At 40.4% G+C, this 144,179-nt stretch overlaps 3 protein-coding genes and 1 long non-coding RNA gene across 5 annotated transcripts in view; 1 reads left to right on the top strand and 3 right to left on the bottom strand.

Moving 5' to 3' along the window:
* SNX6 (sorting nexin 6) overlaps window positions 1-16,012 on the bottom strand; it is a 28,569-nt gene extending 12,557 nt beyond the window's left edge. The window contains exons 1-8 of the mRNA XM_066322125.1: window positions 15,968-16,012; window positions 15,760-15,807; window positions 10,116-10,220; window positions 8,301-8,411; window positions 6,587-6,708; window positions 4,505-4,628; window positions 3,187-3,282; window positions 1,807-1,912 (exon numbers count right to left, since the gene is read on the bottom strand). Of these exons, the coding sequence (XP_066178222.1) occupies window positions 1,807-1,912; window positions 3,187-3,282; window positions 4,505-4,628; window positions 6,587-6,708; window positions 8,301-8,411; window positions 10,116-10,220; window positions 15,760-15,807; window positions 15,968-15,973 (718 nt within the window). The 5' untranslated portion in view covers window positions 15,974-16,012. The remainder of the gene's footprint in view (window positions 1-1,806; window positions 1,913-3,186; window positions 3,283-4,504; window positions 4,629-6,586; window positions 6,709-8,300; window positions 8,412-10,115; window positions 10,221-15,759; window positions 15,808-15,967) is intronic.
* Window positions 16,013-38,221: 22,209 nt separating this feature from the next.
* On the bottom strand, window positions 38,222-43,923 carry CFL2 (cofilin 2). Its single transcript, XM_066322123.1, has 4 exons — window positions 43,817-43,923; window positions 42,118-42,425; window positions 41,923-41,999; window positions 38,222-41,831 (listed from the first exon to the last, which is right to left on the bottom strand). Exons 1-4 carry the CDS (start codon window positions 43,817-43,819, stop codon window positions 41,719-41,721), a joined length of 501 nt encoding a protein of 166 aa, XP_066178220.1. The 5' UTR covers window positions 43,820-43,923; the 3' UTR covers window positions 38,222-41,718.
* Window positions 43,924-55,088: 11,165 nt separating this feature from the next.
* BAZ1A (bromodomain adjacent to zinc finger domain 1A) lies at window positions 55,089-119,974 on the bottom strand. Of its 2 annotated transcripts, XM_066322121.1 has the most exons (27): window positions 119,843-119,974; window positions 118,975-119,124; window positions 111,874-112,152; window positions 99,119-99,262; window positions 92,696-92,797; window positions 90,700-90,787; window positions 88,809-88,943; window positions 88,178-88,280; window positions 86,015-86,181; window positions 85,163-85,258; window positions 82,696-82,834; window positions 82,084-82,230; window positions 79,579-79,674; window positions 79,225-79,449; window positions 78,435-78,600; window positions 78,056-78,169; window positions 77,276-77,400; window positions 75,051-75,659; window positions 72,253-72,416; window positions 71,915-72,069; window positions 69,264-69,412; window positions 62,079-62,326; window positions 61,752-61,975; window positions 60,014-60,480; window positions 58,783-58,925; window positions 56,638-56,725; window positions 55,089-56,104 (listed from the first exon to the last, which is right to left on the bottom strand). In XM_066322121.1, exons 2-27 carry the CDS (start codon window positions 119,085-119,087, stop codon window positions 55,914-55,916), a joined length of 4,677 nt encoding a protein of 1,558 aa, XP_066178218.1. In that variant the 5' UTR covers window positions 119,088-119,124; window positions 119,843-119,974; the 3' UTR covers window positions 55,089-55,913. The 2 variants fall into 2 exon arrangements, with proteins under 2 accessions (XP_066178218.1, XP_066178219.1); XM_066322122.1 differs by lacking the exon at window positions 79,579-79,674.
* LOC136363055 (uncharacterized) lies at window positions 119,817-123,707 on the top strand. Its single transcript, XR_010743891.1, has 3 exons — window positions 119,817-119,878; window positions 122,815-122,902; window positions 123,555-123,707. It is a non-coding gene; the product is annotated as an uncharacterized lncRNA (long non-coding RNA).
* The last annotated feature ends 20,472 nt before the right edge of the window (window positions 123,708-144,179 follow it).

Raw genomic sequence — 144,179 nt, 5'->3', positions numbered from 1 at the left:
AAAAATAAATCTTTGCACACAAAGCTTTTTTAAAAAGCTTTAAGTATTAACTCAATGGATGATGAAAACTAATAGGTCCAAGAAATGAACAGGAAAATACATTTGTTTGTTATTTATGAAGTTTATATGCATTTACGCAGAATTATTTTTTCTTAATAACACAACTTCAACAGATTCAGTGGGTCAACTTCCACATAATTCATCACTCCACATGTCATCAATGCAGTTGGTTAGAGTGAAGAATGGTATTAGGAAGCATTAAATCTCCCCTTCTACTCCTCCCCATTTCAACATCAAAATGGATTTTGTGCTGGAAATAGCAAGTTGGTGTCTTTGCAAGCCCTACAGCTCTCTCTTGATCATGTTATCTATAAACTACAGATACTGAAACCCATTTCCAAAACAGGTTTCCCAGGTCACTGCTCTACTCCTCTAGCCACAATTCCAAATGGTGGCATCTGTCCCAGTTCACAGTTTGGCAGAAGTGGTCAATAAACATCATATGTGATTTGAGTCTGGAAACCAATGAAGCTTTGTCATCAGTTTGATCAATCCTTTCCCATCACATCCTCTACAACCTCATCTCAAAGGATTTTCCTGGTTCTACAACCAATGTAAAAGCCTTTCTCTCTCTGTAAATAAATCTTGGCATTTCATTACCATGAATGAAGTTTGGTTCTCATTTTAAAAAAGCAACCAAAACCACCAGAAACCACTTCAGGTGGGAACTGAATGCAGACACAGGGCCCCTTGAGCCATAACTGACTCTTTCCATCTCCTACCATAAATACTGAAACTACAAAAGACTCACTGTTCATACAACAGCAAGAGGGGCATCTGAAGAACTCAGAAAATTCTCAGTTTAACATCTCGTCCAATATCCATTTTCGAGGTCTTATCAATGGAGATTCATAAAAGGTTTGTGAGCTGGTTTTGTATGAACTGTCTTACTATAGACAGCAAATACAGTATCTGTAAATCTGACCCAAACTTCAAGGAAGTAGACAGAATCTGGAAGATACATTTTGATTTATCTAGGCAGAAAAACTTAAAAACAAGGGCAACAGTGGTCAATTTGTTCTGAGCTTCTCAAAACACAGTAATCCTAAATCAAACCCAATAGTCTTAACCCAAAGATTTTTTGTTTTCTCAAATAAATGAATGGCACTTGAGAAGACCATTTAGAGCTTTCAGAAATCACATCAGCTAGCACTCAGCTCATGAAGACAAATCAGTAGGCAAGTGGTAAATCTTATGTCAGTAAGAAAGGGGGTCCTGCAAACCAGGCTACTGAATGTACACATTCCAGTCTCCACTTTAAATGGCTAGAAAATGGAAACCTAGTCTAGAACTAATGGCCCAAACAGGAGTCTGCTACAAGCAAGTAACTTTGTCAGCAATGCAGTTTGTCTAGACTGCACTGGGTGGAATCAACCACATCCACTCAAGAACAACTGCACTAGGAGTAAAATTATGTGTACTGCCATATTACCCACTTCTACACCTAAATGACTAAGTCAGACTTCAAAAAAAATTAATACTTAAAAGTCTATTTCTTTTCAAGCAGACAGCATGAAGAATCAATGTACCCTCAGTGTTGCACCAGGCTGTTCTTACTGCATCTAGTCTACTGCAGCAAAGCCTAAACTTAGAAAGTCACACTGAACTTTGTAAGACTCTGAAGGCTACACTTGGAGAAATGAATTCACTTTTCACACGCAAAAAGAAAACTAAAAATTACTTCTCCTCATGAACAACTTCTGTACGCTTTAACCAGTACTATTTTCATACTGGAAAAAAACTCACTTTTATGTGATCTTGTCATTTTATCAGATTTGGCAGAGGCATCTTTGACTCGGTTGTGATATTCTACAAGGAATGTTCTCTCATGTTCAAAGAAGTCATCCACATCCTACAAAACAGGGGAACAATAAAAAAAAACAACAGGATTTCATCCTGTCTCTACAGAGCAATTGCAGAGTTAATTTGCACATTTCACTGTTGCTGAGACAGAAAATGCATATGTTTTTATTGTCTAAAACACCATTTATATGAATGATTTCTTCTCCACTTATATCATGATATTAAGTTTTATTAAGAATTCAGTCAGAATTAAGAATTTCTAACAAGCATCCTAAAGGTCTATATAACTAAACATGAAGTAATAGCAAATGGTTACCCAATGATGACAGAAAAATAGAATATGTGTAATCTACTCAGAAAAAGGGGAGAAGGGATAAAAGTCATCCCATAGCACAAGACACTTTTATTTCAGACAAGATGATTTAAACTCCTAGCTCAGAACACATCTTAATGACAGACTTCTTTCAATTTGGTAAACACAGGTAAATATTAACATTGTCTGTATTATAATTTGAGATATACTTATTTTTAAAAACTCTCTAAGATAACACAGATGCTCAATGGCATGGAATAGCCTCCAACATGGGCTTTGAACAATGTTCTTATGAAACTGGAAGCTATTTGGACTTAATACAAGTCATAACTAATCCATGGTTATACCCACTTTCCAGCAGTTTCAAAAAAGCAAGATTTTAAACCTAGAAACTTTTAACTCTTGTAAAAGTTGCTACCAAATGAAAAGTTACCACTAGAAAAAAAAGAGATTAAAAATCATCCTCTGCAGAATTTCTGCTTGCTGTAAAAGCGATCCTGTAGCCTTTGGAAAAGTAAAAATTAAACTGAATTTTCATAACTATTTTTTTTTCCTCAGTAACATTCTTACATCTACTGGGAAAAACCATATAACCTCTAATGCTGCTTCTTGAAACAGCAGGCAGATTCTGCAAGACTGGAAAAATTCACTCCATTAGTAACTTCTGAACAGAATCAATTGTCAGACCCAGTTCTCCTTTCCACTATACAAAATAACAGGCCTGAACAAAAAAACCCAAAAAAAAAAAAAAAAAAACCACACACCACCAACCAGAATATCAATTATCTATGTATAAAAAAATTGTTTGATTTCATAGAGTACTGAAAGCCCACAAGAAAGCTTTTAGTTATTTTGCATCTAGGCCACAAGTTCTCATGCATGGTCTGCCACTGATTCTTAAGTTAGATATCACTATAAAAATCCAATTTTTGTACCTATGTAAGATTCATTAAAAAAGGTGACAACAATGTTAATACATTTTAAATCTTGCTATGTTAAGCAGTAATCACCTTTACTCCTGAAACAATGACACCATCTGCTGATTTAACCATATTTTTGAAGAAGTCTTCAAGTTTCTCTTTCTTATTTTTCCCACGAACACTCAACTGAAAAACAAATTAATTTATCAAGTTGATTCATTTTCTGGAGGTAATACAAGCTTTAAAAAAATTAAATAGAACTACATAGGCCTACTTGCTACAGCTAAAACAGTTTTTTTGTTCTCTCTTTATTCTTATACTCTGCACTAATGGGGACAGGGCACCTTGTATCCAGAATGAAGACAACCTCATTTACTACATTGTTTGTCACCTAAAATACCATTGTAGGAGAAAAAAAAAAATCAGCAACATTCTAGCACCTGCAGATAGTACCAAATGTACAGGGTACATTTCAGTTATCAAGAACTCAGTATTTATCAGGCACAGTATAGATGAGTTTATGTAACAATAGCTGAGTTAATATAACCATGTTTCATTTTAGTGAATGGCAGATCTTTGACTTCCAGAAGATAATGCTGGTTTTAACTTCCTCACACTCTTCCTGTCCATCTAACTTCACCCAGTTTAGGTAAACTGAGTGCCTGAACCTGCAAGTATTTCTACATCAGGGAACCTTTGTAACATGTTTTGAATTAAGTATGTATGCAGTTGAGCCAGTCTATGTAGTAATTTCTTCCACTCAAAGTTGATTCCTGCAATTTTAAAAAGTAACTGAAACTCTTTGCAGAATAGGAGCAAGCACTGTCTCCAACACCAAAGAGTTATGAATCCAGAAGTACTCTCTATCATCTCAATTCAGTATGTCACATGTGAATAGCCACACTAGTCCAATACTCAGAAAAAAAATTAACCACATGTTCACTCACATCATTTACAAAAAAGTTTTACTTATCAGAACATTTCATCAGAAATTCTCTCTAGTTTTGTTAGCAAGAGAATTTACACTACAGTTCCAAATCCTAAAAGTTAATGTTCTATTTTGTTGCATCATTCTTCCCTGCAGAAAAAAAATAATTTCAAAGAATGGAAAAGTATGTCAAGTGAAATCACCACCAAAAGCTCATCTTTTAAATCCAAAATATACTGGATTTCCAGTAATATTTTTGATGCTGAGGTTAGAGCATAAAGTGCATTTGGTTCCCCAGGCGGCAGAAAACAAACTCCTACAGACTAAATGAATTTCTAACTTTTACAATACAAGTATGTCTGGCATGAAGGAGTTGATGTAATTTGCTCCAGGAGGTAATTCCCTCTTAATCAATTTTCCATCCTACCATAAAAGTACATCTTGATTTCTCTCACCAGCAATTCAGTTTTCAATACTCACATCCTGATTATATTCCAAGAACACATGGAAATTTAAGTCCTTTCTCAAAATAGGATGTGCTGCCACGCGACACAAAAACACTTCATGCATTGCAACTGTCTTCTTGAATATTGCCAAATATTCACTAAAAACAAGAAATAAGACAGACATAAGAATTTCACGTGAAGCAATAAAGTTTGAGATAAACCTAGTAAGCAGCTTTAAGAAACCCTCAGTAAGGGTACAAAATTACAGGCCAATATAATGGAGTTTATCACTCCAATGTTTGATAGAGACATAAATAAATAGTGCAATGGTAATACTAGGGAGAAATTTGAAGCCCAAACACATTACAGAGAGACCTTTAATGAAGAGTCAACAAATACACTAAGTTTTATGGTCAGCTAACAGACACTGGTTTGCTGAAAGTGTAACCTCATTTCTTTGTCCTTTCCCCAGCACCCCAAAAATCAAGAAACTGAGGTACAGACTACAGTCCCTCGGCACTGTGTATTGATGTACAAATTCCTTCCTCCCCATCTCCATCCCCTGGCCCATTTGCACCCTCCTTACTTATTTATGTAGTTTTGTTAGCTCTTTAGACAGGGTTTTATTTCATGTTACAGCACCTAGCCTTTTGGAGCCAAAGCTCACATGGATGTCTTGCATCATAGTGGTTCTAAAAGTGAAATTAAGAGCGGCATTTGGTAGGTACAACAAAAAAACCACATTTAACCGTAACAATCACATAGTTGCCCAGTTCAGCCAACTCAACTTCAAAGCAATTACTCACTTGCAATTTAATTAAGAGGAAGGCACTCTTATCAATACAAGTTTGCTAGAATTCATTGTGCTTTGCAAATCCAGTGAGTAAGATGCAACTCATCTGAAAAATGAGGAAAGGGCTCTTTTTCCCATTCTGAGGTCAAACAGCGAAATTATCATCAATGCTTTTCCTTCCACTATGTGCAAGGAGGTTAAGATTTACATACCAGCAAACCAGCAGAGCCAGTGTTGGGAGATGTTTGATCTCAGTGAGAGTAGTAGTCATTCAGTGAAGACAAAAAAGGAGGATGCAGAGGATGGAGGTGGCAGTAGAAGAAACCCAAAGTTTTCTGTGTTATCCAACCCCTAACCAGACCACAAGAGAATCATGATCAGGGCCGCTGGAAAACCAGATTCTTTAAAATCTATAGTGTTCTGCTAATTTCCAGTTTTCTGCATATGAAGTGTATATCTACTCTGCTATAAATTATGTTGTACATATCACTAATACAGAGCTTTTGAAGACATTTGCTCACAGCAGCTGAAGTTCGGAGACAAAGCAGCAGTTCTAAGAGTTCTATGTACTTTTCTTGCCAATTCAGAGCTCTTGATAGAAGCAGTCTAGAAGCAGCGTAAATATACACTTGAAAACTGAAACCAATGACAGGAAAAAGATCAAAGAAGTGAATGCATGATAAAGGATATGGACGAAGCAAGGAGAAACTTCACTGTGTAACTCATATGGGACAAGAAGCTTCAGAGCAGATATTTCAATATAAATTAAATTCACAGTAAAGGGAAAATAGTATTTTCGGGAAGTATATTCTCCTTGTGCAAAAAATTTAAAAAAAAAAAAAAGTGTCAAAAAAGGAATTTTCTAGTAATCTTTGTATTTCTTGGGGAACAGAAGGTTGGCATCCATAGCACCAACCACATGCACAACTCCCTACTCCCAATCACTGCATGTATAACCTTAAAGTCTAATTATACTTATAAAATGTGGAACATCAGAACTAAAAAAGGAAGAGGTTCTCTCCTCCCTTTGCAGATGTTCTGTGAAGAACAGGACCTAAGTACTTTCCTTCTTACAAAAGAATGCTCAAGAACAAGCTGATTTATTTCCTGTTTCAGAAGATCTTCCATGAAATTATTTCTACAATTTTCCTAATGGCACTGATCATGATCACTAAGATAAACCTTGGTTACAAAGCAACTGGATTCTCAAGTCTGTGTTTCACAGAGAACCATTACAGTGAAATCAGAAACATGGGACAGCAAACAGCATTAAGAGTTTTGGAACATAAATAAATTAATAAAGTAGTAATTAAATCTACATACGCTTCCAGTTCTTGTTTCATCTTTGTGAATTCTTCTTTAGTCATTGATCCTTCCCCTTCTCCAAGTTTCTGCAGTTTCTCCCTGGAGGCATCAAAGTCAGGCCTGGGTGGTGCTGGTGGAATCTGGAATTTAATCCAATTTTTTTTAAGTTCTCATTTTCTCAGTCAAACAACACCCATTCAGCGTACAGGAACTGTGGATTGCCTGCAGCTTTTTAATACATATTTCTCTCATTCATCATTCATTACAACATTTCTGGATAAAGTCTCTCATTCATGAGTTATACGTGCTGCATTACTATACCAATTTCGGTCAAGAGTCCTTGAAGATCACATAAGTATTAACTAATGGCTTCTGTTTAATTACAACAGAAACCAAATAATGCTTCATTTCCCAAGACAATGACTTAAAATTTGAAATAATTATTTTTTAATTAGTTTTGGCTTAGCTTATTTGGTAAGAATTATTTCTTCTTTAAAGGGAAAAAAAAAAAAAAAAAGAATTCCACAATTGTTTTCACACATCCATTTCTAACTTGCCAAAACTTTAAACCAAGAAAACCATTCCCTATTGTTTGCAGGCACTAGCTCTTTCTTGCAGCATGCTGACATTAAAGATGTATGTGCTGAAATAACAAAGCCCTCAGTAAACAAGGCCCTAGGTTAATTTTATAATACAGTACATCAACACTGAAAGAGAAAACACCAGTCAAACTAAACATGAATTGGTGCCAGGAAAGAAACACAGAACCAACCGTGTTTAAATATTAGTTTACTGATATTGGCCCATTGCATTAACACGTTACAAAAAAAAAAAAAAAAAAAAAAAAAAAAGAAAAAAAAGAAAAAAAAGAAAAATCCAGCATCTTGACAGTTACCCATCTGAAACTAGCTATTACCACACTGAAGGTCTAGTCACTTCAAATAGCTTTTCTGACTAAGACTATCTCAAGAATGGTATGCCCATCACAGATTATACCCATTATAATGTCCCCACTAATCAGTCAGAAATATCTGTTTACCCTCTGAATCAACAAACACCTCCCCGAACACAAAAGGAATACCTTTCACACCAAGATGACAAATATTCCTATTTGCAATTAATGTATGAAGAGCAGCAGCATTTTTAATATGCAGCATCATACCACGTCTGTTTTGAAACCTCTGTTCCTGGAAGGCCTGAAATTAACTTCAAACTGTATGTTATTATATATTGAGGTTCCCTCTAGTTCTACATGGTATTTAAATTAGTTTTTCCTTTCCTCTTATTTATGGAAAAATGATTCTGATCTTCATAATAAGAACTCAAAAAGTCCAACTACTTCAATCTCTCATTCCAGCTAAAACAAAGGCAATATGAAACTTGTAACTAAGTTAAACATTAGCTTGCAAAAACAATACCACCGAGTTATACAGTTCAACTCTCTCCCACACTTTTAACACAGTGGCATAAAAATACACTTGGAGACAAATTAAACTACTCATTTCTTAGGAGTAAAGGGCAAGAAAGTATGACAGCTGCTGTAGCTTTCTTCCAAGCTCGCTTCAACCATTAATTTTGTGTAATTGCATAAAATTAAGTGTTAGAGAAGCTGATCTGATTTTATAAGGAAAGAACACCTGCTGTTTCCACTGCATTTAAAAGCAGTCTCAAGTAGTTTTGATCCAACCCAGAGAAAATAGCCCATATAAACCAAAAGAATACCAGTACTTACAATATAGCCAGCATAGTCCTCATTCTCAACAAAAGAATCATGAAGCCAAATAAACTCTTCATGTTGCCGCACAACAGAAAATTCATTTTGTTTGAAATTTGGTAAGGAACTCTGGAAGGGTAAAAAGAGGTGGAATTATGGCAGGGAAGAAGATACTGAGGCTGAAAAGCTCAACAAAAAAACACACGGTTTTTCACTACTACATGAGAAAAAACCTTGAGGGAACAACAAAAACATCCCCAAAACTTCACACCACAGTAATTACCCTCATCTTAATTAGTGCAGCAATGGGATGCCTTAAGAGGCTGTGGAGTGTCTGCTCTTATAGACATGTCTTATATCTTTATCACTTTAATCCTGGAGTTCTCTTCAGTATCTTTATTGATGATCTGAATGAGGGGACCAAGTGCCTCTTAGTCAATTTGCAGATGACACCATGTAGAGTGGAGGTGTTGATCTGCTGGAGGACAGGAAGGATCTGCAGAGGGATCTGGACCAGCTGGATCCACGGGCTGAGGCACACTGTAGGAGGTTCAATAAGGTCACAGCCCCAGAGAGAGCTACAGGCTGGGGGGACAGAGCAGCTGGAAAGTTGCCCAGTGGAAAAGAACCTGGTCAACAGTGGCTGGACATGATCCAGCACGTGCCAAGGTGGCCAAGAAAACCAATGGCATCCTGACTTGAATCGGAAATAACATAAACAGCAGGACCAAGGAAGAGACTGTTCCTCTGTACTAGACACTGGTGAAGCCACACCTCGAGTCCAGTGTCCAGTTCCTCATGACAGGAAAGACACTGAAGTGATGGAGCCTGTCCAGAGAAGGGCAACAGAGCTGGTGACAGCTCTAAAGCACAAATCTCTTGAGGAGCAGCTGAGGGAGCTGCTGATGTTTAGTCTGGAGAAAAATCAGGGGTTGACATATCACTCTACAAGTATCTGCTATGATACTTGGTATAAGTAGGTAGGTAGGGGTAGGGGCTGATCTCCTCTCTCAACAAGAGGAAATGGCCTCAAGCTGAACCAGGGGAGGTTTAGATTGGATATTAAAAATTTCTTCATAAAAAGGGTTGTCAAGTTTTAGAAGGGGATATCCAAGTAAATGGCTGAGGCACCCATCCCTGGAGGTATTTAAAACACATGTAGATGTGGCACTTAGGGACATGGTTTAATGGTGGACTCAGCAGTGCTGGAGTAATGGTTGGGCTCAAACTTAGAGGTCTTTTCCAACCTAAGGGATTTTATGAGTCTATAATCAAAACCCAAATGGACAAATCCTGAGCAATATGCTCTTGTGCACTCTAATTTAATGGCAAGAGTGAGGGAGGAGACAGGATTAATGATGTCCAGATATTTTATTCAACTTTAATTATTCTGTCACTCTGCAATCAATAAAGATTCAACTCGAAAAAAAAGGCATAAACAACATTAATTAAAAATGATCCGTGAATGTAATACAATTATAAAATATGCTTTTAGAATCTGAAACTATAATAAGACCTAATTGAATTTAAAAAACTATACTGAAGTATATTCATGTATATTTAAGATTCTACCTGCAAATAAACAAATTACACATCACATCAACACATAACAACACATCAATACAAAAAAAATGAACATAACTTTCTTCTAAACAGTTTTTTAACTCAGTCGTCTTTTTCTTATGCACTGCAGCTACACAGTCTCATGAACATGAGCTAATTCTACTTTCTCATTTCCTCTGGATTGTGTTACATGTTGTTTCAACAAACAGTTTGAGCAAACTCTTTTGTATATAATTAAGGATTGCTGCATGTACAAACCCAGGTTTTTACCTTTGTATGGACTGTGAATTTCACTTTATCCCTCTCACTTAGTGCATCTGAGATATCCACTTGCAGAGCAGCATCAGTCTGGAGATCTACATTTATTGCTCTAAGCTAAAGAAAAAAAAATATTTAGCTTAAAAAGAAAAAGGTAAACTATATTTCCATTATTCTTCCTTTGAAACGAACCCTGAGCCTGCAATGCTGAAGACAGACCACAAAACCCCCAACATGAAAAGATTATTTCCAGCAGAAAAAGAAATTCCAGTAGTACTCTTTACACATAGCCATACAAATAATAATCTTCTTTACAGTACTCTCTGTTAGTGTACTATTTTCATTTCTGTAGATTGTTAACTTGCTAGTAATTGAGATGCTCAAGACAAAGTATTTCTACAGATAGCATCGAGTTTGGTAGGTGTTTCTCTTTACTGTCCCCATTCCTCTGAACTGACAAGCTGCTCTCTAAATAAATATACACAAAGGTAATTATAAAGATATTAACAGTTGGAAAGGTACTTTTAAGGAGAAAAGTGGTTCTATATTTCAAAGGAGCAAGAGTAGTTATAGATCTGATTTACTCACACTGTCTTACACTATTATTCTGTTCATCATATAATTCAAAAGCTTAAGAAGACTATCCTGAACTCCACAGAGCTAAATCTTCTTGGAAATATTTTTCTAAAAAATCCCAAAGGAAAAAAACTCAAATCCCCAAGACTTTGATGTCTTCAAAACGAGCATGAGAAATGGCAAAAGAGCAAGGAATACATGTCTTTTTTTCTACAAGACATGTAACATGAACTCTTTCACAAAATTCCAGTCACATTGGAAAAAAGAAAAAAAAAAAAAGAGAGAGAGAATGATCACATATAGCAAAACTGAAATATTATCTGAGCACAATATTTGGCATAACTGGACCAAAGGCTTCAGTACTTGGTGCAACCTCATCTAGAGCCCAACTGGAAATTCAAGTCACCTCACCCTTGTACCCTGGTTGTTCAAGAGGAATTTGTCCCATGACAATTTCATCATCATGACCAACAGACATTTGGAATGCTTTTACAAGCACTAAGGCTAACCTAGAAATCTTTTCCAATCACATTGTCAAAAAATATTTCAACATCATGCTCACAAAGCATACTTTTTACTGAGATATGGTATTTTCTCTGATGCTGCTTTTTTTTTTTCCTACAAATATCCCATTCTCCAGTATTAAAAATGCATTGCCATACAGAGATTTGGACTTTTTCTCCACAGATTTTTTTTCAGGATTGCATTTCTAAGCCAGTATTTCAGTACAAAAATGCTTTAAGTACTCATAACACATAGTACAGAGAGTACACATGAGAGATTTTCAAGATAATGATATCTTCATTATGAAGATATTTTGATTTCATGAAGATTATTTGAAGATAATGCTATCTTTTTGAAGACAGATTTTGAAGTGAGGCACTGGAAAAAAACTCTAGGACAGAAGCATCAACTGCCACATCTCGTTTTCCATAAATTACCTTTATCTTAAATCACAGTGGTGATCCCACTCTAGTCTTGCTGTCAACCTTGATGCCTGGACAACTCTTACCTTTGCAGCAGCAACCAGACTCATGGATCCCAGAATTGGTGTATTAAAATAAACCAGAATCATGCAGTCTAGCATATTCTGCTAAGGCTAGCAAAATGTTAACTCTTCAGTTGCTCTTACACAAGTAGTAACAGCTTTTCCTTACAGTGAAGTTGGAAATCATTAAAATGACTGCACAGTAACATTTTCACGCCATGTGATTCAGGCATTGCCTTTTGTTTTGTTTTCCAAGGTTTTGAGGGTCACTGCCTCACACAAAGGCGTATTATCATGCAATGGTTCCTTGCAGATCACTTCTCAGAGGCAGAATCTCCTAGCTCCTACTGAGTTTCCAATGTGCTTACCATCTGATTTAGGAAAGGAAAATATAACGACATACCAATGTCTCCCTTATGTCATGAAACCACATTTTTCAGTGTGTAAAAAGGTCTTTGTGGTTACACTGTCTGGGGTCCTGTTTGTTTTTCTCCGGTCCCCCCAGAACACATTAACAGACTGAGTGATCTCAGCAAATAATCTGGATTATCTAAATGGTACTTTTGTAGTCTTTCACAGGTCACAAATATCTCTACCAAAATATTTTGCACCTCCTTTTTTTTTTTTTTTTTCTCCAAAGTGTACTATACAAAATTCTAGAATTCAGTGTAACAGCAGATCAAGTTTGTCATTAGAGCATATCCAGTGCAGTGCAGTCTGAGAACACGCACTATTCACAACTTCAGACACAAAAGTCCTATCTGTGCTGAGAAAATTAAGAACTAAATATGACAACTTCACCCATGACATACAACTGTAAAGGACTATTTGTTTGATTTATACTGAGTTAAGTTTGTAACAGTTCTGAAGAGTTTAATTATATGTTAAATTATGCCATGTAGCCTGACTGCCAACAGGGAATGTTTTCATCTGCAATGGTAATGAAGCATTTATGAAAGGTGTCAAAGACAATCAGAAAGTTGAAGGACTTTAAATGTATTCATGTGACACAAGGATTCACATTGCATTACCCGAAACTGAATTCACAAACAACATCATCACACCACAAACTTAAACAAACTCTGCATCACTACTTCCAAAATAAAACTCCTACCAATGGATGGTTTTCTGGTCACAAAGGAAATAGAAAACGACAAAATAAAAGAAGTCTGAAACAGATGAAAACTGAAATGAAAGTACCTTGAAGTATGGAAAAACAGAGATAGGATAGTCCCTTTTTATCTTGCCCTCCTCCAAGTCAAACACACAGAACATCGTGTAATAATTTTATGTTTACATATGTAATCTACAACCACGCTGAACAACTTGGAAAGCAAAACCCGATTTCCTTACTCTACAGTTTCCTATGCTTTACCAAAACAAATCCCTATTCTATTCAAAGGGTTTAGGAAACACCAGAAGCCAAAACCCAGGCTGAGCAATGTAAGATGCCACAGTACTAAACCACAACACAACACCAGGAGAGGATTTAACATCTAAGCTCTTGCTTAAGGATCAATTATACTTCAAATGATAATGGAAGGAATCTGGTACAGACAAGGGAAACAACCAAGTGTTACATTCCCAGCTAATGTCATCCATTAACAGTAACTTCCCTGCTCTAAGGTCTTTCAAAATGTTAGAGTAAAAGCACTCTTTTTTCAACCGGTCCTTTACAGGCAGATAAATACACAGAGCAAGGGGACAAAGCTTTACAACAAAAGCTTTCCAAGTGTTTTCACAGCATTAAGTTTCCTTCGGACCTGTTCTAAAGGATAGCTCATTTCCACTGAATGAGTGTTAGCCTAGTCAGCTAAAGATTATATAGATATAAAATACACAAAGCAATACTAATGGAGCAATACTACACCACTTTTCAAAGCACGAATTGTTTATGTTAGAGAGCACAAAAACCCCAACAGCACCCAAGTTACACCAAGCAAACTCAATCCTATCCTATTTCCTAAGTGAAATCCAGAAAAGCAATTCCCACGAGTTGATTTTATGCAGGCCATTTATAATAAGTTCCTTCTACAGACCACCCACTGGCACTTCCTCAAAGATGATTCTCAGTGCTCTTGTTTTACAGTTCTCCAGAAAAGGCTCCATATGGTGTAACACCATTGTTTGAGAATTACTCTTCTGTGTGGCATCAGCACAAATTCCAGCCCTCTTTCATCCCATCACCGCAAGGTTAAACTTAACACAACTGTAGCCAACAAACATGTTCCTGCAGCATTAGAAGTACAGTTGTCACAGCAATATCTGAATTCAACAGAGATTTTCAAAACTAAAAGCTCAATTACTCCAACCAGAAGTTGCCATCCATGCTTTCAAATAAAGGCTTGACCTACTCATTATTTAATTGCAGAGAAAGGCAACAAATCAGAACTAGGGAATCACTTTATTAAAGATGTTTCTTTTTACTACTTCTATTAGGAAAAAAGTATTACAGTTTTAAAGATTAAATCACAGCAAATCAATTCATATACAAACTGCCATATTGGTTTTGATTGATTTCCTGTACCACAAACGAAATCACAGAGATAACTACCTGTGTTTTAACCCCAGGCTTTTACACAGAAGAGAAAAAAATTAAACCCCCACAGTGATTGGTGACTGAAAATAAGAAACCCTAAAAAAATTAGGGAAATGAGAAGGCTTCTGTTCTAATTTAATTCCTCAATGCTGGATGAAGATGCAGGAGAGGAAAAAAAAAAAAAAAAGACTGCATTTGGCCAACTGAGATGGCAAGTTGTACAACAGTACAAACAAGACTGCAAAGAGATTTCTCAAGGTTTTCAAATTACCTTCTGAACTCTTAACGACCTGTAGCCTTAGAGGGAATAGTAATAACCAGCCAAAGAGACAAGTTTCACAGGAGGTCAGATCCACATTATGTTCTACCTGCACCTTTAGATAAAGGCAACTTAACTGTGTGCATCAAAGGCTGTTCCTAAGTACCAGGGACAACCTATGTAAAATACCCATGTAAATAAAATTCCACAGTTAGTAAGCTCTTCAGTCCTTGTTCTGAAGACACTTAAAGGACAACAACCACCACCTCTCTCTTTTATCCTATGTTCTTAGTGAAGTAGCTGTATAGCTAAAGACAAAAACTTTACAGTGGCCAGAACTGGCCTGATACAATATCAGAATGCCCGTTTAAATTTTTGGCCATAAACTGGAACATAAAATGCACTGAATTTAACATCTGACTATGGTGTGCAAGATAAAACATTATATCAACACAGCCTTTCTCAGATTTTTGTATTTTTAGTGATATACTGTACACAACCACTTCAATAACCACTAAGAGCTAAGGGAATCCAAGTGACCCTGAAGCTGCTCTCCCACCTTGCTCACAGTTGGTCTTTTCCAAGATACTAAGTGACAGAAGTAAACAATCTGACTAAATTATACTAGATTCGTTGCTTTGTTGCTCAAGCGAAGAAGGCAAGTTAAAAGAAAGATGGATACAGAGATCAGAAGAGAAACTAAGGCCAGAAACAGGAAGGCAGAGAAAAAAGCTTTTCTCAGTAAGAAAAGTAACTGTGGCATTCTGTCCCAACAACAGAACTTCTTTTCAATCAGGAGTTTATTACACAGCATGTGTCTGCAATGTGAATGCCCCACTGTCGGGCACGGGAGAAGCCCTGGGGGCTGAAGGGAGGGCAGGAGAGCATCACCCAGGCCGTAGATCGCGGTGGAGACGGACCGCGGCGCTGGGCTGCTCAGCCCGGGCTGGACCGTGTGCGGGAAAGGGGCCTCGGGGAGAGCCTCCACAGCCCCCTCCCAGCCTATTCCAGCCACAGCGGCGAAGAACTGTCCGCCCCAAACTTGGCCGACAGAACAATGAAGAGCACACGCAGACAGACGGCGGTATCAGCGGCAGGCTGTGCCAGGAGCAGATCCCGGCGGACGGACGGACGGACAGACGGCCAGCCCGGACGCTCGGCGCCCAGCATCCCGCCTCCCTCCGACACCCACGCGGCGGGCCCGGGCCGGCAGCGCCCCGAGGAGGGGCCCACCCCGTTTCCCCCCCGCCCAGCCACAGACACCGGGGTCCCGACGCCTCCCCGCGGCACTTACACCTCGGTCCTCCTCCGAGAGGAAATCTGGGCCGTCGTCCGAGCCTTCCTGCTTGGGGGCGAGGCGGCGGCGGCGCGGGCAGCGGGCACGGACGGGGGCACGGCCGGCGGCACGGAGGGTGAGGGGAGACAAAGCGCACAGGTTAGCGAGTGCCCGGCCGCGCCGCCCGCCCCGCCCCGGCCCGGCTCCGCGGCCGCCCCGGACCCACCATCATGGCTGCTCGCGGCGCTCTGCGCCCGCCGGGGCCGCGGCCGGGCGGGGCTGCGGCGCGCGGGGCGGGGCGGGGCGGCGGCGGCGCGCGGGGCGGGGCGGGGCGGCGGCGGCGCGCGGGGCGGGGCGGGGCGGTGGCGCGCGGGGAGGGGCGGGGCGGCGGCGGCGCGCGGGGAGGGGCGGGGCGGCGGCGCGCGGGGAGGGGCGGGGCGGCGGCGCGCGGGGAGGGGCGGGGCGGAGGCGCGCGGGGAGGGGCGGGGCGGCGGCGCGCGGGGAGGGGCGGGGCGGGGCGGCGGCGAGCGGCGCCTCTCGCGAGGGAGCGGCCGCTGAGGGGAAGGCGGCGGGCGGCGCTTTGGCGGCGGCCGCTGGAGCCGGCCGCTGGAGCCGGCCGCTGTCTGGGCGGTGGTTGTTGCTGTCGCAGCCGCTCGGTGATCCACTACGCTGCTGGGGCCGGCGAGCAGCGGGCCGCGGGTGTTGAGGGCGCTGGGCGTGCGCCGTGCGCTTTGTTCGGTGCAAGGCGGCGAGGGCAGCGCGCCGGGCCTCCGGCGGTGTGCGGGGCGGGCAGCTCCGAGCCCCGCAGCGCCGAGCCCCTCAGCGCCGAGCCCCGCAGCGCCGAGCCCCTCAGCGCCGAGCCCCGCAGCGCCGAGCCCCTCAGCGCCGAGCCCCGCAGCGCCGAGCCCCTCAGCTCCGAGCCCCTCAGCTCCGAGCCCCTCAGCGCCGAGCCCCTCAGCTCCGAGCCCCGCAGCGCCGAGCCCCGCAGCGCCGAGCCCCGCAGCGCCGAGCCCCGCAGCGCCGAGCCCCGCAGCGCCGAGCCCCTCAGCTCCCAGCCCCGCAGCTCCGAGCCCCTCAGCGCCGAGCCCCTCAGCGCCGAGCCCCTCAGCGCCGAGCCCCGCAGCGCCGTCCGCAGAACGGGCCCTCCGCGCTGCCCGGCCCTGCTCCCCGGCGTTCTGTGGGAGATGGGCTCCGCACGGTTGTACACGCCTCGGTGTGAAACTGTGCGATGGCAACGCGGGAGAATTAATAGGTTTATAATCTGGCTTTGTTGGGCAGTTACGTGATTTCAGATTGACGGCTGCCTGTTTCACACTAAGGAGCGGCGCCGTTCGATGTCTAATGGCGGGGGAAAAGGTCGGCATCCGCACACTGAAGCGGATGTAAGCGTGGAGGGAGTCTATGCTGGAAACTGCGTTTTTGTGTGAATCAGAGCTCGGACGGCCAAGAAACAGCCTCAGGGTGGGGCTTCGTGCTCAGCATGCTCCGGTCTCGAAGGATGCGGGCAGGTGTGGACACCAGCACTCCCTCTGTTCACACAGAGCAGGGCACCAGCCCACCTGCAGATTAAGACTGCAGTGAATTCGCAGTTTCCATCCTAGCTGGCTCCCTAGCCAAGCCCACAGTTAGTTTAACAAGCGCTTAGTGGGACAGGAGCGCCGCTTGCCACAGCAGTACCGTGTATTTACATGGAATTAAGCCCACGAGGAAACCACCTTCAGAAATGGTGTTCATGTAGCCTCAAGATAAGTGAAGGTAATGCTTTCTGAACTCTGCGCTGCTTAGAAGGGTGCTTTAGGACTCAGACAAGGAAATCGTTTCTTGAAATTTGTTCTTACTATAGAGAAAGGTATTTGAGTATGCATTTTGTATATAATTTTAAAAGCTGTTTTTGAAACAGTTTTCAAGTATGCAGCCTGTTTCTGTCTTGATACACAAGTGTGCAACATCATCCAAAATACTGACTTACTACTGAGGTCGAGAGAAATATATTTTTTTGAAGTATGGAGAAAGAGTATGTGACACCAACTTTGTCCCTCTGAAGGAGTAAAGACAAAGTCACACAGGAGACTGATTTCTGAGGGTTCACCTGCATTAGTATCCTGTTCTGTGCACAATCTGGGTTTGGTGTCATATACCATTCCACTCAGCAAACATCTATTTCTGTGGAAAAAAATAAATTTGGTGACAGATTGAGTTTTCTTTTTTACATTTTATTAGGACCAAAGAATCCAGGTAAAAAATTTGAGGAAGCGCTTCACATGAAATAATGACACGATTTTTTCTTGGAGGGGAGAGCTAAGTAGATCAGCTGACTAGTATGAATCTAGCAGGATGATCATATCAATTGCATCTACAAAAAAAATAAGGTTGTATAGGTTTCCAGTGTGGCTCTGGGAGCAGTCTGGTTGTGTTTTGGGTGGCACAGAGGCTCATAAGGGACCTGGTCTAGTGAAAAGTGTCCCTGTCCCCAGCAGATGCATTCAAACCAGGTGATCTTTAAGGTCCCTTCCAACCCAGCCCATTCTATGATTCTGTGGTATTCCAAATCAGCAGCAGTGCTGTGGCTCTAAAAGTTGATACCAAAAAGATTGATCTTTCATCCTGCCCTGATCAACTTATCCCAGGTCCATGTCTTGCCCTATTTTTCCCCCATGCTCCTCCCTGCTGGCAGAGCAGTGCATGTTGCCTGCTGTTTCTGCTCCAGCAGTCCAGACAGATCACACATGCCATGGGGACACCCTGGCTGGGAGGTGGGAGAAGAGCATTACCTCTTCTCACTCCTCTTCTGTCAAGACTCAATCAACCTGCTCTGCAGCTCCAGGAGAGGACCTTAAACATCACCTGGTTTGAATGCATCTTCTGGGGATAGGGGCACTTTTCACTAGACCAGGTCCCTTACGAGCCTCTGTGCCATCCAAAGCATGACCAGACTGCTCCCAGAGCCATACTGGAAAGCTATACAACCTTATTTTTTTTTGTAAGTGCAATTGAGATGATCATCCTTCTAGATTCATACTAGTCAGCTGATCTATTTGACTCTCCCCTGTAAGAAAATATCATGTCATTATTCCATGTGAAGCACTTCCAACTTCTGAGACCCTACCTAACAAGTTTTCATCTTGGCTGCTTGCAGACTCTTTTCTATGTCTATGTAACAATAGTAAGTCAATGAACTAAGTATAACCCAGGAAAAATGAAATAAGTTGCAACTGAGACAACCTGACAGTCCTTTGGTATGACCACAATCCTGCCCTCCTCCACACACCTGGCTGTCCACACCAACTCTTCAAGTAGGCCCTTACTCCTGTCAACCCACTTCACCAGCCAGAAAATTACTTGGGATAAAGGAAGGGGAAACTCTATTAACACTGATTCCACTGACTCTGATAAAGAGTATGGGTGGCCCAAAGGAGAATGCACTTCAAAAGAAAGGAAAGTCTTGGGGCTTTCAACCAACATCTTGAGAACTTATTCCCTTTACTAGCAACGTCCTCCTTTAGCTCCAGGACACGCTTGGACTTACTCAGCTCCTCATCTTTTGTCTCATTTTTTCCATTCAGATATTACGTTTTCTTAGTCTCATTTTCAGCTGCTAAACCCTTGAGACAAGGATCAGCGTTGTTTTGAGTTTGCAGAGCTGTAAATACAAAGAGGAACCGATCCCGTGCCAGATAGGGGAATGCTGCTGCGCTGTTGTAACCGGTAGGGTCCCGATTTTTAAAAAACATCCACCTGCAAAGACCCATCATATCAGTAGATGGTGCTATTTCCGTATTTTTCGGAAATCTTTTCGGCCGAGGTTTATCCAACCCATAACATTTCCTTTGTGTTTGAGCCTGTTCGCCCTGGAAAATCAGAAGCCGTACAATTTAAGAAATATTTGACTTTTATCAGAGAATCTCTGGGGTGATCTTAAGTCTTCCCACTCCATGGCATCATGTCATATAGCACTATCCGCACTGGATGACTCATCATGGAGTGATTCAACGGATGCAAAGGTTTGATCTAGGCAGGAACTGTAGTTCTGGTTTTTCATTAGCTGATATGTATCTTTTTTAATTGTGAGGAACTATTCTTCATGCACTTTTTTTTTTCTTTGTGAGAAGTTTCTCGACTTCTGTTTCTAAACCTAATTATCCAAAAGCTTCCTTCAAACTACCTCATGTACTCCTTCATGTGAAGCTCAGATACAGCATCTTGCAGTCAAATCGTGGTTGTAAGCACCTGCTTTCCTGTATCTCAGTAACAGGTTGATTCCTACTTTTGTTTTCTCTTTGAGATGAAATTCCCTTACGTATTTCATTTAAATTTTCTCTACTGCTGCTAACTGAAACTGTATTAAGGAAACATATCATTAAAGCTTTATGGTGGTGCTTTTTTATTTTTTGTGACAGAGCAGATAATTACATTTTGTGAAAGATTAATTAATATTTATAACTTTTTATTTCTGTGAAAAATTAGGGGTTTGGGTGTAACGTTCTGAGAAGTTTAAGGCCAAATGAGAAAAAGGCTTCAAAACTCTGTTATAAAACCTGTCTAAAAAGCTCAGTTAGCAATAGAGGCTTTTTACCTGTTATGGAGATAGATCACTTTACAGCAAAAAAATTACTATCAAACTGATCATATTTCCTTAAAAACACAAAGAGGATGAGATATGTGGGATTAAAAGGACAGGAAAAACTGTATAGTATTATAGAGAAGAAAGAGAAACATAGCTCAGTACCACACAGTAACTCCTAGACACTCTGAGGAACAGTAATTTCCATAAGAAAAGAAGAAAAAAAATCTGTTTCTCAGTGTGGAATAGTCTTCTGTGAATTCCATAGCATAATGGGGACATATGCAAATAATAAGGATGTGTGGGTTTCTATTCAGACTGCAGGGACCTAGAAAAGGCTCACTCTGCAGTTTTAAAAATCCTGGCCTCCTTGTGCAAGATGCAGACTGTATGTATAGAGGTAATGCAATTCGTCACATTTCTTCCCTAGGAAAGAATCAAATTCTTCCTTATTAAAATTAATTCACATGCTATTATAGACACTGCTCTTATCTGCCATGAATGACTTAATGTCCATATACAGCTACACTGATGCAGAGAGTGACACTATCTGAAGCCTCATTTTTCACCAGTGCCATGAACTAACACCAAGAAGCTGTAAGGGAAAGGATATATTATGCAGTACATACAGGTAAAATTCACTTATTCTGAGCTCTGAACATAGTGACAGTTTTTTTCTTCTTTGGATTGCATGCTGTTATTAACCTAACCATCATATTTCTATAATAGTAGGCCATCACTGATTTGCACAAATTCGTCATTACAAATGGATGCAAAAGGAGACTGCATCTCCCAGAGCTCCTATAGGATTGTCTAAGAAGGAGTCCATAAAGAAGTTCTCTCCTCCTTGGTTCACAGGGACACTTAGAAATGGTTATAAACAAGTCACAGACTGATCAGCATTTGAGCTACCTACTTGGGATTTAAAGCAATTGAACTCATCCCTTTTCCCAAACTCCAGTCCCTTCTTTATAAACCTGTTGAAACATGGAGTACTTCAGAGAACATTCTGAGAGAATCCTTTTTGATCATTCTTCCTGATTCTTAATGTCTTTTTTTAAAGGGAAAGCCAAAATTTCCTGCCTCACCTTTGCTCCAGACTAAGGGTTTTACTTGTACCAAGAACAGCACAAAATTCTTTCATTCTTTATTGTAACAAAATGTATTATTGTAACAGAAAAAGAAAAAACCTTTTTGGTGACATGACAGCTGAAAACTGAGATTTTTCTCCTGTTGGTTTTCAGGTTTTTAATTTTAGAGCTGCCTGGTTTAATCCAGACACTGTAGAGGGCAATAAGAATGCTTGGAGATATCAACCTCACAGCAGTCTTAACTCTGTCAGTCAGTAACTGCAATGGTAAGGGCATTATGGGAGACTTCTCCAAAGCAGTGTTATTACTCTTTTTGTGTCAGATGTTGAGATGAATCTGAGGTAAAAATACCAGAAGACCATTTACAGTAGTGCTTGTCACAGCTGGGGAATGGTAAAATAGAAAAAAAACCTCTCAGTATAAATAAGGCCTTGTTGATGAAAGTGCGACCAAGAAGTATAAAAAGCAGATTTGCTAAGACTGACCTCATACACACCATTCCTCAAAGGGCAGCTCTGCCCCAGCAGGGCAGCACCAGGCAGGGAAGACAAAGCAGCTCTTGTCATGTCTTGTCACTGGTACAATAGTGGGTATCAGGAAGGACTGCACAGTGCTGCTTATTTTGTCAGAACAGACTGAATGACACTTTCAGTATATATCAGTATTGTTGGGGAGTATTAGTTTTTTGCTCCCTGTTATCTTATTTCCTTTTATCCTAGTACATTCTTTTTATTATTTTTGATTCTTTTCCCCTCTTTTTTAATATTTAGCATTTTTCCTTCCTAATATCTTATTCTCCTTCCAATCTGTCTCTTCCTTTCTCTTTGTTGGACCACCTCATTCCATCCCCCGATTTCCTTTGGTCTTGACTGAGGGCAGCTGTTTGTTCTCTCCAGCTTATTGCAAAATTACTATTTTCTCCTCACTCCCCTTTAGGTCCTCTGTGTAATCAGCTTATTTCATTTTTGTCTCTTCTTAATCTCAGTCTTAGATTCAGTCTTCTGTTCTCCTATTCTGCTCCTCGCTGGCTCCTTGGTCACTGTTTTTTTGCTGTTGCACTCTTGGACTGAGTTCTCCTGTGAAAACCTTGGATGTCTCCCAGTGCTTCCTCTGAATGCCAGTAGTAATAGGGCATCACTTGCAATGTGAGAGGATGTGATGACCACTCACATGTTCTGCTTGAGGCAGCATTCACAACCAGCAAAACACTAACTGGGTGTTCTTTGTCTTCCTGCTCATTTCAGGTAAGCCTTACCTGACCAGCAGTCTAAAGATTTTCTGACCAAAGTAGTCTCATTCATAATGATCAATCAAGGAAAAAAAAAACCCAAAAAAGCCCCATGTTACTTCTGACATATTTGCCAGAGGAAAATAACCTTAGTTTGATAGATGGCATCAAGCAGCATTAAGCCGACGATCATCTGAGGCATTATTTAATGGCCAGGAATAGCTCTTCAAATGTGACAATATCTGACTCAAAAGCAAAGCTGCTTCCATCTCCAGGTAAATCTGTTGTGACATTCAAATTACAGCACAGTTGCATGGCAGTAGCCACCCTAAGACATATCCTATGCTTCATTTATGGGTTCAAACTCCTGCTTGCTCAGAGGTTCAGTAAAAAATATAATTCTATGCTGCATCCACAGGCATTCCTTACTATCTATCTATCTGCAGAGCCAGAGGCATTAGGACTTGAGGAGTAGTCAGAAAAGAAAAAGTTGGGCCACACAGACATTGGCTGGCCAATCAATCACATTCTTGGTTCTCTTTCTCTGACTTATCAGTTGTGGAGATGCAGATGCTTGTTAATTTTAAATGTATTGGATTGCCAGTGGCAATAAGAGGTATGGGTTAAAGCACAGCCACAGAAAGCACTCACTGTTCAGCCTCACTGCAGTTTTACTTTCAGCTCTCTGCTTTTGAGCTAACATCCCCTGAGACAGCTTGACTCAACTGATGGTGATCACTGCCAGCAGCCAAGATGTGCAGGTTGATCATAATAGCTGCACTGAATAACTGATTCCCACAGTGTGACCACCAGCACTTCAGCTGCAGCCCATGTTTCCAAACAGGCCGGTTCTCTCAGCCTGGAGATGCTGAATGTAAAACAACCAAGGGTTCAGTTTGGATTAAGCTCATTGTCATCACTGAACTCCAGTTGGCAACTAAGCACCACACAGCTGCTCACTCACTCCCTGCTTCCCACCCAAGTGAGATCAGGAGAATCAGAGAAAGGTAAAACTACAGGGTTGGCATAAGAGCAGTTTAACACTGCTTTGAAATAAAATAAAATATAATAATAATTGCCATGAAAAGGTAGATAACAAAAAGAGAGAGATAAATAGAACCCAAATTTAAACAAAAACCAGTGATGCACAATGTAATTGATCACTACACACTGGCTGTGGCCCAAGCCATCACCAGGCAGCACTCAGTGCCCTTCCAGGTAACTCCTCCACTTTATATACTGGGCCTTCTGTGGTATGGAACATCTCTTTGGCCACTTTTGTCAGTTGTCCTGGCCCTGCTCTCTCCCATCTTTTTGTGTACCTCCTCACTGGTATGAGACAGTAAAGAGTCCTTGGCTAAGGGCAAGCAACACTTAGCAACATTAAAAATATCAGCATACAATCAACATTATTCTCATACCAAATCTGAAACACGGCATTGTACCAGCTACTAGGAAGAAAACGTACCCTACCTCAGCTGAAACCAGCATCAAAGGCCATGCTGCTGCTAAAAGGGAAATCATGTCCCTCCATGTCATGCCCCTACTCACTCTGCTGTCCCAGTGCTCCCTCAGTGCAGCCCCAGGGGCAGAGAGATGAGGGAGCTGATCCAATTTACCTGTTTTTCTTGCAGGAGCAGTTTCACTTAATAATGAGAACATAGGGAGAGTATTAAGGGTAGTGCAATGCTTCTTAGCAGCAGTGCAGTTTTAGGTTGGCTCAAACCAATCAGGAAACCTCTTGTGGCATTGCTAATACATTATTTCATCCTGCACTTCAGGTATGTTACAGTAAAGCACCCCACTGGGAAAATCCAGTAAGCACACCAGGAAAAAATTGAGTGGCTTCTGCTGTGGTGTTTTAGAAGAGTGCAGTGGCTTTCACTGATGGACAGGACGTGCCATCAGGCAAACACATTGAGCCCATCCAAGCACAAATTCAGCTGGGAGAGCTTGTATGACAAGAGAGGTCTGCACAAAGCATGCATGGCTAAAGTTAACAAAAGCACTTGTCCATCAGCCTCTAGCCAGCACAACTTTATTATGTTGTCCAGGCCAGGCTATAATCTGGAGTGAAAGTTAATGAAATAACATTTGGGTTTCCATTGGCACTTTATTGATTTGCAATAGTCCCATGATCAAGGCAAAGATAACTTGATACTATGAGAGGTTATATGTAGAAATCAAAACTGTAATTGTGTATTTGAGCACAAACAAGCTTTGTGCTGCAATGTGGGGAACTGAAATGCTTGGTATTTAAGCCCCTGACCTGTGCTGCATGTGGTCAGACAAACTCGTAACGTTCATGAGCAGGTCCAGGATCAGCTCTTCAGTGAAGAACTGAGCAGTATTATGGATGCTTTTTGTCCCACTCTATATTTCCTCAATATACAATGTGTATTGAGGAAAGGAAGTGGTGCTCTGAGTTTCTTTTGGTTTTTTTTTCCACATTAATGCCTTTTGACTTATCAATTTTTGCATCTGAGTGGGTGTATTTGATGGTGAACAGGTGAACCAGTCTCACTGAGAATTTTTCATGTGGCCAAAGACAGGGATCAAGAAAGAAAAAGACAATAAATTCAGGGTCCCCTCTGGAATGTGTTCCTTGCACTTTGTGCAGCAGTACTGTCAGCTTTGGCACTGAAAGTGTAAAGGCCTGCAGAATGGAGCTACAAAAGAAATACAAACCCTTAATAATCTCTATTTTTGAGAATTATTTCAGGAATATTACCCACATTAACAAGACAATCAGCTCCTTCCACTCAGCTCTTCTGCTAGTGCAAATCAATGTTTTTCCATTAAAGTCAATGGAGCTTTGCTGATTACATGAAGTCAAAATCATTATGTACAATTTATTGGCTCTAGTCATTTTATAATACTCTACAATAGGAAATCTTTCACTTCTGCTTCTTTTATAAGATACAAAGGACCCATGCAGTTTCAGGTCATTATATTTGTTCTAGTCCCACCTTCTCAAAAAAATATCCCTTTGTTACATCTTGCTTGAGGGGGCAGCTATGACTAAGTGGCTGAACAAAACCTTCAGATTTACCAAGCCTGCAATGCAGCTTATTTCCCAGCATTTAAGGCAATGCTATTTTTGGAATTCAAACTTTGAAATCTCCCCACCCAGAGAATCAGTGCTTAGGACAAAGGTAGGCCTTTACAAAACAGTGTAAAGTTCAATTGCAAATGCACCTAATGAAGGTTTTTGTTAAATTTTGTCTTTCACTTCTCACTAAAAAATTTTATTTGCTGTATTTCTTATTTTGTGCCTCAAAGAACCACCCAGCTGTGGCACTGAGGAGTTACAGTAATATGTCCTGGGCAAAGGATCCCCTCTCCTGTCTGGGCTGATTTTTCTTACCTCTGGATTTCATGTAATCCTGTGTCCCCAGCATATAGTCACAAAATCAGCTCTGAGCCACCAACAGCTAAGAATTTACTTACTCATGATTACTTTATCTCAGTGTGTACAGTAATTTCTGATCCATAAAACACACCAGTGTTCTGTAGTGGTACAAGATTGTATTGAATCCTGCAGACAAACCAAAACTGTTACAGCAAGTCAGTACCTGTGGGACAAGTTTATGGGAAAGAACACTAAAAAGTGCCACACTGGTGATTCATGAGGTGACACTTCCCTCTGCAATGCCCCTGAACCAATGCCCTGAGGTACACAGCTCTCTGATTTCCACGTGAGTCATAAAACATGCTTTTGAGCTGCTTTTGAGATATGATTGTGTGTGACCTGTAAACTTTGTTATGAACTAATTCAAATTACAAGAGCAAGTAAGGTTCAATCAGACTCAGTGAGGCTCTTTGTTAAATCTACACATTTTCAGGTTAAGTCCCATCCTAATGTTTTACAAATTCTTCTAACCCCCTCCTCTTTGGGCCAGCTGCTGTTTACCTCTGGTCCTGACTCTAAAACCCAGCAATGCTGAAATATATTTTAAGGATGTGCAATGTCACCGCTGAGTCTGATTCATATTGGGCAACAAGGCAGTGATGTAGGGCTCTCCAGTGAGATAACACATGGTCCTGAACTGAAATCTGGCTATATGATGTTGACAGTGTTGATGAATGCCGTCCACAATAACATTTATAGTTGTTGCATTGTTTTCATATTTCCCCTCTCTGTAAATTTCTGAGACACTGTTTAATAATTATTAGCAAAATATTAGAAAATAACTTAATTTGTCCTAATTTTAAAATTTTAGTTTTGAATGAAGTATCAAATATTTGGGACTTAATTTATTAACAATAAGTTGAGATATATATCTCTTAATGTTAGTTTTTAGGCTTAACCAAGAAAGAGAATAAATGAAATAGGAAACTGCCAAAGCATGTATCTCTGAGCTGAATAATGATCAGGATTTTATGACACATTTGGAAGGGAAGCATAATAAAAGATAAAGAAGGATCAGAAGTAGGATAAAAGTACACCACTTATTATGGATAAATTATTGTAGACTTGTTTGATATATTTATTTGATAAAATGATTCTGCACTCTTTACAGAGATTGATTCTAGACCTATTCTTGCTGGATTCCTGAAGGTATTTTGTATAATATTAATTAAGATGAAAATCAAGACTAACATGTGAACTGTAAAGCATATAAGAAACTGACTGGAGATGAGTCCTTTCAGGAGAAAGGGGAATTATTAATGGAGTTTTTAGATTCACTTTGGGAACAATCTTATTTAATCTTCTCATTAATGATCTTGGCATAAAAAATAGAAGGTAACTGAGCAAGTGAAATCTGCTAAAACAAAAAAACTGGAGAGTACCTGAGGTAGAGAAGAGGATTGGAGTGTCACACTGGAAGACCTTCACAACCTCAAGGACTGCAGTAACAGAAATAGGATGGAATTTTTAGCAAATAATGCAACGTGATGATCTCAAGGGGCCAAAAAATTTCTATAAGAGCAGAAGAGAAAAAAGAATTAGATATACTAGTCATGTGATATAATCAGTCTTCTATGGAAGAAAGAAGAGGATCCTGTGATGCAGAGAAAGCAATGCATTAATATCTTCATAATCTGTAGTGTTAAACCCCTGTCAAATGTGTCCAGAAAAGATGGATTCAGACTGGAGCAGGTACCAACAGGTGCTGCTAGATCAATGAAGGGGATGAAAAAGGCTGTCTTCCTAGAAATATCTTGGTGTGAACATATAAAAGAAGGGAATATAACATCAGAGGATAAAAAGGAGGGGGAAGGGAAGGCTATTCTAAATAAAGAACAATACAGGTACCAAATATAATGCCCAAGAATGTATTTAGGCTAGTATTAAAATAAGGCCTCAAGGCATCAGTGCAGGATTCTGAAACCTCATCTCCATCACAGTACTAGGGGGAAAAAAAAAGAAATTAATGTACACTTGATACATTTGAGGGGGAGAGGAAGAGGGGTAATATGGTTTGATTGCAGGCAATAGCCAGTGATTGGGTGATCCATCAGGTGGGATCAGGTTCTCTATTCTCTGCCAGGCAGATTTGCAGAGAAAACCAATGTGCAAGCTTCCACATGTGCTGCATGGAGCCCTGACCTGAACCACATCTGCAGGAATGGGGCTCTGTGGGCAGACTTGCAGACATTCTGGGTGCTGTGGAATACCACAGAGCTGGAATATGGGCACCTTTGTGACCCTGGGTGGCTGTGGCTGTGGCAGCCCTACCCTTCAGCAGTGCACAAGGCCAAGCAAGTTGTCTGTGAGAAGGGAATCAAGCAGCTTTGACCTGTTCAGTGAGTCCACTCTGCAAGTCCTGGCAACATGTGCAGTGCTGAATTTACAGCAGTGGCTGATTTTTATAGCAATGACTTATTATTATAACAATCTCACTTCTCAGATTGTGAGTGCATGGAAATATTTTTGTAGTCTCATCATTGGAGCTTAGGCTGAGAAAAATACATTTACCTCTGATCAAAGACAGTGATTGGGAGATGATTCTGAAGCAATTAAATTTAACTCACAGTCACGTTAAGCCATTAAAACAAATAAAGAATTGTTCTAACAATTAAATCTGATTTTTTTAAAAAAACTCACCCGGCTTATTAAAGAGAAGCACAAAACAGACAAATAACATGACAAAGGCACGTGTTAGATGTGGAGATGTTCATGTTATGATTTCTAAGAGCTGAATCTAAGAAGTGTGTATTGGTTTGAAAGCAAAACCAGTGAGAGTCTCCAAGCCAGAAATACAACTTAATAGCGAGAAAAGAGATAAAAAAATAAATTAAAAAAAATTAAAAAGCAACAGTACAAAAGACTCCTGACAGAGTCACAACAAACCTGACACCCTGTTAGTTAGGGTGGTGGTCACAGTCCAGATGAAGTGGTCTTGCTGAAGCAGCGATCCCATAGAAAAGTCTGGTAGCTCTTGTCCTGCAGGAATCCAGCAGGTGAGGGCTCCCTGTACCCTCCCAAATCCCAGATTATATCCAGGTGGGAAATCCTGCCTCTTCCCCCTGGGCGGAGCATCTCACAATGGGCTCATACCATTCTCTGATGGGTCCTTGATGGCCCCTTAAACAAAGAGAGCTCCGGGAAGGAGCTGGGAGTCACCTGTGGGTCCTGGGCAAGGCCATGGACAGAAGACAGCCCAGAGGGAGGGGACAAGGGAAACGCTGCCCCATCTGCTTCAACAGCTCATGGAGATGGTGATGGAACACATCCTTTGGCACATCTTACATTGTAACCTAGTGCAGCCTGAGCTAGATGTGTCATCACCACCGTGTCTGATCTCTAGATGTCTGATTTCTAGGTGTCTGCTCCCTGATCACTAATAAACACAGAATATTTGTACCGTTCTGGAGGCAGAAACCAGGCAAACAAGATCCTGACCAGTGCCCTTCAAGATGCAAAGTTTTGCTGCGTTCAGTGTGAGGGTCAAAGCACAAATTTATATCTTGGCAGAATCAAAGGGTAAGTCTTGGCCATCAGGGCAGGCTGTCACACAGGGACACCAGTGAAACCTGCACTGCAAACAGGGTCTGGAGTGCTCAGACCACATTAGGACACTGACATGTGAATTAGAACTATAACTAATCACAAGAGAGATTAATTCAGGTGTCTTCCATAACAAGTAGATTTTCTAATTTATTTTTTTCTTACAGTTTTGTATTAAAAAATGGAGGGAACTCACCCGTTTATTAATTAATATGGCACTAAGACTGGGCTGTACATTGTTTCTGTTGAATGCCAGTTTGTGCTAGTCACATTTAAAGTACCCTTTCTACACTGGCCCACTGGGGAGACTGGGACAGGAGAGTCCAGATTCTGCCTCACAAATGTTAAGGCCCCTGATGTTAATACTGTTTTCTGAACTTAAATTCAAAAAATGAGGAGTGTTTCTGTAGGTATACAAAGAACACAAAGAGACAGTACATAGGTGCTGATTCAAAGAAGGCCATAACAGATATAAATGGCCACGTGATAACAGCATTTATCATTGCTTTTGAGACATTAAAAAGTGAGTGTTATTAGGTTAAATTAATAATACATATTTAGAATAACTTTTGATTAAAAGAATCATGCTGCATTTCTTGTGTGTGTTGAGACCCATCGCTTTTCTGTCTGGACTTTTTGTTGCCTAAAACTGCAAATCTGTGTTGCATGCTCTGAAATATGCATAATGCTGGTAAAATGTTTGGCTTCATCTATTGTACACCCAAAAATATTGTGTACAAATCTGAAATATTGTGTATTTCCCTGCTGCCATTAACATCACACCATATTGCTCTAATGACTCCAGACAGTAATGAACTTTAAATAAGTATTTTTAACTTCTGCTGATTTTAATGGAGCTGCACCTAATGATGCTTGGATTATATCAATCCTGACAAAACCCCCCTCTATCTTCATTTATTTTTAACATGTACATGCACTGGTTGAATTCCAAATACACATCAGGTGAGCTATTTTGCCTATTATTTTTGTTCTCCAACTAGTCTACAGTAAATTCCTGATTTACTTTCTCACTAGATACAATTCACCTGGAATGCTAACAGGAAAATGAAGCTGAAAAAAACAAAGCTTTTCTCACTAATGAAGTGAACAAAGCCAAACCCAAGCTCTGTAAAAGTGCTGGCTCTTAAATATTCCAAGCTCAGTGACTATGCTGTACATGGAGCAGGCTTTGCCCACGCCCTTCAGAACACTATGGCATGGCAGGATTCCCAGCCTCTGAAAGCTTGCAGTCAGAACTTCACAATCTGAGGAATTCAGTTAATTCATATCTCAGATCTTCATGGGGGAAGGGGGGTCAGAACACTGCCAAAAGGAGTGAAGGGAGGAAGCAAGAGCTGGAGTCAGGCATGCACAAGTCTGATGCAGTGAAACTCCAAGTTTCACCTTAAATGGAACACAGAAATGCCTTTACATGCTTTGTTCTGCATGACCAGCAGCTGAGAGTTGATGGAGTGATTTTCACCACTGCTCTACAGGAGTCAGAGTGCTGAAGAACACACAGTTTCAAGTATGTGCATAAGAAGAAGATGAGATGCCAGTGGTCCTTGGGCTTTCCAGATTTTTTGCCTCAGGTTTGCCAGCTAAGACACGCCATGGTGATGTCAGAATCATTCATTACCTGCCAGAGACCCAAACATCTGATGGTTCTGATCTTTGTTAAATGCACTGTGAGTGTACACATCAGCTGTGTGAGATATGCACAGAGAATGTCCAGTTCTTCCTGGAAGTGCTGGATTTGCTGTACAAGATACACATAACACAGGAGCCTGGCATCATCTGCAAATACACTGAGCAACATGCAGGAGCATGGTGGCAGTCATGTGTCACAAAAATCATGTATAAAATCACAGAATCATAAAATATGCTGAGTTGGAAGGGATTAAAACCATTGATTCCAGCTGTTAACCCAGCAATGTCAAGTCCACCACTAAACCATTAAACCACATACACAAGTACCAAATGTACACATCTTTCAAATGCTTCCAGGGATGGTGACTCCACCACTTCCCTGGGCAGTGTGGTTCAAATGCTTGACAACCCTTTTGGTGGAGAAAGTGTTGATAATATCCAACCTAAACCTCCCCTGGTTCAACCTGAAGTAATTTCCTGTTACTTGAGAGAAGAGACTGACCCCCACCTGGCCACAAAGTCCTCCTTCAGGGAGTTGTAGAGAGTGATAATGTCTCTCCTGAGCCTCTTTTTCTCCAGGCTGAACAACCCCAGCTCTCTCAGCAGCTCCTCATCTGCCCCTTGGGCAGCTCCAGTGCCTTTCTCTGGCTCCAGCCCCTCAGTGAACACTGAGTTTAGTCCTCCACGGACACCCTGCATTCCAGATGCTGACCAAGGCAATTCTCAGAAACATCTCAAACATTTCAGGCATCGTGCCTCCCTAAACAAGCAAAAAAACCCAAAAAAACCCCCCAAACCTCAAACTGTTCCAAAGCAACTGAGAAGTGTAGATTCCCAAATTCACTGCCTGATCAGGCAAATGTGAGTACCAGAAGTGAGAGGAGGCGTTCAGCCCAGCATCTGCAGGAATCCCCCTTTATCCCACTCGTGTCATTGGAGTGCCTTCATTAGGTTGTCAAACAGCACCCTCAGATGGCTCTACTTCATATATCTCTTTACTGGATTTTTTTTCTTATCTTTTTAAGATCAGGAAAAGGAAATAAATCCTTACTGCAATGCTGTCTCAATTTCTAGTACTTCTGACTGCAGGGAAAAGTCCAAGGAGATGAGTAAGCCTAATGGAAGGTTCCAAAAAAGGAAACAGATGAAAACTCTTAAGAGATATAGTATTAATATAATTTCTGATTATATAAAAGGTTACTTCAAGATTTATTGAATCCTTTTTAACATGCAATATTGTAATATGGCCTCTCTAATTCATCTAGCAGTTTTCTTCACATTTTATAATACTGAGATTTTCTTTATTTTACTAGGAGCTAGTGCATTTGGCAATGAACCAGTGAGCCATGCAATTAACTTTGAGCTTCTGTGTTGATACACAGTTTATTTCACACTATTTCTACAGCCCCAGTTTTCAATATATCATAAATTCATGCATCCGTAGCATCTCCTCACACTGTAAGTACTTAACCACTTTCGTGGAAGTTAACAGCTGAAATCAGATGCTTTAATGACTGCAAAAATAAAGGAGAGTTCGTGCTTCTGGCACTGTGGAGAGCATAAAATCACCCAATATGGCAATTCCCCATCTAAATGGTGGAGTCTGGATTTCTGAGTTAAATCCTGTGGAACTGTTCAAACATCTCAAGAGATTATTTCAAATTGCTTGACACTTTGGTAAACTGTAGTCAGGTTTACTCTTGGAATAATTTCTTCATAAGGATTCATAGTTTTTAATAAAAGAAATACATTAAATTTTATCTAGAAATAAAATAGATCAAAAGTGGTTTGGTTTGGGAGGCTTTTTTTTTTTTTTCTTGCTTGCTCTCTGTTTATGATGAAGCCTAAAGGACACTTCTAATATGAAGGAACAGGACCAGAGGAAAATCAGAACTAGCAGGGAGCAAAAAAGTGATGGAAGGAAGCGAAACTGAGGTAAGTGAGGTAAATAAGAGGATTAGAGGAGGCAGGTGAGCAATATCTCAGGGCTAATGCTTTCAGGAAGGGGAAAATGCTTTGGAGGAAATAGGACACAGAGCAAATCATAGCAGGGGAAAGGCTTGGGCTTGCCATTTTCATCTTCAGGGAAACAAAGACACAGCAGGACACTTAGACCCATTCAAAGAGAGCTAAACGTTACTGTCTATGAAAATGACAAATTCTAAGCTGAGGATATTTTTTTATTCCTTTTGCATACAGCATGACTTGTAACCTCACTGCCATTAAATGAATTTAATGTCGGTGATAACAGATACCATGTTACTGTAACAGCCTTTCTGTGCATTCTTTCATACTGTGCCCAACAGATGGAAGAGCAAACCTGATAACATTGGAGGAATTCCCCCCAAAAGATTAAGGGAAGTGCTTGCCTCTGTAACCTTCACTTTCATTTTCAGACCCATAAAAGATGATGTGTTTCTTCACAAATACGTTTCCACTTTCCATTTCTTTTAAAATATGCAACAGATGTTGGTGAAAACATCACAACCTCGATCACAGGTAGAAATATTCTGTATTTATCTGGAGAGCTCCAAGTTTATAATAATAGAAGATGATTCTCGGACTAATATCACAAAGTAGCTAGAATATTTCTGTTTCTCAGATGCTGATGCAACCTTGATGAGATGGTGTATGATTATTTCAGGATTAAGCACTACAATAATAATCTCATTCCCACTGAGTGCTCCTAAATACTCTCAGCAAACCCATTTGTCCCTCTTCCTTGACTGTGATCCCATCTCTGTTGAAAGAAATAGCTCCATGAAACTGGGTCAAGCAAACAGTTTACTCTTTCCTACAGAAACAGTGTATGTTATACACCTAATACCTTCTTCCTTTGGTAACTATTTAATCCAGTCCATATTAGGCTGAAACCTGATGAAGTGTGGGGAAAGTGAGAACACCAAAACCAAAAAACTAACAGAAATGAAAAAAAAAACCAGATCCTAATGGGTAACTTCAGGAATAAAAAGCAATGTGCTAGCAGAGGAAAATATAAGCTTTAAAAAATATTAATTTTTTCTCTCAAAATATGCCCTTTTTTAATTAAAAGTTTTTATTTCATAGCTCAAAAATATGTGCATGTTCACATTAATACTGTGAAATGTGACTTACAAAAATCCCATATTCTTGTCTGTTAACCACTGAATGTGATCCAAACACTATTTTAAGAAGAAACTGAGAGGATCTGTATTTGCACGTGATGTAAGATGCTTATGCAAAGAGAAAATACTCTTCTCACATTTCCAGAGTTTGCTATTACAGCAGAAAAATCTGGTTATTAACACCATTGCTAAAAGCCCCCAAAAGGTAAAATCTTACCCTCATTATTTTCCACAGAAGACTTTAATTAATGTAAATTAATGTAAGATTAAATTAATATAAGATTCCAAATTACTGTTAGTGTTAAAACACAGAGCCAGCCATGTGCTTCCTGAATCTGGTGTGCACAAAGAACTTCCTGCAAATATCTCAACTTTGTATTTTCTCTTACCACAGTTCTTTCCTGGACTTTTCCAAGACCGTGCACAGCTCATTTGACAAGGTCACATTTTGTACCTGCAGGAACAGTAGCTGAAAACAGGTACAAGTAGCTGAGAATAATTATGATGCCTGCATGTAACTGCAGTGCTGTGGTTTGGCCTTATGCTACACAGTGAGATGAGACACATTCTTTTCTCTCTTCTGTTAATCAGGAAAAAAAAATTTAAATTCATAGCTGAGATCCTTGACTGTATTACACTAACTGCAGTCTGTCCATTCTATTCAGAAATAGAAGGTGAAATACTTGAAATATTGATACCACAGTGACCTCAACACCTTCCAGGAGAGGAAATGCATCCAGCTCTGCAAGAAAGCAAAGCAAACTGCTCTGATATGAATGCTCCAACACTTCTTCCATCTCATCACAAAGATCTGCAGCAGGTGTTCAGTCAGGAACTCCTGGAAAACCACCTAACTTCAAAAGAGTTGTCATTGTCCTTGCAAAACTGAGACTAGCTCAATCAAATAAACAAATAAATTTATATTATTGCCAATTTTGATGATGACCACTTTTAGATGTTGCTCAAGCCGTGTTGTGAGATTACCCTGGCAGTGCTGAACACTAACTAGGCAGTTAAAATTGTAATGAAGTGACTGAATTAAAATAATGGGATCAAAGCAACTGCCAGAATTATCAAAAGGTTATATATCTAAATATAGCTTTGTCCTGATGATACTTCCAACAATTGCACCTGTCAAACTAAAACTGGCTAGAATCAACGCCAGGTGTTTTTGTCAGGACAGGTAAAAAAGAAAAAATCGAAAAGCTGTTATCACACCCAGCTTGTAAAGTCTTTATCTGAGCAAAATTGAGACATTCTTTCCTGTTCCCACAAATTTTTCTGTGTTGGGTTATCCCACACAGACCTGAATGAGCTGACCTTTCATCAGAATAACCCAACAGTCAGAGATGGCACTCAGGGCCAAACACGTCCAGTGGCCACGCAGGCTAATACCATGCATTTGTTTCCTATGGGTGTTCTACAAGATGCCTTTCCACTTTAGTCACACAGAATAAATATTGTTTAGGAATTCTGGTTACTTGGAAGGAGAGTTCTGGGAACTGAATTGGAAGTGTGGATGCAGAGGAATAATGCAGCACTGCAAAAGGAATTTGTCAAGCAGACGGCTAAAACCCCTCAGGTGACAAGATTCTGCATCAGTATACTCAGTGAAGAACTAAAATTATGTTGCTGCTGCTTAAAAGAATTTATGCAGGCAAAGAACTCTGAGGACTGGGAAGTGTTTCATCTCTAAATCATGCCTAAATAACAGAGCTAAGATTCAAAAATATGACCACGAATTATATTTGTCACTTGCAGTCTGCTAATTAAGAACTGCACCCCTTCATCCTCAGTCCCTGGGTAACAGCCTAATTATTGTGTTTGGTGTGATCAAACCCCACACATTTTTAAAGGATTGCTCAAATGCAAGCCTAGGTGCATCTCTCCATAGCACATGGCTGACCAAGAGCACTGTTGTAGCAGGGCTTCACTTTTGTAGGAGTGAACCACATTTCACTGATAAAGAGCTGTGTGTTCACATTTCATGGCGTGAAAGCATCGAGCCAGTTGAGACGGTGGAATCAGTACGTTCAGGCAGAGCAAAAGATAACATAAGGCCAGTCATTACAGCTGCAAGCTCCTACTGAAATTAAAAGGAAACAAATCCTCTGCTGTAACCCTTTCCTGCCCGCCAGATGTACAGGTCTCTCTGAAAAACTGCTGCTTCTAAACCTTCTCTGCTTCCCTGCACCTTGCTCGCTGCAAGAGCGTTCCGTTTTCTGTTGAAACAGCCAAAATGGAAGAAAAGCTTAACTCTCACATCAGCTTGAACAGAAGGTCACAGATGAAAGCAGTGCTGCCACTAAGAGGAAGGCAGACACAAATAAGGCTCTCTAAACTGGTTCTCAAAATCACTTTTCTCAAGCCAATGCACGCCCTGCAGCTGCGCTCGCCAGAGATGAACTGATGCTTTTAACTTGCTGCACAACAGAAAAGGTTTCGAGGAGCACAATATTACAGAGGTTAGTTTTTCTAAACCAAGCTCCTGCAGTCACAAACAAGGAGGGGGGAAGATAGATCCTAAAAGGTACAAGTGGAGATTGTCTGTAAACCTTCAGGGAAGACGCTGGGCAGATGGTGGGGATTTGCAGTGACACAGCTGTTTTTAAAAATAAAAGAGGTGGAAGAGGAGAGGCACGATTACACATACATTTCTAAGCCTGTACACACAAGAATAAAAACTAGGCTAGCACTTGGAAATTGAAGTTTGTATATTATTTTATAATCCAAATTGACATTTAGAACCTTCTAAAAATAAATCAGCAGCACCTCCAAGTTTCTTTTCCAATCATTTGTTTTCTAAGTGACTATGAAGCAAAGCTGACAACAGAAATATTAACCTGCAATAAGTTATTAAAAAGACAATCACAGAATCTTAGGAATGTAAAAATTACTTTCAGTCCCTCCAATTAGCACATTTTTTTTCTCTAACCTTTACAATGCAAAAAGACAATTCTATGAAATCATTAAATGAACACAAATTATGTCACCTGTTTGAATTTCTCATGAAAAGATGAATTTTTACTGTTGTATTTATTTTTCAGAGGTTACCAGTAGAATGCATCAACAAGTAATGCAAGGAAGAGCAAGATGTGTGGGGATTATTGTAGATTTAACAGCATGGGAGGTGAGGCAGAGAAATCTCCAAATTCAATAGGGTCAACCACTGAATACGAATTTAGTAAAAATAGAACATTTTAAAACTAAACAGCAATTTTTATTTAAAAACTTCAGAATGAGACCTGGCATTCCTTTTTCATACATATTCTTATGTATGTTCCCCACAGCCATAGAGAAGGCTTATGTTAGGTAAACAGTAAAGGTTTTTTTAATGTACATTGTAAAATCTGCCTCCTCCAGAGAATCCAGTGAAGCTGTTTCTTGACAGCTTTATTTACAAAATTAACTCTTCTAGATAACTTATTCCTGGATCCAAGAAATCTTGTATTAACAAGAGAGACGCTACTGATACCACAATGATAATATTTTGATCTTTCCTCATGGAGTCCATTTTTTCACTCCACATCAGTTCACTTTCCTCCCTGTATTAGAAATAACTTGCCAGTGTAAATACACATTTTTTTTACATTTGTTATATAAAAAAAGCCATCTCATTTCCAAACACACGGACTGGGATCCAACAAAAGAAAAAGGTTATCTAGAACCAACCCACTAAGAATTGCTTTATATCCATCTCCAGAGCCACTGGTGCTGGCTTTTGCTGCAGTTGGATATTGAACTGAATGGGCAGCAGACGAAACCTGTTACAAAAATCCAGGTATTCCAAAACTTCTCCTTTCACAGTATCTGAGCTGCTCCCAGTCCAAGACAACAACAAAGTGACTGGTGGAGGTGCTGTCTACCACACAAAGAAACTCAACAACTGAAGACATTTAAATTAATTTTATTTATACCAGGTTTTCAAAATCAGAAATGTTTCAAAGAAATTCAATACTCATAGACAGGTGCTACATTGATGATCTTTGATCCACCATTAGTGCCGTGTTTTCACTCTACAATCATTAACTCGCCACCACAAACTAAAGGGGACTCACAGAAGTTTATAAAAAATAGGCAGACATGAAAATTTGGTTTATACTGGAATTGGCATAAGAAAGTAAAGCTTATTATCAAATTGTGGCAATTGCTGTATTTCATCACTTGTTCTGAGGGAATGCTAGAGCAGGAAAACTCTTCCACTTAGCGAAATACTTTGGGTTTTAACTCCATGATCAGACTAGGAGTGATTTTTACACTCAAGTCCATAAAAATTTAAGCTTTGCACTTCTAAAATCGCCACAAACATAAACCTCACTTACACACTCTAGTCTTTGACTGATTTCCATTCTCAGAGAAAACCAAACCCACGTATCTATACCTCTTCCAGGATTTACCAAATCAAACAAAACTGCTGGCTTTGAAATACTTTTTTAGAAGAAAAAATGCCATTTCTGCACAAGCTACTCTCATGAAAAATTTATTTCATATTTCTTTATCAATAAAATGACTAAAGCCAAAATATCCAAAAGTCACGTCTACACAGAGATACACAGAAGATATTCAACTTGAGAGGATTTTCCTCCACTTCTCGATCACAATGAGGCCCTCACCATTTTGCATAATGACAGAAAACAACAGCTGACAAACCATTCTGGAACAGATGCCAGCTGTCTCTCGTTTGTTTTATAATTCAAACAGTAACAGTTCTGTAGCACTTTATTGGGGTTTTTGTTGTTTTGTTTTTGTTTTGTTTCGTTTTAAAGCAAGCCATCTGAATTGGACCTCACATCAGTCAGTCAGTCATTCATGTCAAGAACAAACTGAAGGCAGGCTGATCCTTTTGGATCCAAAACTTTTAATTTGGTAGGAATCTTACATAAAGACAGTTTGTGCTTCAATTTCATAGCTAGTTGGACTGAGTGAATATACATCTAAGCTAGTTAAAAAAACAAACAAAAAAAGAACCTATAATACTCAACTAAGAAGCCACAGACGTTCTTCCAGACTGCAGCAGAGAGAAACAATAAATTTAAACACGGTACTCCTTAAAAAAAAAGTTTACTGTCTAAAATGAAAATTCAAATGGTTTATTAAAATTTAATATTTTCCATTTTGGCTTTTTCTAAAGAAACAATTTATTCCTTATGAAAAAAATCAGTTAAAAGATAATTTCATTTTACTGCACTGAACTCAGACATAAAGCACAAAGATTTTTACATTAAACTGGGCTTTGCATACAACATGAATGATCAGAAATAGACTATTTTGAGGAATAAAAAGTTGTGGGTTGTTTTTTTTTTTTTTCATCTAGACAACATGCATACCATCAGTTACTTCATAATCTTAAAAGGTACCTGAAAGGAGAGTTTTGTAGAACAAAACCAAGACTCATTAATACACTTAGTAAGTCAGTGGTCATCATGCCTTTTTACTCAAATTCTAGTAAAGTTTAGTCTACATAGAACAGCTAACACAATGAGGTGTGCAAGTCATAGGGACAGCCAGAAGCCTGAAATAAAGTCTTAAAGTTCTACAGGACAAGAGAGCCTAAACACAGTACCACAAAGTTACTTTTAACTATTGCTGGGGGAAAAAAAAAAAAAAAAAAAAAACAGAGAGAAAGTATTTGGATTATTATCTGCTTCTTTGTTGAAAAAGGGCTATGGACTGACCATAAAGAGCCCGCATTTAAAAGCTCCACAGTTCTACTCTACCAACTTTTTAAAATAAGGTAATGATAAAAGAGCATTCCTTCTAGCAGCATGTACAGTTCAGCTGCCAGGGGCTGCCTAACAGCGCTCCTTTATGCATACCAGGAGAATCATGTCCAGTTTTGCCATTTGTGGATAACGATGACAAGATACAAAAGCATGTGTTTGCCATAAATAGCTCTGGCTAACGGAGGATTGCTCGCACAGAGCAGATCAAATTCTCTATAAGGAGAGCATAATTTGGCTCCCAGCCAAAACACGTCCCCTATGCAAGCCTCAGTAGTGGCACTTTCCAGTTCTATTTACATAGAAGCTAACAAGTAGAACAGTTCATTTAGGCTAATTCTTGTACTGAGCCAGTCTCAACAGCAACACTCAAGAAACAAAAATTATTTCCCAGCTTCATATTCTGTATGGAACTGTCACTACACATCATCCTACCGAGAAAAGACGGCGAGCTGTAAAAACTCGTGCAAGGTTGTTTTTTTTTTAACTCTGGCATGTAGAACTTTAAGAACATTCAGGTACAAAACACACTGCATGGTTAATTGCTTCGTATTTTTAAGTTTCTGACACAATTGTTTCATGGAACTAATGGTCTCCAGTAGTGGTAGCTTCTTTAATTTACAGTAAACTAGGAGCAGGTCCTTTATTGAACGGCCAGAACAGAGCCACAAAGTATTGTAAAGCGGTGCCTAAATCAGTATTAAAAACTTGCATTATTCAAGATGAGATTAATGATTGTTTACCTTTACAATACTTTCCACAGAAGTTATTCGAAATATGCTTAAACACTTAAAAACTCTATTTTCCAATGAAAACAAGGCAACGTTCTGTAATAAGCCACAAGTTTTATTGCAACGTGGCCAGTTTTTGATCTCAAAAAAACAATGTTCCATTTAAGGCTCTTTTTTAATACAGAAATTGCCACCATGACTGATGTTTTACAAAACTTTAGTGTTTCAAGACTCATTATGGTAAACAGATAACTTCTACTCCTGTTCAGTAGTGTACATTCAATGGAAAACGAAAAGGCATCGTAACAGCTACTTCATTTATAAAGATATGCATGTAACAGGAATGAAAACTGAGGTACTACAATAATTTGATGACACAGTTACAGCAACTTAATTGGCATTCCTTGGGGGGGAGGGGCGGGTCAAACATATTACAAAAAAGTGCTTTAAATGCATAGTGTTGTGTGCTGCCATGTCACAAAAATAGGCTTGTCAAGGCAGGTGAGGTGTATGAATGCACAAGAGCCTCATGGAACTGCAATCAAGTGCAACTGTAAGTAATACTGTAGAGAGTCTACCATCCGACCAGTGGACAATACTTTCAAGGCATTCGATTAGCTTACCCTTTGCTGTCTGCTAGACTATTTACATTAACTATCACATTCATTGAACATGTTGCAAGGAATGCCTGCCACGTCAGTTTTGGCCAAGAGTATGACGTGAAAGCATTCCTTGAATCCTACATAAAACTACCAGGATTAAACAGTCTAATGGCAATCACTGGTAGACTGCTTAACAATGACATCTCCTTCAGGGCGGTGGGGATGGGACTTATTTTTTGAGGAGGGGAGGGGATGGGGAGACTAATACTATTCCAATTGAACGAGCTGCAGAAAAATGGAAGCTCCTTAGATCCAGATGGCACTTGTCTGTCTTTTTATAAGGGTTTTCCTTCAAGTGAAACTACCACGTTGCCTCCCAATTTCTCGCCAAGTGTTGAACGGTCCTTAATATCATCCAAACCATTTACTTGCCACTCATGTTTAATACCTGAAAGACAGATGGACAACAACGTACTCGTGAGAACCTCAGCATCTAAATGGCACTGTAGTTAAAGAGAAAAGCATTTTCAGGTCCATACCTGTAAATTTCTTTTTAATGGCATCTTTAGAGCTTGCGTAGATCATCTTGCTTTTTAAAGGTGCGCTTTCAGGGGCCCTTTAAAGAAAGAAAAAAAAGAAAAAAAAAAAAAAAGCCAACAACAAAACAGTTATTAAGTCATCCAGTGGTAGCTCCAGAATATTCAATTTTAACAGCGAGCTTTGCTTTCACACACCAGAATATAAATACCAGGTCTTCTTTCTTAGATTCCTTTGTCTCATACGTGGCATCGTACAAAGCGTATCGGCAATCATTCAAAGGTAGCAACTTCACAAAGGCTGTGTAGGGGTCCTCCACAGTATCACCAATGTCACCAACCAATATCTGCTTTGATTCCTCTACGATTATTTGTTTCTTGTCATCGCTTAAGCAGAAGAGAACAGCTTTCTTTCTTTTTTTAATCTCTTCTGGGGTTGAGGATTTCCTTACTTTCATGTCATTAAAAACCTTTATGACATCATCATTCACTGTTACTCCAGAAGCCTGTGGAATGAGAGCAAAGGAACAATTTAAACGGCAAAAATGAACACTCACTAGGAAAAAGATGATAGCCCACAGTGCTGGATAAAGAAGTCTGCCTGCCCCCGTGAGAATAAAAATACTATACTCAACCTGAACACGCTATGAATTTAGTAATATTTGTAGGACTGGAGCAGAGGCTATAAAGGAGGTGTGAATTCAGTAGTTTTCTTGTCGATCTCAGCATTTTCAGCCGCAGTTCTGGATAGCAGTTTCATACAACCAGTCACACCACGGTACTACTCAGTTTCCCTTTACCTTATCATGCCTTTGGCTTATTTGGGGGGAGGGGAAGAGGGAGTGATGAAGGGGTAGGAACTGAACAGAGGAGAGGAGTTTGTAATTTTCGGTTGGGATAGGAGGGGGTGGGGTTCTGGTGGGTTGATTTTTGTTGTTGGGTTTTGGGTTTTTGTTTTTTTTTTTTTTTTTTTATTTAGTAGAGCAAACACTACAGCAGCAGCTTACATCCAGCACTGTCATGACTCTCATTTTGTTGGGTGAGGTAAGGCTCTGCAAGCAGCAGAAATGTTTTCTGCATTGTGTCAGCTTCAACACCGCGCCTGAAGAACTCCCGAATTTTTTTACTTCATCCTGCTGCGGGAGCATTGTTTGATTGTTCTTCGCCCGTATAAAAAATACCAATTACAAACGTACAGCTCCCCGTGAGGGTCGCAAGCCGTTCAAAACAACAGCAAGGAAACAAAACACCGCCAAAGCGAACGGGGAACTCAAGGCAAAATGAAAATAATTTAGCAGACCCCGCTGCGAACGAGCGAGCGAGCTCAGCCCATCTGCAGCGCCCTTGCTCCGGCTCCAGCAATTCCATCTGTGGCGGCAGGCGCTGCCAGCGCAGGCTGCCCGGGGAGCGAAGGCAGGTGCGGGGCTCGCAGGGAGCTTTGTCCGCCGGCGGAGGGACTGCCGCGGCCCCGGGCCCCTCACCGCCCGCCCCGGGCCCCGACAGCCGCAAAGGGCCCCGATACCGGCCCCGACAGCCGCAAAGGGCCGCCAAAAGCCGCCCCGGGCCCCGCACCACCGCCCCTGGGGCCCGGGCACCGGGCGGCGGCTCCCCGGGCGGAGCGCGGCACCGTCTCCCCTCAGCGCACCGCCGGCTGCCCGCACGCCGCCTCAGGGAGCGCTGCCCGCCCGCCCGGCCCAGGCCCCGGCCCCGCAGCCCGCAGCTGCCCCAGCGGCCGCTCCCGCGGCCCCTTCCCCCCGCACCCGGCTAAAATTAGACTAAAATGGCCGCCGGAGGCCGCGCCGGGCCGCGCCGCTGCGCTCAGCCCCGCTCGGCCCCGCCGCGCCGCGCCAGCCGCCCGCACCGCCCTCCCCGCCCGGCCGCGCCGCGCCGCCCTTACCATGGCGCCGGGTCCCGGGGCGGCGGCCGCTGCCTGCGGTGCGAGGCTGCTGCACGCAGAGAGCGCTGCGCTGCGCTGGGGGCGAGGCGGGCGGGGACTCGGCCGGGCGGGGGATGAGCCGCAGCGGCCGGGGAGGGCCGGTCACATGGGCCGCGCCGCCACCACGTGCCGCCGCCGGGCCGCGCTGCGCCGGCCCCCGCCGCTTCGGCCCGCAGGCTGCCGGGGAGCGCCGGCCCGCGGCTGTGTGCTGGGCCCGCGGGTGTGTGCTGGGCCCGCGGGTGTGTGCTGGGCCCGCGGGTGTGTGCTGGGCCCCGCCGGTGTGTGCTGGGCCCCGCCGGTGTGTGCTGGGCCCCGCGGCTGTGTGCTGGGCCCCGCGGGTGTGTGCTGGGCCCCGCGGCTGTGTGCTGGGCCCCGCGGGTGTGTGCTGGGCCCCGCGGCTGTGTGCTGGGCCCCGCGGCTGTGTGCTGGGCCCCGCCGGTGTGTGCTGGGCCCCGCGGGTGTGTGCTGGGCCCCGCCGGTGTCTGCTGGGCCCCGCCGGTGTCTGCTGGGCCCCGCCGGTGTCTGCTGGGCCCCGCCGGTGTGTGCTGGGCCCCGCGGGTGTGTGCTGGGCCCCGAGGCCCCGGCGGTGGCTGCCCGCCTGCCGAGGGAGCGGTGCGGCCCCTCGGTGGGCTCGGGGCGCGATGGCGGCCGGCGCTCTGGGTACCCTCCGCTGCCCTGCCCCGCTGGCCGCGGCGCTGTGTGCCGCTCTGAAGGGTTTGCCCGCCGTTCACGGCTCGCTGTCGGGCTCCCCACCAGCCGGCACAGGCGCTGTGTGTCCCCCTGTGCCACGCCGCTTTGTCCCCGCCGCAAGAGGATCGCTGCTGCTGCCCCGGGCACAGAGCGGCTTGGCACAAACACTGCTCTTTGTGCGGCCTTGGCAGAGCTGCTCCAAGAGACAGTGGGGCGGGACACGGCCTTGGGCGGAAGGTGCGTTAAAAGATGAGAAAATGACTTACAGATAAACAAGGACAGCTCTCCTGCCGGTGTTTTACTGTGTCCGTACTGAGCTGGAAAGGGCTTCAGGCACAGCACAGCAAACGCAGAGCATTTTAGCTCTAGCCTGTGCAAGTGGACAAGAGGATTCTCAGTCCTCTGTGACTCTGTAGCCTGAACTGATGCGTCTGAAAACCAAGAAATCCTAAACACTGAGGACCTCAAGGAGCTGTACCTGTGAGTCTCCAGCCTGCCTTGGGACCAGCCAGCTCTCTCTCCCCAAAACACTAGAATTGCTCCCAGGATGGTGGTGGAAGCCGGCAAGCCATTGTTTGTCAGCACGCCTGTATGTGTATCAGATTCCTCGAGGTGTTTTGGATACATATTTATACCTTGTGTGAGTGAATGTGCTGACATTTCTCCCTCCGTTCTCCATTACTATACATTATTGTGTTGATCAGCTGAGACACTTTGTTTCCAATATCTCCTTTGAGTTACATCCCGTCCTCTGGATATATCCTGCCCTGTGGATGCGGAGTTCAAGACTGATTTGCATCATCAGTATTCAAAATTTGATCCATCAGCCTTGAAATCACTAATCCAGAGCTATATTTACCCCTCAGCTCCTTACAGCCGCACATTCAGGACTTCCTGCTGCCACTGAGCCCTGCTCAAGTCTTTTTTTTTTTCCAGGTGATGGCCACTTGGTTACTTTTACTGCCTGTTCGAGTGCCAGCAATGTGAGTGTCAGGAAGGAGTGCCTTTGTTGTCTATTTGGCAAGCAGACGTAGCTGTGCCCATGTGCAGTACATCCTCTGGTGCCACTGACCACAGCCGCTGCCGTGGGCTCAGCAAACTTCTTCTAACCTGCATAAAACCATGAATCTGCTGTGTGAGAGTGCCCTGAGCACCCTCTGCCACCCACATGGGGCCTCTGCACTGCAGATCCCAGGCTCCTAAAATGAAAGGTGGAGAGTTACCAGCTCCAGAGTTGCACGGCTGGATAGGTGCTCCAGGGATGACAACTGCAAAACTCTGCATGACTCACTCTCTGTTTTTAACACCATGGAAACTGAATAATGAATCAGAAGTGCTTGCTCCTCCCTTCATCTCACAAGGTGCATACTTGAGGGCACTAAAGGCTGCTGCTGCTGCACAGCACTGACTGGTACTTGGCAGCCAGCAGACTAGAGAAGCAGCACAGGCTGAAGGAGGAGTATTTTCTGACTTTATAGAAATCTCAGGGGCTTCTGAAATGAGCTTACCAGAATTTGAGAGCATTTCTTAGAGGTGAAAAACAGGTCCCCAGATGAACAGAAAAGGGCTTCTCATTTTCAAGGAAATGAATTTTGAACTCCTGGTGGCTGCGGTGATCAGAGAAAGAACTTGTGACAGAGCCCAGTACTGAACTTTGGAGGCCACAGAAATGGCCAGTATCCAGCCAAAAGCAGTGATGACCAAGCAAATCCTATTGCTGGAGCACACTCAGACAAAGCTGGTTCCTCACTTCGGCATCTCAGTGCACTCAGGAAGCATCGAGTTTCACTACCCCTGTGCCACAAGACCTGCATCCCACCAGGCACCACGGAAATAGCCCAATGATTCAGAGAGTCCAGCAGCAGCAGCACTAAAGGCTTTGTGAATGATACCCTCTTTGGAGCACATGCCTCTGAGGAAGCCCTCCAAGCCTCCTCTGTGGATGGAAGCAATGACTCACCGGGAAGCAGGAGGCACTCTTTGTTTGGATTCAACTCCTGGATGTTCATTAGTGAGAAATTAATATAATGGACTGAGCTGCTTGATGCATTGAAGCTCTTTGGTATCACAGTCCTTTCCTTTAGTACACTGTGTGTTTGCTTCCCTGTCATCCTTGCCGGACTCAGTGTTACCACTTGAGGCTCATTTCCCATGGAAGCAGGGCCTCTGCTTGGCCTCCTCAGGCCTCTCTCACTTAGGCTGCTCCTTCTGCCAGTGACTTTTTAACTTGTTAGCCTGCTTGAGTTAAATCTGACAGAAGAATAGAAGTCACAGAAGTAATTAAGATCCTTAATTAAGTAATTAACTTTTATAAAATAATTCATATGAGATAGAAGCAAGTGGGGCTATATACCTGCCTGTCCAGTTCAGGAAGCTGTTGGCTTCTGCTAGGAGACATTGGAGCTCTTATGGTTTAGCCTGATTACCTTTGAGAGGGCTAAACACAGAGAAAGGAAAAGCAAAGAAACTTGCACAGATGCACACTGAAATAACAGAGTCTTAATACCATCCAGTGCAAAAAATCAACCTGTCAAGGGAGAGAAATCCATATGAAATTGCATTTGATGAGATCTGTTGCTCAGGGCACTTCTTTTACCCCCTTGCTGTCCTGCATACCCCTGTAAAATATCAAGTTTCCCTTTGACAATTCTGTATTTTCAATGAGAGTGCAAAGAATGCCAGACAAAGTCTAACTTCTGGTAATGTAAGAGAGTATTGGAGAAAACCTATGAAATGCTAACACTGATGTTTTCTCTCTCCTTACACAAAAAACCCAAAACAAAACCAAACGAAACCACCCCAGTAAATACATTAGACTCTTAAGTTGTGGATCCTGGCACGATTTTGCTGCAAGTTGTGAAGATTTGCAGTGCCCCGGTGCGAGGCGATGCCGGGAGCCTGAAGCGAGGGGCAGGACGCGTGTGTGCTGGTGTGCACGGCTCCTCAGCGAGCCCCGGGAGGGAACTCCAGCCTCCAGAGCCCCACGGGTCACTTCTGGTTTAAACAGCCTCGTCCACAGGCGCTATCCCCGAATCCCTGGGGGCTCGGAGCTGTGGCGGCGCTCGGCGGTGGCTCTGTGGTCACTCTGCCAGCCCAGCCCCTTGCATCACCTGCAGCGGGAGCCGCGGCCGCCCGTGCCAGGACATTCCCGGCTGAGTCACGGCCGGTGACCTGCCCCGGGATGGCTCCGGGAGCCTTCCCTCCGCTCCTGCGGGATGGAGAGCCGCCGTGCTTCGCTTGCCTCAAACAACCTTTTACACGGCGCTTTTCAGGGATGCGGCTGTTTCCTTTTCCTGCAAAACTCGCCAGCCACCCGCGTTCCCCGGAGGAGCTGACCTGATGCGGGATGGCAGGAGGAGGCAGCAGAAGTCCGGCAGGGATGCCCCAGGAGCAGCAGGCACGTGTTTTTCGGGGCAGGGTGGAATTCCCCCTCTCTCTCGCCGTGCTGGAAATTCATAGGTGTCACTGAATCACAACGCCGGGCAGCCGCGGGCCTGGCAATGGACAGCGAAAGAGAGTGTTCATTAAAATGTTATGTCTTGGGATGACATCATGTTAGCGGTGGTATTTAAACAGAGAAAAAAAAAAAAAAAACAACAAAACCAACAAAAAACCACAAACCCAAAAAACAACGACAACAACAACAAAAGGAAATAAAAATTCCTCCTATAAGAGAAACATGAAAAACAATGGCAGAACAGAACAAAAAAATTCCCTTAAAGTCTAAAATACAGAGAAACTTTGCTCAGCCTTGTTAATAAAAATAAAAGATAAAAATTGCCTTTCCATAATTAGCACATATTCGACTTTTACAAAGGTTTACACATCTGTAGCACTAGAAGAAATAACTACTGTTTATGCTGCTAGCCTTTGTAATTTCTGTATGCCCTACAGAGTCTGTCTCTAACTGCTGCAGTGTCCTTTTGCTATGCACATGCATCAACTCAGCAATTTTTACACTTTCCCCATGTCTTACAAAATGAATGATAGTCCATGTGATGGGAGTCTCCTCAAGCTTAGAAAGTCGAATTCTGCTGCCTCTTATGTTAGAGTTTTAGTAGACATACCACAGCACAGAAGGAGTTTTTATTTCTTTTTAAAATCAGAACAGAGATAAAAAGTGTAGTTTCTTTTCTTACTCTGTGTTGCGGCTCAACAGTTGGTACTTTGCTCATAATATTATATTTATTATATTACATATTTTATTTCATTTAGTATCTAAATATAACAGATCTTACAGAAAGAAGGAATAAAGACAACAGTAGTATTACTGAAGTGCACATCTACAATTCTCTTAGCAGTGAGTTCATCTTGTTTATGTCTCTGAAAACCTGGTGAGCCACAGAGCAGTGACTCCTCTCAGCAGACAAACACGACAGCTGGAAAGGGTCATTTCTTGAACAGCCTCAGCCTGGCTTGCAGGACAACTGCCAAAAGTCAGGCCACAGCCAGCCATCTCAGCAGATGGCACAGTTTAAACTGGTGCACCTCCAGGAAAAGGTGGCAATGGTTTCCAAAAGCTCTTTTCCTTTAGGATAGGTGCCTGCTCTATAGACCTTCCAGTTGCTGGGGCTGGCTGACACATAACATGTATGATGATTCAACTTTTTTATGTTCTTTTTTAGAGAAAAGCCCGCCCTGAGACAGCCAGGGTTCCCAGTGGGACAAGGAATCCTTGTTTTTTCTGTGCCTGGACAAGTGCAAAGCAGCACTATACAGAGTGTACAGAGATTTCAGGCATTAATCCCAAGTCTTCCAGGCTTGGCCTGATCCTGCTACTAACCTTCACTGCTGTGTGCTTCTTTTCCTGCTGGGGTTATGTCATCATGTTGGAATAAGGTCCTTGGAAAATGGACTGTTTCTAATCATGATCAGCACTTCTATAACATTGCAGGTTTGATTCAAGGAAACATCTAAATACAAAAAAAGAATCACTAGTAAAGGATCAAATACTCTCCAGAAGACAGAGGGAGCCATGACAAAAGTGCCAAAATGGCAGATTAATTCATATGGGCTGTTTAGATTGGAAGTTGTAAAGGTCAGGCAAAAAGGAGGACACACACTTTTGGTTCTGGGGTTCTAATACTCTTTAAATTGCTCCAGACAGATCTCAGACTCAGTTTGCAGCATTGCATCTGAATGAAAGGAAATTCTGTTTGATGAAGGTTGAACCCAAGGGTTAGTTCTAAGAAACCTCTTAAAAGCAACAACTGTGGAAACAAAAGATCCACCCTCTAAATCTATCCAAGCATTTCAAAATCCCCTCACAAGATAAAGCGTTTAAAAAGTTGAAAGTGCCTTTTAAACCCACTAAGTTTTTCTTTTTCAGAAAGCAATCTAAAAATAAAACATTAGCTAAGCCTAACATGCTAAATACATGAGTTGAGATCACTTTCTGGTGGTTGAGGATGGGTTTTAGGATGACTGAGGCCCAGGAATATTTATAACCATTGCTGGATGGTGGGGGCTGTCGGTCAGTGCAGAAGTGTCCTCTGGTGACAGCAGTGCTCACGAGCTGTGCCAGGACTGCAGAGCCCAGCATGTGACTGATGGGGGGATCTGCACAGGAATGCTCATGAAAAGCAACTATGAAGCCCCACGCTGCCCAGAGTCAAATGCAGAACTGCCTTCCGAGCCCCAAACATTTTAGCATCCTGGCTAAAATCCTCACCCCATTTCTGCCATTTTAAACACAGCATTCAGAGCAGCTGAGCCACAGCAATGCCTGTCTCTTCGAAGTTCTTTCCTCTCCAAGCTAATTTAATCTGTAGAGTGCTCAAAGTAGAAAAATTGGAAAGCACGTAGATTATAATACACATTCTTATAGGACTGTTAACCTAGGAACTATCAATATAAATCCTAAATAAACTGGTAAGACATGACTAGCAAATTCACAAAGCTGAAGTTGGACCGTGTGTTATCCTAGCAGAACAAGGTAGTCCCTGTAGAGGATTCCTTTTAACTTTTTACAGGGAAATTATGAGACAAGCACATGCCATTTTCAGTCCCTCCACACGGCATGGTTAAACCAGGCAGCACAAGCACCAGAATTACTCTAAACCACGATGCTGTGGCACAATGCTGGTGCAGCAGATTTATATCCATCAAATAAAAACCCTTTCTTTTGTGGTTCTTTGAAATCAGTCTAAGGAAAAAGACGAACAACAGCAGAGTAGACAGAAGTGAAAGCTGATCTTCCGTGGCCATTGGCCAGCGTTGTGGAGAGTATGCTGTCATGTAACATCCTTGTAGGAAACTTGGCCCAATCAAACATTTCTCTCATCAAAAGCGAGTGACCTGAACAGCTGGATAAACGTTGTGAGCAAGCAGGGCAGTGCAGGCAGAGCTTGCTGCCTTCTCCCCCCTCTGGCAAAGGCTGAGTGGGCTGAGCACCTCCAGCCTGCCTGGCTGCTGCATGCCCAGAGACACTCACAGGGCACCAGCTAACACAGCCCTATCTTTATTTTTCTTTCCTTCTTTCATCCCTATAAAAAATTGAAAGATTGAGTTGCACCTAAAAATATATATATTTAAAATTAATTTCAGCAGTTTTCCAGGAAAGATGCACTACAAACCCAGGAAACTGATATATTAGGGTAAAGAAACAGACCTAAAGTTTGTCTCAGTGCACTTTTTGAAAAACGTGCAGCCTGTGGCTTTCTGCCCCAAGAACAGTTCAGGTGTATCTTGTATTGATGTGCATTTTTTAATGCACTCCAAAATGCCTTCCTTTACCTGAAGGGAACCTACAAGAAAGCTGGAGAGAACCTTTTTACAAGGGCATGGAGTAACAAGGGGAAATGGTTTCCCATTGCCAGAGAGCTGGTTTAGATTACATCAGAGGAAGAAATTCTTCACTGTGAGGTTGGTGAGGCAATGGAACAGTTTGTCCAGAAAAGTTGTGACAGTGTTCAAGGCCAGGTTGGATGGGTCTCTGAGCATCCTGGTCTAGTAGGTGTTCCAGCCCATGGCAGCCAGGTTGGAACAAGATGCTTTTCTGGGGTCCCTTCTAACCCAAACTATTCTCTAAGTTCTAGGATTCATGAATGATAACCATTGTTCTAATAGTCAGTGACTTAGAGCAGTTAAAAATCCCAAACTTTGCCCAAGTATATACACATACATCCACAAATACACAGACATATTTTAGGGATGGTGCTATCTATGTTCAGCATCCCTATTGGGAAACAAGGTAATCAGTTTACTTACCTGTCTTTATAATTCTTCTGATTTGCAGCACAAGTTATTTTACCTTTTGCAGCAGTCTTAATCCAGACATTGTCTTTAAATCTGAGTGCTCTGAAATGGGAAGCTTTCTTATTGGTGGTAATTGGAGATTTTCTGAGGAGTTTTTACGCAGTGTATGGCCTGATACTGGACACACAGATAAATTAAACACTTCAAAGGCAATGTTTTAATAGCACTGTCTAAGGAAGCACCAAATTAAGGGAAGTGGGGAGTTGATGAAGGGCAGGAAGAAGAATACATCAGTTGATAACAGGCTGAGAAATCTCAGAATACCCCCTTGCAGCAAGCTGGGTGAAACACCTCTGCAGAGCTAGACTATGTCACTGCTGTGAAGGCAGTTTTAGCAGTGCAATGGAAAGATCTCTCAGAGTTACAGCCAAATACTGTGCAAAAAACTTCCTGCAGTCATCTGGACACTGGCAATTTCGTTAGAGTGAGAAGGCTCGTGTAGGGTAGAAGTAGTCCTTGCTAGCCTCAAGAAGTGTCACCTAGAATTGCTGTGATCAGTGATCACCAACAGGTAACGTGACCAGTGTTAGATATTACTTATTGAATGCAAACAGGTAAAACTTGGGAGAGACAAGATCGCTGCAGGGTTAAGGGTTAATTTAGTGGTTACATCAATGATTCATAAACAAGTGTAATCTCCTAAATCCTAAAGTACTAGATTACCAGTGCAGCAGAAACATGGTGTTTGGGTAGGACTCTGCTGTCCCCAGAGACCTGCTCCCTGCACATGTCCATGGAAGGCTCCAGATGCAGGGACAGCTGGTTGTGGGGCAGCTGGTGGCTGCAGTGAGTGGAGTGGGGCTGTTCAGGGTCTGCCTCCCTATCTATGTACGTTCAGACTGGTTTTCAGCTGCTGCATACTGGTTTCTAATGCCCATATTCGCTAAGATTATCTTTGTTGTTAATACTAACATTTAAGTGCTTAAAACCTCACCCCTCCACACAAGAGCCATGCAGGAGTGGGTGCTAGGACACTGGCCCCAGTTCAAACCTCTCACAAAGAAGAGTGCTAACTCACATCTGTCACGTGGGCTGCCAAACCAAAGCAACACAAGCTTTCCAGCATTGTTACAGGCTTCCAGAAATCAGACTTCCAGCAGGTGAATCTGACACTGGATATGCCAGTTAAGGTGATCACCTGCCCCCTAATACAGGTGAAGGGACTTGATACAAGTCCCAGCTACACTGGTGTTGACACCTAAACATGAACAGCCTAAACATGAACAGCTTGACTACAACCACTGCAGAAGGTTACAGCCAGCATCTGAAGTGGCTTTCTCCTGGTGACCTCATTCTGCTTGGGTAGGATGGGCTGCTTCTAGGACCAGCAGTCACTGTAGGGATTGGTCTTCTGCATCTTTGGTAGCCTATGGTGGCCAGGAGGTGAGCAAGTTGTCTTTGAGGAAATCCTGGATGAAGTAAGTTTTTGGGTTGGGAGCCCAAAGGGACTGGTCCTATGGCTATTAAAGAGTTACGTACAAAAAAACCATCAGAAGAAATTGCCTAGGGTAGTTACTCAGCTCTGACATGAAGGAAAGGGGCAGAATTTGCACAGCAGGAAAAGCAGCTGGTATTGCAGCATCTGGATACATGCCAGGGCTAAGATCTATGAGAGCTACCAAGAAGGGCAAGACTCTCACTGCATTTGGTTAAAATGCTTGGAGGACAGATGCTACACTTGAAGCTCAAGGAAGCCTAGTGCCTGTTTTCTGTAAGAGTCTGGTGCAGCCTCATTAGTTTGAATCCAAGATGAAGCTGTTCACCCATTCCATTTTGACACCTTTGTTAAAAACTTTTGCTGGGAGCCCCTAAGAGATACTGTACAGACCTTACTCTGATGGTATCAGGTGGAATGGCTGACCATGGTAACACACATTTGTTAGGGGGGAAAGATGGATGAGAAGCATGGATATTTCAGCCCTTAAGGAAGGAGATAGAAGTAACTCCCCTTTTTTCAAAGGCCCTAAAAATATATATATCCTGACATAGCTCAGCAAAAGCATCACTGAAGTTTGAAAAAGCTTCAAAGAAAGTACCAGATCAGGCCGTGTGCTCTGAGGAACTTTGTTCATGCCCCAGAAGCACCACTAAAGCCAAGGAGAGTCAGATCTGAACTGTCAGACAGCAGACAGGACTATTTTATGCACAGCTGTTCAAAGCAGAATACTACTTCCTCTATTTCACCTTCAGGGTATGCAAGTGAGGCCTCAGGCTTGCAAACTTAAAGGGAAATTTGTAACTTTGCCCAGCACAAGCATACAACCACCACTGTCATACGCAGAGACTTGGGCTGGACTGCTCCCACTTGCTCTATCCAAACTCCAAATTATAGCTGTGTTGTTGAGGGGATGCTATTGAAGGAAATAACCTTGGAAAAAGAGTGATAGGAATGAACAGCTGGGAGGAGGCTTGGCATAGAAATTATTTAAATTGCATCTGCCACAGATAGACTTATTCAGCTCACTGTGCCCCTCCTCAAAATGTATTTGAGTCAATGGGGATTATCCATGTGAACAAGAATGAGCAAAAAAACTCTGCAACCTACTAGCCAGAGCTTACACAGCCTCTTGGGACTGGACAGATGCAGGGGTATCAAGTACAACTTATACTCTGCAATTAAGTCTTCTGCTGCTCATATTCCTTGCAGAATTTAGCATTCTTTACTGGAACATTTCTTTTGTGGGAACATAAAAATGTCTCTTTAACCTGGACAGAGATGTCAGCTCTGAATGGGTAATTTTCCACAGAAACTCAGGAAGTATTAGCAGACATTTCTGAACAACATCCTTCCCCCTCCTCGTTTTTATAATTTCTTAAAATTATTAAAAAAATCCCCAACTGCAACACTTTGAACTAATCACACTCCATACTTTTTTTCTTGGATTGTGGCATATCTCCAAGAGGGCAGGACTGATTAAACCTATTAACTCAAACTGAGCTTAATAAATTTAAATTAATAAATATTGCAAGTAAAACCATCAAGCATAGTAAGGATAGTTTAAAGAAGCTGCTGGTCGATTGAACAAATCTGTGAGGTTTTACACTGTTAGAGATCTAAATTAAAGATCCATACAACTTACCCTACTTATGTTACTCTGTATATTCTGATGGATACTTGCATCCCTCAAAGACCAGGTTATCACAGTGGCTGCAGCTGCCCAGAGTCCTGGCTGAGGTACTCATACTGGAACCAGATTCTGCTGTGTTGCCTCCAGCAAACTGTCCTCCTAAGTCAATGGGAAGGTGGTGTAGGCTGTACAACTCAAGAGGAAGTCCAAGCTCAATGTACTTTGAAAAAAATCTGTCATTTTATTTGTACACTTTCAAAGTTGAATGTAGAAATTTCAAGAGTACAGTCCTGCAGATTTACTCATTGCTAGAAGAACTGCCAGGGACACGAGAAGGTATTTATTGATTGATCATCAAGTCAGAGGGGAAAAAACAAACAAACGAACAAACCCCCACCCCCCAAAATTTAAAAAGTTACGGGACTTTTTTTTTTTCCGCCCCAAGTACAAATTTTATAAATACAAAACAAATTCACAAATTACTTTGAATGCTAAATAAATATCTACTTAATAAACTCAGACCAAATACCTCCAGCCAGCACTGGTACAGTACTTGAAAAGATATGCAGTTGTACTCATTAGTGTTGAGAAGATATGCTCAAACAAGTTTTAACAACACACACAGTTTCTTCAACTGTGCTACAGCAGAAGATTTTCTCTGAGTTGATAAAGCCCTCAATACCACAGCTCCTACAAAATCTAGAGGATGAAACAAGGTTATTTTGTGCAGGAAAAAACAAAGTACTTCTGGAAGATATCTGGACACATGAATGTATTAAAAATGTACAAAACCTCTGTAAACCAGTACTGTATCCAGTACATCTATCAAAATTATTAGACACTGAATAAAACTGTAGCAAAGGTAATCTTTCCTACATTCTCCTGAGTGCTTAATATTATATTGAGAATATAGTGCAGGCCACACTTCAAGGTGGTTAAACAGTTGTTATTGCTTTAAATAGACATGACGACTGCGTAATTTAACAATCCATTTTAATGAATGTAAATAAATTCCCTCAAAAAAATCCTTTGGAAGGCAGAGGTTAGATTCGTGACTTCTTCGCCGCAGGAGCGGTGTGGTCCACGTTACCAGATGTGATGGGAAGTCCAAGCTTTTGAGCCTGAATGTGGAAGAAAGCTTGAAGTCTAGTTCCAGCTTTTGCTTCACTCGTGTTACGAGGGTTGTATTCAAAGCAGTTCGAAAACATCAGCTCAATATCTTCAATGAATTCAGCTGGTGAATAAAATAAATTCATTTAGTATGCTTCCAGTCGTCAGACAGCAGTCTGATAAACCAGTATGATATCAATAAATTAGCACAGTGATCCTACACAAAGACATTTTTGTATTGCAGCTCTATGTATATCAAGTTTCTATCACTGTATTGGTGCTGTTCCATGTAAACATTCTTAAGTTTCTCTGATTATCAATATGGGAAATACAAATCAGACAGGAACAACAGTACCTTTTTAATATTCCATCAGGGTCACTCTTTGATATTAAAGGCTTGAGAAATTACCAGAAGTTTCATAGCTGCCCATCTCTAATCTATCCATCATGTATGTTAGCAGTAAAGGAACTAAGTTCAACAGATTGTATTTAAAAGAATATTAGTAACTGCTCTTTTAAAAAACCCAAAACACACCACAAAACCCCAAAGTAAACACAATTTTGGCTTTCTAATCATCTGACAAAGTTCTGTTTTAGGACAAGTATTTGAAGTGAGAGAACAGGTACAACATACCCCTTTCAATAAGTAATACTTACACGCTAATTTATATTCACATTTATTCACTTTTTCGCGGATTATATTTAAGGCAATAGGTTTTTTGATGATATCATAGTAGTCTGGTACCTAAAAAAAATCCAAACAAAAAGATTCATGAACAAACAAATGGAAGCTTAAATTATGCCTATGTAAAACATTAAAGCAAATCATGTATCAAAAAGCATTTATGTTTTGCTTTTAAATAAACAGAGGAGTCCTACACAACTGCCTTCATTCCCTGAACTGAATACTAGTTTTCAGGCACTGCTTTTCCTTTTTTTTTTTGTATCATTCAAGTAGCAGATTACAACAAACATTAGCCAGCAATTTAATGAACAAATCTACTCCTAAATGCCCTGTGAACAACTGTAAGGAAATTGCAAGAGCAGATCAGCATTATGCCATTCCAGCTATTCCCATCGGTCAAGTACAAAAATGATTTCCAATATTTTAAATTTTTTTATTTTTCCTGTAATATATTACAATGTTAAAAGCTCTTTAATCATGAGTAATAACCATTTTGACTCCACCACTATTCCATTCAGAATTCTGAGATTCCATTTACTTGTGTTGAAGAGCAGCAAGCAGGAGACTGTACAAAAATACCAGAGAGAAATCACCAATCCAGAACAATGCCTATGGGATCAAGAGTCAGGGGAGGAAAAGGACTGCCTAACCTTTAAGAATACTGATCATTTGGATCCAATTTTGAATTCCAGTAAGCACCAAGTCTAAGGTGACTGTGTCTCTAAGTGAGGTGGGGAAAAAAGTATCTGATCCAAACATGACTTTGCCCCTTCCAAGGAAAGACACCCACGTGCACCATCATGTATGTCTTAAAACCAAGTTTTTGGTTATGGCCTGTAATTTTACAACAGATCAGATGCAACCTACAAATGAACCTAAACGAAGAATTACTAGAGAAACAGAATCAAATTGATATATTTTTTATTCCTTTCCCTTCAAGAGTGCTGTTTATGTAATTACTAAAAAGAAAAGTAATTTCCTCTTTCTGGCTTGCTGGGCACTGACCATTCATTGTATTCTTGACATTGTCTTAAAGGCTGCTAAAAGTTTAAACCAAAATATCTATCATGATGAAGAAAATTTGGGTCAGGTATGAATTCTTCCTTCCAACTATATAAAGACTAGATTCAGGCAAACCAGAAAGCACTGAATTCTAACAGTTTAGTTTCAGCACCAAAATTAAGCTGAATTCTCCACTGCACTCATCAGACTCTTGTCCTTCCCAACATAATTCCAGTATTCTAGGAGGCAGTCACTGATCTCCATTTCATTCAAAATTCTTCTCCTCCTCCTCTGCACTTACTTTGTTCATTTATGTTTGTACATCATTCTCTTTGTCCAGACAGATGAACCCTTCCAGCTATTTGTGACTCTGAATTCAGAGTTTCAGGTCTTCAATAAACAGCTATCACTGCTAATTTTAGCAGAGCTCTTAAACACCAAACTCTAGATCCCCAAGAATGTCTGTGCAGAGTTGCTCCAGAGGGGCTGGAATGGACAAGCACCTTGGCAGTGTCAGACAGGGCCAGCAGTGCCTTACAACCAACAAGCCAGTGCAGCCTGCAGAAAGCAGCTTTGGGAAGTTTTACTGTAGTAAAAACCACTGGAGCAGCACTTGCTTTGGGTACCCACATTATCAACCAGTACTTTGAAATTTAAACAAGAGGGAAATTAAGAATGAAGCTACAGAATCATCTTTTCATTGCATTATGGTTAAGATCAGTGTGAAGATGTTTCTATCTTATTATTTATTGCAGGTCTGTTCGCAGAATGTCTTTGCATAAATTAAAGATTAATTAAACTAATTAATTAACAACCACAAGCTTACCTTTAGCAGTCCTGTGCTCTACTTAGTTGGTGAGGTTTTTTCAAACCAAAAGCATTTCACATTTTAAAAATACCCAATGAAAAGCGTATTTAAAATTTTGCCAATACCACATCAATTGTAAAAGTTTTTTTCTGGCACCAAGTATCTGAGCAGAAATGCAAGAGTTCTCCTGAATCCCACTGCTTGGCTCCATCCTCCTGTTTGGACCATGCTGGAAATTCCCAAGGTTTACCAGCAGCAAGCAGGACTCTTACTCCATTACTGCTCCCTCTACAGTTCTGTCAGTTACCTGGATTTTGGAAACCAGCTTCATGAAGGGCCAGCTGTCATCATGTCGCACCAGCTCCACTATGAGTTGTTCAAAAGCTGAGAGTTCATGGACTCCACCCTGACGTCCTGAACTTCTCCTGTTCAATACTGGAGGAGATGATTCTGGAAAAAAAAACAACCCAACACCCCACCAGTTAAAATTTAAAGGCTGACAAGTCAAATTATTAAAAAAAAAAAAAAAAAAAAAGAAAAGAAAAAAAATAAAAAAAAAAAGAAAAAAAAGAAAAGACAAAGGTTGAAACACCATTATTTTGGGGGACTAGAACTGTAGTTTAAAAGCACAAGGCATGTAGCTTGGCCTAAAGTATTAACTACACTTCAGTCTTGTCATTTACTACTAAAATGTCTCTCTTGTCATACAAAATGCTAAGTACCAGGACTTAGCCGGGTGCCTCCTCCATCAATTTTCAAGATGATTTTTTTTTTCACTGATTTCAATCTTAAAACAATTTGTTAAACACTTGAAGAAAAGCCCTGTTAGAGAAAAACCAGAATAAGCCGCCTGCTCCTAACTTTTACTTTCACAAAACCTCTATTCAGAGTGGTTGTATCTGCTTTCAAGAGTAGTCAGCAGGGTGGTTAAAGGAAAAGCTCAGAAATTCTGAATAGTGACAGACAGAAACAGTGCAGAATACAAGGCTGCCACACTGGAGTGCAAGCTCTTTTACACTCTTCAGTCTCACACTGGGTTCTTTTTGTTTTTAAAAGGTTATTGTACCTTTCCAAGTATTTCCTTACCATCAGAGTATTACCTTAACAAGCAAAGACACTGTTAGCCCTATACCAGACAGACAACATTTTTCTTCTGGTAGCAGTTTCTTGTTGTGTGTGTATATTCCACATTTCACTACCTTGCCTCTATCTGTGTTCTTCACTTTAATTCTTTAATAAAATAAAATCATTCAAGGTACAAGTAAACATTAGCATGGGTTAAGGCACTTTCAAATTTTCTATCCATTTATTATAGAGTATATTGTGTACAAATATGAAATTTCAAATATGGATACGATAAATCTCAGATGGCTGAAAATGTTAAGGTTCACTTCTGTCCCTGCAAAAGAAAGAAACTGTCTCATTGGAAGTGGCAAAACTGCCTTCAACCACTACTTCTAGTCCCCATGCTCCACCACACAAATGTTTTAGCAAGGAACAGAACGTAGATTTTGCTGTGATAAACACATTTCTCTAACCTGTAGATTGTCGTTTTCTGCCTCTTCTCTTGGGTTCGGCGACAGGAAGAGAAAGCTTTGAAGCAGAAACTGGAAACTTCCTGAGCCGTTCACTGGGGTCTGTGCTGTCAACAATCCTAAATCCAAGGGAGTTGGAAGGAGTTTCCAGTGTGCTGTCAGCCCTCTTTCTTCCCCTCCGTCTCCTTCGAGGACTGAGTAACTCCACAAAAACATCTGCTTGTAATGAACTTTGGCTCTGACGAGTGGTCCGGCTATTAAGTCTTAAAGTAGACTTTGTCACTGCTGAAGAGGCTGATTTAATGTTTCTTAAACCCCTTCTGGTAATTTTGGATGAAGACTCAATTTGCTGGCTCCGAGAAGCGTATCTTGCCTGACGCTGGCTGTTCTGACTCGAGAATGGATTGTTGAGTTTGGCTGCTCTCATTTTTAATGGAAACTTGACCTGGGATCTTCCTTGCTTTGATGGGCTACAAAGTGAATAGTGATGTTTATTTATATTCCAACATTCCATTCGTCTCTTTTCCCTCCGTTTTCTAATTCAGCATTTAAAAAACCAAGCCATTTAAGGTTGAACTGGTAAGCAGCTTGGAACCTGATGCAGTCAGTCACCCATAATTACTCTTATCTTAAATACTGCTCTGAGGTCTCTAAATTAAATATTACGTGGATAACATACCTTAAAGAAATACTCAGAATTCTGATCACCTTTTCAGTTTAGGCAACAGGAATACATTAACTGGAGCAGCAGCTATCAATCTCTTTAAATCACTTACTTCTCACAGCAAGTGTTAACTACTAGGATTTCTGAACACTATTATCAGTCATATAAATAAAATGCAGTTGGTGAAGTGCTACATGTAAGAGTTATGCTCTGGTCAGGGTTTATAACTAATACTTAAGACTCCCCTTCCTTTGCAGGGAAGGGAGAAGACCCCAGAGATAAATTTATTTCCCCAGGACATGCACATTCTCTCCAACTACTGAGTCTCAACTGTCAGAGCTTCAAATAACCTTGCTTTAGTCAATTCAAAAGACTGTACCAAAAAGAGAACAAAAATACTCTTGAGATCAGAAAAGTTTCCTTCAATTTTTATGTTGTTGGCATGTGTATCAAATCAAATTTTTACTGAAATTATCACACTGTGTTATTTAATTCGTGTGGCGCTTTTGGTCGGTTGTTTTTCAAGGAGGTTTTCTCAGGTTGTTTGTTTGTCTGGGTTTTGTTTGTTTTGGTGTTGTTACAGTTTTGGGGGCTTTTTCAGGGGGTAAGGGTTGTATGGTTAGTTTGTTGGCCTTTTTTAAACAGCTACTGCATTAGTCCTCAAGCCTTCCCAATGTCACATGGCCTCACGGATTGTTTTCCCTAATGTTCTAATACTTACTGTATGTACCTTGTCCTCCAAAATTCAAAACTGGACAAAAATAACTCCAGGTTTTTCCAGAAAACCTTTAATGTTTGAAACTCTCTCCACTTTACATTCAAACTGCTGTACAGAACTGCAGCTCTGATGGCCTTCTGTCACTCATACATGCCAAGCTGCAATTTTTATCCTGAAAAGTGAACCCAAGTCCAGTGGCCCAAGCTTTTGGCAGTATTGAATCTTTTGCTAAGAGCCAAGTTCATAACAAGCTGCCATTTTTCTAAAACATCTTTTTCAAACTAGTTTCAAGATACATGCTTAATGTGAACAATTACTCCACATAATGATCAAGGCGGTATTTCAACAGGTCAATTTACCTTATCTCTTCTTCCTCTTGAGATTCATCCTCCTCATCTTGCTCTTCTTCATAATGCTCCTCATCACTTTGTCCCATCTCATCATAGTTTGCCTCTTCTTCCCCTTCTAGCTGTTCAGCAGTCTCCTCATCACTTTCCACAGAGGGTCTCTGCCTGGAGGAGAGGCGCCTGGAGCGCTGCTTCGGTCGGCACTCCGGGCAAAACCAATCTCCTTCAGGAATGACCTAGAAACAGAAGGGCAATAAAAAGAAAAAGCATTAGCCATATGTAATTACACTCTAAGAACTGTTGAAAGTGGAAAGGAAGCACTTATTTCCCCTGAGATACCTTCAGCTTGGGCCTGATGCAGTAAGTGTGGTACCCGCGGTCGCAGCCGTCACACAGCACCATGCTTTCGGCATCGCCTTTCTTCCGACACACTTTGCAGCGAGCATTGAGGATGGACTTGGACCAGATGACACTTCGATCCAGTGTAGACAGATGGAGGAAGACTTGGGACAAGCTGGTAGAAGAAAGAAGGGACTCTCTCCAGCGATCCAGAACTGTTTTATAGGACCGTCCACCATCACTGGCATCTTCCATTGAAGAAGGGGATTTAAAAACATAAGAAAAATGACAAACCCCCATAGAATTATCAAACTTCTTTTTCAACTATCCAGGTTATTCTAGAATATGAGGTAATACTCTTACTGTCAAACAGACAGCAAGTAGCAAACTGGGATAATCTTTCAACCTTTGTCTTATCTCTTCAGTACTGGAGTATTTTCTCCATAGTTTCCAAGATGCCAGAGCTTTACGATTTTACTCCTCAATACCCATTCAACTTAGAACTTGCAGATACATAGGTCATTAATAAAACAGAAAACCCAGGTATCAACCTGGAAACCTAATTTGATTCAATTTATGAAGTATAATACATTACTTAAGCCTATGAAAAAATAATTATGTGTCCAATTTATCTTCCTTTGTATTTACACTTGGAAATCCCAAAACGTTTAAAGAAAGTACTTGAAACTTTACTGGCAAAGAACAGTTTGAAGAGCACTTATCACCCACACTTGCTCCAATACAGTCTACCAGAGCCTTGCAGCCCTCTGCCCATGCCTCACTGCCTTCATTCCTGCACTCTGCCTTCACAAGACCTGCACCTCTGTGTGGCTGAACAGGTCAGAAGACTGAGCTGGGTGAAATATAACTGCTCCCTTTATAGCTTTTACGCAATGTAGCACACAGGAGGAACCTGTGGTGCATATCACGTGCCAAACCAAGGAACATCTGAGTTCCTAATTAAGTTAAAAATAAATAGGGGTGAGAAATTAGATGTTATTTTCAAATAGTTTTGGTTTGAAATGGCAATTCAGGCCATGGAGGCAGCCGTACAACCATACACAGTGAATAGCAAGGGGAACAGTACTGAATGGGAATGGGCAGCTGGGAACTAGAGAAGCAAACAGGCTGTTTGAGAACCTGAGAGAAAACAGAAGGTATAAATGATACTCTTCACTGCTGCTGCTGAGCAGAAAGCTAATTTTTTTACTGAAGCTGAAACTTATTTCTTGCATTTTAAAGTAAAAGGCTTTGAGGATAGGACAAGACAATACAACAGTGTTTTTGCTTATGGAAATATCTGCAGACTTCCCTTCTAAAAGTGATAGTCCAGCTACTACTGTGTGATCTCAGCTGATTAATGATGCACTCCAGTATATAATGCCACCCTGTCTGCTGCACTTCTGACAGTGGGCACACGAATGGTCTGTGATGCACCTGTCTGCCAAATGACTCTCTCTCAGGAATAGGAAGATAAAATATCCAATAACAAATAAAATGAAAGAACAAAAACGAGACTAATTGCTCTCTGCCAAGGCCCTTCTGCCTTTTCATCAGCTGACTGCCAGGATTTGTCTAATCTTGCATACATTTGCATTAGCAGCAAGCAGCACAAGAGAAGTGATGGGAGAAGGCAGAGGATAAACAGGCAACACAGCTTCATAAATAAAATACAGCCAAATCTGAACTGCAAACGTGTATTTCCTAACATTTCCTATTACTTAGTCCTTAGCCTTTCTGTGTTAAGTTCAGAATTCTGAAGACAGTGGACACTGCAGTCCATAGCACTACAGTATATCTCCATGTATTTTTTTTTTTTTTAATTTAGTAAGAAAATTAAAATCACTTAAATCAGTTTGTACTGTAACTCTTACTCTTAAAGACACTTTATCTTAAGCATATATTTAGTCTGCAAAGAATTTCTTTGGCTAATAATGACAGCTTGAGTGTTATTACTTTTATCTGGAGGTTATTTTCAGTCTGGATTGGCTCAGCAATATAGTTCATCACACGACAAATATATTGCAACTGCAAATTTGCAGAGCAAGTAGAGATGAAAATTACTGACCACAACCTGCTTCAGCATAAACTGCTTCTGAAACAAGCCAAACACTTGTTTGAGATCCCAACTGGCAAAATAGGAATAATACCTTTTTTCCCCCATCCATCATCTTTCTCATTTATATTGTTAACTTGGAGGGAGAAATGGCCTCCTCCTTTGTGTCTGAGCAGCTCTACACTGCGCAGTGGGATACCCTTCTGTCAGCTAAGTCCTCCAAGCCTTGCTACAATGCAAATGAAGTCATTTGACAGATCTATGCACTCATCTATCAATAGCTAATTGAGTGCAGGGAAGGCTTTTCCACTTTAGTGTTTCTAGAAAGGATATGCAGTTGCAGAAGCTGTGAAGTTTCAGAAAAAAATGAGGACATTAAAAGAAAGTAGGGAAAAAAACCCAGGATTATGTGAACAGGCAGATTTTGGTCCCAAAGTGATAAAAAAAAAAAACCCAAACAGTTCTTTATTTCTGGTTGCAGAAACCTTTTTCTTCATTTTAAATATTTCAGCTGTATTTGTTATATGTTTAAACCTTTGGCTTCAATACCTTCAATGTAAGGAACTGGCGGCAAAATTAAGTAAAAAACAATAAAAAAAGAAAACCTGATAAAATATTCAATGCTTTCTAATTCTTAGCAATACAAGTAACATTTAAAATTTACCATCTCTCTGACTAGTCTTGTCTTTCACTCTCTTCCTCCTTTTATACCCCCAGTGGTGCCTTTCATCTTCTGCATTACCTAACATTAAATTCATAGAGTTATTTCAAATACCTTTTTGAAGCATGGCAGATTATTTTTTTATTAATTTTTATATTCTGTATTTGTGTAGTCTTAAAAACGTGACTTGAACAGTGGTTCTCAATATGTGCACACAGTGAAGGGTAAGGGAGTGCTGTGCATGGAGGAATTACACATGCCAGTTTTTACTTTGACTCCCACTGCCAACAGAATGCTTGAACTAAAAGTTCTGAATCTATCCTGCCTTACCTTTCTGTCCATCTCTGGTGCAAATGGCCACAAGAGCAGATACTAACCACAGGTTTCTCTCTCAGCAAACAATTTGTTTGCTCTGTGCTACCACAAACCACCTCACAGCTGAAAAAATGTAGCCAGGTTATGGGCACAGTACTCAAGGACCAAGAGAATTAGTCATCATTAGTTCACTTGAAACAATATTGAAACAAACTTGAAACAATACTTGATACAAGTATTTTGGATATTTTTGTGCAGGAGTGTTCTCAAATATTAAAATGATTAAATCAACCTCCCAAGAAGGAGGAGCCATGGTCAACCTCATCTGCTCCAATTACAAGGCACCTTCTTTGACTGTCTTCTCTGAAGAGTAAACAAAAATTCTTTATTATAAAAAAGCCCATTTCCACCTTTGCTGCCTCTGCTCATGAAACTCTGCAGGGAAATAATGAAAACATAAGAACAAAGTATGTGTATATACTAATCATATCCCAGGATACTGCTATGAGGACAATTAGGAAAGGAAGCAGCTTTAGGAGTACAGGAAACAGAGATAAAATCTAAAAAGAAAGGAATGGAATAAAGACAAGCAAGAAAAAGGTTGGGTTTGGTTGTTTTTTTTTTTTTTTTGTCATGCAAGAAGTACCTGGCGCAAGTTATAAAGTAGGCAAATGGTTCCCTCCACAGTCTCAAAGGTGCTGCCACAAATTAGAGCCCAACCTTCTGCATGGAAATCTGAAGGAAGCTTAAATGACTGGAATCATGAACTAGTGCAGAAGGCAAACTTTTTTTGTGGATGCCTCACTGAACTCCAGGACAACCAAATTACTTCATTTTATACCTCAACTTTCACATCTCCGTAAAAGGAATGATGAAACTTATCACTGCACTGTACAGCATTTTGAAATTCCAGGAAAAGTAAATTTATATCAAAAAAGAAGCAGAATTCATAACAAAAACTGCTTGTATTTCTTCCTTCTCAAACTATTTTTTTCTGAGAAGCAGCACTTCAGAGTTTCCTTCAAACAACTATTTAAAAAAGTCTTTTTTACATCTTAGCTCTGGAATTTTTGCAAGAAAACACGGTACTGCAGCTGCACCCCCTCCTTTCCATGTCTCCCCTTTTACCTTGGGCTGCAGTGAAGGAAGAAAAACCAAATTTTCACAGTCATATTTAACGAACGGATTTCAAAAATACAGTTCATAATTAAGAAATGCATACAATTTAAATCGTGTTACATTTAATCACCAGACAACAGAAGATTAGTGGGCATCTAGCAGCTCTGTGAGGCTGAAGGGGCCATTTCTGGGGTTTCCAGATCTCCTTTCACATCGCTATCTTCTCTGTCAGTCTTTTCTTGCTCTTCCACTTGAACATTTGGTATGCACCTCAACTCTAAACCTATCAGAATCACCAGCAAGGCTCCTGGCAGCCTGATAGAGCCTCAAACAAAAACAGAGCTGAGAGGAGCAGCTGGTCCTTTTACTGCTGTGCTGGGTCCCTTTGTCTGCTCTGCACCCTGGAGGCCACCAGCATAAACCTGCCAGTGACTGCAGGGAGTTTCAGCGTGCTGGCTTTTAGGACTAGCAGCCCTAAATGAAAACTAAAAGTTGTTATGTATGGCTCCATTCCCTAACAGGAACAGAGCAGAGTAAAGGGAGGGATAGAGAGGGCAAAGAAACTTTGCAGCAAAAGAAAGAACTGAAATAATGACAAAGACTGAGCATTTTCTGTGTGGTTAAAAAAGAAGAAGTGCAGGGGTAGTCTTTTTACCACAAGTGTTCCCCTGTACTGCTACCAAAACAGAACTCCTAGCACTTGCTTGACTTCCAATATTTCTACTTAAATGGTAACTCAATCAGCCAGAAAAATTTGGATTATCATATTTAACATGAGAAATAGGTACGCCAGACACTTTGTCTGGGGGGGGGTTCCCTTACATAACTGGAACAACTATTAAAAAAACACCCCTACTGTTAGGAAAAAAAAAAAAAAAAAAAAAAAAAGAATGAGTGCAGACACAGTAATCTATATAAGACCAGTTAAACAAGGCCAAAACCTCCTCAAACTAAACCCTGGTGGTTACAAACTTAGAGCTAATTTCTATCATTACAATACTGATGGTCACACTCTAGAGGGGTCAGGGAAAAAACGCATCACAGCTTTGAACACACAGGAGTCCCGAAAAACAAGTGTCCACTTTTCATTAAAAGGTTTAGCAGCACTACAAACGCTTCCTTGTCAAGCTGAGTAGAGAACTTTTCTATGTCTGTTATACAAATGCAATCTTGCCTTCATTCAGATTCACCTCCTGCTAAAAGAGGCCCATTACGCAACTGAAAACATGAGACATTTGGCACCAAAAAGCAAGAGGGAACCTGACACTGTCGATTAATGGTTAGGGCAGTAAGCCAGAGCAGAGGACACCTGGGATCCTTCCTGCTCCTCAGCGATGTAGGTTATTCTATACATTACTGGAATCTCAGAGCTGTAGCATTTTTCACAGCAGAAGAGATGCACAGGCACATTACAGTAAACAAACATCAGAGATTTAAGACATGCAAAATTTCCTTATATGCTCCTTTTGTGACTCAGTATAAAACACCTAAGAGAAGAGAATTTCTAAAAAAAAAAAAAAAAAAAACAAACCACACCAATCCACCATCATTTCAAAGGTAAGGCAAAACCATGAACCAACATAACAATTTAGCAGAGTTGAAACCACCAAAAAGAAGACAGAGGACTACTAAAAATTTCTCTCCAAATACTTCTGGGGCATTTTTTTTCTTTTAAGTCTTTTCCCTCTAACTCAGGATGCAGGATCAATGGCCATAGCCAGCTAATAACCATGTTTTTCCCCTTAGGGGAATAGCAAATTAAAACTGTCAGCAAGGAGCTGGTCAGCAAAATACTCTCAGACTCCATATGGAAATGGAAGCATATAATGCACAATGTATTTACAACTTGTATATGAAAGGTAGGACAAATGCTAGAAGTATTGTCAATTAACTCTTGAACAGGTTGCAATCCAGTCATATAGCAGGAAATAAGCTGTATCATGCCTGGCTTGGAAGGTGCAGACATATTTGAGCTGACCAAACACTCAGCCAAGTAAAGCTTTTAAACAGCTGCGGTTTCAACTATTCCTGTGCTCTCCCCTTTCATCTCAATCATTTGCTGCACTTCCCTCTTCCAGAGGTCATCACACCGATATCAAAAGCTTGTGGAAGGGAAGCCATGGCCACATGTCAGTCCCTGGCACAAATCTAGCTCAAAGCCATCTTCAGTGGCAACTGATACCCAGACAGCAGGCTCCAGGCAGGAGCAACCAAGACTCAGAAACACATTTCTCCAAGATAAAAGAAGAATCCACTTCTGAATTGCAAAAGGATCCTAAGGAATCCAGACCTGAGGAATCACAGGAAAACAAACTGACTTTATGTACTTTGGATCCTCTCTCTCTCACATCTGGAACCTCATCAGAGGAAGCCGAATAAGGAATATGTGTCAAAGTCAAGGTATAATCCTGCTTTGATTTAAATTTTTCTTTAAACCTTTTTCTTTTAACCTTTTATTTCCAAGTTTTACAGCACAAAAGCAGAACCTGAGAATCTTAATGTTTGCAATGTAAATCTTTCTTATACTTTACTGTAAGTATTTTGTCATTGCTGAACAAGGTGAACTAGGCCTATATTGCTTTCACTGAAACGGTATGAAAAGAAGCAAACATTTTTATAACCTAGAACTGAATGATACACTGGCCTCAACAGTAATTGTGAATCATAGTATTCCCCCAGAAAGCTTGATCATTTCTGGCTAAGGGAACAATTTGCCTCCCAATGCATGAGTATAACTGTAGCACCAGATAAACAAGGTCACTGAAATAATCTATTAAATAAGTATGTATTTGAGAATAAAATCTACTTATTAATATATTTTACATATACATATATATATACACACACACGTGTGTGCGTGAGCTAACTTTTTGTTCTTTTCCCTAACATATCTTTCTAAAGCATCCAGTCTTGCCAAACAAGCAAGTGGGTTTGGGATCAGGGTCTTACTGCAGTGTTGGGGTGGATGTGTTTGGTTTGTTAGTTACAAAATTTTACACAAGCCTAGAGATACAGTTTCCATTCAGAGACTTACCAAGAGGTGCTTTGAGAAACCTGCGCTCAATTCCTTGCTCTATCTGAAGCAGTGCAGATGCCAAGTGGTGAACCACGTTACTGACTGGCTGAGGGGTACTTGTGCTGGTTGATGCAGCACTTGGAGCTTCTGTTTTTAACCCAACGAGTCTAGAAGAGAGATGTATTAAATTATCTTTGAAGTCTCTGAACTGAACACCAGAGATACTTGCAATATATGTATCTACAGAAGCTTCTTATTTTAACTTCATGTAGATGCATGAATTACAGACACGAACAGATACTACACAGGTGTGATCAGCCATCCTAGTTCTTACATTTGCTCAGCTAGCCTAGTTAATTTAGATAAATCATCTTTAAGTAACAGCTATATAAATTCCAAGAAACGTGGATGACAAATTTCAAAACAATTAAGATTTCCAGGAAATCTGATGTGACATCCATTAGCTAGTTTATGACTGATTTCTGTGAAGAATATAGTCCCAATAGTTCTTCAGTGAAAACACTTCCAGTGGTGAAGTGTAGCTTTGTAGAACATGTCCACCTGTAGAAGTTCAACTAGACAGATCCCTACAGTTCAAAAGATTTTTTGGAGAGAAAATAAAAAAATAAAAAGTGAATTTTAAATGTAAATCAAGAATTGTTAACTTGTACATTCTCACCTTGGAGGATATTAATAAAATACTAACTTTTATGTAAGGATGGTTAAAAAGCCTCCCAAACAATAAAAAAACCCTGAAAATCCCCTAATACCAACCAAACAAACCCCACAAACAAACAAACCAACCACCAAAAAGGTATTTTCCAATAAAACAAGACTGAGAGACTAAGTAATAATCTCAAATTGTAGTTAATCTTTCTGAACCACAAACATTAAGTAAGGAGAGCAGCTCACACTACTGAAAATTAAATTCCATTTCTACTTGGGATTTATAAAAAATTAACTAATTAAGACTGTCTAGATTCTGCTTTATTCTGGTGAATAAGCAATGCTTTTGGTTGTCCCTGTTCTTTTTTCACACTTAAAAGCTGTTCATTATATTTTGCAGTCACACACATTTTGAGAGCCTGAAAGCAAACAGAAAGGAAGCTGTGTAGTTATTTACATTTCACTAGTCAAACTCCAAGCTCTTAATGAGATGTCACTTGCTCTGAGGTGGATAAAAAGCCCCACATCAAAAGCAATCTGTCACATGATTTCAGAATCCTAGAGTCTGATTTAATATGCAAGACTGTATCAGAGCAGACTTTATTCAGAAACCCTGATAGAGTCAGTACCAAATGGAAATAAAATTAAACTACAAAGTTCTGCAGTTGAACTGAGAGTCAGCAATTGAACAAGTACCTAATGTTAAGTGGAAACAGATAAATTTCAGCTTCTTAGTTAAAACGGTGGAATACTTCTATATTCTGGTTTTCAGGAACCAAATGTCTGTAAATCATATGATTAAACATAGGATGAGCCCATCCATTTGGCATGAAACTAGAGAATTCTGATTCAAGGGATAGTCTTACAGGAAAATTCTAATTCACAGTGATGAATGAGAATAGAAATAAAAAGAGAAAAAACTTGAAGAACTTTAAATTCCTAACATCCAACACAGCATTCATTAGTCCACTCAGAAATACAGCTTTTCTAACAGAAAGCATCACAAAATACATAAGCCAAACAGTATGTTAGTACCATGACTGTCTCAAATGAATCCTTTCTCCTGAAGTATTTCAAAATTCATCCCCTATCAAGACATACAATTTGATATGCATTAATTATATTAAGGTAGAGCATATTTTGAGAAGTATGGAACTTCTGAGAATTAAGAATTTTGAAATCTCCACCATTTCTGTGCTTTCTGAAGTTTGATTTACAACAAGAACTGCTATCCAGAGAGCCACATCTGTCTCAAATGTTTAAAAACTAAACAAAACACTTTACAGCTACAACGCTGTAGGATTTGAGGTTTTCTTCCTTTTACTATGTTGCAGGTTGCTCCACAGAAGTATTATCATTCCTAAAGTTGTAAGATCACATTTCCATTTTGCTGCTATGCTTGAAGTTAATCTAGACCATGGCCTGTTGCCCTGGTGGTTCCTACTGTGACTCAGGAGGTACACTGGCCAGTTCAACCAGAGATTTGTTACTATTACCATTTTTCCTTTTCAACACTCCTAGTCTTTTCAGAAATTGAAGTGTTTTGGTTTTGTTGTTTTGTTTGGTGGTTTTTGGTTTTGTGTCGTCTTGGAGGTTTTTTTGTGTGAGGATTTTTTTGGTTTGGGGTTCTTTTTGGGGAGGAGGTTCTTCTGGAAAACAAAGCATCAATTGCCAGTTTAATTTTCCCCTGCATTTAAAATTACTTCAAAATGAATCCACATGTTCCTTCTTTGATAATTAATGTTTTCTTTGAGTAGAGTAGTATCAGAATACTGAAAGAGGTAAAATTTGGTGCCTTAGTCTTATATGGTAATAGGACAGCCATCATTTAGAGACTATAAACTGAAGTAAAATCTCGCATTTTAAGATTTACAGCCTTAAAATCACCGTGTAGAAGAATTTGAGGATAAAAACAATCTGAAGGTCAAAAAGCCCTCAGCCAAACAAAACCGTAGCACTGCTATAAAACTCAGAAGAACCATTATTAAAACTATACCTCTTACCTGTCTTTCACAATAAATTTATCTTGATCATCAGTTTCCATTTCTTCAGATTCTTCATTCACAGTTTTAATAATACCATTTTCTTTGTTTTCATCATTCAGAAACTCATATCGCCCATGTTCTAAGGCTGCTCTCCAAGACTGTCTGTCTGTAACCTGAAGCAAACATACAAATTTGAGGTTTCCAAAGAATCAAAGGATACAAAACTTTTAGCACCCATTACTGCCTCCATTTAATTTAATTATGCTTTTAGTAAAACCACTGCATGCAAGAGTTCTCATTTAAGTTACAGACTTGATGGCACCACTATGTTCCTACATTCTACCATTTACAAATACCTTAATAGCCCCCAATGTTCCTTGGTAGATCCTGTCTTCAATGTCCAAAAGAAAGTCCCTAAGTCTCAATTCAAGCTGCTTCTCTGCAGATAGGTGAGATCCATCATGGACATTCTGCATCCTTCCCCGTCCTACAGGAGGTCTGACGTCACTTTGAGGTTTTTCTGCAAGAACAGCAAGTCATTTGGTTTTAGTAGATCTTGTTCCTTTAAAGCAGCTGTTGGCAGAGGGAGCAACAGTACAAGACAGAACAAGCTGAGTACGTGGTTCAAAATTCCCTTCTTGTAGCTAGCTGCCAACCAACATCTGTGCCAACTAAGGTATCTGATTCAAGCAAGCAGGGTAATGATGACCAATAGATGGCCAAGAGATGATTGGCATCCACTCATTACAACACATGACAGAAATCCATGCTAAAGTAGTTCTTTTACTACTTAAAGTAGTTCTTAAAGTAGTTAAAAGTAGTTCTTTTAAAATTATTTTTTAAGTAGTAGATAAGTAACACCAACCTTGCTCTAAGTGCAAGGAGGAAAAAAAGAGAAAAACTCACATTTCTAGTACTTGATTGGTTTTGCTTTACAAGAGAACTCTTCAACTGTCTTTCCTGCATGTATCTTTTATCACTGAAACCCTTAAAATAAGCATGTGCAACTGAAAATCATAAAACCCAACAGAAAAGACAAGATAAAATCTCCTCTAAAAACCTAACCTTAAAACAATGCAAAAAGATAAGATGATACAGGCACAGACAAGAGTGACTGTGTCCTGTAATTAAAGCAGGAAAAAAAGAGCAAGACAACATGATAATTTATGAAAACAAGGTGAGAGCTGATGATAATGAGCTGTCAAGTAAAAACCTACTCCCAAGAGAAAAAAGTTCATGCAAAAACTCAAAGGCCACAGGAAAGAGCTGAAAGTCTGCCCAAATCCTAAATTAGTGCTTGCAAATCTGCATAGGTGGTGAACATTTTTGTTTACAGGATTTACATTAAAACCTTGGAGTGCAGTGATAAGAAGGTACATGCAGCAATTTAAGAGGGATTTAATAAATATAATACATAAAGCTGTTGCTAAGAAAGCATAAGATGAATTTCTAAGGTGCTCTCAATTGCTGAAACAATTCCCTGTAACTAAAAGTAATCCTGCAAATACCCTCAAATTGTAGACTACCAACTCTAATGCCTGGATGCGAGAAAAGTCCTTTTTGGTTTAAAAGCAAAGAAGAAATCCAGTATTTTTCCTTGAGCAGAACTAGAAAAGCAGCAATTGCTTTTCAAATAATTGACATGCAAAAGTTAGTGGATACTCCAATAAAAGCAAGTAATAGCACATATCAATTTTATTTCCAATCTCTTTTGAGCAGGAACTGGGAAAGGCAAAAACCCAGCCTCCAGTGCAGGAGAATCCCTCTTGTCCTGCAAGTGATTTGAGTGAAGGCAATAGGGCAGCATCTGGAGTCCACAGCAGAAAAGCTCCCAACCAAGTGCATCTACACATTGCTATTTATCCCTGCTTATCACACAGTGGTGTGGCACCATTGGTATTGGACTACTGCATTTGAATCTTCTTAATCTCTATTAAAGTGAAGTTCAAAGCTGCCTCTTTTTTTTTTTTTTAATGAAAAAATCAATACTATTCTACAGTTCTAAAATTTAAAGAGAAGAAGAAGAATTTGGGACTGTGGACATCAAGTTGCCTCAGAGAAGAAAGCAACACACAAATACAGAAAAAGGTGTGGCAGTTAAGAAAATAAGGATTCACATATACAAACTCAAACATATCAGAAGGTGGAGATTTTCTCACCAAAAAAAAAATGAAAAGGAAATAATGCCTCAAAATAAAGCTTAATTACTATGCAAAAACTCTGTCCTGTGGTAGTTTCCACCAAAAGAAATACTAGATGAGTTATAAATTTAGCAGTATCTGATGTGCTCACAGCATGTCCTAGCATATGCACTCCAGGAAAACAGAATTTGTGTCTGTTGTGAATAATTTTCCCTTGCCCCAGTACAGATAATCTCATATCCTCAAGGTAATTTGTCACACTTAGAAACAAAATGCAATTTCTTAAACATTACTCTAAGGACTATCACTTTGGTAACACTGTCTACCCACCAAGACCACATAAGCAAGCCAGCTGTAAGCCTGTCTGTGCAGAATTTTACCAGTGATTGGGGCCAATGCCTTGCCAATAAATGGCAAAATACTTGGCTAAAAGCAAAAGGAAAAATCCCTAAATCCTAGGTCTACAATGGTTTTCAGTACACTCCTATATTCAAAAACTCATAAAAACATCTGCTGTCCTGCTGTTTCCTTCTGAACTGAGTGTCTGCCAAAGGCAGAAAAGGGAAAATATCCCAGAAAAGAGTAATGCCACAAAATGCCATTGCACTGGTGTTAATCCATGTAACAACCAACACAGCTACATGGCTTTTTAGCACGTAGTAACTTTTATTCCTCAGTTAATCTTTTTCCAAAGCTAAAATTACTTCCTAAAGTTGTCTGTTTAAAAGCCAATCCCAGTTTACTAAGAAGTAAGATTACAGAAAAATTACTGCTTTTTTTTTTTTTTAGTATGAAACACCAGAAAATACCACAAAGGTCTGTCAAGCAGGAAGAGGAAAAAAAAAGGCAGGAAGGAAAAAAAACAAACGTGTTTTCCATCAAGTAAAAAAAAATGCTTAAGAATAATTCTTAGATCTTAGAAATTACAGTTCCATTAGAACTAGAGGTTTCTATAATATTATACAGAAGTTTCATCTGTAGAAGCAAATTAAGACCAAGAAACCTTCATTTACCTGGAATACGGAATTTCTCCACAGGAAAGCTGTTTAGCTGTTCATATATTCTACTTTTCTCTTGTAAAAGAGTTTCTTTTAAGGCACTCTCCCTATGTCCTCGGGAATTGAGAGCCTCTAGAAGTTGGTCCAGTTGTTCCCGAGAACTGTAAAAGCACCAACGGTTTGGTTTGTATACTGGCCTTGGCACCTCTACGACAACACTGGTGTGTGAATCTTGGTCAATATTGGAGGTAGATTCAGAGGATTTCAAAGACTCTCCAGTTTTACTGAATACCTGAGGTTCATTTGTGCAAGACTGTCCACTGGTCTGAAAAGAAGAGGTTCGAGGCAACAACATGTCTTCTGTGAGACCAGAATAGTCCTCCTCTACAAACAATCCAGGAACAGAAGGGAAAATCCAGTAGCGGCGGTACAGACGGTCACGACCCAACGGGGTGATATTTGTGCAGGCTGTTGCATTCTGAATCTTTTCTAACAGTTCCTTCTCTTTCTTTTGTTGTTCCTGTTTTAAAGCTTCTTCATCTTCAGCAGTAAGAGGTTCGCTCTTTTCACAAGTGGTCTCTCCTTGTCTTGTAAATTCTTTATATCCATTTTGCCCTCTCCTTCCTAAAGTTAAAAGAAGAAGTATGATAGCAATTAATTTACATTTTTTTTTAAACCAAAAACACAAGTAAAGGGCAGGTTTTAGTTTTGTCCCTTTCTGGTTATCCAAACTTACACTGTCAAAGACCATCAGTTCAGTCAAGAGACAATACTGTTTTTATTAAAGAAAAACTCAAGTGATTAAACCTCCATTCCCTTGAAGAATGGGTAGCCACTTCAAATACACATTCACTTTGCAGAAACTAGAATAAATCTCATTTACTGACACTATCATCTACAACATCATACAAAAAGAACTAAAATTTTAAGAAGGCAATAACTTATTACAGAAACATTTTATAAAGATGAAGTAAAATTCTAGCAATTTCACTACTGAGTACAAACTATGATTCTGACTTTATTTATCATACTCAAAATTATGATCTTAAACCCCCAAAGGTCTCAAGAAAGACCAGAATCCCTACACAGCAGTTTTTATGGCAAACTCAAGTATCTTACTTGATCACTTTAATTTTTAAATGTATTTACTTATATATTATTTTTCCCCCACTCCATTTGTACCAGCTGAAAACATTTCAGTTCACATCTTTAGTTTACCAAAGTATTAAGTCCTGGTAGTCATCTAGACCAGTATGTCTCATAACTGATGCATGCAACCTGAAAGGTGCTGTCATCACTCAAGTTCTACATGTTTCTAGAGTGACCTTCAGTTCCCTGGTTGTAGGAATGAAATAATAACACTTGTTTGCCAACAATCACAATGTCTCAAACATGGGTATTTGAGAAATGTGAGATTCTGTTTAGGACCTCATTGCTTTGCCATGACAAAGCTGTAACAGACATATAAATCTGTATTACTGAATGATTCAGAATTTCCATCCCAGGTACTGTTAGGTGTACAAGTTTGCAACTTAAGTCCACAATCATTCAGGACTTTCACTGGCACAGACACCAGCACAAAGTCTTCCCAGCAGAGACACAGATGAGCCAGCAGCCCAAAGCCATCAACAATTCATCCTCCTGTGGTGACATCTATGATCAGTTAGGAACAGCAGGCTGCACCATTTACTGCACTGCAGCTCCTACTAGCACACTGCTGAGGAAATTAAATCTAGGCATCAGTCTGGTTTTATTCTTGTATAAGAAGCATGCTGCTTCGTTAACAAAGGCAAACTACACCCAAATGCTTGATCTAATGTTTTCTTTTGAAATATCAGTTGGTTTTGCAGTTTACTCAAAAAAAAAATTAAAAAAAAAATCAAACCCACACTATCTCCTATTAGATGAAACTCCTACAACTCTCTCTGTAAGGGCAAGTATTTGTAATGGGTTTGTAGACAACACCATAACCAAGATTTTTTTAGACAAAAGAGGAATCCACACAGCACATATGGAAGACAAGAAGAAACAGAAGTGTGAAAGAACATACGGCTGACCATAGGAACTACACCAGGCTGGCTCAATGTACTTAACAGCCCATTATGATCATGTTTGAGTGTGGTTTTTTTCCTTAAAAGAAAATTACAGCAAAGGTTGATACTTCTACTATAAAACACAAGAGCTGGCCAGGTGCATGCATGCAGGTTCACAGGTACACAAAAAATTGATTACTGCATTACCTCTCCGTCGTTTTTTGTTTGGTCCCAGCTCTTCCTCATCCTCTGTGACTGTGTCCATGTCTTGCTCTTTACGCTCCATCTCCTTGCTCTCTGTACTAGTATCCAGGTCTTCCCGTTCCTCCTCCCTGACACAGTAAAATAAACAAAAGGTTACTAACTAACCAACCAGGCAATATCAGCTGAATGATAAAAAATAAAATATGGCACCTTTGACACGAACAGTACTTTTATCTCTCGAGTACTTAACTAGTGAAATACCTATAATGCTCTTAAAAATAACCTGTAAATCATAGATTATATTGAAACCCAAAAGAAACCCATTGAACTGTAAATGTGAAGTTCTATACTAAGGACTAAAACCTGCCCTTTGGTACTCACACATTCATTTGAAGCATATTATTATTATAATCAGATCATTTTTGGAGACAAAACGATCTGATTATATGATCTTAGTGTAGTTCTATTGCTGTAAATTTTTTTCATGTTTAAGGAAAGTTTCCTTCCAAAAATGTATATACCATTCTTTAAAATGCTTGCTATACATTTTTACCTCATCCAGCAAATATGATTAATACACTACAGAAACACAGGCACTTTTTACAAGGTAACTTTTTTACCAATTCTACACCACTATGAAGAAAAATGAAATGAACATTAAGGACAATATACTTAAAATATACCTTTGTATATGATCAAGTCAATGAAACTACATGTGAGGTCTGGCCACAAAGCTGAAAAGTGCTATATAATATACATCACAGCAAATACTATGTATCATACCCAACAGATATTTCTACAGCAGGAATTCTTTGCTCCTCTTCCTTCAGCTTTTCTTGTTTCTCTTTCATTTTCAACTCTTGTTCTTTTAACCTTTCTTCTCTTTTCTTACGTATCCTATTAGTAAGAAGGATATAGAAAACCAGTTGCAATTATTCTACTATCTGGTCTGTCCACATCTTTTTTATACTAAAACATCATCCAAAAATAGCAGCAACATGGGAAAACACAACATTTAGCACAACTAAGTTTCACTCCTGTCTACTGTCTCAGGAAATCAGCACAGAACAGACATTACTACTGTTTCTCATATTCCTTCTGCAACTGAGGGATTAACCTCATTTGCAGCACCAAAATTTAGTTTTCCACATCCTAGCTGTACCTTGCTGCTGCTGCCTCTCGTTCTTTGCGATGCTGTTCTGCCTTTAATTCCCGGAATTCCTGTTTTGCTTGTCGTAGCACATCAACAGAGTCCTCAATGAAATCTCGAGTGGACACCAGAGTCAGGAGTTTCCCACACAGAGCGTGAAGGATCTTCATCTTTTCTCCTAATAAAATTTGGACCGATGTTTATATTTCACTATGTGATTTAGCACAAGCCTAACTCTTACAGGCTCCAAACTGGATTTGTTCTCACTTAAGAACAAGTGAGCAAACATTTATAGTGCGTTAAGTGCATTTGCAGAGACATTTCCTGAAAGTTTACCTGCTTTGCTCAGAGCCTTTCTTTTTAATTTTTTAACTTTTACCACCAAAAGAAGTAGTAAAATGCAGTATTATCTTCAAAACAGAGATACAGGAACAGTAGGCAGAAAATTTTCTCCACTTCCAAATAATGAATAAAAGATGCAAATACAAACTGGAGGGGGGAAAAAAGCAAGGGCTGAATCAAACACTCTAGTGCTTCTCCCAGAGAGATCCCCTTATGCAAGTAACACTGACATTTTTAAAAGGGGAAGAAAGAAAAGCTGCTCAGAAGTAATGAGCCTGCCTAGCTCTGCAATCTCTGATGTGGTGGGACACATATGCTACATATGATCCCCAGAGATCCTTTCCAAACTCAATTATTCCATGATGCAGTAAATTGTCACCATTATTGGTCTGAAGCAGTTGCAAAATCGAACACTTAACGAGCAATCTAATAATCTCTAACATGTATTGTCTTTTATTACCTGGCAACAAATCATATACTGAGGTACTTGAAAGTTTCTTCAAGAGACCAGGATTACTTAATCTCAGCTCCATGCAAGCATCATCAGTAGTATCAAACCCTCCTCGTTTCTGGTAACGGTATTTTGCATTGGCTGATGTTATATCAGCACCTGATGCTAGAATGTGAAGCCTGAGAATCTCAGAAAGAGTGCAGCTATCAAGATCCAAGTTTTTCAAATTGCAGCCTACAGTTGAGAAGAATGAACAGTTATTTTATGCAGACATTTAAAATGTACATAAATATAAAAATTGTTCTTTAAAATACAGAGCAAAATAACAACAGTAACAAAACAAGAAGTGAAACCCACACATACCCTGATGTAACTGGGGCCATGCAGCTGCCAAAGTTGCAACTGCAGACAGTGCAGATTTTGTGGGGTCTGCATCTTCATCCAAAGCCTCTGTTAAATCTTTAAGGAAATAAACACTTTATTCTAGTGCAAATTAAAACTTGTGGAGGGGAGGAAAGGAAGCTGTGCTTTGAGAGTTGCAGACAAAGCAAAAAGAGGGATGATATTTACAGATGCATCAATGTATTCAAAACTCAATTCAACATCCATACAAAAATTTACAGATCTTTAAAGGCAACTAAAAAAAATCCAGCTAAGAGCTAAGGACATGCACCACATGCTATATATAGGAGGAACACCATAGAAGCTGTTAAAGCAACTGCAACACACAAAACATGCACAATGGCAACATAAAAGGCAGCAAGAACAAATGCAGGAACACGCTTGAAAGCACAGACAAGTAGCAATGCAAGAACATCTGTATTTCCTTTCCTCAAATGAACTGTTTTTCTTATCATAATTTTGTTTTTAGGAAGCATAACTCAAACCAATCATCTATTCTGATACTGGCCACCACCATTCACTTTTTATTTCCTATATGTAACTCAGATACAGCCTGTTCTGCACAAACACAATTACTAAGCCATTAAAAAAAATCATATTTCACCAAATCAAGCACCTGCACTTAATGATCATCATATGTAAGCAAACTGACCAGGAAAGCAGGGAAGTGAAAGAGAGAAACAGCAAATTCCTGTTTCTTAAACAAAGGTTTCCTCAGCACTTACAGGTATTTCTCCAGAGGGCTGGCAGAGTATTTTCAGCACTGTATGCTGTTTCAACAATTTCACTTTATTCAAATTCAAATTATTACGCTGTTAAAATCACCAAGTCAAAATAAAACCACAAATACAAACCATATAAACAATACATAAAATGCAAATCCACAACAGCCCTATACAACGATTAACGTTTGAAAACTGTCACCCAGACACTGCAAAATGGATCTCTGCACCTCCTCTCTCACTTTAACTATATAACACACTCAGAGAAAGCACTGTACACCCCAAACCACATATCCATGGTGTTCCCTGTTGCAGAAACTCTGCCTCTATAGAATTTAACTGAGCAAACATGCTGACTGCTGCTATTTTGGTTAGCCAGCATTACAAAGCCAAGACTATGTAATTCCTTTATGGGAAAGAAGATGTATAAACAAGAGTGACAAGAAATTAAAGCTCTGAGGCAAGTAAAACATAAAAATGAAGAGCCTTACCCATAACTCTGCTAAACTAGAAATGAAATGGCAGACTTTTGCAATTGTCAACCTCATGGTGTCAAATTAAAACGTGAAAGTTACATTATGGTTTTTTATGATCAGCCATATGGATAATGTAGAATCTAACAAACTATTCTATGATTACCTGATAATGGAATCCTTGCTTGTATTGCCAAGGCAGTACTCTCAGTAGTTAACAAATAAAGTTTAATTGCTAAATTCAACAGCAAGTAAAATACAATCTAAACTTATTAACACCGTCTCAAATCTGTAACTTTATTTAATGAACAAGAGCATTAAATAAATGCTCTTTATTTACTGGCTCTTAATAGCCTCTGTTATTGAAGATAGTGCCCAAGCTTTACATAATTTATAGACTGGACATAAATCTTAAGCATGAAAATAAACGAGCTTCAAGGGAGGAATTAAAAGAACCTTCATGTAACTCACACATCTGGCTTGCAGGGGCACCACAGAATTCACTCAACCTCAAACAAGGAGTTCTCTTATGTACCTACCTCTAATGAAATAAAGGCTCGTAGGATGGGTCAAGGCTTCTCCTTTAGTCAGCAAATTTGGCGGCCCATAAACACAGGACTACAAATTTGCAGTAAAGCCTGCACTTCCTTCTGATCATTGGTCAGTATGCACTAAATGCCTCTGAAAATGGGGGCAACATCAGCTTTAGAGCAAAGACCAAAGTCAGAGTGACTGGGAGAGTCTTTACTGAAAGAACACACATGGTAGTATCCAGGAGCTGTGGATGCATAACTTCAAGTCTTGAAGGACAATGAATATTCAATTCTCCGTAACAGTCATGCTGGGGAGTTTTAGTTTTTATTCTAGGTAAAGTTTTTTTTATAGGCACAGATACCTTTAAGAAGACTTAAGAAAATTACTTGTTTCCTGACCCTCAGGAGAAACATGTAAAAGTGCTGGAGGAAGAGACAGAAGGTAAAGATGCTTCCTGCACCTCTGATACACAAGCAATGCTGTTAAGAGCTCATTATGCTTTGCTGGATACAATCATAGTAACAATGAGCTTCCTTTTTCTCTATTCCCCCCAGACCCTGCAGTCCATGCCCAGTTTAAGGATTTAATTTCAGATTAAAGAGAAAAAACAAGCCCATTTACATACAATATCCATGCATAATAAGACAAGGTTAAACAAAGGAATGCCATAAATCATGCAGCTTAAAGTTAATTCCAGTGCAATTTCAGCTTTTCAGCAGTAAAATTAAAGATCTGACCTTTGGTCTCAGCATCAGCTATTTGATCTTTGGCCACTTCCTCTTCCTCTTCGGCCATTGCCTGAAAGATGGCAGTCAGGAAGAAAAACAGCAATTCACATAGTGGGCCTTCAGTGTCATTTCCTACAAGAGCTTCCTCTAAAACCTCTGTGAATAAAGTTTAAGAAGCGTCACTTTTGCCGCAAAGTTGGAAAAAAAATTATGTACTGAAGAATGAAAACATTTTTTTTTTCTTCAGGTATGATAACTAAATTATGTTTCCATAACTACATATATTATTTACTGCATATATTCCTAGAGTGATGGTATCAGAAAGAGTCCTGACTAAACACTGTTTTCTTAATATGTAATTCCCAAAAAAAAAGGCACAAGTAGGTATTTTGATGAGCAGAATAACAATTTGTATACCAAAGTGAATTAATTTTGATTTTACAAGTCCTTTGGAGTTGACCATGAACTGAAAACTGGATTGATATGCATGAGTTAGCACTGACAGATGAAAGCCAAGCAGATTCTCCAGTAGTGGTACTCGTGTGCACTTAAGATGTTTGGTTGTTTGGTAGAAGGGAAACTGCTGAAGTGGGGCACCTTGCCACATAAACCACAACTTGCCTAAAGTCACTCCTTCAGGAAATTCATCTTGAAGATCAAAAAGTTCCCCAAAAGCATGTAAAAACTCCAAAACCATCAGAGCATCACCAAAGATCTCAGGAGGAAGTCTCGTCTTCACTGGCATTGGAATGGGAAGTTCCTGCAAACCAAATGGGACCACTTAATACAGTATTTGGTTTGTGCAAAGTACACAAGCGATTAAAACCAAAGAGTCCATCATTCTAAGGAATGTATTTGTTGAGTTTCTCTACATTTTACTAAAGAGTCCCACAGGACACATCATCAGTTATCATGGAAACACTTGTGAAAGTACTAATTTTGGAAACCAGAAAGCATGCAACTTGAATGTAAAATTTTTGAGGAAGACATTTACTCAAGTCCATGAAGTTAATCCCACTACAAGTTAAGAATGTTGGCTGTCAAGATTTTTCCCTTATACCTGTATTATTTCATACGAGTTCTGAATGCCAGTTTCCTGAACTGTCTGGACAAGCAAAAATAAAGGTACTCTTAAATGTTACTTATAACTGCTTGCAAAGACAAGCAAACCAAACCCCCAACACGTTGACATATAAAACAAGCCCTACTAATACTAAAATATACAAGATCATGGCATTTGTAAAGCTCTTATGATAGCTGAAAATATATTAAAGAGAGCTGATGTAAGCACATGACAAAACAACTTAACAGAGACACCACCTCTGAATCACAGACAACAGGGTCTAAGACCATTTGATTTTGAAATTATTATCAAGATTTGTCTTCACTTACTATTTCTTAGCACACATAGTTGAACAATTTCCAGAATGAGGTCTCCTTTCCACAAATGTGGTAGCTCACAAACATTAAAAAGAAGAAAGCCAAATACTATGCTTCAGAAGAATATAGTATTTGATATATTTCCTAAGAAGGGAATCTTTTCAAAAGCAGTCCCCACCTAAACTCATCTTTATTTATATTCTCATCAATTCACAAAATAACAGATTATTTGGAGTTGGAAGAAACCACAAGGATCTTTGATTCCAACTCCTGGCTATGCATGGGACCATCCATGTAAAGAATCACACCCTGTGGACAGCTTTGTCCAAATGGTTTTTGAACTCTGTCAGGCTTGGTGTTGTGACCACTCCCCTTGGAAGCCTGTTCCAGTGCCCAACCACCCTCTGGGTGAAGCAGCTTTTTCTAATATCCAGTCTAATCCTCCCCTGGCACCACTTCAGGCCATTCCCTCAGGTCCTGTCACTGGGCACCACAGAGAAGGGATCAGTGCCTGCCCCTCCTCTTCTCCCAAGGATGTTGTAGACTCTGATGAGGTGTCCCCTCAACCTCCTCCAGGCTGAACAGACCAAGTGATCTCAGCTACTCCTCATATGGCTTCCTCTCCAGCCCCTTTACCATTCCTTTTCCCCTCCTATGGACACTCTCTAATAGCTTAATGTCTTTCTTATATTGCAGTGCCCAAAAACTCAAGAGTCCTCCAGGTGTGGCCACACCAGCAGAGCAGAGTAAGCAGAGTAGAGCAGCAATCTCACTGTTCTGAGGACATTGCTTTTCCACCCCTCCTTTTCTCTCCAGTAGAAATACAGCAGTACTGTTTTCACAGTTGGCTCTCCTTTCAGCAGTGGCCCTTTCTACATAGCTAAGAGTTTTCACACTCATTTTCAATGGCTATCCAGCTCTCCTTGCAAATGTGTTCAGCTCTCATATTCCTCCCAATCAGTGCTTTCACTTGAATTCATTTAACACTCTCCTTTATTTCCACTTAGCCCTCCTTGCACTTGTTCTGTTTCCCTGTGTATCTCAGTCTCTCATCCTTGTGTTTTTGATGATTTCCCCCTACCAAAATGAATCCCAATACAGCATACATGAACATATAACACTAGAAAATCTTCTGTTATGTACAGACACACTCTTGTGTGAAACTGAGGTTCTTTGAGAAGCAAATTCTTGTTACTTTCTACAGGTTTCCAGTATCATCACGAAAGATGCTCATTAAACATGATACATATAGCATCTCAGAGTGTATATATAGCTTATTGCTACAGTTTAAATCAAAAGAATGCTACAGGACATAACAAGCCAATGTCTTTTCCAACTTTTGCAGCCAAAAATTTAGTTTTTTCATTACTCAAATATTTTAAGTAAGTCACATTTGTTCTAAGTGAGCTCATTTTCTATACTTAACACAGAGGTCAGGTATACTCAATACCCTGCACTCAGTAATAGAGCACTTTGAAAATATTCTATTGTAGACTGAGCACAGCCTGTAATGCTTTTCTGGAGGTTGAAAATGCAGACACAGATGATCCTATTAACATTGCCACTGGGAAATATGTATTACACAAGGCAGGTGACTCACATCCTCTAGCATTCCAGTCAGATCTAGATTTGCCTCTGCATTAAGGAATCTAATCCATCTGGGGACCCTGCAAACAACAATGTTCAGCCATTCCAAATTCAATCATACCTTAAGGTCATCACACTCCATATCTTCTCTAGGCTTACTCCACTGTTTCAGGTATTCCACATATTTTCTTTTTTCCTCACGCAGCTTCTCTCTTTCCTGAAAAGAAACCAGTCACAATTGTATGTAATTATTGTTACCTGACCTTATTGCAGTTTTCTAAAACTGCACCACTTAGTATTCAATCACACTGAAAAGTAAATTATCACATTTAATTAGAATGGAGTAATCTATTTATCTTTCTTTTGCATAAAATGATACTGGCAAAAAAATTAAATAAGGTGACACTTCACTGGATTAGTTGTTGCTTTTGTTGGGGGGTATTTTGGGGTTTTGATGGAAATGGAGGAAGAAAAAAAATCCAAGATTAGACAGCATTTATGAAAATAAGATCGTGAATGTGGCTGTACTAAAATACAGTGGAATGTAAAATTTTTTCATATTCAAGTTGACAAAAAGTTATTTAGCAATTTACATCCAAAGAGAATCCACACATAAATCCACAACCATTAGAATATGCTGTCTATCTAATGCAGAACAGACTCTTCAAAGAGAAGACAACCATCAAATTAAATAGTTTTATGCATTATTGGAAAAAAAACCCCAAACCCACCACATTACTTCTAAAGTAAGTTCGAATTAAAAATGAACTTCTGGCAAACTAAAATTACAGAGAATGTAAACCAGAAATACAACCCATCATCAAATCTTGTAACTGCCTATTCTTTTAAAATGCATTTCTAGGAACTGACAATGATAAATGGAAAATAATTTGAGACAGCAACTAAGAAACAAGGAAACTAGAAAGCCATTATACTGCTCCAATATGAAACACATATAGTTCAAAAGCATTACTTTTTCTTTTTCTATTTTGAGTCTCTCTTTCTCTTCTTTCTTTTTCATCCTTTCTTCTTCCACAATTTTCTTTAATTCTTCTCTCTTCTTCTCCTTATCTTCTTTCTCCCTTTTCCTAGCTTCTATAGCATTTGCCTTCTCTTGTTTTAATTTAGCTTTTTCAAAAGCTATAAAGGAAAAAAAAAAAAAACAAATCTAAGTTATTATTCCTTTTGTAAAATGTTAGTTTTAACTGATAAATAGACTGATCTTTTAATAATTACCATATGAAAAAGATACTTGTTATGAAGACTGAATTGTTTCCACACCAACCAGAAATTCAAACACTTGGGAGTTCCTTACAGAATCAGAGTTTCAAGCATACGTATTAGATACATTTTATGAGGTTGTCAACAGGTAATAAAGTTAAATATATCTGATTTTACGAGTATACTGAAGGTTATTACTTGTTTATTGGTTTCTACCAATTGACATATAAAGATGGGAAGTGATTCCAATGTATAATTACAGCAACATATTTAGTAATGACTAGTTAATAAACCATGTCACAACCAGCTGTGGCACACAATTGTGAAATATCTGTGATAGTAAAAGCCTTTAAATAACTGATCTTTAAATATTTAGTTATTACCAAATTACTGAAGTCAATACATTTGAAACCTGGGTAGTAGTTCAGTATGTTTTGCTCAAATTTTACTTCAGTTACACAGTTTAAGCTGAACTTTAAATGACAGTAAATGCTACTGCCTGAAGAAATGCAGATTTCTTTGCAGTCATGTGGAAGAACAACAGGATCCAAATTTCCACTTTCTGTGCCTATCAGCCCATACACAGGCTAACAAATAAAATGTGGTCTTACTGTTTTAATTGAATAAACAGAAAAGCTAGACTCGTAAGTGAATGAAATGAAAAAAGATCCTTACTCTTACCAAATGGATAGTACTAACAAGAAAGACTTTTATTATATTTTCCTATAAGATTCTGAAAATGAGCTGGGTTCCTTCTGCAAAAAGCTACTGCACACAGCAGCAATGTCTCTACCTGGCCAACAAATGCAGCAAAGCTGATCCCCAGGGTCTTCAGCATATATAAAAAGGTTAATTTTTCAAGGTACATGGTATTTTGCTACCTTTTCACATTGTGAAAATGTGACTTCTAGTCTTCTAGAAGCTTGTGTCCACACAAGAGAGGAAGCAGCTTAGACTCTGATCAACCATTACCTTGGTCTATGCTGTCATGAACAAACAGATGCTTGCTGTGCAAGAATGTGGACACACAAATTTAATGGAACACATGAAATTCTATTGTCCCCATCTCCTATAAAGGAAAGGCCCAAAGCAGTGTCAGACAACTTTGCTGTTATTTAAGCAGATGTTGGACTAAGTAACTTCTAAATGTCCTTGCCATGTTAAAAAATGCTATGCTGAAGGAAATGAGAGGCTGGAACCAGAAGTTCACTAAAATATTTCCACAGATGAAAGCCTTTTCCTTAGGAAGGACACGAGTAGTTACAATCCAGAAGAATATCTCCTTGTATGACTTTGTCCAAAGAAGACTTACCAGTTTATCTAGTTAAACCCAAACAAAGGGCATATAGGTCCCCTTACTTCATTTAAAATAAAATTTAAATTGATCAGGAAGAGGTCAAAACTAAGCCAAAATAATTCAGTCAGTCCAAACTAAAAATCTCTGAAGTGATTTGTGCTGTTTTAAACCAAAAAGAAACCAGAATACATTTAGCTGCTTTGAAATTTTGAGATTCCTGTATGAGGAAAATGCAGAAATGGACAAACTACTGGATTTGTGTCACACATTGATGTTTTGATATACCTTCAGCTGGTAAAATTTATACATGACTTCACCATCCAAGCTTCTACAAAAGATTATTTAGCTCTTTATTTATCTCAGAGAGAAATCAACACAGTTGGACCACAAGCTTCCTACATTTCCCCAGTTTAGTCAACTAACAAGGAAAAAACAAAATAAAACCAGGAAACAAGCATGCTAACTACTGAAAGGAGCACTTGGCAACAGTGGCATGGTAGTACACTCTTAATATATTTTCTCTTTGAAAGGTACAACCCCAAAAATACTATAATTATGGCCTGCTCTCAAACCTGCAAAAACTGGTTCTACTGGTCATATGAGTAAACTTCAACTTACCTATGGCCTGCACATCTTCTTTTTGCTTCTGGAACCTTGCCCTTTCCCTTGATACTTTACTTTTGTTTGCTGGGGTGTTTTGTTTAGGTGTAATACTGTCCTCCTGACAGAGAATTTGGAGGTAGAGAGGAAAAACAAAGAACATCATAACTACAGTGAAATGAACAGCAAAAGAGATTCCCTATTTTTCAACTGTTCTCTAGAACACATGAAGTAGTATAGTGGACTGAGAATCCCAGTGTTTAAATACAGCAAGTGACATACCTGGATCTGAGGGGCAAGTGACATAATTTTATCTGAGAGTTCAAATTAAAGCTTTTTAGCAAATTATTTATTAACCCCAGAATGGACAAGTACTCTGTCATCACAACACACTGGAAAACTAGTTTCTCAATGGGATCCCAGAATAATGACAAAAATAAGAAGGTAACATATCAAGTATGACCCCTTTTGCCAGCTTAACAATAAAGCAATTACTTCAAGAGTAATTGTGGAAATATCCCAACTGCCCTCAAAATAAAAAAGCCCAATGTCAACCCTGTATTTCAAACGATCTGAAAACTCAGACAAATGGAAGAACTTCCTAGTCTATGAAGTGTTTTCATCTGGGATTAAAAATGTTATTACTTACAAGACCTGCAGATGCCCTCTTTGGAGGTCGCCCTCGCCGTCTGCTTGCAGGACTGAAGATGAATGTGGGTGGTTCATCAGGAAAGAAATAGGAGAAGTTTTGTTCTGCTAGATTGTATTTTTCAATTGATGTTGCCTTAGTAAGAAAGATGAAAATAGATACATTGTGAAATTCTTACCTTTTAATAAATATAAGCTGATTAATCTAAAGCGCAGCTAATTAATCAATCATTAATTCACAAAAGACAATAAGAGTAACCATATCCACAACTGCTTAACTGAGGATAAGAAATAACACTCTGAAATAGTGTAAGTGAAGAGGTAATCTACCAAGTGGATAATGATAATGATGTATGCAGCACATATCTGAAACTAGAATTTGGCTTTGTTGGGCAGGATGGTGTTTCTTTATGTGCCTTTTAGCAAACACAGTAACTTCCTAGCAAGTTACTGAAGTGTGTCAAGAATAAATTTTGACAGCTAAAAGCAGAAACTTAACCTATTGAAGAATTACATAATTCTCTATTACACAGGTACTTCTTTCTGGAGGAAGATTTTTCCAAATTGTCAAAAGTTTCTTTTCAAGTCTATTTTCTCAACCTGATGACTTCAGGAAATCTGCCCTTATGGGGCAATACAGATGAGGATACAAAGGAGACATTCCAAACAGCACATGTTCACATAACTGAAATGCAAGAGGACAATAAGCCACTCCACAGAAAGCACAAATAAAGACAAGATGCCACATATACAGACTATAACAATTTTCCTGAGGCTCCAGAAAGCATCACTTAGAGATCACTAGTCCTTAATGTGGAACAGTGAACTGAGTAAAAAGGACCACTAACAAGCCCAAGGAATGGGGTGGTTTATCTCTCTCAGTTCTGTTTTCTTCTATTTCCATTTCTTTAGAAGAGACAGACTCTCGAGTTACACATTTATTTAGAAATTCATTGCCTTTGTTGTTTTCCACAACTTTCAGAGGCAAGACTCTCACTGACTCTCATCTCTTCTGAGCCTTCCTGTGCAGAATGAGCAGTTACACAGCTGTATGAGAAAATAACAGACATAATAAAAAGCCCTGCTACTTTCTAAAAACAAGAAGATAGCAGGGATTTCAGGGTCAAGGTTGCAATACACAGGGAAGGAGTCCAGGATCTTTTGTGGTACAGCAAGCAAGGCAAGAGAAATTGCTGCCTTGCATGAAAAGCTGTTCAAATTCTCAGTCATCTGAGAATGCCCACTAAGATGTGAACTTTAGTCTGAGTTGTACTAAGTATTGCCATATATCCAAGATTACAAAAACATGCACAGTCAACATCCAAGGCCTTGTCAAAACCCCATTCCAGCCACCTGAACTCTGGTACTTGTCTCACTGAAGATCTGGAGACTCAATTCAAAGTTTCTATTTATCTATTACAAAACATTTTCCAGCTAAAAGCATTAGAACAGAATAATACTGGTTTACTGTACCAACAGAGAAACAATTCGTTTTTATTTGACTGAGAAGTAGCAACTGCATATCTTGAAGAATGAAAACAGTTCATGTGCTAGACTAATCAAAACTATATTATGTTTTAACAAATAAATTTTTTCTAGATAAATGTTCTTTTATTTTGGGGACTTTTTTAAACTAGTAGCCAAAGAAGAAATTAAAGAATTATGCCTCATGACCAGAAAAATTACCATCTTGTTTACAAGCAGAAGTTAAAACCTGGTTTTGAACAAAAAAGTTGAAGTATTCACTTTTAATTTTGGAAAAGTGCATTATACTTACGAAAAGTTAAATTTTATGTAGTTTCAAAAAGGAGCTGTGAGCAGCTAGGAGAGAAGAGCAAAAAATACTAAACAGTGTCAATATTCTATCCAATAAATTATTTCTTCTTGCTTACCTTAGCTTTAATTACTCCATCATGTGGTTCACAGTGTTGTTTCAGAAAAAGTTTAAGTCTATCACGAGAAAAGAGATGTTTCCTCCGGCTGTATTAGGACAGAAAGGTAGTATTATCAACTAACATCTTGAATTAGTGTTTAAGTACAGCCAAAAAATGTGCAAGAATACATGTGAAAGACCATACTGATCTGATTGATCTTTTTCTTATTTTTCTTAATTATAAATAACACCCTTACTACTGTAATTAACAACCATTCTTTAAAACCCCAACTGAATTAAAAATTTCCTTATAAATAAAACAAAAGCCAAGCAGCACACACAGAGTTGGTTTGTGCATCTGCAATTTTTATTTTGAAGATCCTATTACACTGTCTTTTTTAAACACCCTTTTGATTCATGGGAGATCCTCCAAACACTTCTAAAAATTCCTAAATAAAATCCAAGTCTGATTGTTTCAGAAGAGAGGGAGGACAAACAAACAAAACAGGGACAGCAGGAAAGCAGCATTCACATCTCTCATGCAGGGAGGCAAGGCAACAAGTGACAAGGTGAATTCACACACTTCTCAGTCAAGCTATGCCACTTCTTTTTACAGGACAGTGTGCAATCTACAGGCTCCTGACATTCCAGGGAACCTGCATTACTTCATGGGAAGGAAAAAACTTCACTACACAGGAAGTAGTTTATGAAAAAACAAATCCTGACTTGTGCTGGAACTAAACGACTTGTAATCACACAAATTTCCAGCATCCAGTTTATGTAAAATTTTGATGCAAAATCTACTCTAAACATATAATTTAACTGAACTTGAGACAAAATTTGTTTTTAAGAAGGAAAACCTCTACACCTTTCTATTTTAAAAGCAATCTGATTGCCAGTGTCTGCTCCAACATTTCAAACCAGCAAAGCTACCAGAGTGCTCACACCACCAATAGTTCCTTATTATTCTTATTACTAGGGTTCTCAAACTTTTTTACACCTACTCCATCAATCACAACAGTAGCCAAGGTATCAGAAGTCACAGCATTGCAAAATGCAGAATATATAAAAATTTTCTTAAGAAAGGATGTTCTTTGATGTTTGATCTTCATATACTTTCAGGTCTTATGAACACAAAGGGAAATTTAATGCATGAAAGAGAGAGCTTGGTTGTTAGCTACTGCAAGTGATGTCCAGGTGTTAGAAAAATAAATTACTTATTGGTAAAATTACTTTGTTAAGGTTTAGAGCTGGACATGTTTCAGTGGTCTCAGACCTGGGGAGAGGTTATCAAAGCTTGGGAAGAAGAATGCCCACTGACAGTGGACACAAAGAATGCAGAATTTATGGGTCACAAAGACACCTAGGAATTCCCAAGGGAAGGAAACCCAACCAAGCAACTGTACTGAATCAGCTCCAACTGGGTATAAGGCAATTCTGCAGGGGGAAATCTGCAGCCACTGACTCAGGACCACAAACACAAGAAACACACTGACTCAAAGACTGAGCATGTGGACTAATTACCATAAGATGCAGTAATTAATCAATTAATTGGAGTCATTAACCAATAGAAAATAGAATACTAATTAGTAAGAGAACTATGTAACTTGTAGCCAATGAACACTGACTCTTTTGCTTGCTAAAATACGCTTGATTTATGGAATACCACTGATCATCTTGGCTTATGCATCTCTGAAATAAATGCTCAGTGTCTCTCTTGAGTGTGTAATTATTGGCTTCTTGCACACTGGGTAACTAATCCGATTTCTGCAGACAACAACAGCAGGTCTCATCTGTGCACCAATGAAAGCAGAGACTTGCAAGGGGCTGGTACCTGTGTTAATGCTGGCAAAGCTTGGAATTCTTGATACAGAAGGCCTATATTACAGTATTTTGTTCCAGTGCTTTTAATTAACAGCTCTGACACTGTTTTAAAATGCCATTTTATATCAAAAACATCTTACACAATTCACAGTTACAAAGCACAATTTTAACTTCCACATACTAATTTTTACCTTAGTTGAGATGCTTTAACAATAACGGGTTCATATAAGTGTTTTTTAATAGGTTGGACTTTGTATTTGAACAAAGAAGGATCAATTATGGCTTTCTTCTCCCTAGGAAAAAAAAATTAAAAGTTTACATTCACATATCAGCAGCATCATATTTTACACATTTAATATATTTATATGCTAACACAATGGACCTCTTGAAAATACCCAGATTGTAACTTCCTTTGATAGCAAAGAGGGCTTATTAATTTGTGCCAAGTTTTCTGCTACTATATTTAAATCTGCATTAAATCCAGTTCCTGCAAGGAACAGGAAGAGTAATGAAGGATGTTTTCTTAGCAAGGAAATGGTAGATAAGGGAAGGAAGAAAGAGAGAGAGAAAAGTAAGGACACATCCCTATAGTTCACACAATTGTCTCCTTAATACTCTCAGTACTCATGATGGAAACAGGAAGAAAAGAAAAAGGCAAAAAAGATGAGGAAGGAGTCCAAAAGACAGAAATAAAGAAAATCAATAAAACCAGTAGCCCCATATCTACGGAATGCATTGTAAAACAAGCTCACCTAAAATATATTTCCAAAATAACACTTCACCAACAACATAAAATAGTAGAAAGTAACAAATCATAAGGCAGCATATCTACACTTCAAAATAAATGCTTATCAGGTTACATTCTTTATTATCCAAAGTGCACGTCCCTTTTACAGGTATTGCTACAGACAACTAGATTTTTTTCCCCCCTCATGGAAAATATTTCTTCAGTTTTAACATAACATCAACTGTTTTGTTACACCTCTTCCTAGGTGGATAACACCCAGATATGGTGTACTACCAAAATTTACACCTTTACAAGAAAGAGAAGGGGTTTGCCATAGACAATATACTTCAAGAAGGGTAGTGTATTTATGGACAAACTTTATGAACAGAGCTAAACTAGTAAGACTTTATTTAAATAATGTTGCTTTTTGGCATTAAACAATAGAATTAACTTCTCCTGAGGTGACAATCTGTAATCACGAGTTGTACTGCTTTATCAGGAAGAATTCAGTCATCATCTTATTTAATCAAGAAGAAAAGTTGAGCAGCTATGTAGATGAACTAGGAGATTCAAAACTATGTATTTCATCATTGTCAGCCCTTCCAACATTTACAAAATGCTTTCAGGTGGTTTGTGACAAAAATAAATAGTACATCACTTGCTGTTCTTTAGCCTTGTGAAAAACATGCACAAGATGTTGAGATCTCTACTTTGCAATGCTGCTGAAAATAAAATCTGCATTTTTACAATTACAATTGTAATTGTAAGTTAAAAGATTACAATTCTTGTTTTCCCTCACTAGTTCTGTGAAAGAAAATTCAAGAAGTGGTAACATTCCAGTGTCTAATAAATATATAAATTAATACAGATTCAATGAAAAAGTACTCATTCACCATTAGTGTCATTTCACAGGAGAAGAATTTGCAAAGTTCTCAAGAAAAATACTTGAAGTCTGAAATTGAGTCACTTGGACCAAACACAGTTAAAGAAATGTAAAGCAAAAAGCCCACCCAGCTCATATTAGCAGAACAGAGATCAACTGTAACCCAGTATATCCACTGGCAAGATTTTAACATCTCTACATAAGTTTGTTAAAAGAGCTTTCATATTCTGGTCATACCATGATTTGGTCTTCCATGACCAACTTCAGTGTCAAGACAGGAAAACTATAGTAATGAAGGCTGTCCCTAGGAATTTGTGGAGAGTATGAAAGACAAACTTGCACCTCATCACACACCACTGAGTTTCCAGTCCTTCAGTCTAGCAAGTTGAAGAATGACAGTGTTCAGATACAAAAGAAAAGGCATCAGAGTACCAATACTAAACCAAATGTATATCAGCCTATTTATACATTTTGAATAGATACTAAGCTTCAATATTGTCTGCAATCAAATTCAGGGCCCAAAGAATAATCAAATTTTCAACTCTTTATTGTTAATCTTTACTTCTTAGTTTAAGTAAATCTTTCTCAGCTTCAGTGGATCATATATAATGGTCCAAACATAATTTCAAAACACACTACATTCTTCCCGCTTAGTTTCTGAGTTTCCAGTTACTATCCCAAGAAGTAAATATATTCCTGATATCCTCCTCCAAATTTACAGTAAAAATTTTGCTTAGTGCAAAAGAGGAAGAAAAAGGTCATTCAATACACATAGAAAGCTTTAAAAATTATATAGGTTATCTAATAGCTTTGGTGTAAAACCTTTTTTTTTTTTAATACTTTATTTTGTAAAGCATTATACATACAAAACTCATTAGAGTTAGCAAGGGTTAGACCCATTTCAGAGCAAAGATCCCTTACAAAAACCTTCACAGCACAGCTCTGACACACAACCAAATCCAGAGGAAAAAACACAAGAGTATTTTGTAATTTAGTAGGTAAAACCCACCACTGATTCACACATATTACACCAGTTTCTACTGCACTCAAGTGAATGTGGCTAGTACCTGTGTCAGAATCTTGCATTTTTATTAAGGTTATACTGAACCACTGACAGGTAATAATCTCATCAAGCCTTCAATTACTCTGGCACGGTGACAACATGACTTGAACTAAATTTCTTCTTACACTACTGCTGTGCCATATTCTGACAGCACTAAGGGAGCAGAACCAGGGAACTTCTGAGACCTCAGAAACACAGAATAGTTAAGGTTGGCAAAGGCCACTAAGATTGACTCCAACTACCAACCTGGCACCACTGTGGTCATCACCAAACCACATTTTCAAGTGCCACATCCACATGGTGTTCTGAACACTTCCAGGGATGGCAATTTCATGACATCCCTGGGCAGCCTATTCCAATGCCTGATGTTTCAGTGGAGAAATTTTCAATGTTATCCAATGTAAACCTTCCCTGGCACAATTTGAGGCCATTTCCTCTTATCCTGTCACTTGCTACGTGGGAGAAGAGACAAACCTCCTCCTCACTACACCCTTGTTTCAGGTGGTTGTAGGGAGTGCTAAGATTCCCCCTGAGCCTCCTTTTCTCCAGACTAAACAAACCCTGCTCCTTCAGCCTTGTTCTCCTCAATAACCTTGTCCAGGACACCTGTCTACACCTTCTGGTCTGAGTCTTGCCACAGCTATCTGTATCTTACCGCATTGAGAGAAGTAGAAAAATGTCACTGAAAAATACTGAGCGTTAGAGGATCTGGAATGCTGTCCTAAAATGACTGCTTGCCCCACTTTTTCAGAAAAAGGCAGTGGCTTTTCTTTCTTCTCTTTGACTGAATTTGGGAATGGAAAAAGCTGCCTTGAAGAATGCTAGTTAAATAACACAATCACTTTTGGTCTTGTCATGCTGCAGTGCAAGCCTTACACAGGGGTAACCTGTCAGTAAACTGATTCCCACAGCAAAGCTGCCCCTGCACATCCTTGGAGGTTGGCACTGACAATTGGACTGAGCAGTAATAACAACTGCCCATTTGGAACTGCAAATATTTTATGGAACTTAAATAAAATTTCAACAACAAAACACAGCAAGCTGAAGACCGTAAAGAACAACACTCTAGGGACAAGACGACAGCACTCTGCAACAAAATCTTGACTTTTAACTTTTTGGTGAGGATTTTAAGGCACCTTTGCTCCAGGTACTTTGGTCTTTCCTTATAATATAAAGAGAACTACCCATCATCATTATTCTTGGATTCAAGCAATGGAGGAATGAGAGAGGAAGAAACAAAAGAGAAGAATTAAAGATGAACAAAGAGATACTGTACTGAAGATATTTAATGACAAGCTATGTCCACATTTTGACATACCCAGTTCCTAATTTTTTTTCCAAATACAGTTAAATAACTCATTTGAAGATAGTAAAGGGCCTGGATGGTAAGGTTCCACTGACATTATTTCCAAAAACTGTTACCTCTTAGACACCAAAATCTGCAGAAACAATTAGCCCTTCCCCAAAACTGATCTTCAATTCAAATTGAACAAACACCTGAATTTACTGCCATAAACCAGCCAGCAAACCAAGATTATTTTTTTCTAGTATTTCTGATGATGCTTGATGATTGACACTACTCACAGCCCTGCCAAAAAGGATGCCATGAATAATTAAGTTGCATGCATTTGGCAAAAAGCCCCTCAATCTCCAGGCTGCTGCTGAGTGCTACAAGCGAACACAAGAGTTCAGCCTTACCTTCCAAAGTCTAGCAGTTGAAAAAGTATGACTACTGCTATTCCATGTGACCACTGAGCTAGGGTACCAGAGGTGCCCAGGGCATAGTATAAATATTTTATGAATTTAGAAGATTGCTACCTTTTGCTTTGTAACCCAGGCCTTAGAATCCAGCCTGTTTTTCTGAGGGAAAGTAAGAGCATCACAGCTTCTTTCTTCCCATACCACCTCAACTTTTACTGCAGAACACAACAGAAAAAAGTCAGCAGGAACATTTGTACAGACTACATGGCTATTTCTGCCCCACGCAGACAGGAGCAGGGTCACAGAAAGGCTGAGATCTCTAATGACATCTATTTTCAGTTAAGATTCTCTAGCCTTACAGATTCTTTAGGAAAAATATTTGCAGATGGCCCATCAATCTGTGCTGTGCTCCCCTCCCCCTTCCTCACAAACACCCTGAGCATCTGCTGTACCATTGTTTAACAGCACTGCAGCTTTGCACAAAGGCTGGGTCTCAAAACCTGGAGATTTGTGTGCAGGCTGAGGCAGAACTGTCCTGCACATATCAGCTTGACATGGGGCCCAAGGTGACTAACATCCATACTCCCCACATGCAAGTCTCTCCAGAAACAGCAAAATATAATCTCTGAAAGATTAGGGCTGTAAAACAATGTTATTCAGTTCAGTGGGGTTTCTCATTGTTATGAGCAATGGTATAAAGAATCTTATATGCCAGCCTACAAAATTTACAACAATGCTTTTCTTACAGATAGGTTTTACACATACAGCAAATAATATTTTTCAAGTCTGCATATACCCAGAATATATCTAGAAAATAACTGTTACTACACTCTCACTTTTGTTATAAATAGACTCACTTAGATGTTACAGTAAGCATTTTAAAGTCACAAGAGGTTTGCAATTTAAGTTGCAGCATAAATGTTAGTTAGATATGTCATAGAATACTGCTTCAAAAGCCTGTATATTCTCACAAGAATTCCCCTTCTAAGAGAAATAAATGATTTTCCCTCCCTTCTCTGCACTGTCAAAATAACTAATCAGCTGGGGAGAACCACAGACTGACTGGGAGGGCAAGACTTAGTCTTACCACAAGCTCTGTATGCATGGAAGTGACAGCACTGTAACAGGATCAATCCTACAGTAAGCTCTGTGCATGCTTCCCTAATTCCAAGAATAACCTCCTTTCAAATGCCACATGCCTTTTGGAATACTGAAAATACATTCATTTCTTCAATTATGTATGACATCTTCATGAACAGCTTAGACACTGCCTTCAAGAAACAGCAAAGAAATTTAAAAATTATTTATCAAATGTTATTTTCTTAACCAAGCGAGGAGCTCCACCCTCCTTATTCTAGGCATGTCAGGACATGACTTCATCATGAAGCAATCAACAAGATTAACTTCTGCAGCCACGTGACATCTTACAGTCAATAACAGTTCATGGAAAGCCTGTGTATTGCCAGATCCTAGATTAGGGCCCACTTCAAACACTCCTCCTTTCATCATCATGCCTGTAAAGCACAGAAGTCTTTCTTCTCATTATACTGCTAGGATAGGCTCAATTACTGCTCAGTAAAGGGATAATCAAAAAAAAAACAAAACACAGTTACAGCCAAGAAGCTCTCCTATTCAACGTTATTAGGCTACTCCAGCCCACTGAAAGTTCCTCAAGACAAGACACACAGTTTCACTGCACTTAAGGTCATAACCAAGTCCATCAAATACAATTATATATTTATATGGACACATGCACAATGAAGAAAGCTTAGTATGTTTTTGGTTTTTTGGACACAAACAAAAGAAGCATCTGGGAAAAGTTTTCAGAGTTCCAGTAGAAGTGTCTCCTCCTGTCATAAAGTAATCTCAACTCTGAGCCCCATGATGGAAGTGAAGTGAAACTGGACTGCAGAAATGCAGCACCTGCTGCACTTTCTGCTACAGCAGCACAGAGAACTACCAAGAGGTGCACACAGCTCTTCCACCATCTCTCAGCAAAAACACTGCCATTGCAAAGAGATAAACAATGATTATTCTGTAGGTATTCCACTTGTCATAATGCAGTTTTCTGGTGTGTTAGCATAACCGGCACCTCTGAAGGTTCAGCCTGTCACCTTCAGCTGTCTGAATGCTCACAATCCATACAGATGAAGTAATTTGTTTCAGTCAGACTCTGACACATCTGGCTTTAGTCTCATTTCCACCCAGTCAGAATAACATACAGTAAAAGCATCATTTACCCATTTTGTGCAGAGCTATTGTGCGTTTCTGAGTCATCACTGTCGCTGATGACAATTGTGTCCCCATCAGCACTGCTGGTGTGGCCATTTGCCATTCCATTGTGATGGGCTGGAGCTATGACTTCCAAAACCTTACACTGCAACCTGAAATAAAACACAGACATTTATTAATGTCAAAAGCCTTTCACTATCACAAGGAACCTAAAACTGCAGCAGATGTTGTTTTAAGAATACATATGTAACTGAACATTGTACTGTCTACTAAATAAGTAACTAAGAGCCTTGAACTGAATTACTAGGTAAAATATTAATTTCATAAGTACCATCTAATAAATGGACAAATTCATCTGCTTACACAGCTATCAGCTTCACTTCTCAGGAAAACAAATCAAGTTACTTGTGGTTGAGAGGGGCTTTTTTTCAGTTCTCATTTAGCAAAGTAAAAAGTTAATGTGTTACTGTAAAACTAAACAACAAAACTTCTACATTATTTTCACAGCAGTCTAAGAAAAGCAAAAGATTTTCAGATCCTAAAGTATTTTTACTTGTAAGAGATCATCTTCTACTACTGTCGATGACCTAAATAAACAAGGCTGAAATGATCATTATGCATCTAATCTTAATAATGGCCCATTTATCTGCTGACACATATTAAGGCTCCATCTGGCATGCACACAATTGACAAAACAAGCCTATTCCTTTGCCATTCTGAATGCTAGATATAAAAGGGAGAATTAACTACATATCAAAAAGTATAATTAATCAACACTTCATGCTGGGTAACTGTACTATAGCTGGTTGTTAACCACTAACTTTCACCCCTTTCTAGAATTCCATGGTGCCTGTTCTTCAGCTTAACATACAAAAGCCTTGTCTGATTCATGAAAATTAACTGCTGTGGTCAATGGACATTGTCACGTCCTACCACTGAAAGCTCAAAGCATGGGGAAAAAGAACACACAATAATTTTCTTCTCTGGGCACCAAGCACTCCCACTTGAAATACGTAAAATGAAGAATACACGAAGCCCTGGACTTGAACTAGTGGTGTCAGACAGGCTGAAAACAAACAAACCTCACAAAATCCATGATAAATTGTAAATGCTCTTCTATCTGTACTGAACACCGGTAAAAAGGAAGCAATGTCAAAATATCTCTTGAACACATCTTTCTGCAAGCAGATAGTACTACCTAAAACTTGCACACACCAAGAAGGCTGGGGGTGAGGAAGGGAGGAAGTGGAAAGAAAAGATGGTGGTAGCTGGAGAAAACCCCAAAGAATTAAAATAACACAGTAACATTAAAATATCATAGGTAGTACTTTTGTGACATTATCAAGGATCAGTATTGCAGTTAGACCTGTAGCTGCCCTCTGCAACAGGAAGGGAGCTCCAGGATACTTCAGCAGGTTAATAAAAAATATGAAAATAATTTAATTTAAAAAAATCCAACAAAACTATTAACACCCTTATATACTCCTAAAAACAAAAGTAGGACCAATGCTTATGGTATCCAAGGGGACACCAGAGCTGCTTGCATGCAGAGGCAGCCTGAGCCCACTTGGACTTGCTGGTCACAGGCACACTGCCATTCCAATGCAGCCTATCTCGTTTCCAAAGCTGGATGGTCGATATGTCTTCCCATACAGTGGAGACCAAGCTAATTCACTGTAAAAAATCTAAATAGATTCTGTATAAAGAACCATGTATAATGGAGGGAGAACCTGGTGACTGTTCACAAAGTCAATCTAAGTCCAACCAGGCTTAGATTGCCCAGCACCAGAGTCTGAATCCTCTGAGAAAAGTCTACTATTAGTGACTTGGTTTTCCAGCATTTAGAACATCACAGCCACCCGTTCACACTAAATAACAGGGAGCCAACCACATGACAGAATGTATATTCGCAAGCCGGGTTTTTTGAAACCCAACAAAGATCACCTCCTAAGGAAAGCCTCCTTAGCAGAGCTATTTTTATTCCGATTATGAAATAAGTTTCCTAGCGAGGCCAGCTGAAATGAAGACAGAGCTGTGGTTTGCGGCGGTGGAGCAGCGGAGGCTCCGGCCGCTCTCGCTGTTCCGGCGCTGGCCGCTGGAGGGCGCGGCACAGCCCCTCCAGAGAGCGCACACCGCTCGGGCACTGCACCGAGTCCGCATCCAGCCAGCGCACAGCTCCCCAGCGCTGCCTGACCCCCCATCCACCGAGCTGCCCCGCGATCCGCAGCCTCTCACACCTCCCGCTCTAAGAATGGAAATTAGGTATTCTGTACGCTTCATTCAGTAAGCGGCAAAATCCCCAATGCAGCTGCATCCCACCCCCCGCCCGCTTCCCCCTTGATTTTTCAGCGGGAAGAATGAGTAACAGATTAAGCTGTCCCAGAAAGGAAGTGATACTCCATCTTCTGTGCCATTGAAATCATGACCAGAAACCTTTGGGGAAGGAATCATGTGAAACACACGTTACCTGGTGCAATAAAAGCACAATAAGGTGCAATTTAATGCTTACTGATAGACTGGAGATTAAAGGCAGTGATGCAACAGTTCCTTCTGGCAGTACAGAAATAATCTATGAATGATTTTTTTTTTTTTAGCCTGTAGTCAAGTCATGGCTAATAGCACGAATTCCCTGGACTAAGTGGCAAAGACACTGTTTCTAGTGCAAGTGGTCTGCTCTTCTTAATAACCTAATCATTCCCTGAGTTCACTCACTACAACTCTTATTTTATATTACAAAGCACATAAAATAACATAGCTGAAAGCTGGAGCAAGACATTTAAATGAAGCATACTGCTTGAATTATTTCCTAAAAAAGATACTTCAAGATCTTTACACAGCTTATGTCAAACCATGTTCACTATTCCTCATAAAATAAGATTTGGGGGCAACTCAATCTAAAAAGACAGCAGCATCCATGTACATAAATATATACCCTAAATATCCCCATCAGGCAGGAAGCACTTTCTTCAAATTACAATAAAGATTACAGTTACACTGAGTGAATCCCAAAGGCTTTCAAAATAAACTGAGAATGGAACCATCAGGAACTTGCACACAACAGTCCCAGCAATTCTAGCTCAGACAACACTACTTCAAACAATTTTCCTTGCCTATTTCTGCAGTACAGGCTATTCCAAACAGTGGGATCTTATGGCTCATTGAAAGGATGGCCTCATGCTTATAGGTCTATTTTTTGTCAGGCTCAGAAACTAAGACCTTTGAGGTCTCTTATGTTCTGGGAAGGGCTCCAATAAATGCTCAACCTTATGGTTTTATCTTTATTCTTCTAAAAAACCAGAACAAAGAACACCACAGGAGTCCAAAGGTTTTCAACACGCAGCCAGAGGTGGTATCACAAACATAATGTGTTTTTAAAAAAAAGTAAGTGTATCTTCTCTCTCAAATGAAAAAGTCAAAGAACTTCCATTGACTTCTGTGAATGTTGGGTAGGACTGGTCAGCTGCACAAGCAAAAGAACAGAACTAATCCAAGGGCTAGTGACTAAGGACAGTGTCTCAGGAAACCCAACTCTGTCTCCTTCTGCAAAAACAATTCTGGGCTGTGCTTAGAAGAGCAGTTTAACACAACTAACAGAAAACTAAGGTCTGACCCAAACCTTGTCGCTTTCAGAACCCTAAGGAAGCAGCAGGCTGAAGGTATACAAAAGCAAATTGCACCTGCAGCCTCAGCTGCTGCTCCACAAGATGCAGACATCACTTTACAGTTCCTGTCAAATGGGGACATCTTCCTTTGCCACTCCTCTTTCCAGCCACATACAGGGTGCTTGCTTTTTGCAGCCCTGGCAATCAGTTTCATGTATTGATTGTCGTAAAACTGAATCCAACTACCATACAGAACAACTAAACAAAAGAATATACATTAAAAAAAAACCCCAAACCCCTGACCCAATGTGAAACACTTGGTAAGCTTGTGTCATTATCACCTACTTTAAGCAGCTCACTGAAGGGGATGAGAACTAGGGCATATGCAAGATACAAACATGGACCACAGATAAATGCAGAGGATGGAGAGTTGTCCATCTACTCGAGAGGTGGGCAAAGAGGGGCTGCCATTGAGGCAAAGAAGTTTCTGATTACCTCAGCCTTCTACTCATCCATTGTTACCAGCTTTCCAGCACTCTTTATTGGGGGTTACACCCTCTTTGACCTCCCTTTTCTGGTTAAGGCACATGTTAAAGCCCTTCCTGTTCTTTGCATCCCTTGTAAGGTTCAATTCCAGCTTTGCCTTGCTCTTCCCAGCTCACCTGTCAGTCCTATCTTCAACTGCCTGTATATTTGCTCTTTCTCCTTAGTTTGACCTTCAGGTCCCTACTCAGCCAGGCTGCTGTGCTGCTTTTCCAGCAGATGTCAGGGTGGTTGAAGCCCCCAAGGACAAGAGCCTGTGAGTGCAATGGTTCCCATACCTGAAGCAATAGGGCTTTGTCAATAGGCTCCCCTTGATCAGGGAGCCTGTGGTAGCCACCTGCTTCCTTTTGTTGCCTCTGTGTCTGATTTTTACCCACAGGCTTTTGACCTGCTCATGGCTGTTCTTCAGAGACAACTCTTCACACTCAATCTGACTCTCTTGTCTTCTGAGTAGCCTGTAGCCATCGATGGTCACAGTCCAGTCTTGGGATTCGTCCCAGCACATTCCAATAATGGCAACAAGGTCATAGCTTTCTAGCAGCAAAGTGGTTCCCAACAACTCCCGTTCGATGCTCCTGCGGTGTGCTTTGATCCAAAGGCACCCTCAGCTGGGCTGTCAGCTGTGTCACCTTCCTGGAGGAACAACCCCCTTAATTCCTTGGAGATGATTCTCTCATGGTTTCCCTTTAGGCTTATTCAGTCCCTGGTTCATCTCCGTAAGACTTCATGCCTTCCAACATGGCTCGCACATTTCAGAGTCAGTATAATATAGATGCACTTCAGCTCAGCTACTGACTTCACCAACACTGGCAAGCTGCACCCAGGCTCATCTCTGCCAAGCCTGGTCTCATCCCCTTCCTCCTTCAAACCTAATTTTAAGCCTTCTCAATCATCCCTGCCAACTCATGGACTTTCAGACAGGCAAACCCCATTTGTCTCCAGCAGGCCTGGTGCCATATAAACCACCCCATAATGACAAAAGCCATAACTCCACTAATGGCCTTTAAGGCCCATGTTGATCAGGTGGGTTCTCCTGTCCTTTCAGCATTCCTCCCTGCTACCAAAGGGAGTGAGGAAAACGCCACCAGTGCACCTGTTCTTTCAGTGTGCTGCCCTAGTGCCCTGAAGTTCTTTTTGACTGCCATAAGATTTCTCTCGTCAACCTTGTAACTGCCAACCTGCATAACAACTAGAATTGGGTAATTATCAGAGGGTTCAATTAGTCCAGTGAGTCTCCTGATAGCATCTCTTACTCAGGTCTCAAAGAGGCAGCAGACTTGCCTGTGGAATGTGTCCAGCTGGCAAATGGGGCCCTCAGTTTCCCTGCAAAGGGAGTCACCTACAATCACCCTTCTTTCTTTCCTAACACCCAAAGTTGTGATCCATCTGGCTGACTGACGTGTTCTGGATAAGCTCCAAGATAGAACTTCATCTCCACTAATATTTGCCTGACCCTGATATTGCAGAGCCTAATACATATTCTGCAGTGGCACTTGGAAAGGAAGGGGTGGTCAGGGGGGATTGTCCCATGTCCCTGGGCGGGGACCTGTTTCCATTCACCCTCACCTTTTAGGTCCCCTCCTTCTGCCTGATGGTGAGAGGGTCAGGGTTCCTCTGACTCTTGCAAGCTTCCAACCACTGCATTTCTCTCAGGAACTGAAGGACATGACTCCACCAGTCTGTTTTCTCTCACACTCCCTGATATTCCTCAGCCTTTTCCCTTCCTCTTCAGAATGAAACAAACCAGAAAAAATTTTTTTCATTCAGCTCAACAACTCAAAGACACATACAGAAGCTATTGTGAGCTGCAGAACAGGCCAGGTATCTCCACCTACTGCTGCTGGAGAAGTAGAAGAACACAATTTAAAGAAGAGAAGAGAAGAGAATCTGCACTCCACTATGTAACAAGCTCAAACCATCACAGGATATCAACTGAAAAAGCTTGACCCTGCAATTCTTGGCACTTTCACTTCCCAGTAAAGTTCTTCCCAAATGCCAAGCAGGCCTTTACATCCAACCAAGGCTGGGTTAGAGAGGCTCTGAGAGGAGAGACGACTTCTCACAGCCCCTCAACTGAACATTCTGCACACCAGCTTTTGATCTGGCTGGCACTGATGACTCTGACAGAGAGAATAGTGTGGAACTCTGCTATGTCCCCATTTCAAACCAAACAAACAAGATACCCTGAAGGCTCAGATGAGTTGTAAATGTGTATGATTTACCACAAGCAGACAAAAACCACCCCTTGGATGGCACATGGCTGTTTCAAGTAGGAGAGTGGGTGAACATTGCAACAGTCTGAAGCCAACTTTTAAAATAAAGCCCACAACGATCAGTGAGTCAGAAGCAAATTCACTTTTTAAGCCACACAAATGAAAGCAAAGCTTTTTAAATGTCAAAATTTAAAAAAAAAAAAAAATCACACTTTTTCTAACAGTATGTAAAATTAGTTGAATACAGAAACCCCCGGAAGAGTCATACAAGAAGCTGTAGTAGCAGGTGCCAGAAAGTACCAAAAAGTACCAAAAAGCTATAGCATCATTCTTTTTTGTCAGCTTTTAGTAAGTTTTTAAGAAGCAAATGTCAAGTAGGTGCAGTCACTGACATCCTCGTCCAAACACTTCACATACACTTGAGAGTAATTAAAGAGGTAAAAGAGAGACAAAATCTGAAGGAATAAGTGACATCTTTTATTAAGCTAACTGGTTCTGTTTAATGCACACACAAAACAAAAGCACACAACAAGGGGACAGGTTTTATGCACATAACAGCTTCCTGAAGTACAGAAAGAGCTGCTGCTTTCGAGTTTTAGCATCTTCATTTGTCTGTCAAGTTATAGTTAAGATTGTATGTCTCAAAGAAACTAGTAAGAAACACGGTTTTGCTTAGGACAAGGGCATGTAGAGAGTAGCTGTATCAGCTGTCTCCTGCAGAATGAGGACAGTACTAAACTGGTTTATGCATCATTTTGACTATCCAGCTTTTGGTTCCTAACATTGTACTGATTAAAAACAAATAATATAACAAACCAAAACCTTTACCGTTGAATTTATGGTTATAAAAGTAGAGAGTGTGAGAATGAGAGTTGACAAGACTGGCAGTGCCAATTGTTTTAACAGCTGTTCAACAACCTGTGAGAAAGGAGTTGCAGGTTCTTTCCCATCTATCATAATCTCATAGCTTCCACTAGTCAAATACAAAGACATTTATGAGTCAACAAATTTACATTTCTATCCCAAAGGACTTAGGAGCAGTAGAAAGTGAATTCCTGAAACATGATTTTTTCAGGCCCAAAGTTGATTAATCCTTAAACAGCTATGCTGAAAAAATGCAGACTGTATTTGCTCTATGAATAGGTAAGCTGCTCTCCAGTACTATCAGAGATGCTGTTTCACAGACCCCAGCCTGGTTTTGATACTTTCTGGAATTCAAATTCACCTTTCAAAATAAAGTAGTAAACTTCCTTTGTATACAGGAACTTACGTTTAAGCACTACCATTAAAAAAAACACACAACAATCAGAAATTATAATTTATATTCTCTTTAACTCATTAGTCTAAACATGGAATACACTGTCACTCACAACCTAGTGGTTTTATTATATAACAACTCATCCTAGTGCTCAGGATACAACTACAGATATATATAGATAGAGACAGATAGGTAAATATAAGCAACTTGCTAGCTTGAATAAAATAGTTGGAAAATTAACTATAAATTTATCTCTTGCAAGGATTATCTTTTACCATCCTAACTCCTTATCAGCTATAGGCACGACCAGCAACATGCTTCCTGTGCCCCAGTTAGGACTTACAGAGATGAAAACAGTATGCAAATCTTTTAATTGGCCTAATGCAATGGATAATCCACTCCTAAATGAACACTCCTAAAGCACACCAGTCAATGGGACACCAGTCAAACAATTGATGAGCTTAAAAAAAAAGTTTGATCTGTGATTATCTGTTTCCTGCAGCCTGACAATTGTCAACATCAGATCATTCAAAGCAGAGAAAGGATGTTAACCTATTCAAATGTATGATCAAATACAGCAATCTTCCCAACAGAGCATCATCTACTACGTCTGTAAGTAGTAGGTTCATTTTTAAAAGCATTCTGGTGTTGCTTACTCACAGACATTAGCCAAGTAATCTTTTGCAGTGGTGTCATCTAGTGGACACATTCAATGAAAAAAAGATATTCCTTTCTGTATGATTTTCTTCCTTCTTACACACTGACCTTTAAAAGCAATCTATTTCAGTCTGTAGGTGGTTGACTTTTTTTTATTGAGTGCTATATTAACTGATGGACAAGAATTGGTTGTGCCCCAACCTCCACATGGGGAAGGGAAGACATCACCACTAAAGCTACTTTTATGAGTGGGGGTAAAGTTGTCAGATCTGCTCAAGTCAGACCAAAAGCTTGTAGTTTAATTAACTAATTATCAAACTGCTCACTTATATATCCTAATAAAGATGGACATTATTTCTTGTGACAGCACCCAGACTCAGAATACTGATGATAAATCACAACAGGTTGTTCACACAGGCTTTAAATGTAGTTTTTCCTCCAACAAACTAGAATAGTTATAAAACCCAAAAATGATGCTGCTGACTTCAAGCAGAAAAGAACAGTACTGCTGAGCAAGTTAGCCTGTTGAAGCGTTTGTTGTTTTTTTAGTGTGTCCAAGGCATTAGCTGAGGTTATTATTTTAGGTAGGCCTTCCATAACATAACATGTTTCAGCTTTCAAGTAACTGTCAAGATGTTGAAAATCAATTTCACAAGTTTCAAGTACCAATAATAAAACATAGTACTAAGGCAGCAACAAATGGACAGGTTACTGCAAGAGACACCATCCCTTGTGGAAAATCCAAACACCAACAAGTACATGATGGGTCTTGAACTTTCAGTTCTGAATGTCAAATATAGGAAACAATTCCACTAATGTGATCAACGTTTTTCCTCTCCTTCAATGAAGTGTGAGCTAAAACATTAGCTGCTTATTTTACATCTTAATTGACCACGGCTAACATGAAATACTGTTCTAATCCTCCCCCCAACAAAATCTCAAATAATTTTCATGCCTTTTTCAATACACTCCTCTCCATAAACTGCAATGTGACATTCTAATGGACAATATTTACAGTGTCAACTGGTTTCAATTCTTTAGCAACTCAAGCTTACTTATAAATTAAGTTTTCTCTTTGTATTCTATAGTGTTTCTGACCAATGTTTCAAGTAATAATTTTGTCTTTTGTGAAGGCAGTACTAGGAAAACGTTGTTATGCAATTCTTACGTTTCTTCAACTGGAAATCCGAGCCCCTTGTGTTTGAAAGCTTAGCACAGCTGCCACTTTCAAGAAAAGTCAGCCCCAGTTTGGCCAGAAAAGGCAGATACATACAAACCAAGAGAGATGGCCATTTTTAGTCAATACATCACTTGAAAGGGATAAAGACAAGCAGAATTATCTCCTTGTTGCTTCTAATAGATTACCAAAATGTGCCCATAATTTTTAGAGGCCACCTGAACAAGCCACCTGATAGGACTGGGGGGCTTTCTCTGCAATTTTTTTCTGGTTGACAAGAGTTGTTGGAGACACTAGACATTCCAAAACAAGAGGAGGACAGGATATCCCAAACTCTCCTGAGTTCCTCCTACCAGACCTCAGCAACAAGGCAGAAATAGCCAAAGTCAAAACTGAGCAGCAGAGCAAAAGGTTAGAAACCAGAAGAGACATAAGACCAGAGAATGTAATGGAGAATTAGACACGTGAAAAACTGGAACACACAGGTTTCATACAGTCAAAAAACCCAACATCTACCTAGACTTTGAACAAAGCACTTGTCCCCTCTTTGCAGATCACATCATTTCTTGCAGTACTATAGAAAACTTCATATGCATAAGGATAAAAACATTTACATTAAGCCAAAATGCTAAGCCTTCTAGTTTGGGCTCCCTAATGCTTACTTCGTTCAAAATCTAGAAAGTTGCAATCTATCTTACAAGAATATTACTTGTGCAAAGTTAGGAGTTATAAAATATCAATATTTAAATTGTTTGAACAAGCCTTGGTTACACATGCATTATGTAGTAGGTTTGGCATTAAATGATGCACAGAGCTCAGAAAAAAACCAAACAATCCCTGATATTACAAGTGCAAAAAAATTCATATATAAAAGCTGTGGAAGAGTTTACAACACCACAAAACAAGTGGGTTTCCTGATCTGCCAAATTCTGCTGGCCTCATAGGATGCTATTACAATATAGATGGACTGTGATAACTTTTTCTAGAAAAGGTCACAACAATGTAGCTGCACGTGAGAAATGTGTGCACACACCTCTGCTGAAAAGCCGTATTATGTACAAGTAACATGAGCTGGTGGTACACTTAATCTCCAATGCAGTACTTCAAAACACAGGTCAAAGTCAACTGTTAATTGGCAGACAAATAACTACACCTCGTCTCCTCCCACTTTGTATTCTTTAATTATGTACCTCTAAGCATTAAAAGTCCCTCCACATTACCATGCTACTTGCAGCATTTCCTGGATTTAGTATTAAAGGTCAGAACTAGCTCCCTGCTAAACACCTCTGTCTAGAATATCAGTGGCATACAACCAGCTAAGGCAAGTTTTTTTATTCTTCATTTTACACCAATTTATACTTATGTAGTTTAAAACATACTATCTCCAGCAGGCTTATCTTTGAAATAAATTTTATGTGAAACTTTAATCTTTTGAATGGTATATGCAGCCCATCTCAGAGGGTTAGGAAATTTAGCTTATATCCTATTCACGTACTGATCAGTGAAAGTAGAACATACATACCTAACAATTTTGTGTTTATCTCAACACAAGTTCAAGGAACCAAGAAGGCTGAATTAAAGACTCATAAAAAAACTGCAGCACTCTCTTAAGGGGATATCAGACCTTTATCTTTGGAAACATCTTTGGAAAGCCAAGATGCACACATGCAAAGATTTTAGAAAAGAAATAGAAAGTGTCGTTCTTGAGGGGAAAAAAACGTTTAGAACAACAATAATTTTTTTTTTGCTATTATTTTGGAAACTGTTTTATACCTCTGTAGATACTAAGGCATTTCACTGAGCAAAAGAAAAAGAAAAACCTGAACTAGACTGATAGTTCACAATATTCATGCGTCTAAATAAACACCTTATTCTCTAAGCAAAATGACTGCAATACCAGTGGTAACCTCAGTCTAGACATTTGACAAGTATAAAGATGAGAAAGAGAGAAAGAAACTTTGGATATAGGTTTTTCCATACAGAAGGCAGTAACCCTACTGAAGTTGTTCTTGTCCTGGCTTTGCAGATTGGGACTTTATTGGCTGAAAAGAATAGAGCAGAGAAGAGACAGAAAGCTTTTCTATTAAGCATTGACCTTATGTGCCTAACCATACCAATTTCCTTACAGCTTATCTCCTGCAGTGCACCAAGATTTTTCTTCCTGGTGCACTACAAAATTTGCCATTAATAATATCTGGATCAGCCACTACAAAACCTTACACAGAATAACAGTTCTCCAATGACCACTTTGAACCAGCCCACTCCTACCACCCAACAAACACCAGACTATGTACTAAGTATCAGGCTACCCACAGGAGTCCCTTCTACTCTGAAGTGTAAGCTGTCACCTTCCCCTTGAAAAAAAGCAAAATAAAATGACCCTACAAACCACAAGAACCCCAGCAGCAACAGCTGAACACACAAAGGCATTAGCACCCACTGTGCAGGTACTTCCAAGCTAAGCATGTTTTTTCACATTTTAAACCTCAATTAGGTGAAACTGTAAACTCATTTACACAAAATACGGACCTTTTCTAGACCTCTCCCAGAAGTTGTTTCAAAGAAAGACTCAGGCTTATTTATACTACAGAGATATGTACCAATGATCTGAGAAAGAGCACATCTGAAGCTCAAAATTCTTCCAAGGTTTTAATCAGTCTAAGATGACAATAAAAACATTTGCAATAAATACACCAGTAAAAAAGTAAGCGTAACACTGACTCTTGAGTGGAAAGAAACCCCTATCAGCCTAAATTCCAGATAATCAACTATTATAAACATTATGCAATTAGTTCCCAACTTCACTGATAATGCTATCGCAATTTTTGCACTACCTAAAAAGGAAAAATCCAACATTTATCGATTATTTTAAGCTTTCAGTAGTTTGACCATTAATTCTGAATGATTCAACCAAACTTCTGTGTGTTTTTTTAATTCACAGCTTCCCCTAATTTCCCATAAAATCTTATTCTACAAACAACCCACCTTTCTCACCCCAAAAACCCAACATTCCTTTGCAAATCCACCATAGAGACCAAAAAACATGCAGTGTTGAGATCTGAGAGCACTGTTGTATCGCCACAGCTGCTTCACAGCTAAGGGAGGGTATCAAACACAGCAACACAATCCTGCTCTTGATTAAAGTAGGGAAGTGCAGTAATAGTATCACCAGCTTAAGCATCACACCTCACTTGGATGTATTTGTTTCAAGGAGTTTATTACCCTGGGTTTTGGGTTCAAAAATGCACACCACACAAACCCCACCAACACCAAACAAGAAAGGTAGTAAGTATTTATTTTTAAATATACTTACCTTGCACCATTATTTCTAAGTACTTCCACTGTTTCATCAACAAAATAGCGATCCTTGACATAAGCAAAGATTTCATCACAGATCTCATGAAGTCGGGTGCGATGGGTAAGGGTGGCCAAGTAGAGAACTGGAATGATGAGTGCCTCTGGAAAACTTTGGAGATTATGTCTGGCTTTCTTCTCCGATTCCAGAGCTTCCTGATATGTGAGTCCTGGTTTACCCGTGACAGCACAGCTCCACACAAGGCTGTTGCACAGAATGGTGCGTTCAAAAAAATCACTGGAGAGGAGGAAAAGTCGGAGGGGGAAGAAAGAAAGAAAACAGTTGAGTTCTGACTGACATTTTAAACCTGCTCACTGTTAATATGGTAGCAAACTGCAAATATCTTTTGCAAGCATGAAATGCAAAAGCAGCTCTACTCCTGTACAGTTTGCAGATATTAAGGGTTATTTACCATTTTTCAGCCACGGTATGGTAAATTGCTATTGTACAACTGAAGTCTCCTCCCATTACAGATTACAGTAAGAGAATCAAGACCGAGAAATGCTGCAAACAAATATTCATGTGTAAGAAGCCTTTTGCATAATAATCACACCGAGTTTAATAAGTGTCATATCGTACTCGCATCTCCCCCATTTCCACAAATATTTGCAAGATGAGTGCCTAAAACTGTACAAACACGAAATAACTTTATGATCGCAGAAACATGTTGCAACTTGAATAAGTTCCAGATTTGGAGTGCCTTAACTAACAAATGGAAAGATGGGAGAGGTAAAAAATTAATGTCAAGTAGTTCTCTAAATAGTTTTTATTCCTTCATTGTTTGTATAGCTCTTACAAAAAAGCACTGAAAGACTTTTTCCTACAGATTCTTTTCCTCCCTTGTTCCGTTAGTAAATATTGATTCTCCTCCTTCCAACACATTTCCAGTTAAGGCCAAAACTGCATTTTTGTTACTGCTTGCTTACTAGCTATTATATTGCAATCAAGAATGAAGAGCTTTCATTAGTCAAAATCTGTCCATTTTTAACAGGTATCAGAAGAACAGCAATTTATTAAAACATTTGCTAAATTAAGTAGATTATGTATCTATTCACAAAGCCATGTTCAAACATATCATATACTATGGATCAGTGATCAGACAGCAAAGCAATCTTCCAAAATGCCCCAGTTCAGACAGTGTTTTTATTTGCTTTTAAAAATATTAATGGACTAGTATGGATAATTACTAAACACACATGACAAACCCAGGTTTGTTTTGTCTTTATCAGTCCAACACAGCTATTTCAAAGCACACAGTACTTTCAGTCAACTGCATGCTACCTGAGATACCTACACTGAAGTTTAATTTCACTCCTTTTAAAAAAACAAACAACCCAAAACTAAACCAGAGTGTTCCCATTTTTAAAAGGATTGACCTGTTCAAATAATTCTAGTAATGAGGTTAAGAGAATTGGACAGTTCACATAAGAGTTTTTTCTTGCACTCTCTCTGCAAACCCAAGCTGGCAAACATTCATCAGTGACACTGATGTAGATGACAGTGCCCACTGCAGATGGACAGATGAACCATAACATTTTCTAAATGAAAATGGAAATTTCAGATTGAGGACAATGAAGGGTCTTGGCTCAGATAATCCTTTCTGTATGAGCACAGGATTCCTCTAAGCGAGATATGCTTTAGGGAGAACATCAGCTGTGAGAAGGGGAAAAGAGCAGAAGAGGAAGAGATAGATAAATGATCTGAATAATATTTAATAGCTACAAAAATTCAGCTTTTTATATCATCTGCTATCTCCTTAATATATTTGACAGTACACGGATAATGTGGGCCTCCTTACTCTAAAGACCAAAAGGAGAAGAACAAAGGAGGAGAATTAGATAAATTATTCTTCAATATATGAAGAACAGATGGTTGCCAGTCATTCTTTGTGCATCTTTATTGTGTATTATACTTACTTAAACATAGTAAAGAACAGGTTAGACAGAAATCTGCTTCATGAGTTTAGTTTGGGGGTTTTTTGTGAGGTGATAGAGTAGATAAAATGTGATCTCTTCAGGTCTCATCCTGCCCTACATTTCAATCTTTCTGTATTAGACTAAGTAATTTTTATGGATGGATATTCAATGGATAAAGCAACACATACTTCAGCCTTCATTCAGCTGTGTTTCTACATTTATTTTTGTGTCTCACTTACCAAAGAGGCTCTCGATCATTATCTTTAGCCAGGAATTAGAAAAACCCTCTAAAGAGTTACTAAAAAAACATACCAGAATATAAATTTTTAAAAACTATGAAAGTAAAGTTAAAATAAAAAGTCAAGGAGGTATCAGAGAGCAAGGCAGAGACAGAGGTTCACACTGACAGTGTCCCTTTAAGAGCTGCTGTTATGCTTTGCGAGGGGACACCGGGCAGTCATGCTATTTAAAGCCACAACATTGAACTTAAGAGGAGAAAAAAAAAATTTAAAACACAACGAAAAAAAATATTTAAAAATCTCAATCAACAAACCTCTCTCTAAAAATTCCTAATCCAAAATGCTAAGATTACTTTAACTGAAACATATTTGAAGAAAACGTGTTCCATTTGCATACGAGCATATTTTGTGTATGTAGTTTCATTCTCCCTCATTTCCTCTTTTGTTTTGTGTGGATTTTTCCCCTGTGAATTTACAGGGAAGAAAAAAAACAGTGTGGAAAAACCCCCTACGTTCCATTTTGAAAGCATTATTTAGCTGTCTTTACCTATAGTGCATCAAAACCATCTGTGGCTTAGTCTGTTAACAGTTTCACTGCAATGCTTTAAGGATCTCACTTTAACTTGGTTTGTGAGAAAACAAAATCCCACAGTATACCACTACATACACTCTTTCTGTCCCTGTCTCTCTCCAGTGCACGTTGGTTATCACAAAACACTTGACAAAGAGCAGGTACAACAGCTTCCAAACCAAGGGAATGGGAGCAGCAGCAGTGATGCCCTTTCCCTTTACCTGAAGGGTAATACTGCCATTGATCATATTCCACATTCCACTTAACTTCACAAGAGCATCTGCTGCTATATCACATCTGAAGCATTACCTGTGTCTTTATCCTAGGCTATTATGGTTTCTGGGGCTTTTTTGCTGGTTCAAGATCTCTGTGAGCCTTGACAACATGGAGGAAGAAGTTCATACAAAATACAGCCACTGAGTTCAGTTGAATCTGCATTTGAGAAGTCAGATGTGACTGCAACACCCAGGTGATGTCCACATCAGCTCGAGGAGCATGGACTGAAAACTAATTTGTCTTCGTAGTTGTAATTAACACCAACTTCTCAGCTGGATGCCTCTGCTCACTTAATTAGTTAGTCTTCTATGCAAGGTAAGGCTAACTGTAAAATTATCAGCAAATCATTTGGGTAGTAGTTTAATGCCACTACTCAGTAGGTATTTGATAGGAGGCAGTTCATTAACAGAAGCAAAAAATAAATTACTTACAATCTCTGTGCTGACTGCATTTGCAATGGATGTAAAAATTAGCCTATAAATTTTGGCTGTCTTTTGCTTAAACTAAGCAAATATTCCTCTTGATTTTAAGGTCTACTGTATCTTTAGTGTGCTTTAAGAACATTTATTGTAAACATTTACTTCCATTCATTTTCGTAGCATATGTTAAAAACAAGTCATTCAGTGTACCACAGGAGGGTAAGCAGAGAAGACCAACTCTGCATTTCTGGATCAGAGTTTTCTTATACTCTTGGTCTCCAGAAGTACTGGAGAATATGTATTACAAATAATGCACAAAACAAACAAAAACCTCATGATAAATACATTTATTCCCTAATATTTGTAGGTTAATTATGCATTAAGGAAGACATTTTAAATTATGGAGCTTGGAGCTTCTCTCCAAGAAAACAGGAAAATTCACCTAATTTAACTAAGGACACTTAAAAAGACTTTTGAAACATCTCTATTTGGCTGTAACCAAGAACTCCACAGGCCAACCTGTAAAGAAGCTTCACTAAGTTTTGAAGATGAAGAGAAACTTCTCTTCCTCCCTGTCTCATGTTCTAGAATGAGAAACATTCCTATCACTGCACAGATACTACTCACCATTGTCTTTTTTTAACTGTCTTCATATATAAGACTTTCCACACTCCAAGAGTAGCTTCCTCTGCACACCTGTACCAGCTATTAACTCTCACAGACAAGTGTGTCAAAGACTGGTGCTAACATCCCACTGGTTCAATATGTTTTTCATGCATTCCATATATCTCGTGCATATCCTACTATGCATATCCTATTATTTTCCTACTACGATCCCACAGAGCCTCCTCGCTGGTCTGTCCCTCTAATCAGGAATATAACCAGGCAGGAAGAACATCAGCTCTTCCAGTTTCTGTTAGTAATGATAAATATAACTCGACATGCCTCCCCCCCTTTTGAAAGGGTTACAAAATTATGTGACTGTATTTCAGATTAAAGAGGAAATACATTCTTAACAGGAAAGTCACTTTACAAAATACTCGTCTTGCCAAATTCTTCTCGTATTAGCATAACCATTTTTTATATAAAAAGAGTAATACTAATGTATGATTTCTAATCAACTCTACTAAAGCTGACACAGGCATGAGAGCAGCTTTTCAACACGAAGTTTGTGCTCTGCCAAAAAACTCACCAAACAACCCACCAAAAAAACAAACACAAACTCGAGACTTAACTGTTTGTACTAGATAAAAGCATTCATATAGTTGATGTAGGGGGTGAATTCAGATTATCATACATATCTGCACAGCCCTCTTGATCTAGTCAGACCTTGTAATTTTTAAATTCTCCCCTCAAAAAGTAGATTCAGAGAAGCCTGATTTAGACAACGGCCTTCTGTCATGAAACAGCTAATACAATTTTTAAGAAGTCAGCCTTTCCTATCCCTATTAATCTAACTGCCCTTGCTTGGGCAAAGAAATAGGTAATGTTGTTTTCAGAAGACAGTCTCAATCAGCAACCAGGAGAGACGAGGATCAGCATCTCTAAAACTAAAAGATGACCAACCTTATGTTCTCCAGCAGACTATGCCACAACTAACAGTAACCTAAACTTACTACCCATCTGCACCAGAACCTTTTGCTAAAGTAAAGAAAGCACATTTTCCAACACAATGCACCAATTTTACCCAACCTAACAAAAAGAGCCAGAAAATAAAAACAACAAAAACAAACACATTACCAAAACACACACACACATACCCCCATACACAATACACAAGCATAGCAGAGTTTTCTGCAGAGTCTTCCCAAATACCACATTCTAAGGCCTGACCTCTCAGCTAACCACCTATTGACATTTCTAGGGATTGCCTGTGTGAGCACATCTAAATTTACCCCTTAATTGGTGAACTTTGGTTAAGGAAGGAATTTGGTCTTTCACACTTCTTAAGGACAACACCTCTGCAACATAAATAAGCCTGTCAGAATGCTTGAAATAGCCACCAAACATTTCGAGGACAGACATTTTAAAAGGATACTTTTCATACTGAAATTTTAGTAAAAACTACATGTACATGAAACCTATTTCCCTGAAGGCTCAACAAATACATTAGAGTCATATAATGATGAGATAATAATTGTAACCAGAGAAGCGACTTCAAAATATCAGAAGCTGGGGGAGGGGGACTTAATTCCTAAAGAAACAGAAGGCTGTCACCTCTCCCTTGCTAGGTTCTTATAGACCCTATAAAGAAAATTACTCCTTACAGAACTCCCAGCAACATATTCAGCATCCCCAGAGTATATAGTTCAGCAAACAAAGTTACCTAATCCAGCTTCCTTAAAATTTTAATAAGCCAAGAGAATTTGAGCAACAAAAAACAAGTCTAAACATGAAAAAGATTAAAGTGTGCTCTTATTTCATATGTGGCAAATGAAAAGTATTTTAGATTTCACCTCATTAGTCTGCACATCTTTAAAGAATTATAGTTTGGATGCAAGGGCCTTTTGTAGGTGGGGATGGTGCTGGATGAGACCAGCGCTGAAAACCCGTAATTTATCTGCTTTTGAGAAACGTCTTGCTAAATACTTTCTGTCCATTGTTCTGACAAGCGGTGAAGTGAGCGGCTACAAGTTCCGTGCTTCCACCGTTAACGGGAATTTCAGCAATCCTGCTCAGCTTCGAGCAGGAAAAGAAACGCGGAAAAACAAAACAAAAAAATAAAAATAAAAACCGAGAGAGGGAGGGAAAAGAGAAAAAAAAAAAAAAAAAAAAAAAAAAAAGAAGGGATGGGAAGAGCGATAAGCCTCACTAGAAAAAAAGCTGCTAAGGGGACAGGTGCGCTGGCTGGGCTCAGGCGGGGTGTAAGCCCGGCACGGGAGGCTCCTGGCGGGAGCCCTGGCCCGCCGGACAGGTGCAGCGACCCCGCGCCGAGCTCCCCGCCGGCCATTTCCGACCGGATCGGCCGGCGGCCGCCCGCGGAGGCGGGGCGAGCGCGGCCCAGGGCCGGCAGCACGGGGTTAACGGCGGCGGGAGCCCGGCGAGCCCAGCCAGCCCCGCGGGCCCGGCAGCCGCTGCCCCCCGCCCGGCCGCCACCACAACAATAGGGCCACCGGCACATGCCGCCCGGGCGGCCCCAACGCGGCCCCTCCGGCGGGGCGGCCTAGCGCCGCGGACACGCGGCTGCCGGCGGGGGCGGGCGGCAGGGAGAGCCCGAGCCCCGCAGACGCTCGCTGCCGCCCGCCGCCTCCCACACGCGCAACTTTCACTTCCCCGGCGGGGGCAGGGGCGACACCGCGGGAAGGGGCGAGGGAAGGAGGGGGAGAGCGGCCGGCTGTCCGCCCTCCCCGCCGGCGAAGGGGGCTGCGGGGTACCCCCGCCGAGGAGGGGCAAGGATTCCCCGTGCCCCAGGCAAGAGATCCTCCCTCTCTTCCTCCACCCCCCCGGCCGGGCACAGGCTCGGCGCCAGCCGCGGTCCCCCCTCACGCCCCCGGCAAGGCTCCCCGCAGCGCTCGGGGAATCCCCTTCCCTGCCCGCCCAGGTGTCACAGGCGGCGGGGCTCCGGGCGCGGGGGGGGTCCGCGGGGAACCGCAGGACGGACATAGGGACGCGGACACCCACACGGGGCTGTTTCTTACTCGTAGTTCCTGAAGATCTCGTTAGTGACCCTGCAGTAGAAAACACGCTCGTCCGGCCGGAGGTCGGCGGGAGGTTTCACCCTCACGAAGGGCTTTCGGTGCAGCAGCGGCATCGCCCCGCTCCCGGCTCTCTTCCTACTCCAGGATCGGCTTCAGGGGGTAGAGGAAAAAGATTTAAAAAAAAAAATAAAAAACCAAACCAAAAAAACACGGAGAGATTAAGCGAGGCAGCGGCGCCCAGCAGCCCGGGGAGGAGGGAGCGGGCCCGGCGTGTCCCTCCTCCCGGGAGAGCCGGGACGGCAGCGAGCGGGAGCGGCGGCGGCGGCCCGGCGGAGCCTTTTGTGTGCCCGACACGCCGTTGCCTGCCTGGGACTGCGCGCGGACCAACGGCGGCACCTTCCTCCGCCTCCGCCCGCCTCACAATGGGGCCATGACGCCGAGCGGCGGGCGGAGGCGGCAACCCCCGCGCCGGCCGCGCAACGTGCTCGGCTCGGGGATACCCCGGCCGCGCTTTGTCTCCCGCGGCGCCCCTGCCTTCGGGTCACCCCCCTTTCCCCCGCCTCTGACCCGCACACGCCGGGCCGGACACCAACTTCCACTCCCCCGCCGCCGCCGCCTCCGCCTCCTCCTCCTCCTCCTCCTCCTCCTCCCCGCAAAGCAAACACCCAGGAGGGGCAGCGCCGACCACTTATCTCCCTCCTTCCCTCCTTGCCGGGTCGCTGCCCTAAGCGGGGTCCTCGCCCTTCCCGCCGGAGGCTCGCCCCGGCCCGGCGGCTGCCGGGCTCCGCCGCGGCGGGACAGCGCGGGGGGCAGCCCGGCCTCGGGCCTGGCCGGCGGCAGCCGCGGGGCTCCGGCCCCCGCTGCCCACCTGGAGCGGCCGCAGGCTGCGCTCGCTGCTCGCTCGGTGCGGAGCGCCGTGCCCCCTCGCCGCGTTTCTTCCCTTTGCTCGGCACCCCCCCGCCGGCTCCTGGGAAGTTTTTGATCTACTTCTTCAAGCCCTCAATCAGGAAGAGCTGCGGGGAGGAGCCTTCCCCTGCTCTCCCCTACATCTTTATTGGCCGCTCGGTGCCTTGCAGCGTGTGTCACACAGGAAGACAGCGAGCTACATTATTAATTAATGGCTGAGAGGGCGCATCCTCCATTTTTGAATTATCAGCCGGAGCCCTGCGGTGCCAGGGGTGGGCCCGGCCGGGCTGCCCGCGGGGAAGGCGGCTCTTTCCGCGGCCGGGCCGGGCACGGCGAGCGGGGCGGTGTGCGCTGCTGCCCGCCCGCTCCGAGCGAAGGGCCGCCGAGCAGCCGTGAGAGCAGAGCCAGCCGGAGCCGGCCCTCCGTGCCCTTCGTACCTGCCCTGCCATCTCCGGCGGGGCCGGTCCCCGGCGGCTCTCGGCGTTTGACAGTGCAGGGCCGGGCGCGCCGCTCTCAGGCTTACAGCCCCCGAGACACGGAGCTGTCGGCGCGGGCGGCGGCGTGCGGCTGGCTTTTGCACAAAGTGCAAATTATGTGATTAAGATGAGCGTGGAGGTTGTACGTGGGCCCCCTGACATTGCTTTTTTTTTCCTTCCAGTTCACCGAAAATGTCATCAAATGGTTTCATGAGTGTATTCATTTTTCACGACTTTCCCCCCCCCCCTTTTTTTTTTTTTTTAACACTAATGCGTTTACAGTGTCATTGGTAATTAAAACTGGAGTATTAAATTAATTGTGTTCCTAAGAGTGCTAGCCAGCTTGGAAGACAAAAACCACAGAAAGTCCACATCCATTATAATTCATCACAACTACGTGCAGTGTTTATATATAAAAAAAAATCTACAGAATAACTGTACAAAGTCCTTAGAACTATTAAGGTGATTAATACCTGAAGGCTGAGACCTAAATAATTCAACACCTGAAAATGCCGTTCCTGCAAGTAAAGGTCCCGTGCTGTTTCCTGCACCTGTGCATGGTTTGCTTTCTTCTGCAAGTAAAGGCAGCAATCAGCATGTGTGACTAAAACCTTAAAGAATGTGTACATACGATCCATTAATTAATGACTTCATTTTTAAAAGATCATGTTTTAATCAAAAGCACTCAGAAATGTTAATGTTCACTTCCTCAAATTAAGTTTACAAAGCTTGAACTGCAAACCAGTTAACTCAGGTTAACTCCTGAGTGCAAATTTTCATTTACCAGCTGCCTTTCCTTTCAGTTCTTAATTTCTTTCTAGCAAAGGGCACAAATGTTACTTGAATTAATGCACTTGTATCTAACATCTGGTAATTTTTAGTCTACTTTGCCTCAAAACTGTACAGTATGCCATGCTGATGACATTTAGTGTTGCCAGCTCTTAGGGTTGCAGCGATTTTGCAACACTTAGCTTTGTTTTAAGCTCTTCAGCAGATGCAATTAAACTGAAACCTCAGGTCACTTTAAAAATAATTACGTTCCTGAATCTCAAATTTGAGAGAAATGCTGGAATATGCAGCCCCAAAAGGCAGACGAATTTGGAGAGAAAGAAAAGCTTTGAGTTTCAAATTTTTGTAAGTCTTATTTTTAAGCCAGTAGCATGATGTTTGGGAACCTGGCTGCTTTTTTTTTCATGCTTGTATTGTCAGCACAGCATTATTTTAGCACTAGTTGGTATCCATGAAAAATGCATGAGCTGATAGAACTGTGACATCAAAAGCAAATTCCCTTTTCCTCTTTGCTCTCTCTTGCCCTCGTTCTCTTTTCTTCTCACCTTTTCCTCCTCCTCATGTTCTTCCCCCCTCATTATTCCCTCGGTGATTTTCTAGTGAACAGATCCTCACTGAGTAATAGGGTTGCACAGTGTGTTCATATTCTTAGGACAGAGAAGGATCAGTTCATTTTGTTCTCACCTTTGTTCTTTAAAATCTACAAATCCAGGTTCTGGTTCTTCTTCCAATAAGGTCAGCAGGACCCAGAACAAGTTTTTATGACACCAGCTAAATGTCTACTAAGTGGATATTGAGAAATCAACATAAAATAATTCTGAAACATCAGAAAATGCTTACTTTCCTTCCACCGGAATATTTCTCTTTTTTTGACAATATGTTTAATCTTTGCAATAATTTGGGACTTTTTTACAAATTACTGAAAGTAATTTTAATTCAAGGTGCAGGAATGGGATGATTGGTAACATTCAGTGGGGTTGTTGATGTGGATTTTACCACAAAACAGCAGAAATGAAGCTGCCTTCTTTTTAGAAGATGACTTATATACCAACAGATATATTAAACATAGTTCTCCAGTCAGGGAGATTGCAGTTGTCATTCACAGAACTTTAAAAATAGCTGTATTTGGAACATAAAATCTTATAAAACACTTGGTCTCTATGCTTTACAAGGGTAGAACAATTTCCCAGGGACAGAGTCAACCCAGGCTTGGGGCAGCCTCCCCCACTCCTGCCCAGCTGCTCCATCAAAGCTCCCCACAATTTGGAAATTTTATATTTCTTTTCATTGGATCCTTCCAGTATTAGAGATTCATTTCTATTTGTTCTATTTCTTCCTGTGTTTAAACTATCAAGAACTGCTTTACACTGAGATGCTCCAAAATTTTTATTCAATTATGTCCATTACCAAATAATTTCATATATGACCTGTTATTCAGGAAAAAGTAGAGCACATGCAATATTTTACTAAAGGATTGTCACTTTTAAATCATACTTATAATTTATGTTGGAATAACTAATATTTGTCCAAATCATATACTTGGAACAGTGCAAAAGGAGAATTTTTACTCAGTTTTACCTATATTATCATGCAACTGAGAGAGTATTTTCTGCAGTGTTTAGCCACCCACTCTCTTGGTTTTTTTGTCCTTTTTATTTTTTCTCCAAAGTTGCCACTTTGCTATCCCAAGGTTTTTGGTGAAGTTAGAGAAAAAATAATTGGATTTCTTCATGAAGAACATCCTTGGACCTTGAATGGTATGCTAGGCTCTCAACTCTAATTTTTTGTAAAAAACATATGGTTGAAAAGATAAATGTGAAAATGTGTAAATGATAGATTGCTTGTGAGTTGTTCTGTCAAATGACATGATGCCAATGATGCCTACCTTTTTTCCAGTTTACTGGGTCATATCTAAAGGGAGAAGTATAACATATATGTAAGCATTGACTCATTTTAATGCAGTGAGTAGATTTTGGGGGACTAGTGTCATCCCTTTCAGTTCCAAATGCTGTTTTGAAAATCCTTAATTTCTGTAAACATTAACCATAGATCACTTTTTTAAAGCTTAGGGCACCCAACAAAATATTTATCCAGTTAAGCATTTTATAACTTACTGATACAGCTTTTTTTTTTCCACCTTTTGCCCTTTCTCTGTCACCTTGCTAAGTCAATTCCCTCTTTTGATCATATATCTTTATTTAGACTTTAAACTATGTGAGCAAATGTGCTAGTTTTATCAATCCAGCTGTGGGTAACAGTAACATTTGGTCTATTGTCTTTTACTGGCTGTAAAGCACTATGTTCAGTGTTTAATAACATAAATAACATTCTTCAGTCAAAAAAAGAAACCACAGAAGAAGTGCACATGATTTTGCACAACACATTTAATCTTTCTTTCATTCTGTGCAGTTCTATTTCAACATGCTTTTACAGAAATTCTGGTATCACAAGAACAGGAGGTTCCTTATTCTGAAGCTGCTGGATGCATTCATTACTTTGTTGCTTTCACGAGTCACAAAGGTAAAGAATCAATCCCTGTGGACAGTGAATTTTTTTGTGTGGTCACAATTTTTTGTGGTTTCTTAATAACCCTAAGACAGGCATTTCACAGTTGCAACTGCAGGCACAATTGTTTGGTCTGTTGCTATCATAGAGGGCAGTAAGTTGTGGCTGGAGTCTGCTTTGGCCCTTGCTGAGCTTAAAAAACACCCAGTACAGCAGAGCCTATCCCTCAACAAGCCCTCAGGGAGCACTGGGATGTTTCTTATATCACTGGATTCATTCTGTGGAAAGGTATTCCACGTTCTTAATTTTTTTTCACAATTTAATAGGATTTAGACATATGGTTCTCACTGCTTTTGATGGATATTGCGTGTTTAATATCTGTGCAACCCTAGAAATTAGGAGGTACATTCCTTTAAAGTTTAATCATATCCTATTTTTTCTCTCTCAGAAAATACTGTTAAAGGTATTTAAGCCGATAACTTTATACTAGTGGGGAGGAACTCTGACCTTATCTACTTTACAGCAATGACCATGTATGATTGGCCTCTAACCTGGTTACAAAATGATAAAATGATGTTGTGAAACCACTATTCATTTCCTAATAGTGTCTCTGAGACCAGCTTAAACTCTGAGAGGATTGCCTACTGCATTTTCTCTCTTACAGTTGGTAGTGCACAGGATAAAGAGTATTGACACTACTGTAATTTTCTTACACTAAAATATGCTGAATTTCTATTGCTAACTAATATTTAGAATGAATGATGGCTGATTAAGGATTTTGAGTGACTGAATGATGGGCAGATTTGCTAATTTTTGCTACATATGCACATTGTCACTAGTGGAGCATTGTATGGCATTTTACAATAGACCTAAATATGCTGCATCAGCCTGCTTGAAACCTAGGTCTGTATCATTAAGATATTCTTTGTAGTCAAATTTAGGATTGGAAATTCTCAAGCTGCATAATACTAACCTGCCATTCACTAAGTTTGCATTCATCTCATTTGAATTACTTGCATTGAACACCTCTCTGTCTGGAGATGAATTATAATAGAACAAGTAATTTCAAGGTTGTTGCTTTATGATTTTATTATATGACCATATAGGCCCAACATGTTTGTTTGTTTGTTTGTTTGTTTGTAGGTTTTTTGGTCACTGAGATTAGACAAACTCACCTGCACATTGAAATGATCCCATGCAGTGCAATTTGTGCTGAGGAGCACATGAGGAGAAGTTGGCCCAGTAGCTGATCTGGGTTATTTAGTCAGAGTTTACAGTGATGAGTCAATCTGAAGCATATACATCTGCTCAATCAAATACAGACCATGCTGGATTTTCTTTGAGTCATTCATTTGACAAATGTGATGACTCACCACTGTGACCAGTATCTTGACTTATCCCTTTAATATGAGACTCCTTTGGCCTCCACCTTATTTTCTTCTGTCTTGATACTCATCTCTAACAGGAGACCTTAAAAGCTAAGGTAAAGAGGGTAACTATACAGGCACTCTTCTGATGGTAGATCCCAGATAAGAGCAGAATTGGAAAGAGAGAGTAGCTGGCTGATGAAGACTCTGGATGTCTCCCCAGTTGACAACACTGGGTGAGTCATGGTGTGTACAGGTGGAACAGCCCCACCACGATGTCTCTGCTCATGCTCAGACCACTTCAGCAGAGGCAGACCAGGGCTGGAGTAAACTGGTTGCTTGCTCTGCTTCAGTTTTGATTTCATGCTCTTACAGGATGCTCCAAGCCTGCTGAGTCCTACATCTGGAGGAGAGCCAACCATACTACATCACAGCCACAGAACATAATCCTTAGGGGAATGCTATACTCCAGAGAAATCCTCTAAAAGGAGAGCTCTTCAGGCTCAAGCCCAAATGATAATTCTCCGTCGTCCCACAGATGCAGGGACAGATGTGTTTTAGGTGGACACCCCTGTCCAAAATACCTGTGCTGGGGCCTCACACACAAGGAAAAGAGAGATATTGACAGAATTTCTATATTTCTTAGAAGTCAGGCACTTGTAAATATGCCTGTTTTAAATGAAGCATACATGTAGAGCAGAACTAAAGGAAACAAACTTTAGAGGTGGTACATCGAGTGCGTACTTTAGTCTTGCTCTCCTTGGAAGGCTTAGGACAGCTGGAAAGTTATTTGGATTGTTACCATACAGTTGCTAAGCATTCATGTCAAGGAGGAAAATTTTTGTTACTAGTACCAATTTAGTGCACAATTGATAGAATGAAATTGCTAGTTTCAGAACCTTATGAATTAAGAACCAACAATTATTTACATTTTAATTTCCAGTCATCCAAGAATTCTTAGACAGAAAGCAAAGGCAAGGGCAATCCTAAGACAACCTTCACATATGGAACTTATAGACTACAGTGTGGACACAGATATAAAGTTGCAAAAATGCTTATATCCACATAGTTTATTGTTCTGTAGGAACACTTTGTAGTGATTCAATGTATCAGTATATCTCTATAAATGTACCCATGTTTAAGGTTGAATTGGCATAAATATCTCAGCCTAAAATACATTTTCAAAGTTTGCATCCTTGTTATAATTACAGAATATTGAAAAACATTGCATGTAAACCCAGAGACAGGAACACTTAAACCAACATACCAGCCACTGTGTTGCCCCCAGAAATCAGAAAGTTACTTTTAATGGCAAGCTACCTTTAGTGCAAAAAGAAAAGAGTTATCTACAGCTCTGACTAGTCCTTATTGGATGCAGTGGATAAGACCCCTCCTTAAAAATAGCTTTCAGTTACACTCTGTACCCCGACTCATTTGAGGTACAGTGAAATAAAAGCAGCTGATAATGAGAAAAAGGTGAAAATGTGCAAGGTATTTATTTTACACCTTACCCTGGTGAGCATCCCCACTAAAGTCAGTATCAAGAAGAAAGGTTTAAAAGGTCAGATCAAGTTTAAAAATGTCCATGCCTTCACATTACTGCCCTGAATTGCCTTGATTTTAATTTTCTAATGTTTGTGAGTAGATGTGAGTTGTGCCTCTGTGACAAAAGTGAAGTTCAGTGAGAGAATTTCCTGCTTCGTGGATAGGTTTTTAACCATGCAAGGCATATGCATGACCACAATTCCCCATTTCTTGCCTGTTGTGCAACTGAGAGTTTAGCAGCAAAAGGAGTTACAACCTCAGCATTATCTAATACTTGTGCATATTGCATGCGTACATGCTTGGATAACGTTTAGCAGCTGACACAAGTTGAAATGAAACACTTCCTCCCCCCACCCCCAATAATAATTCTTTCACACCATTTAAAAGGATCTCCTTGGCAGGAAAACAGTTTGTCAAAAAATCAGGAGGAGGAAAGGGAAAGGTATTCCAGGAAACACAGCTCATGTCTGCGCCAGTGGTAGGATTCTCAGTGTGTTCTACAACAGCCCATGAGTACAGCCCATCTCTGAGTCCAGCACATAAGGATTATTCCTAACATTCATGTAAAACCTGGTTACAAAAAGTGGTGACTTTCCAAACAGCTTTGCAGAACCAAACAGAAGCAGTGCTCTTTATCTGGCGAAGCTCAGTCCGACTGTGTGAATGAGGAAATGCTGCCAGAGGAGTTTTATTCACTGCCATTAATTTGTTTCTATTAGGCTGACATTGCCACCCTGGTGGGCACCACTTCACAGGCTGGCCTGCCGGTGGGATTTGGATGGACTTTGGCACTAACAGTGGGATCTGGAAGAAAAACACTTTTGGGAACTACACATTTTGTGCCTAAACCATGAGCAGTTTGGTGCCGGGGGTCTCTAGTGGGTCCTGACATCCATATGGGGGGCTGCAGTTGGCCATGACATCCATATGGAGGTCTCTAGTGGGCCATGGCAGCTGTATGGGGGTCTCTAGTGGGCCATGACATCTATATCGGGGGTCTAGTGTGTGGGAGTGGGCAGAGCCCCGGCTGCTCTGCCCTGGAGGGAGCCAAGCTGAGGAGTCAAGGAAGAATTTCGCAACTTCACCCAGAGCCCCTAAGACAAAGACAAACCTCCTAGCCACGGTGACCTGTCTGGAGACCACAAGCCCCCTCGGGATTTTATGTAGATCTGTTACAATTGATTGGTTCTGTACCCTTTTCCTCCCACCCTGGTGTCCCATAAAAACCCCTGGGTTTCCTCTGGTCAGCAGAGGTTCCTCGTCCCTGGATCCCTTTCGCTGGTACCCTCTCAATAAAGTACCACCTGCGGAAATTCCATACGAGACCTCTCTCTCTCTCTCACCACGGCCGGCTAAAAGAGGGGCTAACTCACAAGGGCATGAGCTGAGAGCACTGAGCTGAAATCACTGGAAGCTGAAATCACTGAAAGCTGAAAAATCACTGCCCTGCCCGATGCTGAGAAGCCCCTCTGCCAGCTGAGGAGCGCCCTGACCCCCCAAGGAGCTGTTTCTAGCGAGACATCCTTTGGAGTGGCTGTGGCTCTCTGGGTCCCAAGCGGCAGACCCCATCCACCAGCTGGGATACTAGTGGGCCATGGCAGCTATATGGGGGTCTCTAGTGGGCCATGACATCCATATGGGGGTCTCTAGTGGGCCATGGCAGCTGTATGGGGGTCTCTAGTGGGCCATGACATCCATATGGGGGTCTCTAGTGGGCCATGACATCTATATCAGGGTCTCTAGTGGGCCATGGCAGCCGTACAGGGGGCTGTAGTGGGCCATGGCAGCTGTATGGGGGTCTGCAGTGGGCCATGGCATTTATATGGGCATTGCAGTGGGCCCTGACATCCATATGGGGGGTCTCTAGCGGGCCATGGCAGCCACAGGGGTCTCTAGTGGGCCATGGCAGCCATATGGGCACTGCAGTGGGCCATGGCAGCCGTACAGGGGTCTCTAGTGGGCCATGGCAGCCATATGGGCACTGCAGTGGGCCATGGCAGCCATATGGGCACTGCAGTGGGCCATGGCAGCCATATGGGCACTGCAGTGGGCCATGGCAGCCGTACAGGGGTCTCTAGTGGGCCATGGCAGCTGTAAGGGGCCAACAGGGCACAGTTAAAGCTTGCCCAGAGCGGGCTGAGGAGCAGGGCAGCCCTCGCCGCTCCCCTGACCGCCCTGCAGGGCCGCCATTGCCCGGGCCTCTGCCTGAGGAGGGACGCTCAACACCACAGGACGTCCATCACCTTGGCCTGCCCCACACGTCCATCCAGCGTGTCTCCAGATGTCTCCCAATGTGTCCAAAGGGAGCCTGGGCAGCGCTGGGGCTGCTGCTGGCCCCTGCACAGCAGAGGTGCATCACCAGCCCACCATGGGGCAGCTCTCCCCACCTGCTCCACGGAGCCCCACGGCCCTCCCCACCTTTCAGGCTTTGCCAAAACTGGGTAGGAAGAAGCGTCTCTTGGCTCCAAGCCAGGGAAAAGCTTTGAAGCCTGTGGGTTTTGGGCGCTGGGTTTGGCCACCCCTTTAGCCAAGAGTGCAGGAAACAGCCCTTGGTTCAGCTGTGCTGTTCCTCCTGCAGCAGCCGGATCACGGCCAGGGCCAGCGCGGTATATATATAAAACCTCACGGAAATTAAGAGGTCCTTCTGCTGAGAGTCATAAAATGTAATCAGTTCCAGTGGGGGTCAAACAACAAAATGCTCCTGGGAATAATTTGGACTTTGTTTCTTCAGTTAAACCAGAGTGAATCTACTCGTGATTCATATTTCAGTGGTGTATAGACCTTGTGCATGTGACCATCCTTTGTTCTAAAATTAAGTCTTTCCCTCCTCGCTCTTTATTTTGTAAACTATCAGTTCATAAGGATTTAGGGAAAGATAAAAGCTCCTGTAAATTGTTACGGTTTCACAGTGTTAGAGAATGCAGAACAGAACTTTCCTGAATTTTTTTTTAACACATTCTACTCCTAAATCCTACTCTTAGATGTATCGTAAGCTTTGCATGCAGACCAGACCATGAACTAGTTTAACTAGAGTTATTTTGGCATTGGTTTAGTGGCTGTGCTGTGAACTGTCAGGTGGACACACTGAGAAACAAGGTGTAAACACTACATTAGCACATTAACACAGTTTTAAAGATATTTAGTTAAGTAGGAGTAAAAAGGGGTCTAGATGAACCAGCGAAAGCTTTGAGCATAGACTAGTTTTTCCTTTTGTCTGGATTTTGCTTGTGTAGGAACTTTGCTTAATTCTGTATCAGATGACTGATGTAAAATTCACCAAAGGGAAATTCACCTTGAAGTATCTGAAGTATGTGTCCAAGTATGTTTCTCTCCTACGGTAGTAGTCAAGATAAAAATCCATCTCTGTCAGCTGACACTGCTTCTTAGCTGACTTTCATGGTGCTTCCTTTACACTTAAGTGTAATATATTAATTCCTTTGACAATCAATAACTATGTATTTCAAGAGATAATTATTTTCCCCTAGACGAATATGTTCTAAAGCCTTTGCAAAATATCTGCAAGGGGAAAAAATTGTGCTTGAACTTCTAAAGAAATTGAATGAAGAGTCCACAGTAAGATGAAAAATATTCAGAAGGATGGAATGTTACCCACGTAAGTTCAATCATACTAAAATTATCCCGGTGTTCATTATGAAACTTGATTATTTTTTTCCTAATAAAAATAATATGGATTAGTAAGATCTGCAATTTTTCTGAAGGGCAGAATCTTTGAAGATTCAGTGGTGCTCAATATGTCAAAACATTGGAGCAGCTGTAAGATCAGAACCCAAAGGCCAACAAGCAAGGACGCAGTACCCAGGAAGGTGATTAAGGTAAAAGAAAAGGTGCTTAGATGGGTTCCATTGTAGTTGCTATTTAAATAATCCTATCTGAACTTCACCACTGTACAAAAAAAAATAAATAAATATATAATCAAGTCTTGCAGGTTACTTGTGCTTATGCAACTTGAAAACAAAATCTATCAGTTGAGCCAGGTCCTTGGCACTACTCCAACAGTTCAAAACAGGTCTAGAGCCAGCTTAACTGCCCCAGCCATAAGTGTTTTCACTTCTCCAGAAACAGCTCTGCCAGGCACAGGCCGGCTGAGACAGTGCACACTTCCCTGCTTCTGAACTCTGACTCCCAAAACACAGACAAAGAAACAAAAGGCATGGGAAGCATGGACCTGCTCTGCAGTGCATCTCTGCCCCCAGAGTTCTCCCCCTGGGCTAGGAACAGCTGATGAATTCTTTAAACAACAGAACAAATTTCAAGAGAATCAAACAAAATGTTTGTCATATCTTTCTTCCTCTTTTTAAAATTATTATTATTATTATTATTATTATTATTATTGTTGTTGTTGTTGTTGTTGTTGTTGTTGTTGTTATGGTGGGATGTTTTTGTCTTGGGTTTGGGGTTTTTTTTGTTTTTGTTTTTGGGGATTTTTTAATTCTTTGTCTTTGGATATAGGATAGAAACAGCATTGAGAAACTATTTAATGTCAGCTGACAGGGTTTGGCCATGTTTGCTTTTCCTTGGTCTTTAGTGAATCATCCAAGGTATCATTTTAGAATTCCTGTTGCTTGTTTTATATAAACATGCTCTCAAGCTTCTGCCTGATGAGGAAGTAATGACAAATTGTGAAGTAATAAAAAGGAGTCAACATTTCACAATGTTGAAAACTGTTAATAATCAACATCAAAAAGTTTTAATCTGTTGACAGTCATCTACTCGATTTGTACATCTGGCTGCCCTACTGTCTCTTTTTTGAGGCTAACAGGAGTCTGCTCTGAGCTGTGTGTCTTTGTACAGTGTTTACTCTGGAAACATGGAGGTAGCAGCTCTCCAAAGCAAGGGGTTGAACCATTGCTGAAGGCCTGAGCAAGAAGCAGTCCAGGCAGTACATGTGATTTTCCCAGGTTGATGGGAATGAATTAAGAGCAAAGACACTGCCTCTAGGAGCAAAAACCCCTCCAGCCCCAAAACAAAACAGAACAAAACCTCCAAGCCTCTAGCAGTTGCCTAGAGCAAAGGGATGGAAATTTTGGTTTTGTGTTCTTGTTGCCTAGAGTGATGTAAAACCTTTGCCCTTTTATAACTAGCAACAAATTCTGGGACTGACTGGGTATTACACTGCATGAGAAGGAAGAAGAAAGAAAAGAGAGAAAGAGTCATTTGGGGCACTGAAAGGACCTGAGACTAAGCACAGAGTTTGAGAAGAAGAAATTTCTTACCATCTTACCAATGTTTTTTTAAAAATACTTGAAATGAAGGGATCGAGTTCATGCTGCCCTATTATCCTCCTGATAGACATATTAATTCAAACTTCCCAATTATAACTTCTTATGCCAGGAAGAAAATGTTATTTTTCCTTTGATGACAATCAGATGTTTAGTGGGAGGAACACTCAATGTGCATCTAAGAGATAGGTGATGCCAGTTATGAGAAAAAGAGGACTTCAAAAAACCTGTTTGGTTGCCAGTACAGTAGGCAGCCTGAACAGTGCAGGGACAGAATTATAGTAATTTAAAGTGTAGTAGGTAACACATAAAACCCCTTATCTATACACAATAAACTTGTATGGCTGGCTTAGCAAAATGAAATGATGGCTAATGTTCTCCAGACTCAGTCTAGTCCCTTTCTAGGTATGACTGAGAAGGGAACAGATCAAGGACACTTGAGCAAGATGCTGATTTCAACCTGTTTAAAGCTGCTTCACTGGTGTAAATGATCACATTCTGTCCTCTTTTTCTGCAGGTGCATGAAACCCTGGGTCAAAGAAAGATTTTCATCTGTATCTTATTTTGGAGGGTTAGGTAGTGACAAGTATGAACCTGTGACAACCAAAATATTAAAAGGAAACACAGGTACCTGTTTGAAATTACTCTTTTCACCATTTCAACACTCACCTTCTTATTTGCTCCATCTCCTTATCACTTTATGTGAACCTTGTCTACAAAAAAGATAAGACAGATGTTAGGCACCAGATGATTCAGATGACTTCTTATTCTGACACTTTGCAAAGAAAGTGGCGTATAGATGTTATCTGTAGAAAGTGAACTTTACCTGATTTCAAAAATAATAGATTTATAACACTTCTGTTAATGTCACCCATTTCAGCTTTGTTGTTTTGGTTTTTTTTATCTCTGAACTTGTTACAGTTGCCTAGAACTTATAGTCCCAGAATAATTTAGATCATGAGGAAAAATAAATTGCTGATGTTACTTTAACTGCATCCTTATCAATCAGAAACACAGTTTGGCATTGAACTGTCACATCCAGCTTTACAGCAGTAGTGTACATCAAAAGTTAGCTTGCTCTGATGTTATAAAAAGTTTTCGTGGGAGAAAGAAGTCACAATTCCTTGGGATATTTATAGTATTTAAGAATGCTTTTAAGTCACTTGTAATGGCAGATGCCATTGGGTACTCTGTCATAAGTGGTTTCCTTATTCATAACAAGTAATGCATATTGTAGTACATTTCAAACCAGGCTCACATTAAACTTTGTAGAAAAAAATAAAGACCATGTCTGTATTACTGTATGAATTCCATTTGGATCTTGTTAATGCCATGTTGTGTTTTTTTTGTTTTGAATACAGCTCTTAAGTGGGGTTTTTAGCCATCAATTTGATTGTATGGATTTCACTGGATTACTTCTAAAGCTCCAGCACAGGTATCAGTGGCTAAATTCTCTTACCATGGGGTAGATGATGGGCTTATTACAACAGAACTAACCTTTGAATGGCTTGGGCACAAGGCCTGCAGAGTTAAAATCCTGTTCTTCCCAGGGTTGGCTCCCTTCTCCCTTCCACAGGCTGCCTCTCCTATCTCTGCTACACAGCCTCTCCCCAGGAGTGCATTCTCTTCCCCAGGGGTATGTCACTGTGGATTGCTGCCCCTGCAAACACTGAGAGAGCTACAGTGCATCCTGGCTTGGATTAGAAAAGCAAGAGGGACTTGGAGGACTGGGATACCAGTTCTGGAATCTAAACAATCTCCAGTCGCTGGTCCAGAGGGATCCCAGTCATGGAGTTAGCAGTTGTCAATGTGCTGGAAAGACAAAGTTAGAAATTACAAACCTGTAAGTGATAGGATCAATTCACACCATCACAAATCTTCCTAGAACAGGGGCAGGCTGAATTTGTAAGATCTGACATTTGATTCTGGCTTCTCCAGATTAGAAAGCCCTGCTCCCTTGGAAATGACACTGGCTTCTCACACAGCTTGTGTGAGGTTCCTAGCACTACTACAAGAGTTCTCAACTTCTTTCACACAACACATTTCTGTCCTGTATGCACCAGTCCCACTTGCTGTCTCCAGGCTTACCTTTGCTTCCAGCTCTGATCCCTTCCAACTTCTGCTCCTCACCATCCAGTCATAATCATCCCTTTAAATATGTGTGGTCAGTGGCCAGCTTTTCTTCTAGAATGTCTGTGGTCATTGATTATTCTAAGTTACACTGTAATTAGGAAGTAATGGCTGAGTTCACAGCTGTTGAAAAACTTCCAAGAAAATAAATTTGGAACTTCAGGGGCACGTAGATAGAACTATTTACAGTCAATGTTAAATAGGTTAAAAACTAGGTCAGTCTTCTTTCATTTCTACTCTTTCCTCAGCCATTTAACATCACGTGAGGATTTGAATTTTGTAAGTTACACAGCTCCCTTAATCAGCAGTATTCCCCCATCTCATAAAAATCAAAGAGTCAGGACTGGGAGCTTCTCACATGTTGAGGCCTCTAGTCCAAACTCCATCTTAAGCACTGTTAGTATGATCCACACTGGGAAGATGTAGCTCTGCTGATTTCTGAGTGGTTCTTTTCCTTTTTTTTTTTTTCTTTTTTCTTTTTTAATTTTAATACATTTATGTAGAACTAAACAGATAAGGCTCTGTGTGGTGTGCCTCAACATGCCACTCGAGTCACTCTGGCTTCACTAAAGCACTGAATTGACACCTGTCTTAGTTTACAGGTCTACTTGCTGCTGAGTCCTCCCTTCCACAATCATTCCACAGCCCCATAACTCAACAACCTGTCCTTTTTCCTGTCAACACAGCTTTTCTCTAAAGAATGCTGTTGACCAAACACATGCCTTCAAAGAGGATGAGACTGCTATTGCATGTGCAGCTTTTTTAAAAAGTCAGTCATCTGGTGAGGTGATGAGAATTTGGGGAATTCTGTGCTATAAACACATGGATGTTTACAGTACACGTATGGCTTGCTTATAGACAAAGTCAGCACTCAGGAGACTTCAGCAAATAGACAGAAATAGAAACAGGAGATGTTTAATTCTGTCTTAGTGAATTATGTACCTGACACAGAGACTGGAAATTCTGGGGATTATTTTCCAGCAATCAGATGTTTGAATTCTACTCCATTTTAAATGCTCTAGATAAAGCAGGGGCTGGAAAAAGGCAGATTCTGGTAGCAAAGGGAACCTTTATTTTGCTGCTAGCCTACAGTTTTCACATATTGCCTTTGATTATTCTTGAATTGTGTATTAGGTATGGCTTATTCAGGTGTTTCTCAAGGGCAGTGAGTGTTTTGTTTCAGCAAAGTGTAAAGGTTACCAAAAGGGGACTCCTAGAAAGTAACAATTAAGTATAGAAATGTAGATTTCATTTACAGAAAATTATTTTTGAGACGTACCATCACTCAGAGAACAGACTTGGGTTGGTATAAGTGTATAAGCTAGTTATTAAGGGCTTTCTGATGTTAGGCATGGTGTAGATCTGAATGTGATTAAGTTAGCAGGAATTCTGCCACTCTTTGGTGACAATGACCTTGAGTCCTGAACTGAAAAACAGGAACATCTTAGCAAGAGAGTAGCTAATCTGAAAAATTGAAGTAAAATATTATGAAAATTTCAGGATAAATGGAAAGAGCAGACCTCAGCACGAGTAATTAAAAAGAACTACAGTTGTCAAGCTCTAATTATTATGCAAAAACTGAGAAGCTTAAAAAAATCCTTAATGTTACAGTAATCATTTTCAGTCTTCTGACCACTTTATTTCTAGGTGATGGCACGATTAACATCTAACTATGAAGGCAGATCAAATTTCTTTTAATACTGCTTTACTATTAGCAATACTATCAGCCCTAGCAGAATCTCTAAACCTAGTTTTCAGCCTATTAGTACAGGAATAATTTGCTTCTCAACTGTTACTTTGAAACATATTGATTTTTCAGCCTACACATGCTTTTACTTGTTTGTGATCTTATCTTACTCAAATTTCAGAACCACACAATTCACTGCTAAGATAAAGAATGCAAAATTATTCACCCCGTTTGGCTTCAGACAAGCAAATGGAACTCAACACAAACAAAGAGAGTTGTATCCAAGCGTTATTTGCCTGACTTCTTAATATTTCACTACTTTGTGGAAAAAGCAAGTTGGGTAACAAGCTGTTTTGACTTCACTTCCAGTACACTTTCTGGTTTCTCTAGTCTCCAAAGTCAGGAATCCAGTCTAAAGATGCCACAAAGCTTCAGCATGCTTAAGGCAAGACAGTGCTGTGTTCTTTTTCCATCTTTGTTGCTACACTTTGGAATAAAATATAAGTTTTACTGTAGTAAATAAAAGCAGTCTAAGATGTTACCTAAATTCTCTACACTTATTTGATATGTGATTTATGCTTAGAGGAAAGAACCTTGAGTTGGAACTGGTTACATTTGTTTTCTGCTGAAACAAGTTCTCAGCTTGAAGCATGTCATTAGAGGCATTTTCATTTGAAAATGGTATTTTCATTTGAAAATGGCATGCTTCATTGGAAGCATGTCATTTGACAAATTTTCAGCAATCAGACCTGAAGCCAGTCTCCCCAAAATGGGGCACCCACCAGGTCTCTGGTCTCCAACTTGCTGGCGAATGTCCTGTGCACAGAGCATCCAGATGATCCATCTCAATAGCAGCTGACACAACTTCCTGAAAGAACAACTGTGATTTTTCTAGGAAAAACTCAAGCCTTGCAAGTGTCCATACCAGCATGAGACTGTTGCTCCACTGTTATGTAGGAAATGGGACCAGCTTTGTAGAGAGCAGTTCCTTGACTGCTCTGGGTTATTGATCTGGCAGCTGGAAAGCCAAAATCCCACAGCCCCAGAAACACCCTGACAGTCTGCAAGCCTGAACTGTGGCCCTGTGTGGGACTGCACTTTCTAGTTAAGTAACATCTTTTGATTCATCATCTTCATTTTGTAGCAACTTGTTTGTCTGCATCAGTACCAGGGAGGACAGGACCTGACTTTTTGAACAACTTTTACCTGTCCCCAGCAGGCCTTGATATTCCTTGCCATGTTATGCAAGGCTGGCCCACCCTACACGTGACAGAATTGTCTGGTGAGATCTACCACCACCTTTCTTTATAGACAGGGCCACTCTTCCATTGCCAACTGAATGGAAAGTGTTTTCATTTCCTCTGCACAGATCTGTGCAGGAGAGGGCCTGCCTATAAAGACTTGCTTACTGGGACTTGGGAAACTGCTGTCTTCTACAGGGATCATGTTTTCAAGTCATATTTTGCCATGGAAACAGAGGGGTAATTAAGGACCTAAATTTAATTTTTCTGTATCAGCACCTTAGTCGTTCACTCATCTGACCAGGTGGAAAAGCCTCATCACAAAATAAAGGCTGCAGTGTAAAGTGATGGTTTCAGAAAAAGCAGGATCCCAAAGCTAAAGGGTTCATGGTGTAATGGAGATAAGCAATCTTTTCCAAATCAAAGTAAGTAGTGTAGTGACATCCACCAAATACAATATGCAAATTTTCAAGTCTTACTAAGAAAACTTTTTCAGTCAGTTCTGAATGTGTTTCAGACTGGTCTGTGAATCAGAAAATATGTATTAAAACAGAGACTAGAATGTGTGACTGAATTCCAATTCAGTCTTTGCAACTGAATTCCAGACATCATAGAATGGTTTTCAAGATGTTATTCAAAGCAATGGAATATGTAATCTAAATCTTGACTGCATTTTGAATGAAAACATTTGGAAATTCATGCTAATGCATGTTTTTATTACACTTTAATTTTTTAGAGTATTCAAAAAAGCTATTGGAAATTAAAGGCTGCACTCTTGCAAATATCACCATTAAATAACCAGCATGCTGTTAGGGGCTGCTAAATACCAAGAATTAATAAATGTACATTTTCTTAAAAGTCTTTGCTGAACCAGTACAAAACTATGTCAGCATTAACAATGAAATCATTCCAATTTTTCAAGATGCTATTGAAATTATCATGAATTTAAGAATACAACCATTAATCAAAACAACCAGCAAAAAAAAAAAAAAAATTAAGGTTTTGGGAAAGACCTTTATTTGACAATATACTGCACAGAAATGCTTAGAACTCCCTGAAATGGATGTAAAAGATTTGCTGTGAACAGTTTGCTGTGCTTTTGAGAAGTACAAGAGACAAAGATTATCACCAAAAAATCCACCATGTGTTTCACAGCCCCTAGAGAACACCAAAATCTACTTCAGAAACATTTGTCCAGAGAGAGCACATAGTTTCTACCAGCTTTAGTAAACCGTGTAATAAGTCTCATGGCATTATTTTAAAGATTATTTAAGAAACTTAATCTAGAATAGTAGTCTACAGTACTGTCATTCCTAAGTAAGAATTACTAATTTCTTGGTGCTGTTAATATACGTTTGTTAATTGGAGAATGGTGATCAGAGAAAATGTCAGAAACATTTATTTTTATCTTGTGCTTTGCTTGCTTGGCCCTCTTTCCTCTTTTGGGTGAAAGAGTAGTGATAGCATTTCATTCTTTGTCCTCACTGCTCCATGAAATTATTATTTTGTGTGTGATTATCTCTCAGTCCAGTTTGTACCTCACTCATGACACAAGGGTGGTAGAAGCACTCTGCCAGAAGGCAAAGGAAAAAAAAAGGTATAGAAGGACTATCTAAGTGAAAACGTTTGAAAGTCAAAGGGAGGGCACGTTTAACTTCACAAAAGAAAATGCTGGTTTCTGTTGCAATGTTGGTTACACAATCACATAAGGTTTTATTTTTAAAAGCAAGTAAAAAAATTATAGTGCATCAGCTCCTTGACTGGTGTAAATCAAGACGGTTTTATTGACTTTGATGGAGCTATGTCGATTTATACCAGATGAGGATTTGGCCTACTGTATGGAGATATTTTTATTTCTCTTCTCACTCTATCAGTTAAAGAAAGGGTAATAATCAGCAAGCTGGAAGCAATTACGTGTGTGTGAGGAGGGGGTAGTTTCATAATAGCTAACTTGATATTATTTCCTGTAAAATGCATCAGGAGAATAAAGCCTGGAGCCTGCTGACCAGTTTGTTTTGTAAAGAAATATTTGTTCAAATCTGTTTATAATAATTGGTCAAATTATGGGCAGACTCAGCTGAAGCACTTGCCTTCCACTGACACCAGAGGCAGCAGTTCTGGAGCTGCTCAGGGCACCAAGTGGCACCCACGGGAGAAGACCCAGGCAAAATTTGGCTTTCACTTGCATCTGTGTAAATCTGGAATAATTCTACCAAAATCAGTGGAAATATTTTCTATTTACAAGTGTGCCTAAAAGCAAAATTTGGCACCATCTTCAACTGAGCATTTATAAGCTGTTTCTGGCAACAAATAACATGGGGGAGGGGAAGATTATTCATTGCAGATGCTTTGTAAGATTACTAGAGGCTTTCTGGTGACAATAAAGTCGACTGACATAGTCACTTTTGGAAAATGCTTTTGAAAATGTGATTTGAGGGAGCTCCCTGTTATCCTTTAATTCTTAGACCATTTCATGGTGGTAAAAAATACTAACCAAAGCCTCAAGTGAAATTATTTAAATTGTTCTCCTTACCGTGGTGAGGCAGATGAGTCCCAATCTGCAATACCAAGTGGACTAAAGCAATTCATGGGGAGCTAAGATTTCTAAGAAACCATTTTGGATTAATGCATTTCATAAAGTGCAGTTTAATTATTGTTAAGCAGCCACACATTGACAAGGGAGCTGAAGACAAAATAATCACGACTAAAAAAAATTGAAAAATTTATGAATTTATGTTTAAGTTACAATGTAGATTATTCTAAAGTATCAGCATTAACACTATAAACACTAAGGTATTCCAACCAACTTTTGCAATATAGCTCATTCATCTGATCTCTTTGCTCTCAGGAATGATTTAATTTTTTTGTAATGTTTTAACTCAAGAATATAAATAAAGTGACTTTAGGGGGAACACAGTTACACTAGGCTAATTGTGCTTTTAGCACTATAGCTTTTACCCATATAACTACTCCTTCTGAACTGATCAACAGGTAAATGAATCCCCAAACCAGCATGTAGGTGAACCCTGAAGCAATAGAAGACAAGTCATAAAAGAGTGGAAAATATGCAGTTCAGAAATTATTATGCATAAATGCAGTTCTTGCCCCAACTAGGGAGAGCCCTGAGGAGCTGCACAGCCCTTCTCTGCACCAGCCCTCCCTGCTGTGTCTCCCTGGGAAAGGTCAGGCAGCCTATTAATCAGGCTCTGGACTTTGATTTGAAGTATGTATATGCCCACCATTTCCTGGATCCTTTTGAAGCAAGGAAGAATCAGCAAATTTCCAAAGAAAGTTTGCTTATTTTGGGATTCTTATTTTTTTTTAATAGCTCAAATGCAACTGCCTTAAATAAGATAAGGCTTCGTGTCAGCTAGGGCAGGTGATGGGATTGTGACATTGAATTTAAATCCACCTTCCTGTAGTGAATATGTAGCTTCACATATAAAGTGCTGCCTGCTTTATTCTGTGTGTTGCTGCAATGCATCTTTCACCAGTTTTCTTAGTCAGCTTTTCAGCTATGCATGGAAATTCATGGGTGTTTTTTCCCAATAAGTTTCAAATGTATATGCTATTCTGCACTGAAAAAGACAACTGCAAGGTCATTATCATCTTTTCTAGTAAGAAGATAGAATAGAAAAATAAATGCACTAATGTAATAACCAGCAGCTACATTGATTTACTGAATTTCTATGATTATGTCTGTGTATGTAGGGGCATGTGTTATATAAATGAATGCACTCAATTGTTTTTACTATTTAATATATTGCACAACATATAACAGCCTACAGAGAGTATTCCTAGAATCAATACCACTAAATCCCACTAAGAATAATTTTAAAGGATGAGAAAACTTTGATTATTTTTCTGCTTAGGTTTCAGATCTTTACAGGGAAAAAAAAGATGAAAAGATCTCTTTCAAACCTGGTAAAGATCTCTTTCAAACCTGCTGTAAAGATGACGTCCCAGCTAATTTTGATGTGGACAGAGGTTATGACTGAAGTCAGGAATACAGAGAAGATTAAATTCTAAACCCTGACCCTGTTTTCATAGAAACGTATTAAGGAAACAAAATAGAATGACATACCTAAACCAAAGCATTTCTAGGTAAAGCATCTGTCAGATTTTTCCATTAGGTACAGGCAGTTTACGATGTATGGTGATGGTCAGATTGCTGCATTTTAGTATTGCTTAACTTTCAGGGTAAGAGTGGTCCAAAGCCTGCAGATGAATTTCAGAGATAAGCTGAACAGTAGCCAGGAGAAACGTTAATATCACAGTAGTAAAAGGTTTGTATGTGTCAGCTAACTTGAGGAAAGACTGGAAGAGGTGATCATTAAATCAAGTGAAGCTTGAATGTATGAATTAATTTGAATTTGGTGCTGAAGTACACAGAGGGTCAGGTACTACAGCAACCTCTAATCCTGTACATACTGCTGGAGTTGGTGCTTAGCACAGCAGAACTTCAGGCTGTTAGCACAAGTTCTCATGGGGAATATCTGTGGGATGCACTGCATCCTTGTTTTGCCCTGATCAGGGACCAAGATAATCCCATCACCAGGCAGAACTGAAGTCTGCTGAGAGATCTCTAAAAGTCACCTCTTGGGATCCTACACTGCTAGTCACTTGAGGCTTTGTTCACTTGCTGTTACCCAGGTGCAGGAGAGAAGTGACCCAAGTACCAGCTGAACCCCCTAGCCAGGAAGGACTCAGGCAAAAATTGACAGAAGTACCAGATTTCCCTTCCAAGTGCTCTAGTCTGACCTGAGAAGAAATATTAATCATATCTTTACTGTCTAAAATAGAGAGAGAGTTCAGCTATTCTGAGGTACGTATTTAAGTTTCTGGAGGCCTCACAAAGTTTATGGGGTTTTGTTTTTTTTTTTTTCATTGATTAGTTGCATTTGGTTGATTTTTTTTTCTACTACACTTGTAATTAACTGGTTAACCAGTTAGAAATCTTTGCAAGCAAGAGGCATCCACCTCTTTTCAGTCTTCATGTTCCCATAGCTATTATGAAGAATGGGACAAATAGGGCTGGAAGGGATCTCTGAAGGTCATCTATTCAAACACAGGTTGAAATAGCAAAGATTGTTGGGAATATTTTCACTCATTTTGTCTATTTCTAGGATGCAGCCTGAATCTGACTCCACTACAAGGTTTTACTAATGTGTGGGACTTAAGAGTTCCTCAGGAAGAAATGCAAACAGAAGTGGAAGTAACAGAATGACTTCTAAAATGCTGTTGCTCAGCTTGGCCTCCAATTGAGTATCAGTTTAGGAGAACTTTTAATTAAAAAATTTGATTTGAATCGTCTGGTTAGTCCAGACTAACTAAAATTTAAGAAGCTAGTGTCAGGGTCCATAGAGCCTGAGACCAACTACAATCTAATTACCAGGCTGGAATTTTTTTAATTACTACCGACAAGAGTATTGGGGGAAAACTGTCATAATTCAGAATTCAGAAACCACATCCTCCCTGTTTTCTGGCCATCCCACTCAGCCTCTGAGAGGGAGTGTTCAGAGTGGAGTAAGTGATGGCAGATAACCACATCCCCAATCTGCTGTCATCCTCCGACAGCAGAATTTCCGATGATGTGCCTTCTGCTTGCCAAAGACAAGTGATGAAATCAAAGAGGGTTTAAGTAACCTCACTTGTCAACAGGTGCCTTCACTATAATTACTCGTAGTTGGCCTTTTGCCAACAGGAAAAAAAATTTCAATTAGCTTTTTAGCAGATTTCTGCCATGTCTCCACTTAGAAAACTCAAGATGAATCAGCTAAAATGTGTACAGTTTAAGGTATCTTAAACTCGACATAGATCCTCTCGTTCAAGAACAAAGGGTCTGCAAAACTCTAACAGATCTCCTTATTGAGGTATCACAGGCACAAAATACTAATCTCTTTTGCCAGGTAGCAGAGCAGGATTGGAGCATTTGTGAGGGATACTCTCATTTGCAGTTTGGTGTTTTTGCACAAGCCCACCATTATTATTGGCTTAAGACAAAACCCTGGCCTGTGAACAGGAAGGGATGAGATGTGTCACCCACCTTGTTGCACTCTGCAGGGTGGTTATGCTAATGCACTGAACTGCCTGGCTGGGTTTGGCAGAGGTGCCTGTCCAAGGTTTTGGTTCATTATGAGCAGATCCTACTAAGTAGCATCAAACTAAAGCCACTTGATTTGTACTGGAAACCTCCTTCTCAGGACGGAATGCATTGTAAAGGCCCCGACAGATGGGTTCTGCTGAACTGAACAGCAGCAATCTGTAACACTTTACCTCCCCCATGTCTGCTGTGCCCTCTCCCAGTGCCGTCTGTCCCAGCAGCGGGGAAAACAAGAGCAGATGCTGATAAGGGCAATTTCTCTGCCGGGTCTGGCCAGTGATCTGAGCAGGCAGAGGCAGCAAGCCCCTGCTTTGGCCATTGCTAGTGCAAGGACCTGGGCCATGAGGTGGGGGAGATGGGAGGCAGACAACGTGTAACTGTCACTGTCAAACAAGGTTCCACCAGGATGTCTCACACTTAGCTGATCTGCCAAAACCTGCTGCAGCTGCCTCGTGCGGCACCTTCTTCGCATGCATAATAATTTGACGACAGTTGAAGTTTTTGCTTAAAGCAAAGCATAAGAGAGTGCTGGTGCAGTGCAGGAGGAGAGCAGAATGTGTTTTACAGCCCTTTCACAGCTTTGATCTGAAACCTTTTGGGTTCCAGTTAAACCCATTCTGCCCTGCCAGCAGCAATCCTCACAGGAACACAAACAAGGGCCCTGTCTCCTCCCTCTTGCAACACTCACACCCTTTGTGTCTGGGTTTACCTGCCAAATTTTGTGCATCTCTGTGTCTGGCACCTATGCAAATTAAGCAATCTGTATCTAATGTATATATTGTCATGAATACGGCTTCTGAAGAAAAGCACTGGTAGGGATGGTTAAAAGTGTTAGGCTGAGCCTTGGCTTTGCAGGGAGAGTTCCTGCAAAGGGTCTGAGTGCAGTGGAGATGGGGAAGAGCCTTTTAGATAGCCAGTCTGGAAAGCCTTTCTGTGAAAAACACAGGTAACAGGGGCACTCAATGGTTCTTACAGGTCTCCTCCAGCTCAGATCTTCTCTGGCCAGATGACCAGAACTGTATTGAGGACTGTTCCCCATGGAAGGAGTGTTAACTGCTACCCCATGCTACACACTCATTAGGTGCTGCCAGTCCTCTGCTTACTCCTTGTTCCCTCTTCTCCCTAATCCACCTCTTCCTCTTCATTGGATGCCCAGTGCCCTACAACTGTCCTGGGAATGAGAGGCACACAGAGAAAGGGAAGGCTGTTCATCAGC

Source organism: Sylvia atricapilla, chromosome 6 (genome assembly GCF_009819655.1).
Source record: "Sylvia atricapilla isolate bSylAtr1 chromosome 6, bSylAtr1.pri, whole genome shotgun sequence".
Taxonomy (NCBI): Eukaryota; Metazoa; Chordata; class Aves; order Passeriformes; family Sylviidae; genus Sylvia; species Sylvia atricapilla.
Note: the sequence above shows the minus strand (reverse complement) of the source record. Positions and strands in the feature narration are given on the sequence as shown.

Bases quoted from the DNA above. Each gene is read 5' to 3' on its own strand.
- CFL2 (XM_066322123.1), bottom strand. The intron at 42,000-42,117 runs GTGTGTGAAAGC...CTTTCTTTAAAG, and splicing joins GACCTGGTATTTATATTCTG to GGCCCCTGAAAGCGCACCTT. The intron at 41,832-41,922 runs GTATGGACCTGA...TCTGTCTTTCAG, and splicing joins CATTAAAAAGAAATTTACAG to GTATTAAACATGAGTGGCAA.
- BAZ1A (XM_066322121.1), bottom strand. From the start codon at position 119,087: ATGCCGCTGCTGCACCGAAAGCCCTTCGTGAGGGTGAAACCTCCCGCC. The intron at 72,070-72,252 runs GTATTTGTAAAT...TGTTTGCTTCAG, and splicing joins GAACATTGGGGGCTATTAAG to GTTACAGACAGACAGTCTTG. The intron at 62,327-69,263 runs GTAAGTCTCTGA...CTTCAATGGAAG, and splicing joins GTTTCTCAAAGCACCTCTTG to ATGCCAGTGATGGTGGACGG.